This window comes from Notechis scutatus, chromosome 7 (genome assembly GCF_049901735.1).
Source record: "Notechis scutatus isolate UNSWTSFEM ecotype Mainland chromosome 7, rNotScu1.2, whole genome shotgun sequence".
Taxonomy (NCBI): Eukaryota; Metazoa; Chordata; class Lepidosauria; order Squamata; family Elapidae; genus Notechis; species Notechis scutatus.
Genome location: NC_142015.1, coordinates 26016570 through 26146569, shown reverse-complemented (window position 1 = coordinate 26146569; position 130000 = coordinate 26016570). Strand labels below are relative to the sequence as shown.

At 46.3% G+C, this 130000-nt stretch overlaps 11 protein-coding genes across 16 annotated transcripts in view; 5 read left to right on the top strand and 6 right to left on the bottom strand.

The window, feature by feature from the left end:
* The first annotated feature begins 19285 nt into the window (after positions 1–19285).
* LOC113420879 (placenta-expressed transcript 1 protein-like) lies at positions 19286–25050 on the top strand. The gene is made up of 4 exons (XM_026681008.2): positions 19286–19532; positions 20837–21044; positions 22064–22122; positions 23143–25050. The coding sequence occupies exons 1-4, from the start codon at positions 19364–19366 to the stop codon at positions 23391–23393; spliced, it is 687 nt and encodes a 228-aa protein (XP_026536793.1). The 5' UTR covers positions 19286–19363; the 3' UTR covers positions 23394–25050.
* Positions 25051–36445: 11395 nt separating this feature from the next.
* Positions 36446–44931, top strand: LOC113420902 (6-pyruvoyl tetrahydrobiopterin synthase-like). The gene is made up of 7 exons (XM_026681043.2): positions 36446–36598; positions 39744–39817; positions 40086–40108; positions 40726–40782; positions 41927–41997; positions 43288–43448; positions 43874–44931. Exons 1-6 carry the CDS (start codon positions 36534–36536, stop codon positions 43409–43411), a joined length of 414 nt encoding a protein of 137 aa, XP_026536828.2. The 5' UTR covers positions 36446–36533; the 3' UTR covers positions 43412–43448; positions 43874–44931.
* A 1741-nt stretch (positions 44932–46672) lies between these two features.
* PTS (6-pyruvoyltetrahydropterin synthase) lies at positions 46673–52485 on the bottom strand. Of its 2 annotated transcripts, none has more exons than XM_026680966.2 (6): positions 52292–52485; positions 50864–50943; positions 49978–50000; positions 49516–49572; positions 48983–49053; positions 46673–48428 (listed from the first exon to the last, which is right to left on the bottom strand). In XM_026680966.2, exons 1-6 carry the CDS (start codon positions 52363–52365, stop codon positions 48281–48283), a joined length of 453 nt encoding a protein of 150 aa, XP_026536751.1. In that variant the 5' UTR covers positions 52366–52485; the 3' UTR covers positions 46673–48280. The 2 variants fall into 2 exon arrangements, with proteins under 2 accessions (XP_026536751.1, XP_087826332.1); XM_087970206.1 differs by lacking the exon at positions 46673–48428 and adding an exon at positions 48643–48888 and having other exon boundaries at positions 52292–52436.
* A 2411-nt stretch (positions 52486–54896) lies between these two features.
* BCO2 (beta-carotene oxygenase 2) lies at positions 54897–64999 on the bottom strand. Of its 2 annotated transcripts, none has more exons than XM_026681059.2 (12): positions 64403–64999; positions 61798–61999; positions 61124–61335; positions 60691–60806; positions 60186–60288; positions 59603–59734; positions 58723–58883; positions 58144–58311; positions 57771–57908; positions 56298–56480; positions 56067–56180; positions 54897–55833 (listed from the first exon to the last, which is right to left on the bottom strand). In XM_026681059.2, exons 1-12 carry the CDS (start codon positions 64485–64487, stop codon positions 55705–55707), a joined length of 1743 nt encoding a protein of 580 aa, XP_026536844.2. In that variant the 5' UTR covers positions 64488–64999; the 3' UTR covers positions 54897–55704. The 2 variants fall into 2 exon arrangements, with proteins under 2 accessions (XP_026536844.2, XP_087826336.1); XM_087970210.1 differs by lacking the exon at positions 64403–64999 and adding an exon at positions 63123–63618.
* Positions 65000–72837: 7838 nt separating this feature from the next.
* LOC113420918 (interleukin-18-like) lies at positions 72838–81527 on the top strand. Of its 2 annotated transcripts, XM_087970208.1 has the most exons (6): positions 72838–72973; positions 73083–73185; positions 76730–76805; positions 78295–78444; positions 79364–79506; positions 80931–81527. In XM_087970208.1, exons 3-6 carry the CDS (start codon positions 76739–76741, stop codon positions 81165–81167), a joined length of 597 nt encoding a protein of 198 aa, XP_087826334.1. In that variant the 5' UTR covers positions 72838–72973; positions 73083–73185; positions 76730–76738; the 3' UTR covers positions 81168–81527. The 2 variants fall into 2 exon arrangements, with proteins under 2 accessions (XP_087826334.1, XP_087826333.1); XM_087970207.1 differs by lacking the exons at positions 72838–72973; positions 73083–73185 and adding an exon at positions 75639–76339.
* A 1940-nt stretch (positions 81528–83467) lies between these two features.
* Positions 83468–91428, bottom strand: SDHD (succinate dehydrogenase complex subunit D). The gene is made up of 4 exons (XM_087970209.1): positions 91298–91428; positions 89590–89703; positions 86726–86870; positions 83468–84077 (listed from the first exon to the last, which is right to left on the bottom strand). Exons 1-4 carry the CDS (start codon positions 91350–91352, stop codon positions 83912–83914), a joined length of 480 nt encoding a protein of 159 aa, XP_087826335.1. The 5' UTR covers positions 91353–91428; the 3' UTR covers positions 83468–83911.
* TIMM8B (translocase of inner mitochondrial membrane 8 homolog B) lies at positions 91398–92559 on the top strand. Its single transcript, XM_026680965.2, has 2 exons — positions 91398–91529; positions 91956–92559. The coding sequence occupies exons 1-2, from the start codon at positions 91440–91442 to the stop codon at positions 92121–92123; spliced, it is 258 nt and encodes an 85-aa protein (XP_026536750.1). The 5' UTR covers positions 91398–91439; the 3' UTR covers positions 92124–92559.
* A 288-nt stretch (positions 92560–92847) lies between these two features.
* NKAPD1 (NKAP domain containing 1) lies at positions 92848–98348 on the bottom strand. Its single transcript, XM_026680964.2, has 6 exons — positions 98173–98348; positions 97186–97289; positions 96975–97075; positions 96207–96365; positions 95889–95942; positions 92848–94717 (listed from the first exon to the last, which is right to left on the bottom strand). The coding sequence occupies exons 2-6, from the start codon at positions 97252–97254 to the stop codon at positions 94225–94227; spliced, it is 876 nt and encodes a 291-aa protein (XP_026536749.2). The 5' UTR covers positions 97255–97289; positions 98173–98348; the 3' UTR covers positions 92848–94224.
* A 33-nt stretch (positions 98349–98381) lies between these two features.
* On the top strand, positions 98382–103272 carry PIH1D2 (PIH1 domain containing 2). Of its 3 annotated transcripts, none has more exons than XM_026680953.2 (6): positions 98382–98495; positions 99382–99672; positions 100457–100580; positions 100801–101046; positions 102122–102378; positions 102482–103272. In XM_026680953.2, the coding sequence occupies exons 2-6, from the start codon at positions 99490–99492 to the stop codon at positions 102623–102625; spliced, it is 954 nt and encodes a 317-aa protein (XP_026536738.2). In that variant the 5' UTR covers positions 98382–98495; positions 99382–99489; the 3' UTR covers positions 102626–103272. The 3 variants fall into 3 exon arrangements, with proteins under 3 accessions (XP_026536738.2, XP_087826329.1, XP_087826330.1); XM_087970203.1 differs by having other exon boundaries at positions 98409–98490; XM_087970204.1 differs by having other exon boundaries at positions 98409–98490; positions 102125–102378; positions 102482–103114.
* A 143-nt stretch (positions 103273–103415) lies between these two features.
* On the bottom strand, positions 103416–114371 carry DLAT (dihydrolipoamide S-acetyltransferase). Its single transcript, XM_087970202.1, is given in 16 exon segments — positions 103416–105530; positions 106283–106419; positions 106568–106730; positions 106884–106999; positions 107611–107718; positions 108450–108557; positions 109268–109335; positions 109438–109567; positions 110779–110972; positions 111241–111367; positions 111890–112049; positions 112469–112593; positions 112843–112946; positions 114036–114112; positions 114114–114227; positions 114229–114371. Coding segments are annotated over 16 exon segments (1905 nt in total). The 5' UTR covers positions 114273–114371; the 3' UTR covers positions 103416–105400.
* Positions 114372–116624: 2253 nt separating this feature from the next.
* DIXDC1 (DIX domain containing 1) overlaps positions 116625–130000 on the bottom strand; it is a 42889-nt gene continuing 29513 nt past the window's right edge. Inside the window, 10 exon segments of the mRNA XM_087970191.1 lie at positions 116625–118988; positions 122301–122409; positions 123224–123332; positions 124656–124722; positions 126469–126630; positions 126751–126837; positions 127596–127667; positions 127851–127943; positions 128832–128885; positions 129740–129844. Of these exon segments, the coding sequence (XP_087826317.1) occupies positions 118908–118988; positions 122301–122409; positions 123224–123332; positions 124656–124722; positions 126469–126630; positions 126751–126837; positions 127596–127667; positions 127851–127943; positions 128832–128885; positions 129740–129844 (939 nt within the window). The 3' untranslated portion in view covers positions 116625–118907.

Below are 130000 nucleotides of genomic sequence, written 5' to 3'. Positions count from 1 at the left end.
TTGTGAGCACTGCAGAGAATCTGGTTGGCTTCCTCCGGTTGGAATATTGAACTTAGACGTCCCAAAGGGGCTCTTCAAAAGGCAACTGGGATTTCTTTGCTTTTTTTTTCCTTGAAGACATTTCACTTCTCATTTAAGAAGCTTCTTCACTTCTGGATGAGGAGCAAAATGTTTTCAAAGTTAAAAAAACAACGGAGCAGCTTTATTCTGTTCGTGCTTCCTGACACCCTTTTTAATGACCCAGGGGTAGAATGGTTTGGAATAAGAGAGGTTCGCTAGCTGTTCCAAACAAGGAGCTAAATTAGCACTTTGTACTACGTGAACTTTCTGGTTTGTTTGCATTCATTTAGAGCACCACAAGGGTTGATTTCCCAGGGATCGCATTTCCCAAAACAGAACCTGGCTTTGTGCTTAAAAATCCAAGGAGAACATTGTATGCATGTGTAGACACACATGCCTGGGTGGGGGAGCGGGGGGAGAATAATTTTAGGGGAGCTCAACGTGATTTATATATTTGGTTTTCTTTTTCATTTGCTTGGTTTAATCAAGCGATCGTCCCACCTAATGCTTTAAGTTAATTGCACCAAGTTTTGGCGCTCTTCAATAACCGAAGAGCCGTTTCTGTTATGGCGGTTTCCATGGGGATCTTCCTTCCCAAAAGAATGGGTATATTTGCGGTTCATTTCCAAACGTTACTTTCTCACCTAGACTCATGAAATTAATTTGAGGGGCTGCAAGGAGAAATGGATGTAATGTTTTCGATGTGGCGGAGGCGCCTTTATTGTAGATGTTCTCAATACGCACGTTAATTCACCAGAAAGAAACTCTCACCAAGGAGGCTGATTAAATAAATATTAAAAATGCCTAGCAGGAACGGTGTTTTTAATCCAATAATTCCTGCCGGAAGGCAATTCACTGTTGTAGGGATTGTGTTTTTCAAGAGACAAATAGTGTGGTCCAGCTATGGGGTAGAACAGAACTCCTCAAACTTGGTGACTTTAAGACTTGTGGACTTCAACTCCCAGAATTCCCCAGCCAGCCAAGCTAAAACAGCTAAAACAACTAAAAGGCCTTCACATTCAGCCCCATGTGCGTCTTGAAGAAAGTTGTGGGGAGGAGAAAGTGTTTGGGGAGGAGCGAAAAGGCCAGGAGGAGAAAGGAAGGGAGGACACCTCACCCAGGACCCCAAACCCTAGAAGCACCCCATAATATTCAGGAAAAAGGGGGGGGGGTCAAAGCTTTGAATCAGAGATTCAATTAAAAGCCAAACCAATGGATTGCATTAAGGAGGAGGCTTCCAAATTCAGCTTCTCAAGGCTGGACGTGGCTTTTGTCAGAGTATATTCATGAACTGGAATAGAGCATGGTAACAAGGTCAGACAATGAATAGGCATAGCGACTAAGTCAGCCAATGAGGACTGTTTGGAAACTGAAACTAGAAGTAGCCTAGGTGTGGCTCTATGTTAAGCTCTGAGTCTGTCTATTGAAAATGAAACTGCTTCTCTCCTCTTCCTTGCCTGCTGAACTAAAGTAAAAGAGAAACTAACTTGCTTGCTGAAGACTGGAGCTCTGCTCTGAACATGCAACGTGTTTCTGTCTCGGTTTGCTCCATGTTGGAGAACTCTACAACTGGTTTGTAAAATCTACTTATTATGTTTATAGAGAACATTGTGTTAAATGAAGCATCAGCCACCTGTGTTTGTTTTTCTGGTGCTGAGTTATCGCTGCAAAAAACTCTGAACAATTTTATTTCATTTCATTGCAATTAAAGTTCCCACGGATGGATGGGAAGAGATGTTGTGGTGTCCAACAAGCACCCCATTTACACCTTGTTTCTCCTTAGGCTGCCATGGATGCCACTGTTGCAAGGTTTAAACACAATCCTCCCCCACCCCCCTCAAAAAAAGAAACAACTCATCTTCACCCACTGCTCAGAAATCGGAGGCAGAGAATATGAACTTGCTACAGGATGGTGAATATCCTGAATATTCTATTACAAGGCTCTTTTGACCAGACTCAAAGCACAAGCAAATTCTAGTTTGAGAAGGGTTCACATCATCTACCTCTCCAGCAATCAAGCTGGCAGGAAGAAACCAGGAGAGAGAAAGGCTCAAACCACATTATTTGCAGGAGAGATAATGGGCTCCCTTTTCTTTGGGCAAACTTAGCTGCTCTTAGCGGCAACACCACAATGGATTCTTTGGAGACAGAAGCCGTCCAGTCTTGTAGGACTTGGGGAGGTGGGAGGTTTCTTGCTTTGATGCTTGTGAGGTCTTCCTCCAGCTCTGTTTCCCAGGGAGAAGTGAAACGGGGTGAGCCAGAGAGAGAGAAAGTAGAACATAGCATCATAGGTCTGTGGAGATTCTCAGTCATCCAGATCATGGTTGTTCCCAAAGATGATGCGGCAACTGGACTTGTGTTTTTCGTAGAAGACTTTCTGCTTCTCATCCCAGAAAGCTTCTAAGGAGCTAAATGTCTTCAAGGAAACACAAAGTCCAGTTGCTATTTGAAGAAGCACCTTTGGGATAAAAATCATGCGGCTGGAAGAGACTTTGGAGGTCTTGGACTGAAAGGTCTGGCAGTTGAAGTCCACAAGCCTTGAAGTTGCCAAGTCTGGAAAGATCAACTCCTTGCTGCAGCCACCTGGAATTGTAACTTGGCCATGGAGAGGCCAAGTTCCCTCCTACTCAGCAGGTACGGGATGGATGGGGAGATGATAACAAGATGAAGCCAAGGCAGGCACTCTCCTTTCCTGAGGGTGCTCCATGTCCAGAGGGAAACGAAACCACACTTGCCTTCTCACAGCGAGCAGGAAGGTGATGGCCACAATATCTCTCAGGTGCCTTCACTGCAGAGGTGGTATTCAGCCAGTTCTGGAGAACCACCGGTAGTGGGAATTTTGAGTAGTTCAGAGAACCGGCCAATCCCACTTCTGACTGGCCCCGCCAACCCCATCTCTTCTCTGCCTCCCATCGAGTCCCAGCTGATCTCCTCTGCCCTGCAGAGGAGAATGGAGCTGGAAAGCAGGTTAGTCATGTGGGGAGGGAAAGGGGATTTTGCAGTATATCCTTCCCCTGCCACACCCACCTCTGACATGCCCACCAAGCCACACCACGGCCCTCAAGCCACACTCATAGCTGATCGGCTGGGTCCCCTTTGTTTGCCCTGCACAGGAGAACGGAGCTGAAAAGCAGGTTAGTGGGGTGGGGAGGGAATGGGGATTTTGCAGCAACCTTCCCTTGCCACGCCCACCAAGCAATGCCCACCAAGCAACGCCCACCAAGCAATGCCCACAGAACTGGTAGTAAAACAAATTTGAACCCCACCACTGCTTCTGTCCAAAGAAGTCCTGTGTGGGACCTCATGTCCAAAGCTCCCCTGGCCCATAGTCCCAGCAGCCATCTTTCCCCAGCCAGGGCCTGCTTGATGGACAAAGAAAAGGTCCATCAAGCTGGACAGTCAAGGGCTAACTAAGGAGCTCAAGATCCTTGCTTCCTCCCCAAAGATCCAAGAAAGCTGGAGAGAGAAGCATCCGAAATGCAAAAGGAAGCCAAAATGGCTACCGGCATGTCAATGGCACGGAGAGGAGGAAAAGGACCACCCTGGGGAGTTAGAAATAGAAACTGCAAAGCATCCTTTGGCGGGTCCAGCAAATATCTGCAAGGTGAGATCCTCAAATGAGAATAGCAACCGAGATTGGAGGTTGAAATTTGAGACGGTCCACAAGGCAGATGCTCACAGCATATGTATTTGGTTCGCACAGGACAACGTACAAACGCAGAGCGGAGGTTTTGCGACACGGAAAGGTGCAACTAAGGCAGAAGCTTGTGGAGAGAAGGGGGCCTCAAAGAAAAGTCGGGAAGGCAACCTGGGGAGGAGGCAGAATTGCTTCATTTTCTTTCATTTCTGTCTCCCGCCGATATGCATCTGTAGCAGCAGGTGGAAATAATAATAATAATAATAAAAAAGGAAGTACGGTTATTCCTTGGGGCATCAGCTTCAGGCAGTGGTCTTCCTTCCTCATGTAAATTGCCCTCATATTTTATTTTTTCCCCTCCTGCTGAAATACTACAGGACTCAGGTCAGCCTCTGCTTTTATGAACCTTGCAGATTGATTTTCCAGCGATATCTCCCCGACTCCACGATCAGAGTTCATCAATATAAATTATAGAGTGATTTATTTCGTGGGTTGCCTTGAGCAATATAAATTCCACAACTTTGGTGCAATTTATGGTAAAACTTCCAATAAATCCTGGGGGAGGGGTGGGGGGAGGGGGGAATTGCACGGGGTAGGCAAACCCCAGAGAAGCTGGCGGAAGCCAGGATGGAAGGAGGAAAAAAAGCCATGATACAGAGAGAGAAACAAGGAAGGAGGAGGGAACTAAACAAAAAAAAATTGTCTGTAAAAGAAAACAGGGGTCCCCTTTTCTCTGAAGCAAAAATTGCAGATGATATTGGAGAGTACAACTGTAAAGGAATCAAATAAATAAACGACTAACAGAAGCAAATGGCAAAGATTATTCAGCCAAAATTATTCTTGTACTCCTTTGCAGATATATTCTTCTAGAAATGGATGTAAACTAATCAAGGAGAGAAGCAACCTGAAACTAAGGAGGAATTTCCTAACAGTGAGAACAATTAATCCATGGAGCAACTTATCTCCAGAGGTTGTGTGATCTTCCATCACAGGAGGCTTTTTAAGAAGAGATTGGACCATCCTTGGTCTGAAATGGTACAGGTCTATGAGATTCTCCGTCCTCCAGGTCCTGGTTGTCCCAAAGGTGCTTTTTCAGGAGGCAGCTGGACTTTCTGGTTTTCCCTTTGAAGATGTTTCTCTTCTCATCCGAGAAGCGTCTTCAGCTCTGACAGGATGGTGGGAAGGGAAGGATTTATACTCCTTGCAGACAGCTGGTCATTTGCATCCTTTAGAGGGTCATCGAGGCCACTGGAAGGTTTATTTATGTCTTCAGTTGTCCCAGAGGTGCTTTCCAGAGGCAACTGGACTTTCTGGTTTTCTTTGAAGATGTGTCGCTTGTCATCCAACAAGCTTCTTCAGCTCTGACCAGATGATGGGAAGGAACGAAGGAAGTGAGAAAGGGAGGGAGGGAGGAAGGAAGGAGAGAGGAGGAAGAAGGAAGAAACAGAAGTCTATGGAGATTCCAGGTCCTGGTTGTCCCAAAGGTGGTTTTTCAGGAGGCAACTGGACTTTCTGGTTTTCCCTTTTGAAGATGTTTCTCTTCTCATCCAAGAAGCGTCTTCAGCTCTGACAGGATGGCGGGGAAGGGAAGGATTTATACTCCTTGCAGACAGCTGGTCATTTGCATCCTTTTAGAAGGTCATTGAGGCCACTTGGAGGTTTATCTGTGTCTTCAGGTGGTGGTGCAAATGGTTTCTGTAGTCTGAAATGGTATAAATTCTCCTGCTTGAGAAGAGGGTTGGACTAAAAGATCTCCAAGATCCCTTCCAACTCTGTTACTGGGCTATTCTGAACTAGGCTCACAGTCAGAAGACATGCGTGCAAAGGAGTGATCCCCTGTAGCTTCCATCCCAGCTATGCCTGTAGGCAGAAACCCCTCCACCGCCCCCATTGCTATTGCGAGTAAAATATTCAAGCAAGTGAAACGTTTTTGTTAGATCGGGGTGGATCGGTTCCCAGAGAGACGCGAGACCATGGTAACTTTCAGCTCTTTATTTTTGTTCAGCTCAGTACAAGGAAACTGGAGCCGCGCAACCCTTCATATAGAGATTGCTCCCGGCTCGGCGGCTAATGGCAGCGCTTTGAATCTCCCGATCGGCTCGGCCAATCGCGGTAGATTCCAGCGCCCAATCACAGCCGCTGAGTCAACCAATCTGGTTGCGGTCCGTGCGGACCAATCAGGTGTCAGGTTTTGGAGTATGCTAATATAGCACAGTTTTGGTAAAATTAGGGTAAACACAACCTGTTTTATGCCAGGCACATAAAAAGCAGTGGTGGGAGGTTGGGCTTAGGTTGTGATCCTGGGTGCCATCTTTTCCTTTGTTCATCCCATCCAGTTAATGCGGAAAGACAAGAGGAAATCGACTTTTGATAATAGCATTACAGGGGGTTTTTTCCGTTGCAAAGGGAAGAAGACAATGAATAAGAAAGCATCCTGAAGAAATTTCAACATTGCAGAGAGCTCCACAGAAGGGGGTTTGTTTGTTTATTTATTTATTTAATGTATATGGCACTCTTCTCACTATCGAGCAACTTCCGGGCACCTTGTGGTGTCATAAATAATATATGTAATTAAGAAGATATAAATATTAAAGCATCAAGCATTAAAAGGAGAACATTAACAACAAAATAGATGAAAGGATCGATGCATGCACGGACGGAGGTGGGATTTTATCTAATCACCAGAATGGAACACCCCCATGTGGAGTTGGGGTACAAGATCTAGGAATTGGAGGCCAAGATCCAGAAAAGACTTTTAACCTTGTCAGATTTCGACCTTGCCAGATCCAGGCAGGTTCAGGGGAGAAGGAGGAATAAACCCTGTGGTGGAAAACGAACCCCAAAGGAGGCAAGCTCTCGGGTCCAGCAGGCCATGAGGGGAGAACAAGGGGAAACCAAGAGAATTTGAAGGGCTAAACTTTGAAAGACTTGCGTTCGTAACTCATGACGGATGCTGGTCTGGGGAAACTTTTCACTACCTTCTCACAAGGCTATTGATCAAAACTGACAATGACACGGTGCAGCAAAATGTAGAAACGTTTCACTTTGGAAACTTGGAGGGGAGCAGGAGTTGCATTTCCCTGTTGTAAAAAATAAATGTGTAATGGTGTTTGTTTGTTTTTTAATGTTATGTCTTCTCAAGCTCCTATTTAGTTGTGCCAGTATTCTGCCCTGAAGAACATCTTTTGTGTTCTCTGAATGTTCAAATTGGACTTGTGAAATGAAGATGGGATTCGGTTGATCTAATTTGGACAGATAACTTGATACAGGAACTGGCCTTGTTTGGCTTGGATGCATGGATCAATCCAAACTCAATCACTGGATTCATTAAAACCCCACCGGGTTTGGTAAACAGATTCGGTTCATGAAATCCATCAAATTTCCATTTGATTTCCAAATTAAAAGCTGGCTTTTCTCTAATTCCTGTTACTTAGACCATTACTAGCCTTAAAACAATTGCAGCGGCCTATCTATAAAAGCTGAGATAGAGAGACAGAAATATTGAAACTGAACCCGATAAATGCAGTCATTCCCTTCCTCTTTTTCATCTTTCCTTTTTTCCTTTTCCTCTTTCCTCCCTTCCCTTTTCTTCCTTCCTCCTTTCCTCCCTCCCTTGCTCCCTCCCTCAGCCTTTATCTTCCTTCCTTCACTCCCTTTCTTTTTCTTTGCTAAACAGTGTCATCCCTAAGAATGAATAATAGCCGACAGTTTGCTAAACGCTATGAATAACCTCCCTCTCATTATTTTAATACAAGTTTGATGTGTAATTAATCCTGGGTCTTCACACACGCACACACTTGATTAATTGCACACAGGTGTCGTGACATGCATTGGAAGTGCAGTTGTGTTCATTTACTCAGCAGTTCCATCTTAATCTGGGAGAGGTCAGCAAGCGGGATAAGAATTAGCTAAAACCACATTCTTCCTGGGTGATCCTTGAGTGATGGAACAGCCCATCAAAGAAGGGAAACATCTCTTCCCAGATTGTATTCCATCAGCAAGAGAGAATAGGAGGAAGGATTGGAGGATATTGGTGGCCAAGGGCTGCTCTGAGGGATCTCAGAGTCTTGGAGAAGCTTCCCATCAGGAACAATTTAGGACCAACTTAGGATATAAATCATTCTTGCAGTCAATAAAAAAAATCCATTTCTTCCCTTTATTCCTACATTAACCAATATCTATGGAGATTCTCAATTATCCAGGTCATGATTCTCCCCAAGGTATTTTTCCAAAAAATCCAACTGGACTTGCTTGGGTTTTTTTCCCTTTGAAAATGTTTCTCTTCTCATCCAAGAAGCTTCTTCAGAACTATGTTAACCAATGTTCTGTGCATCCTTGTATCTTTATTTTGTTTTATTTAGTATATATTTTGTCAAGCGATTATAAGATAACAGGTATAAGTATAAGCATGGTTATGAATACATGAAATGGATACGAATAAAAAAGAAACAATAGGACAGGGACGGTAGGAACATTGGTGCGCTTATGCATGCCCCCTACAAACCTCTTAGGAAAGGGGTGAGTGAGGTCAATAGTAGACAGTCTAAGGTTAAAGTTTTTGGGGTTTGGGGAAGAAACCTCAGAGTCAGGTAGAGGATTCCAGACATTGACCACTCTGTTGCTGAAGTCATATTTCCTGCAATCAAGTTTGGTGTGACTAACCTTGAGTTTGTATCTATTGTTTGCTCTTGTATTGTTATGGTTGAAGCTGAAGTATTCATTGACAGGTAGGACATTGCAATGTATAATTTTATGTACTATACTTAGATTGGATGAAAGGCGTCGTAGTTCTAGGTTGTCTAGGTCTAGAATTTCATCTTCCCATGTTCCACCCAATCCATCGCTTTTACAGAATTAATCTACCCCCACCCCCAAAAAAACAGATTTACTGATTCCAGCAGAACGAGAGGTAAGTAAGATAAGGCTAGGAACGGTCTGTGTCAACCACTTAGCTGCACCCAATGACAGCACTATAAAACCGAGGTGGACCACATGAGATGGGTGTTGACTGGCAGCCGAGTGACTCCAGAGCTTGTTTGACTCATGGAGGGGAATTCTACGCTGACTCTGATCCCAGCTGTAAACGTTTCTTTCTTCTTCTTTTTTTTCCATTTGATTTCCAACGTGGCAGTTCAGCAGACATGCAAACTTGAGATGCCTTCAAGGAAGAATACATTTCAGTCCCAAAGTTCAACTATTTGCATAACTCCCGTCCTGGGGGAAAAAGCAGGGCCTTGTGATAAAGCTGCTCGTCATTCTCTCGGTTATTATCAACTTCTTCTGGGCTGGAATGTTCCTAAGGTTTGCCTTGGTGAACACGAGACACTCCTGCCTGCAATAAGCAGATTTAAGTGGAAAGAATGAAGTCAATTGTAGCAGCATTTCTAGAGCTGTGGTTTTCTGTTCAGGGCTTTCTTTGTGGGTCTCTTTCTCTCTCTTTCTCTTGGCAGGCTCTGTGATGCTTTAGTGGCTGCATCATGAGAAGGGGTTGCCATGGCAATGGAGCAGCATCCCTGCAGCCTCTACTTGGCATCCTCTACCCATTCTAGCACATCAGAGAACCCGGCAGGTTCCTGCCTCCGTTGGTGCTTGCTCAGGGACCATTATCAAACCAGCTGTGACAACAGACAGGGGTGGGAACTAGGGGTGATTCATCGCCAAGTTTTCAAACCAAGATGCCAAGGATCCATCTCTCCCCTTATACAGTTTTCCTCCCGTTTCTATCCCCACCCTTCAATTTGATCCTCGGCTTTTCCTTCATTGAACCGCGGTTGCCATGGCTGCAAACCTTCATTGACAGCGAGGCTGAACTGGAAGGAAAAACAAACGTTCTAGAGGTGATTCCCCATGAGTTGGCCTCCTTTTTTCCTTTTTCTGAAAGTATGGCGTTCAAACAAAGCAGCAGCTGATCTCCTGGCGATCGCTCCGGTACCGCCTTGTCTTTTCTTGGCGATGCTACGCATGTCATCCCTTCTTCTGGGATGTTTTTCAAGGGGCCAACATCCTCGGTTGCTTCCAAGAAAGCTAAGCAGGGGCTGATCGAGTTAGAGCAGGAGAGGATGCCAGAGTGGTGGGCTGGACTGGGAAGTTAAATAAAAGAGCATTAAATAAATCAAAGACGAAGCACTTTGATATTGTTCCATGAAAATTGTCTGTTCCTCTTTATTTTAAAGATAATAGGCTGCCCTATGTTGAAAGGTAGGGATTTAGGATTGGGTATCTCTCTGTCTCCTCAGAAGCCAAACACAGCTGGCCTTGGTTTCTACTTAGGTGAGAAACTACCAGAAAATCCCGCAAATGTAGCTGTTTCACAGTTACAGAGACTCCCCCCCAGAAGTAAAGCTTTGACTGATTTCTAGTTATTTCAATGGCATTTTAACTCACATTGTTTTACTTTTTTTGAAGGATCGTCTTGAAATTGTCTATTATTTGTATGGTATGGTTGTTGTTTTGCATTTTATTGGTAGATTTTTATTTCATGTGCTTTTCTAGTATGTTAGATTCTGTGCAGCCCCTACAGCTTCAACTGTCAAGTGGTTTTGGAATTTTAATCAATTGAGACATAAATCAGTAATAAATAAAAGGAGACTAGGCTGGGAAGTCAAGGTCACATCCCTAAGAAAATCAAGGCAAACTCTTCCATCTTGTTAGCAATGAGATGGTTGGCTATCCAGTTTAGTAGGTGTCAAGGTTGACTTGAAGGAGGAACATCTTCTTCAGATTCTTGAACAATTTCTCTTCCAAACTCCACGCCATCGTACACACAAACATTCCACTATCAAGTGTCATTGTTGACACAACAGTCTTGTCAACCAAATTATAGCTCACGTCAGTATTTCTGATGGTATCGTGGAAGAAGCTCCATATTTTAGCAACAAGGATCCCTTCTGTGGTTGGTTCATTGTCTTACTGCCTTCAAGGTTTGTTCCAAGAATCAGCCAGAGATAAAGTAAGCTGGAGGAGGAGGGGGGACTCAAAGACACCTTTAAATGTACAGCATTGTTGAAACTGTACTCTATCAATGTCTCTTTCAGCATTCTGTTGCTTTTTCACTGATGGAAGTACAAGTTTCAGATTTGAAAGAATCGTACTGCAAAATTTAACACGAGGGATTTGGGTCATGATCGGGCGTTGTGTTTCCCCAAACCAACAACTTCTGCCTTCTCTCTCCCCTTCAATCAGCGTTTTTTCAAACCTGACAACTTTTAAGATTTCAAGTCGAGATCCAGACATCTTAAAATCGTCACATTTGAAAAACTCTGCCCTCAATAATTAAAATTGCATTGCAGTAAACTGAATGCCCAGCAGATGGCAAAGAAAACAGCAAAAGGAAATGAAGTTGGTCTGGAGGTTTCAGAAAATATTGCGATTTTCCTACTTAGGTGCCCTCACAAATCGTTTCACAAAGAATTCTGGGAGTTGAAGTCCACAAGTCTTAAAGTTGCCAAGTTTGGAGACCTCTGCTCTAGAAGAACAGACAACATCTTGGGCTGAAGAATTGTGTTCTCTTGCCCTGACCCATTTTAGAGAACACAAGTGGAATGTGAGTCATATGGTTTGTCATAGGTAATTGGGACTACCTTCTCAGCATTTCCATCTTGTGAGGTCCTTGATACTCTCTGAGCTTGGTTATTTTCTTGCAGACATTTCATTACCCAACTAGATGACGTCATCAATGCTAATGTTGTTAGTGGTTTGGTAATGAAACATCTGCAAGAAAACATTCAAGCTCAGAGAGCAGCAAGGACCCCGTAATTCAACCTTGAATAACAAAAATTTTCTCTTCTGTCGGTACAACTATCTTGATTATGGCACAGCCCGTGAAGTTTCAAACTTTAAAAAGGATTCAACCGGGCAACATTAAAAACCCATGCGTGCTCCGCTGTTGGAAAAAGTTTAAAAACCCGATGTTCAGGTTCATCTTTGTTCAAGGCAAGCATTGCTATAATTCACAGAAGAGATATTGCTAGAGAAGGACAACAGATAAAACTTAGCAACAATAAATCAATAATACGACTAGGATGTGGAATAAAAAGTCCTACAATTAAAGTACATTAGGGAATTTGACAAATGCATATAGCCTTGGGATTTCCTGGTGCATCCATCTTTCTTAATTTTACCTTCTCCCCCCCCCCCACCCTCTCAAAATTACCCAGTTCTAATTTAGTGAAGCAGATGAAACTTCAGCTTCACGCCCTCCAGATCAGATGGAGTGGAGAAGGAAAACCTTAACAACAGAATCCTAATTCAGATGCAGATGTGGAGGCTGGAAGTGTTTTTAACCTGAATTGTTCGGCCCAAAAATACTGTTGGAAATAAAAGAGAATTGATGAGGGGACACGACACGATGGCTTCTTCAGCGGACATTCTTCTGGGGCAATACTTCCATTGCTCTTATTCTAATTGTTAATTAAGACGATTATTGTCAGTGGGTTGGGCACCTCTCTGACAGGATCTACAAAGCAGGTTCTAAATATGCTCATCAATTAGAAGCAGAGCCATCATTACGAAGGGATAATGAGTGAATTTATTTCTCCTTCGGAATAATGTTGCTGTTATCTCTCCTTTAAAGACTCCATTTGGCCCACAGGATCCTTCCTCCTCCTCCACCCACTCAGCATGGCATCAGCTGGCACAAGGCTGGCATCAAGTCCTTGACTTGGAGAGAAAAGAAGGGCCCCCTAAAGGTTCAGAGGAACCCAACATCTGGACCTTGATATGCGTGTTCTCTGTGCACCCTCAGCCAATGTATTTTTTCATTCTTCATTGCCTTTCTTGACTTATTGTTTAGTTTGTGGTGAGTACACGCCAGGAGGAAACATATACACACACACAATTATATACAACACTTCTAGGGGGGTATGGCAGTGGCCTCATAACTGGATGTTCAACTCAACTATCCAGGAGATCGCCTCAGGTGTTGCTTCATGCAAATCTTCTAGAGCAAGGGTCTTCCAACTTGGCAAGTTTAAGACTTGTGGACTCCCAGAATTCCTGAGCTAACATGACTGGAAGAGGAATTCTGGGAGTTGAAGTCCACAAGTCTTAAAGCTGTCAAGCTTGAAGACCTCTGTCCTAGGAAATCAGAAAACGCACATTTGGGCAATTTTGCACAATATGTTTAATAGTCTTCTGAAGTCAGGACATTAAGCCTAAGACTGAAAATCAGGCTGGTCAGATGCTACATCTTTTCTATCCTGCTCTACGGAGCAGAGGGTTGGTCTCCGATAGAAAGTCACTTGCAAGAGACTAGAAGCATTTGAAATGTGGATTTACAAGATGGCTGTTACGTATAAGCTGGATTGACAGAATCAGAAACGAGGAGGGGATTAGCCACCTGGGAAAGCCAAGAGAAATCATCGAAACCATAAAAAAGCGAAAGTTAGAATATTCTGGACATGCGATGCGACACCCGGAAAAATACAGCATCCTTCACTTAATCCTCTCAAGGAAAGATTGAAGGTAGATGAGGTCCAGGCAGAAGAAGAACGTTGTGGCTTCAAAATCTAAGGGACTGCTTTGGACAAAACAAAGAAGAAGAAGAAGAAGAAGAAGAAGAAGAAGAAGAAGAAGAAGGAGAAGGAGAAGGAGAAGAAGAAGGAGAAGGAGAAGAGAGAAGAAGAAGAAGAAGAAGAAGAAGAAGAAGAAGAAGAAGAAGAAGAAGAAGAAGAAGAAGAAGAAGAAGAAGAAGAAGAAGAAGAAGAAGAAGAAGAAGAAGAAGAAGACCGAGAGAGAAGAGGGAGAAGGAGGAGGAGGTGGTAGTGGTAGTGGTAGTGGTAGTAGTTGTTGTTGTTAATAGTTTGCATATCAGAACCGCAATCACAACAAGGGGAATCTTTCCATCCCCACAGATACAGAGCAGGGGAACTTCTTCCAATCTCTCATCTAATTCTGTTCGGTTTCATCCAGAACAGAATTAGATGGTCCTGCATCTGATGCAGAGATGGGCCAGGATCATCTAGGAGTTGGGTGCTGCCTTTGGAGCCTCCGAAGTCTAGCAGCAGCCAGGCAGAAGACCCAGAGAAGCCTGTTCCCAGTGCACATATGCACAGAGCTGCTAGAAGGCAAGAGTAACTGAGACAAAAATAAGGCTTGGAGGTGATTGCTCCTCCCATATGATATAAAGGACAGGCAAAGGTGATGAAACCTTTGCAGGAAGCAAAGTCGTTCATTCTGTTCGGATTAATCCTTGAAACTCTGTGTGGACTTTGTACTTTGGTTGGTTTTTTCATAGTTCATTTGGCACTCTAGTTGTTGGCAGCAATTCAAAGGAAAGAAAGGTGGGTGCTTATCTCAAAGGACTGTTTGGGACTCATTACTGGCTGGGAATGAAAATAATTCCCAGCGTTGAAATAAAACAAGAGTTGTTTTAACTAAGCGTGTGCTTAATTACGGTCTCAGGAAACCTTGGTCAGAACACTTCCTTTCCAATTCCCCTCCCCTCCCTGCCTGCCTGCCCCAACCTTCCCTCTTGCTCCAAGCACTTTCCAATTCCATGAGGGGTGGAGCAGAGGCTGCAACATCAGGACCCAACTAAACTGCCCCGAGAACTGGATCGGAATCGCAGCAGTCTCCTTTGCCTGGTGCCAGAGGAGCCTGGTCTCGCCTGCCCTCTTTCGCCAACCTCTTCCACCTCCTCCAAGTTGAGTCTCCCATCAATTAGGCGGGGGAGGCATGGACGAACGAGAGCATCTGGCAGGTTTCTACTTCCCTATCATTTAAGGATCACGCCCAGCCCTCCATCAGTCAATCAATAATTAGTTTAATGCAATGTTTCTCAACCTGGGCCATTTGAAGGCGGGTAGATTTCGTCTCCCTGTCCGTTCATCAGCTAATGGGGACTATGAAGGAGGAGGAGAACAACTCTGAGCAGCTGATCTTGGAATGAAGGGTGGCTCTCAAGGAAGTACGATGAATGGGTGATTTCCTTCTCTGCCAAAACAGGCACCTCTCTCCCTTTCATTGGCAACAGGAGATACGACATTCCCAGATATTCCGTGCTCAGGCCACCCATCCACATATCCCTACTGTATTGTGTCTTTACATCCAATGCAATTGCAGGCTGCATTTAACACGAGTTCTGTCTAAAACCCAAGGAATGTATGTCAGGTTGTGTCACGGGTTGATTAGCCACTTGGACTCTACCAAGGCACGACTTTCCTTTGATCTTGTCGGTCTAGCCACTCCCACCCAAGTTTGCATGGTCTGGATGCAGGATGAAATTATAACAGATATGGAAAATGGCAAGTTAAAGGCCCGCAACTATCCATGGTTTTCTACTTCCACTTCCTCCCGTTCTACTGCTCTTATTTTGTCCAAATGCTAAAAGAACAAGGTTGGAAAAAAATCATCAGATTGGCATCCTGGTGTAGAAAAAACTCCTATGCATCTAAGAGGTCGCTACAAAGAAGAAGAGGGAGCCAAGCTATTCTCCAAAGCACCCGAGGGCAGGACAAGAAACAACGGATGGACGCTAATCAGGGAGATAAGCAACCTAGAACTAAGGAGGAATTTCCTGGCAGTCAGAACAATTAACCAGGGGAACTGCTTGCCTCCAGAAGTTGTGGGCGCCCCATCACTGGAGGTTTTTAAGAAGAGATTAAACAACCAGCTGTCTGAAATAGCATAGGGTTTCCTGCTTGAGCAGAGCGTTGGATTAGAAGATCTCTAAAGCCAGTGGTGGGATTCAAAGAACTACCGGCTCTGTGGGTGTGGCTTGGTGGGCGTGGCATGGCAAGGATACTCCCCATTCTCTCCTCACCCCGCTAACCTGCTTTCCAGCTCCATTCTCCTGTACAGGGCAACAAAAGAAGACCCAGCCAATCAGCTGGGACTCGGGAGGCAGAGAATAGATGGGGTTGGTGGGGCCAGTCAGAGGTGGGATTCCAAACTACTCAATATTTCTGCTCCTGGTTGTCCGAACTACTCAAAATTTCTACTACTGGTTCTCCAGAGCTGGTCAGAACCTGCTGAATGCTACCTCTGCCTAAGGTCCCTTCCAACTCCGATATTCTCTTATTCTGTTGTCCCAAAGGTGTTTTTGTTTTTTTCTTTTTCCTAAGAGGCAACTGGACCTTCTGGTTTTTCTTTGAAGACTGGTTTTTCTTATTTTGTTCTGTTCAAATAGCTGATAAGTTATCTTGTGGCAAGATGGGAAACCCATACATTTTACAAATAAATAAATAAGTAGTTATCCCCTGGACTAGCCAGCCAAGACACAGTCCCACAGAAGTCGCACAGAAATGAAGGAAAGCAAACTTGTGCAGGTCTACCACTTCTTCTCCGACCTATAGCTTACCCCAGGTTTCTTCTAACAGCCTGGGGGAACAAGGGAGTTGATGCTTTGTTCTTTCCCGGAGCAGGTGGGACTATCAATTTACCTCCCCCTTGGATCTCAAGACCTTCCCTCCATGAAGCCTCCTGGGCTGGCCGTTGTCTGGATCCGCTTCAGTGGAAAAAAACAAACTCAGGCCCACATAAGCACAGGAAGTCAGGAAGTCAAATCTCTGCCTACTCAAGAGCAGGAATGTTGAAGCAGCAGGGTTTCCACCGGGAGCGGGCAAGGAGTCTTCTTCGACCCTTGCCTCACCTGAGATGCCGCAATCCACCTCCAGGCATGGTTGTCATGGCACAGAGCACAGTCTCAGCGGTGTGTCATGAACTGGCTCTTGGCAGATTGCAGAAACGGACTGGAGAGAGAGCAAATATCAATGGCCCACCTCAAGGGACAGCCAGAAGGGAGTTAAATTTACACCCGGGAGGAAGTCATAGCTACTCTACGAGTCCCGGGAGTTGCTGCCTGCCAATCCAGCGGCCCACACATGCAAAAGTCTGCCGTCATATTTGGGCTTTTATCTTTTGCATCCATCAAAGCCCAAACCTGGTTTTAAGGGCAGGTTCCAACACGTAGCTGATCATTGGTTGTACGGCTGACACCTGGCATTCATCCAGCCCACATGTAAACTGCGGTGATGTCATGGAAATTTCAAGCCAGTTCCAGTTTTCCTCTCTAGAAAATACGGAATATTCATAAGCTGTGTTATATATATGAGATTATATATATATTTTACACAAGAGCAGTGCAGAGGGGAGGAAAATGAGGGAGAGAAGAGGGAGAGAGAGAGTGGAAGATGAGCTAATGTGGAAGCTGAATTTCTTTGGCAGAGAATATATTTTATCATCCCTCCGGGTGGAAGGAATCTTACAATCCTAAAACAAGCACAGAAAAACCTAACATTCCACACTTAAAACATTCTTTAAAAAAAAAAAAAATAGAACTCCTGATTACTCCGATATCTGCTGTCATTATTGGGGGGGGAGGGGAGAATTCATTATAAATTTCAGCTCATTTGTAGTACTGCCTCATTTGGGGAAATGGATTTTGGATTTCACGATTTTCATGAATTATGATATGACTTTTGTTTTTTCCTGCATTTTACTGCGTAATTAATTTCTGCAAGCCACCCAAACCCTGTTAGATGTCAGACAGCAGACAAATCTCGTCCATAAACAAAGGCCAGCAGGAAGGCAGAAGGATTTCTACCCAGAAAATGAATTCTGGTGAGCTTGTATGGAAGGATAAGGGATCAGTTTCTCTCACGGGTGCAAGAAATGTTCTCCCTCTTGGTGCAGTCTTAAAAGGGTTTCTTTTTCCTCCCCTCGCAGGAACACTTTTCTGCTTGCAAATTTTAAGAGACTTGAGACCGGACAAAGGAACGGAGTGCTTCTTTGCTGTTTTAATTTTGGAAAATGCCCTGAGGCTTCACATACCCCTGAAAGCCTCTGGCAACATCTCTTTACATTTAAGGTTGGACTGAAGTAAGATTTCCTTCTTGAAAAGGACGAGCCTTTATTCCTAGGTGACCCCATGCAAATGCCCAGACCAAATGGGCCAAAGTATCAATGATAGGCTAAGGTGGTTTCCTTTATTGTAAAAAAAAAATGTTAAAAGACATTTTTTACAGATTTGAAATGAAATGAAATGAGGGAGGGAGGGAGAAAAGAAAAGAAAGGGAAGGGAAGGGAAGAGAGGAAGGAAGGAAGGAAGGAAGGAAGGAAGGAAGGAAGGAAGGAAGGAAGGAAGGAAGGAAGGAAGGAAAAAAATGGGAGGGAGGAAAGGCAGGATGGTTCAGTTTTCTTTACACCAGTTATAAATGCCTCTCTCTCTCTCTCTCTCTCTCTCTCTCTCTCTCTCTCATCCCTTCTCCCGCTATGCTAACCATCAGACCCATAAATCCCAAGTTATTTATTTCTCTTTTCAACAACAACTCTATAAAGCACTTCCAGTCACTAAGATTATTTCCGAAAGGCACCACAACATTTGAACATCAGCCTGGTCCAACCAACTTGGCTTCATTGCAGCACCCTGGACCGATCCAATCTCCTGCAACCTTGACGTCCAGATTTTTTGGGGGGGGACTACAGTACCCATGTTGGGCTTGATGGGAGCTGGAGAGCAACTGGCCTGTAAAGGCAATCAAAAGCAGCCTGAACCTCCCCAGGCATGAAAGGAGAACGGGAGCAGGCCGAGTCGTTCCCCTTCCCGAAGGCCGAAGGCTTGCAAGCAAATTGGAATTTGCAGTGCAAATAACTTCTTGCGTAGTGACACACTTGTCCATTGTCTTCCCTGGTTGGCTTTTTAACCCCGAAGGAGATTGTTCTATCGGAATTGCCTTGATTTTAAGGAATGTGAGCCTTTAAGGTTCCTTATCAGGCATGAGTCCTTTTTTTTATTATTCCCCTAATAATGATGATGATGATGATATGTGTGTATGTGTGTGTGTGTGTTTAGCATGCCCAAAAGGTAAGCCTTTTTCATGATGGAATCTCAATCTTAAGAAATGCTGCTTGCATTTCGCTTCCGGGAGGGGTGAGGCTAGAAGCCCTCAAGGGAGTAAACCAAAGGTCTCCAAACTTGGCAACTTTAAGACTGGTGGATTTCAACTCCCAGAATTCTCCAGCCAGAGAATTCTCTGGGAGTTGAAATCCACCAGTCTTAAAGTTGTCAAGTTTGGAGACCCCTGCGGTAAACTTTGCCTGTGGCTAGCAAAGAGGGGGAGGGCTGCCTTTCCATAAAAATGTGTAAATTAGGGGGGGGAAAGAAGAGGTGCTTCTATGGAATTCCTCTTGGAAGACCCCCTGGCTACGTTCCTTGGGAAATATTCTCCCTTCCCCTGGAGGGAGGCAAGAAAAAAGGGCTGGATTTCCCCATCCACCTGGAGATCTTTCCACTCTGGAGATGCAGACCCAGGTAACAGAAACCAAAATAGAAACTCTTGGGGGGAAAAAACCAGCTGGGTTGCTTGGGAGGACAAGCCGAGGAAGCTGCTCTTCTCCCTTCCAAAGACCACGCCCGGGAGGCAATCTCAGCCGTCATTACTTGCCCCCTCCCCTTCCCCCCCACCCCCAAGGGGGAGAGGGTTCCCAACACTCTCCTAGGTCAGGTGAGTTTCGTTCAGCAACAACCCGGGCAGGTAAAGCACCCCAATGTGTCACCATCGGAAACCTCCCACCGGGGAGGGTGTGTGAGGGAAGGAATGTGCAACCTACAGAGTATATAAGAGCTTGGCTGATGGCCCGCCTGCCAAAGTTTTCCAGGGCAGACCAAGGGAAGCCTACGGAGGAGCAGAGGAGGAGGAGAAGGCCAGAAGAGAAGACTTGGAAAAGATGGCTTGGCTCAAGCTCACCATGCCCCTCTTCCTGCTGGGGGCTCTGCTGGTTTGGCCGGCTTTCTGCCAACAGCCCCCCTGCGAGGTGGTCCGGAAGATGGTGCCACGGGGCTCCTTCCGGCTAGACGTGGAGCCCCGCGATTATACGCCCAATAACGTCTATACAGGTATGTGCATATTTCACATCTGCGGCCTCTCTATCTGCCTTGCCTTTCGTCCTTTGGCACGTAAAGTCCTCTCGCCGTTATTTCAGCTCTTCCTCTCAGGATCCGCCTTACGATTCAGTATCTCAGGTGATCGACTGGATGTTTTTCATCATATTCCTTGGTAGGAGTGGCGAATCCTTCCTTCCTTCCTTCCTGCTTAGAGAGGGCTGTGAAGCAGTATATAAGTCTATTGCTATCTTCCTTCCTTCCTACCTACCTACCTACCTACCTACCTTCCTACCTACCGGAGCTTTTTAAGAAGAGATTGGACACCTATTTGTCTGGAATGGTCTGGGGTCCCTTCAAACTCTGTGATTCTATTATGCTGTTTTCCTTCCTTCCTTCCACCCACCCTCCCTCCCTCTCTCCCTTCCTTCCTTCAATTCCCATTTCCGTCCTTCTTCTCCAGCGGCTCCTCAGAGAATTCCTAGAAGAATCATTCCAAATATTTTTTTTTTTAAAAAAGAAGAAGAACCTTTCCAGAATTTAGCCTGCCCCAAGTGGCGTTTGAGGCTTGCGGTGCCTCAGGGAGCGGAGGGGAAGGAGATCCCAGAGGTCTTCTAGTCCAACCCCCTGCTCAACCACGCTGGACAAATGGCTGTCCGGTTTCTTCTTAAAAGCCTCCAGTGATGGAGTATCCACGATTTCCAAAGGCAACTGGGTTGATTTTTCTCACTGGGGGGATAGGCAAGGACTTTCCAGCAAGTGCAGAATTCATTGTACGATCTGTAAAAGGAGAAATTACAGCGTGGCAGGTTTCTGGAGGTAAAGAAGAACAGCTCCTGGTCTAGAAAAGTGTCTAGGCTTTTCCAGGGCAAAAAAAAATTGGTTAGCTATTAGAGAGGACAAGTGTACGTTGCTAGATCCATTCCAAAGCACCCTTCTTCTCCTTCGGAAGAGAGCTGGAAGATTGGGATAGTAAGGAGAGGGAGGTTTCCAAAGAGCGCTGAGGCAGGTTGGCTGGCTTATGCCCCTATTGCAGAACTGAACACTGAGGCCAGCTACGCTCAGCCTGTTCTTGGTTCTCATGGGTGTTTCCCCCATTTCACAACTCGCCCTTTAATGCCAGCCACGCTCGGTCGAAACGCAACCTGGGCTGAGCCCCACCTCGTGAGTCAGAGGTAGCCCACAGCGGAATGCTGGAGATCCAAGGACAGGTTGGATTCCTTAGGCCGCCTGGAATTTTCCTCCGGCACCTCATCCCCAACTCAAGGCATTTCTTCCCCCGAATAAAAACTCCTTCTGCTTCCTCCTTTCCTTGGCAGTATCGATCTCTGGTGCAGAAAACGCCTCTTCTGTGATCTTGCAAACTGTGCCTTCGGACAACAGCGGTGAGGGGCTGTGGGAAGAGGAGAAGCGGCTGGTCCGTTGCGGCCCCTATGAGACCATCGTGCAGAAAAACATCTCAGGGTCCGCCATCCGGACCCGCTGGATTTCCTCAAGCAACCTCAACACTGGATCGGCAGAAATAAGGTGAGGGTCCTGGAGGCGGGGGTGAAGGAGACCGTGGGCTTCACATGCTCAGATGCTCTGTCTTTAAAGGAGTCAGGAGGCACACAAATACATTTCCGCACACCTTTTTTTTTTAGTCTTTGCCATAATCCTGTGAGGAAGGTGAGACTGAAAGATGGAAGTCCCAAGGGCCAAGGCTAAAACACGGAGACCGATTTTTCAGCCCCAAGTGCTAAATAAAACTTTCACATGGCAGGGAAGCATATCTTACAAGAGCCAGAAGCTGAAGACAGGCCCATCACCTCTTCGGACTGTTCTTGTCAGCTTCTCAAGGCTGGCCATTCTGGTCCTTCAGCATCTCCAATGATCTACTGGGTGTTTTTTCATCCAGTTCCCTGGCAGGGGTGGTGAATCAATCCTTCCTTTTTTCCTCATTCTCCATTCTTTCCTTCCTTCCTTCCCTCCCTCCTTCAATTCCCATTTCCTTCCTTCCATTCCCATCTCCTTCCCTCCCTCCATCCCTCTTTCCCTCCCTCCTTCCTCGTTCCTATGTTTCTCCTTCCTTCCTTCCTCATTCTCTATTCCTTCCTTCCATTCCCATCTCCTTCCCTCCCTCCCTCCCCCTTCCTCCCCTCCTTCCCCCTTCCTATATCTCTCCTTCCTTCCTTCCTTCTATCCATCCATCCATCCATCCAAGACTAGCTTAAACCACCTGCCAGCTATGGAATTGTTCCCTTCCTCTTATGATTAACCAGCATTTTAATGCCGTGGTTCCGATCACCAGGAAATGTTTTGTACAAATCCTACAAATAACTGAACGTTGGTCAGGATCAAGCTCGCCCTCCTAAACCATTCTGCCTCGTTCTGGTTACCATGATAGGAAGCCAGACATTTGAAAACAAAGTTAAACGGTGCTTCTTGCTTTCCTAAATTCTGCGCAAAAAGAAAATTAAAAAAAAGGAATCGACTTCCTGTGGAAGTTTCCAGCTTCTCTCCTTTTCTCAAACCATGTCCTTTTCTGCTTGTCTGTTTCCAAACAGAGCCTTCGTCACTTTTGCCAACGGAACCACCTTGCTCCAGACCAGGACTCTGGCAAAAGGTAATTTTAGCACGTTCCTGGGAAAAACAGCTTGGGAATATTTTATTTTTATTTATTTTATTTTTATTTGATTTGATTTGCCAATTGTTTACAAGATAATAAGTATAAGTGTATACATAGTGAATACATGAAATGGGTACATATAAGAAAAATAAAAGAAGAATAAGAGAAACAATAGGACAGGGACGGGGTAGGCACGTTGGTGCGCTTTATGCATCGCCCACAGACCTCTTAGGAAAGGGGTGAGGTCAATAGTAGACAGTCTAAGGTTAAAGTTTTCGGGTTTAGGGAAGAAACTACAGAGTCGGGTAGAGTATTCCAGACATTGACCACTCTATTGCTGAAGTCGTATTTCCTGCAATCAAGTTTGGTGCGGTTAACTTGAGTTTGTATCTATTGTGTGCTCTTGTGTTGTTATGGTTGAAGCTGAAGTATTCATTGACAGGTAGGACATTGCAATGTATGATTTTATATACCATGCTTAAGTCAGACCGAAGACGGCGTAATTCAAGGTTTTCTAGTTCTAGAATTCAAGTCTGGTGGCATAAGGTATTCTACAACGAGTAGAGGAGTGAGAACTCTTATTGTGAAATATTTTGCAACAATGGTTTGGTTTGCGGGGGCGGGGCGCGATTCAAAGCACTGAGCAAAGCTAGAATGTAATTCAGTGGAAGCAGACCCAACATCACGGCGGCTGTAAGCCGCATCCTCTTAGCATCCGGCCTCAAACTCCAGAGATGCTCAGGAGGGTAGACAAAAGATGTGCCCAGTTGCTATCCTTCCCTGAGAAAGCTTGGGAGGCAGGTGCATTTTTAAAAGGCCATCAAAACAGTCAAGATGGCAGGAGTAGGGTTGAAACTGAAGCTCCAGAGCGCCGAAAAACCAGACAGAGCTTCCAGCTCACCTCAAACTGATGCCCCTTGTGAGGGTTTTCTCAAGCTGCTTGGGTTGGCATCACAGGAACCCCTTCCTCCATCAGCAAAAGGGCTCATCTAACCTTGCTTCCGTTTTTCCTTCCAGGCGGGGTCAGCTCAATGTCATCGTCTTCCGTCTCCCGGCCAACCAGCAGCACCGGCAATCCGACTCTTCTGAGCCACCCTAGTGATGGTCACCGCCACATCAACTCCACCTCCTTCCACCATAATTTAGCACCTTCCCATCCATCCATCAAAGGTCCGCACAGTTCGGTCTCGGTGACCCAAGCCAGCTCGTGCCTTCTCGCCATGCTGCAGCTTCTTTCCATCTCTCTGGGATACAAGCTCCTGGCTTAAGCTCTGGCCCCAGGTTATCAGGAGCACCTGTCCATGTTTGCGTACCACCAGAATTTGAGAACTAATGGACTGGTTTTCTTGGGAACCAAATATCCCTCCTGCAAAATCCCCCTTCCTTCCCCCGGCCCCCTTCCCAGTCTCTCTTTTCCGCTGAACTCAGAGGCCGATACCAGAACCCGCTTCGGCGTCTGTCTTGCCTCAATCCAAAGAGAAATGTCCTACTGTAGGGGTATCAAACTCGATTGCATTGAGGGCTGCATCAGCGTTGTATTTGACCTCAGGGGGCCCGGGGTGGACGTGGCCAGCTCAGCGTCACTTGTGTTGGGGTTGCCTGTAGTGGCCCAAGTGCTCTGCCAGCGAAAATGGGCTCCTGAGCTCCGCTTCCGGTGCGACAGCTTCCTGCAACAAAACGGAGCTTGGGAGGGCCACACGTGGCCTTCCCGAGCTCCGTTTCCAGCTGCAACAGCTTCCAACCCTCTGCCAGTGAAAACGGAGCTTGGGGGAGCCATGTGCAGCCCTGATGAGCTCCCTTTTTGCTGGCAGAGTCGCCACGGGCTGGTCCTTCACAGTTTCCAGGGTGGTCCTGCGGGCCAGATCTAAGCACTTCGTGGGATGGATCCAACCCACGGGCCTTGAGTTTGACACCCCTATCCTACTGTATGGTAATTGGGGGAGGGAGGGGGAATCCAGCCTCTGTTGTGTTTGCAACAGAGTCTGTAGCTTCAAAACATAGCAATGAACTCAAACGTCAACCAATGGCTGCCCCAATTCAGCTGCCCTGAGACAGATTGTCTATTCACCTAACACTAAGACCATTCCAGGACCAAAAAACGCTAAGAGGCAGCTGTTGTTTTAAATGTATATGACTACAATCTAGGCAAAAACGCTCTTTAAAAAGTAAGACCTCTCCCCTCCAGAGCCTCCTCTTGCAAAAGAGTGTCTCCATCCTCCACTGAAAGGAGAATTCCAGGGTTTGATTTCGGGGAGGGACGGGAGGCACACGAGGGCATTCGAGGCCTGGATAATCATACCAAAGGGGTGAAATCACTGTCACAAACTGGAACCGATATTCTTTCCCCCACCACCAGTCCTGCAAAGATGCTGACCGAAGCATTTTGTAACAGACCAACGGGACAACACAACTGCTCGAAGGCTTGTCTTGGACGGCTGTGCTTGACTGCCAACCGAAATACACATTTGAAAAATTCTCAAGCTAAATTGTCTCTCTTTTCATCTCCGGTCCAACCGACCATCTGGACTTCACAACTCTGAGACTGGAAAGATTCCCTCTCTTTTTTTTGTCCCTACCCTTTTTGCTATTTAAATCCCCTGCTGGTAAGGCATTCTCCTGTGTTTAAAAAGAAAACGGTCTTTTTCTTTTCTCCAAAAATAACTTGGGGAGCTGCTCGCTGCTACTATTACTTACTGTGTGTCCGAAGTCTGTCTTGAGATTTTTTTAAAAAAAAAATTGGAGGAGGTAAAGAAGAAACAGAAGAGAAGAAGGATTTTGGAAGCTCTGAGTCCTGATGTTGGACTTTCAAAAGTTCTGTGCGTGTTACTGAATTGGTTTGCTGTTGTTGTACATACTTTATCTTTGGGGAAACGTATTTTGAAACTCCACCGTGCTTTCCGAAGCCAATAAAATATATTCATAAGATCTGGTGCAATTGTGGTCTCTGGTGTTGGGAGGTTCGGGGAGAGACGGTACGACCAACTTCAGTCTCTAGGGCAGTGTTTCTCAGCGGTGGCAACTCAAAAGTTGTGTGGACTTCAACTCCCAGAATTCCCACACCAGCAAAGGAGACCGAGGGTTAGCCAGAACTTGGGACCTTCTCTAGCTGAACATTGGGTCCTCCAAAGATTAAGTTCTCATCTTATTTACAACCCAGTGCAGTGTTTTCCAACCTTGCAACTTTTTAAGATGTGTGGACTTCAACTCCCAGAATTCCCCAGCCAGCACAGCTGGCTGGGGAATTCTGGGAGTTGAAATCCACATAATTTACAATGGCCAAGATTGGAAACCTTGGCCTACACCTAATTCCCACCTGATGATCTCCAATTGTGTTAGCCTACACTTCTCATGAGCCATCCTCCAAGTAACCTAAACACCTATAGAGCAAGAGTCCCCAAATTTGGCAACTTTAAGACTTGTGGACTTCAACTCCCAGAACTGAAGTCCACAAGTCTTAAAGTTGCTAAGTTTGGAGAACTCTGACCTACAGAATCCTGGTTCCAAAAGTCCAACCAAACCAGTTGGTTAGAAAGAGAATGCATCTGGAGGCCCGATTTCACCCACGCTGTCGATTTCTCAAGGTCACGAAGAAAAACAATCAGAACTAACGAATTCTCTCCCCCACACCCCACATCCCTTTTGAATTATTCCTCCATTCAAATGACTTTCAATGGCTTTTCTTTCTCCCCCGAGGCTGCTCCCTGTTTTTTTCTTTTGCTAATGACTCTGGCAAGCCAGTTTCAGCCAGAATCCCTGGCCCACCCACTCAATGTTGACATGCATCTAATCTTGCCGAATAACAACCATATTTTATTGCCTGGCCAAACACAGGATCCATTTTAATGAAGGCTTCCATAACTGCAATGACTTGCGGGATGCAAATTAACCCCAAATGCCCTTGCTTTCATGTCAGCGGCTCATCAATGGAGAGGAAGCCCCTGGTTCTGCTCCAGGACACAAAGGAGCTTTTCTGCTTCTGAAATTGAACCTGGATATAATTCATTTTAATTCTGCCACTGCGTAGAACAAACGGGCAGAAAACTGGCATCCATGAACAACCAACTAGCAGTCCGAAGGCCTGATGAAAACTCTTTAATTTTGCAACCTATGGACAGACTTAACCATAGCTTGAAATTGGGACCACCCGAGACCAAGTCCAGTGCCAAAACGCTGGAGAATGTCTAGAAGCCAATCACTCTGACCAGTTAGACTTCAACAGGCACGTAGACATAACCAATATCTATAGGCTATGCAAAAGAGACACTCAACAAGCCAAAAGGGGGACAAAAAGACCAAGGCAATTCTCCACCAGCAATCAGATGAACCTAGATTAACGCCGAGATTAACATCAAGGAACAATCAAATAACAATAACAATTAAATAACAATCAAGTAACCAATACCCCCAAATGAGAAACTGCCAAACAAGCCAACAGTAAACAGCGCAACCAAATAACCTCTAAAACCACCCAACTATCACTGACAGGACAAACCACTAGAATATAAACTCAGAGCAAATCCCACTCCCTTCTAGCACTGATGATGGTTACCTAGTTGGGTAATGAAACATCTGCAAGAAAATACCCAAGCTCAGAGACCACCAAGGACTCCACAGCCTTCATCCTCCTTCTCCTCTTCCTCCTCTTTGCAAACCCCACTCCTTTCTAATACTGATGATGTTACCTAGTTGGGTAATGAAATGTCTACAAGAAAACAACCAAGCCCAGACAGCACCAAGGACCCTAAAACCTTTGTCCCCTTTCTACTCCTCCTCTTCCTCCTCCTCCTCTTTGCAAACCCCACTCCCTTCTAATACCGATGACGTTACCTAGTTATGAAATGTCTGCAAGAAAACAACCAAGTTCAGATCGCACCAAGGACCCCTAATTCTCCCATCCTGTGCAACATTTCCTTTGAAGCAATTGCCTTGATTTGGAGAGCGCTAGCATTCAAACCACCATGCCTGAGATCAGGTCTTCTCAAAATTGGCCACTGTTAGAGGTGTGGACTTCAAGTCCCAGAATTCCCTAGCTTTTGCAAACGACAAAACACTTCTTTGTTCGATGCTCTTGATTGTACATTGGAGTTAGTCTTTAAGGGGTTCCAAAGCCTCTTTCCAGGCTAAGGGGCTCTATTGTCCCATTTTTTGGACCATCTCCTGCCACGAAGCATAATGATAACCCCCTTCCGCGATCAGCCCATCCCTGCCCAGAGGATAAGCTGCTGAATCACCTCAGCCACAAATTTGTCCAATCAAGTTTTTAAAACTTTTAATACGTCTTTCAGTAAACAAGGCCACCTCTCCAAGAGTCTTTGAATGCAATGAGAAACTTTTCCCCTTTTTTGCTCCTAGTCTAATTTGGAAATTGTTCTCCGGCTGGGATTTGCCTTTGCTCTTTTCTGCTACTTGTCCAAGGTCCACTCTGCAAAACATTGATAAGGCTTGTAAATAGTTTGAGAAATACATTTGGAAAGAGCAGAGGTAGAGTTTAGAGGAGGCGGTCTGACGGTTTGGCTTCCAATTTCCATATGCAACGTTTTTGGATGGATGCCAGAGGGGCTGTAGAACCTCACCCCAGAAGCTACCACTAAGTTTCTCAATCTGGGCCACTTTAAGACCTGGACTTCAACTCCCAGAATTCCCCAGTCAGCATGGCTGGCTGTGGAGTTCTGGGAGTTGAAGTCCGCGTGTGTTAAAGTGGCCAAGTCTGGAAAACACTGTGCTAGAGCTTATTTCCCATCATCCTTCAACCCCCTTTGGCCGTGCTGGCTGGGGAATTCTGGGAAATGCCTTTCAACACGCCAAAAAGGTTTCTGATTGGGCCAGGCTGTTTTGTTCTAAACCGTGTGCCCCTGTGTGAAATGCAAGTCAGAAACATCTCGTTGGGGGAACCAAATCGACCCCTTCCGCGCCAAACGATCCCTGCCAAAAGCAGCAGCCTGACTTAATACCCATAATATCTTGTCTGAAGCACTATGTTTGATTTGGGAGGCCTTCTTCGTAGTCAGCTGGCTCCAATTAGTCACTCGCCAGTGAACTGAACATCAACAACTATGGCTTTTGCAAGCACCCCGGCACTAAGAACCCAAATGTGCAGCAGCCAAGATAACAAAACACGAGCAGCCTGTTTCTCTTGCCATATTTCATCTTGTTGTCGCTTTGCTAGGGAAACGTCCCTGGGTGCCGCAATTGAAGAGCCCACTTTTCAAAGACTCGATGAAACGGACAAGTTAGCAGAAGACGCACGTCGTCCCAAAACTCTGCAAAGGGCCTCCATGCTGGGGTTCGCACCGGGTTGCCGTTCTTTTCATGCGTTAGCTTTCATGCTGCTCCTTTCCTTCCCCTGATCTTCTCTCTCTCTCTCTCTCTTTCCCCCCCGCTCCCTGATTTATATTTCTCCAGGCGAGCGCTCATGAATGTGACTTTTTCCCAGAAAGAAAGACATAAATGTTTAAATCCTTCCTTTTCTATTTATAGCGTTCAGGCATGAATTATGGGAAGCCATAAGTGGGCCGAGTTCCCCTTGCTTGGCGCACACGACCGGAATGGAGGCCAGGGGTGTTGTGTATCTTAAGACGACAAAAGAGTGCCCAAAGGACAGGGAGGGCAAGAACCCGGAACGGTGGCCAGAAGATCAATGGCCCCCCGAGATGGCTTCTCCAGGTTGGTCATTCCACCTCTTGCTTTGGCTCCATGGATGGTGGGTGGCCAATGCATCAAAACTGGCCCTTCCACAATCCTCTAGTGTAGCCTAAGTGAGCCTCTCTCTGCTCCTTTGTCCTCCAAAATTTATTTATTTTATTTCATTTATTTAGTTTGTCAAGCATGTATGAGAAAACAAGTATGAACGTAACATATAAACATATACGTATAAACAGATATAAGTATATATATAAAATAAACGAGTAGGAATAAATGGGAACAGAAGGGAAGGGACGGTAGGCCCGCTGGTGCACTTATGCAAACCCCCTTACAGACCTCTTAGGAATGGGGTGAGATCCACAGTAGACAGTTTAAGGTTAAAGTGTTTGGGGGTTTGTAACCACAGAGTCAGGGAGGGAGTTCTAGGCGCTGACCACTCTATTGCTGAAGTCGTATTTTCTGCAATCGAGTTTGGAGCGGTTTACTTTGAGTTTGTATCTATGGTTTGCACGTGTGTTGTTGCGGTTGAAGCTGAAGTAGCCATTGACAGGTAGGAGGTTGTAGCAGACAATTTGGTGTACTAAGCTTAGGTCAGACAGTAGGCGGCGTAGTTCTAGGTTGTCCAGGTCCAAAATTTTAAGCCTGGTAGCATAAGGTGTTCTACTACGAGTGGGGGAGTGGAGGACTCTTCTCGTGACACACCTCTGGACTTGATCAATTGTATTAATGTGTGCTGCCAATCCAGATCTCACCAACCGAAGAGCCTCCCATTCTGGAAAGAAACATTACCAACTAGTCTTCATGAACCAAACCCACTGAGTCTGGATGCAGCTGGTGATCCACCAAAGGGTGGGCAGACCCTTTGTAAAAGGCTCTTGTAAAAGAAGTATAAGAAGGGATGGTTGCTTCATGCAGCTTGACATCAATGGGACGCAATTCCAGCCACTTCTTTTGGAGCAGAATTTGGGGAGGGGGTATAATGAGGCTATCAGCACTTCAGAGAAGCAGTAGCATGGATGGAGGTCTTGTCTATGTGGTGGAGACTGTGGGAGAAGGAACACCAGTCTGTCTTCCTTAAACATGGCTGCATTTGCACAACACACTGGATCTGCTTCCAGCATTAACTCGGTTTCTGCATGCTTACTGACCCCAAAAAAGAAAGAAAAGGCAACAAGCAAGGTTAATACCAACCAATTAGTCTTTGTACACACGGTCCTTTTAAGGGAATTGACTTATTGATTTGTTTTCTCTTAAGGAGAAGATGCACAGAGAGTAAGCTCTGATTTGTTTTCCCAAGTAAGAGAAGGTCCTTTTGAGCACGCACTGGGTTTAAACCATATCCCACATTAGTTGTAGTTCCATTGTGTGTCTGCCCCCACTGGCTTTCTGCTTGCAGATCAAAATCAGAGACCGCATGTTTGCAGCTCAGAGTGCCAACAAAGTGAGCAATCACAGCTTTTGAGCAGATAGAAGAAGAATTTCTAGAAGAGTTTCAGGGATGAGGCAAAGAAGGAGTAAGCGATAAGTCTTGAGAAAGAGGGAAGAATGAGAAAGAAGGTCAAAGTAACCCTGCCTTGGTTTCATTTAGCAGCAGGTAAAGCAGAGAGAAACTTGAACAGGCTACCAAGATTATGCCATCCCTTCAAACCAGGGAAGGCCAAGGAACTGGCAGAGCAAGGATTGCAAGAATCTCTTCCGTATTGGGGCAAGGAAAGAGAACAGTTGGAACACCTAACCAAGTTTCTCTTGGCTCCATTTATACCCAAAGAGGCGGGCTTATGAGGAGTTTCTTTCTCCTGCATCCCAAGCCTGGCCACCACCATATAAAAAAGATATTGAGACTCTAGAAAGAGTGCAGAGAAGAGCAACAAGAATGGCTAGGAGACGGAGGACTAAAATATACAAAGGACAGTTGCAGGATTTGGGTATTTAATTAGAAGAAGGACTAGGTGTTACATGACAGCAGTATATTCCAGTATATGAGGGGGGGCTGCCACAAAGAACAGGGGGGCCAACCTATTTTCCAAAGCACCAGAAGGCAGGACAAGAAGCAACGGATGGACACTAACCAAGGAGAGAAGCAACCTAGAATGAAGGAGACACTTCCTGACAGTGGGGACAATCAATCCGTGAAGAACGTGGCTCCAGAAGTTGTGGGTGTTTTCATCACTGGAGGTTTTAAAGAAGAGACGGGTCAAGCTTTTGTCTGAAATGGGATAAGATTTCCTGCCTGAACAAGAGGTTGGACGAGAAGACCTCCAAGGTCCCTTCCGACTTTGTTATTCCATGTTCTATATTCTAATTCTCCCTTTAGTGGTTCCCTCCATCCAGGGGTGGGATTCAAATTTTTAACAACCGGTTCCGTGGGCGTGGCTTAGGTGGTGGGCGTGGCTTGGTGGTCATGTGACTGGGTGGACATGGCTTGGTGGTCATGTTATTGGCTGGGCATGGCCAACTCAATATCACTCACCTCGAGACACGCATCTCCTTGCCTGGCCTCTTGTGACTGTGGGGATGCTGCAACAGTCGTAAGTGTGAAAAACAGTCATAAGTCACTTTTTTTCAGTGCCATTGTAACTTGGAATGGTCGCTCCACACAAGCAAAGTACCAGCAAAGGAGGGGGGAAAAACTCAAGAGAAGTTCCAGAGACAGGAAGTCTAGTCCTGCCAAGAATGTAATAAGGGTTAAAGGAGAGGCAGTTTCTGTAAGCAACACCAGAATGTTTCCTTCCTGCCTTCCTTACAGGATTAGCCCAGTAATTTCTTCTAACAACCGGTTCTCCAAACTGCTTAGAATGTTAACAACCGGTTCTAGCGAATAGGTGCGAACTGGTAGAATCCCACCCCTGCCTCCATCCTTTCCTGTGTCCAAAGTCCGCTCTAGAGGGGACCTGTCAACATGCCAAGATACCCAGGGATTGCTCCCAGTTTTTTTCCCCCGACTGCTCCTTGTAGTTCTGCCTTTGCAGAGATGCCTCCTGCAAAGCTACCTCCTGGTAGGCAGGGGTGGGTGAGGGCGAAAATAGCCATGCCCCTCAATCTGCAGTGTGCGCCTTCAACCAAGACTCATCCCCAACACTGCTGGTTTGTGCTAATGTAGAGTTCACTGCTGCCAGATGGGAATGAGAAGCGGGGTTCATTACTTGCTTTCTAAACCACAGGAAGCTGCTCGATTTCAGGCATGGAGTGGCAGGGATTCCCCCCCTCCCCCACCCCCCTCGAGCCAAAGGAGCAAAATGAATGAACGAGTTTCCCTCCAGAGGTTCGGCCTCTTTCTCACAATGGAGAGTGTGACCAGAAAGGTAAATAGCGAAGAAGAAGCCGTATTGCAAAATCTAGGTCAACACTAACACACAAGCCCACAGCTCCTAGACTGGCTAGATCCCAGGATTGCCAGCTGCTAATCCTCTTCCTCTGCTGTTTCTCCTCCTTGCTCAATTCCCTCTCCCGAGTTGCTCAAACGTGGCTTCAAACCCTTCCTCCACCCTCATCCTCCCATCATGAAGATCTCTCTCTCTCTCTCTCTCTCTCTCTCTCTCTCTCTCTCTCTCTCTTTCTTCACCAGCAATCACTCCTACCCCAAGAAACACACATCATCACTGGGATTCAGCCGAGTTGCAACACGCTCCCAAGCTGGGAAGGAGCAAGGTTCAGAAATGGGGATTCTCAGAGTTGGCTTCCAGCCTAGCTCAAACGTCTAGTCCAGGGGTCCCCAAAGTTGGCAATTTTAAGACTTGTGGACTTCAACTTGAAGTCCACAAGTTGAAGTCCACAAGTCTTAAAGTTGCCAACTTTGGAGACCTCTGGTCTAGTAGGTTTCCCCTGAGTGGATTCTGGGTGTGTGTCCATGAAGTGACTGTAGATTCTGTATAACCTTTAATCAATGAGAGTTTTTGGGGGGTTTTGTTTCCAGGTGTTTGAGCAAACGGGGCCTTTAGTTTTAACTTCAACTTGGAATTGAAGAAGACCGTTGTCTCTAATGGTTGGAACAGGGGTCCTAGACGCCTTCATCCAGGCGTTTCTCCAGGACTCGGGAGTGAGACCAGTCTGGTTGCTCAACATTCCCTTTTTTCTCCATTAGCCCAACAGGTTCTTCTGCTTTTTCAAGCATGTGGCTTCCCTTGGCCGGAAAGGCAGAATGGAATGGGCAACTCGCCACAACAAACTCACTGCGGGACAATTCAAAATTCAATTGAATTACTTCAAATAATCAAAAGGTCATTTTGATTTTTTTGTCATTCACGTTTCATTTCGTCCTTCCTTCTGCATCCTTTCTTTAATGATTCTATTCCGTCATTTCTTCGATATCAGTGTCACTCTCATCCCATGGTGAATGGCCCCATGGTGAGCTCTCCTAAACCCAGACAGAATTCCCTATCCATCTTTCTATTTTTTTTAATCTTGTGTCTTCATGAAGGGGTCTCTGGCTAACGTTAAAGAGGCTTTTTTATCATCCACCTGGCTGCCCAATACTCCACAATCCTCCACCACGTCCTTGGGCCCTCATGACACCGCTTGTGTTGCAAATCACTTTCTGTGGTGGGCAGCCATATAAATGTGATTAATAAGTAACGTTCAAGACTGTAACAAGGGCATGGAAAAAAACAACCAGAATGAAATTCTTCCACATAGTCCCTGGAATAAATCAATTATTATTTTGTAAGAGTCTACTTTCAATGGCCAAAGAAGAACCAACAACCGGTTCCTGGCCATTTGCAGACAGCATCAGTCCCAATTATACCACAGACTGCCTTTTCCAGTTCCAGCCCTGCTTGCTTTATTATCAAGCTTTCTCGGTACAGCATGTTCTTTAAAAGTGCAAACATGTCCGTGTCATTTATCTCCCATTCCCCTTCAGCGACTTGATAAAAAAATCATTTTTCTTTGAGGGGTGGGGAGGGAAAGGAGAGGTGAATGTGAGCTCCTGACAAAATTAAATTGTTTATCTTCTACCTGGAACTTTTCTCAAATTCTAGTCCTCCAGTGGATGTCGACGACAGTTATCATTGCTTACCATCGTGAATTCCTCTCCTCAGAAAACTGGCTTGAGATGACGACGTGGTGAGGAACTCCCCAACTGGAAGCACCCAGCTGATAACAGCACAAAAGATAAGCCTTTTGTTGTGAGCTTGATTGTCTTGATGGGCCTCCAGGTGCACCTCCAAGCCCAAAGAGATCCTTCCTGAAATTTTCAAGAGCCACCTGCTTCTTGCTTGCAATGCAGATGGAAAAGAGGGAGGGGACAGGGCCGAAAGGGCTGGTCGCCACATTGCTCCCTTCTCTCAAAGTATTCCAAGCTGGTGGGGTGGTTCCCAGGATGTGTTCCCAAAAGCCCACCCACCCACAACTTATATTTCAGTCCTGTCCCCGAGGAGAATCTGCTCTGAGTAGTGACTCACATAGTGACTCTTGTTGGCATATCACTAACGGGGACCACACAGCCCTGCCACGTCAGAACGCCAAGAATGAAATAAAAAATGAAAATGAAGATACAAGGGAAACAGGGGAAGAAGGGAAGGAGAAAAGAGAGCATTAACTTCCAACTCTTTTCAGCGCAGCAGAATGAAGGCGGTCCAATTATCACCTTGACTTTTTACTTGTGCACACTTGCTATAGAGTAGCCATCTCCGTGACAACCAACTAATCAGCAAATCCCAAAGTCATAATTTCACTGTTTTTCTCTCTAGAGCATGAAGTTTAGAAGAAGATCCCAAGTAAAAGCAAAACTGGGCATATTATTTTCTTTAATTACAGCAGTTCCCTTGGACGTCCCTGCTGGCTCCTTCTGTTTTCCCGTCCGCTCCTCCAAGCCTGGGGCGTATCGTTTTGTCCAATGGACGCGGTCCTGAATGAGAGGTTCTTGTCTTCTCCGGACCCAAAGATCTTCGCAAGGCCAACCCCAATAAAAGGAGATGAATTTCATGAAAACTGGGGGGGGGGGGTATTGCCCCTCGGATGACCCAGTAGACTTTCCACCAAGTGATCCTTTTATGCCGTGAGCATGAAAATACCTGTCTGACTACCTACTTTTTTCAACAGAAGGGGTGGCTGAGGTTGTCCTTTCTAAAGAAAACAGCTGATGTGTGGTTGCGCTTTCAGGTTGGTCATGAGGCTGGAAATCGAGGGACTTGGGTTCGAGCGACTGGGACTTGAGAGCATCTTGTGCACAACGAACACCAAAATAGGCATGAGACTGAGAGAAAGAGGAAGACGGAGGAGGAGGAAATATTTAGAAGACTTGTTCGGGGAGGCCTCGAAAACAAGCCACCAAGATTATGCTCGACCCTGTTGTAGACTATCCACATGTTCTTGTCTGGCCAACAATGATCCAGAGCTTCAGCACAGACAGAATGAACCTCGCCAGTTTTTTGTTTTTTTTTATTTGACCGATAACTTGTCACCGTAGGCAAAAAATGAAACTTCCAAGGTTTATTATTTCCATCTCCAGTACCTTGGTGTGCCCAATCTGTTGCTTGAGGAAACTGCCCAATGGTAGGACTGGTCCAGTTCTCTTCCAGCCGTGGTGGCTCAGTGACTAGAATGCAGTATTGCAAGGTAACTCTGCCCATTGCCAGGAGTTCGATCCTGACCGGTCAAAGTTGACAAAAGTTTCCATCCTTCCGAGTTTGGTAAGATTGTTGGGGGCAATAGGCAGACTCTGTAAACGTCTCAGAGAGTGCTGTAAAGCATTATGGAATGGTATATAAGTCTAAGTGCTATTGTTATTGCTATTTGTGGCTTTCAGATTTAAAGGATACTCCCTGTCACTTCTTCTAGAGTAGACCGTTTTGCTAACAAGGCCACAAGAGATCCTTAGACTGAGGGAGATTGTTTTTTCCAATTCAAAACTAGCTCAGATCTAGGTAACTGGGCAGTCTCTATGAGCTAACTAAGTTCCTCCATGAATCTCCTTCGGTTGGTGGTGCCTAGCATTCCTCGCGATATGAAGCTTTCTCAGAAGAGATTATGGAGCGGGATTTTTTCCAAGGCCAATAACTGGGTGCCTGAGATATGGACGAACTATTCATCCGAGTGAGAAATATGGAAGAGTATTTTTCCTTCCTCCAAGTTTGAAAAGGAACACGCGCTTGGTTTTCTTATGTTCTGGTTGCCTAGGAAACTACAAAACGCTGTGAAGAATGTTGCATGCCCTAACCTTTTCCTGGCTACAGAAAATAAATGCAGATACAGTGGTCGAATGTAAAGTTGATTTTATCTTTCCATACAAAGCAATGAAGGCCCATCAGGAATAAACAACTTCTTGTAGCGCCCCGTCTAATCATTCATATTCGTCTGTTGGCGTTGCTAGCGTAATAAACCTCTTCTTTGGGCACGCAGAATGCTCCGACAGCACCAAGGCGCATGATCCTATCCTGAGAAGGAAGCCCTTGACTATGTGCAGAAAACCCGAACGCTGTCTCCTTTTTCAAACATTTCAGCCCAAAGATGAGTCAAGCAGGGCTTCTTAAAACACTTTGCGTTGAACGAGAGGGTTGGCATGCAGCAGGAATTGAGCCAACTCGCCTTGCCCTTGGCGAACCTTAGCTAATTCCCAAATTTAAGATAAAAGTTGTCTCTCGCCCAGCATTCGGAGACCAGGAGATATGCTGAATTAACTGCCGGAGGCGGGGAAGGCATCACCAGAGATCACGCACCTTAAGACCAGTTCTTTTTGCAGTCAGATCTTGGTCACATGAGGGTTGGTGGGCTTATTTAACCGGCCCCAGGGCAGAGTTTCTCCTGTCAGCTGAGCTCCTGAAAGGAAGATGGAGGACAAGATTATTTTCCTATCCCGCACTATCACTTTCGCAGCTGCCCACAAACTGAGCAGGTAAGGGTTACCAAAAGGCCCACAATGGGTGGGGAAGAACTGAACCTTGAGAAGGTAGCACACAGGCTACCTCTGGCTTGGTTTCTCGGCCCCCATCCAAACTGCCCAGTGCTGGAGTTGAGCGAAGAACCACTGCAGAGATGAAAGGCAAACCTCAACCAACCTTTTATCAAAGGATAGGAATCTCCAACTATTTAGAACGTAGAAGAGAAGGGTTGGGAAAGGCCATTGGAGGTCTTCTAGGGGATCCTAGACCATTTATATTTAACTATCTCCTTCACAAACTTCGGAGAAGAGGTCCACTTGTGACATTCATTTCGTAAAAGCGAATGGGTTTTATGTCCCATTCTCCCCCTTGACTTTCTCCTCCAGTTCCTGGGAGGGCTACAGCACATCTACGTGAAACCAAGGGTCTTCTTCTGGGACCTTATAGGCTGATGAAGCTTCCGATGGATTATGGTGTATGCCAACGTATTCAATTCATTTCAGTCCTGAAGTTGTGACTTCGTCTTTAAAGGGAGACAAGATACGTGGGTTTGGAGCAATGAAATTAACCAACCTAAAGACCTGGTTTTGTAATCAAGCCTGATGGGGATCTTGATAGTGTAGGTGGGTCCATCGTTTGGCTGATGAACTGTTGAGGATGTGCTGTTACTTATTTATGCCATTTGTGATTCTGCTGTGTTGTGGTTATGCTCTTTTTAAACATTGTCAGCCACCGTAGTCTCGTAGTGTCCTGTGCTTGAGATGGGAGCCCGTATACATTCAAAAAAATAATCCATTTTTTCCTCCACCCGCTTCGTGCAGATGTTTAAGAGTCATGCCTCAATCATCAGCGGTTCGCTCCATGGACAAAATTGGTGGTTTTCCAATTGGGGCAGAACATTAAACACCATGTGCTTGTTGGGATTTGGCTGACAACGTTGTACAAGCCTAGATGTTGTGACTGGTGAATGAAAGGCTTCTGGCTTAGGTTGATATGCAAACCCACCCAATAGTGACTTAAGTCAGTAAATTAGAAACAATCAAATCAGGACTGAATACATTGACTGATATAGTCAAGAGGGATGAAGAAAGTCAATGAAAGGAATAAATTATCTTGGGCAGGGATGTCCAACCTTGGCCGCTTTAATACCATGGACTTCAATCTCTAGAATTCCCCCCAGCCAGAATGTATTATGGCAGGTGTTTCCAACATTGGCTACAAAGACCTGTAGACTTCAATTCCCAGAATTCCCCAGCCAGCTGTCCTGACATTGTGGGCACCTCTGCTCCTATAAAATACCTTGAATGGAACATTATGTGCAGAGAGAGCTTTGAGAAAAAGCAGAAAGAAAGCAAAAGAAAGGAAGAGCTACGTCTAAGACAGCATGAAACTGAGGAACGGTTGCCAAATGATGGTGTCTTTAAAGGGCAAGGAAATATGTATGTTCATCGGTTCGTGCTTGCTATTAAGGGCACAGGAGCTGGGACCAGTAATAAAAAGATATTAGCCTCTTGGGTGGGAAGAAATAAGGAATATTTGTCCAATGAAGGAAAATGCAAGACAATCCCAACTAAAGTTTAACAGAGAGAGAGAGAGAGGCTCATCCTATTCAGAAGACAACTCCCAAGCAGGAGAAATCTGGAAGAACAGAGAGAGACTTCCAGAAAGGGTTTTCAGATGAACAGGCCTGTCCAGAATCTTTTCTAGATTAGAAAAGATATATAAAATATACCTCATAGGGACACAGGTAGGACGAGAGATCCAGCTTGCAGTAGTGTTATCCAACCAGTCTTCACCTATAACAGAGAAGAACATAAATTATTTGCAAAGTAGGACCATTCAGATTAACTGAGCGAGGAAATAAAACTAGGTGGGGAGATCCCAAACACCTGAAAGGAAATAAGCCACGGGAAACTTAATACACAACTTGCAAGAAGGTCTCTAAGGCAGGGGGTCTCCAACCTTGGCCACTTGAAGACTTGAAGCAAACTGGCTGAAGAATTCTGGGAGTTGAAATCCACAAGCCTTCAAGTGGCCACGGTTGGAGACCCCTGATCTAAGGTGAGCTCTTTATCCCCTCCTAAATTCCAAATCTTTTTTTATTTATTTATTTCAAATGTCCACAGAGACACCTGCAAGTATCCCAGTAGGTCAGTGTTTCTCCACCTGAGCAATTTTAAGATGTGTGGGCTTCAACTGGCCAGGGAATTCTGGGGAGTTGAAGTCCAACCAAGTTGCTGAAGAAACACTGGGTGAATCTGAAATTCTACGTTCTTCTGTCCACCCGCCGGTCAATGACATTTCCAGAAAGGGATCATCTTCAGTACTTAAAAGTATTACTGGCTTGGCTTTGGGGTCAGCTGCTAGGATTAGATCTCTCACTGCAAAAATACCTTCTCTCTTTCTAATTGTCCATGGAGATTCTCCACCATCCAGGTCCTGGTTGTCCCAAAGGTGCTTTTTTCAAGAGGCAACTGGACTTCCTTGTTTTTCTTTGAAGATGTTTCTCTTCTCATCCAAGAAGCTTCTTCAGCTCTGACTGGATGGTGGGGAAGGGAAGGATTTATGCTCCTGCAGATAGCAGGTCATTTGCATCCTTTTAGAGGGCCACTGAGGCCACTTGGAGAACCCTCAACAGAGGGGGAGGGATAAATCTATCTTCACTCCACAACACAGTTCTTTCAACAATTCCAAGAAGGCTCCACACCCATTTGCACCACTTAGATCAGGGGTGTCCAACTGGCACTTTAAGCCTGGAGGACTTCAACTCCCAGAATTCCCAGCCAGCAAAGCTGGCTGGGGAATTCTGGGAGTTGAAGTCCTCCAGGCTTAAAGTTGCCAAGGTTGGACACCCCTGACTTAGATGATCCTGTGGACATAGACAAACCTCCAAGTGGCCTCAACTACTCTCTAAAAAGAATGCAAACGACCAGCTGTCTGCAAGTATAAATCCTTCTCCACCATCCAGCCAGAGCTGAAGAAGCTTCTTGGATGAGAAGCGAAACGTCTTCAAAGACGAACCAGGGAGTCCAAGTTGCCTCTTGTAGAAATAAAAAAAAAAAAGCATCTTTGGCTTCCCTCTTTCTACTGAAACGCGGCTTGGCTTCTCTTCCTCCGTTTATTCTTTCTCCTCCTCTCCTCCTCCTTACTGTCTTTCAGCAAGCATTTGAGCCAAGATGAAAACCTGATCACCTTTGGGAAATGCAATCACACCCACGGACACAACTATCAAGGTGCTGGACACGGTTGAGGACCGGAGCAGAGGACAGCTTGGCCTTTTGGGGGGGGCATGAATCCCTGAACCCATTTCCCTGGTGGGGAGCTGTGGGGGGGGGGGGGAGGGGAGACAGGTCTGGCTTGGGAACGCGGCAATTCCTCTATTCCATCTCTTGCCACCGCCTGGCTTCTTCGACGTTCTGCTTCCACCTTGAGGTGCAAAAGGAGGATTGCAGCTAACAACTGACGCGTATTTTCTTTTCTCTTCCTTTCTCTGCCACACAGTGACGGTCACTATACGTGGAAAGGTGAGTAGAGGTTTTCTATTTCTCCACCTTTTGGGAGGCTGAAGGGTGGGGCAAGACTCCATCTCTCATTGGATTGGCTCCAGCATCCTTTGGTTCAGCCCCTTTGTTGGCATCCTTGGGCCGCTTCATTCGATTTTCCAGCCGCAGCCTTTTCGCCACTGGATCTCTTTCCCCCACCTACGCCGGGCACCGAGGAAATTTGCATTTTTTTGCCCCCACTAAGAACTGGCATCTAGTGGTACGTGGCAGCAACTATGGTGGTTCTGCCATGCCCTCTCTTTTTGATGCTCCCTAGGGTGGCATCATCATCAAGTTCTTTGCAAGTCTACTTTTTTCCATTAGGGGAAATTTAAGAAAAAAGCCTGCCAAAGTGGGAGAAAGGAACATAATGAGGACTTTAAATGCTCCAACTGGAAGATGAACAAGGGGAAGTGGGAATAAAAATGGAAGAGAGTTGGGGAGAAGGCACACAGCCAGCTGCGTGGCTAAGACGCAGTCCCCGCAGGGTGGCTCACGGCCTCTGAAAGACGCTCCCTTTCCAGTTACTTTGGGGTTGGGGGTTGTGGCATTTTGGTTTCCCCTTTTTCTTTCTATTAAAAGACCGTTTTCTCCTGCAGATTGACCCCATCAGTGGCATGCTGATGAACATTTTTAAGCTGAACGAATACATGGAGGTAAGTTTCATTTGTATCCCGCATTTATTATTATTATATTTACAAATTATTATTATTATTATTATTATTATTATTATTATTATTATTATTATTATTATTATTATTATTATTATTATTATTATTATTATTATTATTATTATATTTACCCAGCGAACGTATCCAACGTGCCTTCCTCCTCTTATTTTTCCCCACGACAACAATCTTGTGAGGTGGGTTGGGTTGAGGTGGGGGGGGGACTGGCCCGAAGTCAGCCAGCTGGCTTTCATGGGCTGGGGCAGGACTTGAACTCGGGACCTCCCACTTTCTAGCCTGGTGCTTTAACCACTTACGCTAACATGATTCGGTGCCGGAATGAAATCTCTGTTTGCGCGCTTCTGTCGGAAGCGTTTGCTAAGGTGGGACAGGAGGGGACAGGGGTTCCCCTGGGTGCAGGAGCATCTGTTTTATAATATTTGGAAAAGACTCTCTTGCTCGAGCAGGGGGTTGGACTAGATGGCCTCCAAGGTCTCTTCCAACGCTTATTATTCGATGATCTATGATTTCCTGGGGGGGAAAAACAGGCTTTAAAAAGAGTTGGTTTGGGGGGAAATCGACAAGCAAAACATGAATCCGACAGCCAGGCTTTTGTTTTTCTCCTTTCCCCATCTCCAGGTAGTCCTTGACTTACAGCGGTTCATTTAGTGACCATTCAAAGTTAACGGCACCGTAAAAAGTGACTTGTGACCGTTTTTCCAGAGTTACGACCATTGCAGTATCCCCATCGTCACATGATTCAGACGCTTGGCTGCTTGTTCATAGTTATGACCGTTGCTGTTTTCCTGTGTCACGGGATCCCCTTTTGCGTCCTTCTGACAAGCCAGATTCACTTAACAATGGGGTTCCTAACTGCAGTGATTCACTTAACGACTGTGGCAAGAGAGGTCGTAAAAGGGGGCAAACTCTCACTTAACAAATTGTCTCACTTGACAACAGAAATTTTTGGGGCTCCACTGTGGTCGAGGACTATCTGAATTAATGTTCCGGGCACCAATTTCTTTATTTTTTATCTCACCTGTATCATTTTTAGCACTTAATGCCTCTTGAACATGGAAAATGTCCACCTTGGGGGAAACAAAAGGCCACTTTTTTATGCTTTTGTCCTCAGACGGCCATCTTCGAGCCTCTTGATCACAAGAACCTGGACGTGGATGTGGGCTATTTTGCCAATGTTACAAGGTAGTAGCTGGGGAATGATGGAGCTGGGTTCTGGCCCAGCTCTCCTGTCCTGCCCCTGTTGGAGTCTGACTCCAAGGGAGAGGAGAAACAGCTGGCAGGGAGTGGGAGTGTGGCTCCAGTGGCTGTGGAGGAAACTGGGGAAGGGCACAGTCTGGCTGGGCATTCAGAGGAAGACCCAGGGTCACCCCCTCTTCAGGGAGGAACAGAGAAGGGAGCAACGTGGGTTACAGGGGAGGAAAAGGTCCTGATTCCCTTCAATAGCTGCAGCTGGGAAAGCAGGATATAAAGGGCGTTTGCGCACAGCACCTTGCTGGAAGCAAAAGCGTGCATTATCTTTGTTTGTCACGTCTTATCTGGGTTCTGGCGTCCTCCCAACTGTGTGTGTTTCGTTATCTTTTGAGTTCTGCAATTCCTTCTCCTGCCCTGTCTCGTTCATTGCTGCAGCTTGTGGTTTGTGTTGGTTTTTATTTATAATTTAGATGCACTTTGGGTTCAGACTGAATTTCTTCCCTTTAAAAACTGTTCTTGGGGAAGTTTTTTTTCTCCAGCCAACGACAACTGGACATTGGGGGCCAAGTTGGAGGAATTAAAGGGACTTGACCTACTTTTGTGACTTTGTTGCTTTTGTGCCCACGCCCCTTTGGGTCATCATATCTCCATGCACAACAAACCCTCTAAAGTGAACTCAACAATTCCTTTAAGAGCCCCAGCAAAAAGTTTCTCTCTCAGGCTAAAAAGCCTCGGCCAGAAGATTAATAGCTGTCTGCCACACCTATTCACCTCCGCCCCTGCCTTTTATCCCCAGAGCTAGGGTGGGGCTTCACAGCAGCGGTGACTCTTCCGTCCCAAGGCCCGGCCCATAGATTTCCACTGCTCTCCTCTCCTCTGCCTTCTGCGCATCAGGCACTGGGCCTGGCTGTTCCTCCTCTTCCTCATCAGCCACCTCCAGACCTGGGGGCTGTTGACTCTCCATCTGAGGGCTGACAAACAGTCCAGGTTCCGCGTCTCTCTCTCTCTCTCTCCCTCCCTCCCTCCCTCTCTCTCTGCCAGTTCCATTCCCTCTTCCCACCTGGAGCTTCCCCCTTGATGCTGGCCCTGACTCCCACACCTCCTCCTCCTCCTCCACAAGTGGTAGCAAGCCGCTCACACCCACAGGATGCCATCTTTGGGAATAGTGGACCTGATGCCCGTGGCCAAAGAGTAGCCAAAAGCAACGGGGGGAGGGGGCATAGAGCAACTGAATAGCTTCTGAGCCCCCTCCTCTCCTCCCATCCTTCTGCTCTTCCTCAGCTCGACGGAAAATCTGGCCGTGTACATCTGGAACAGCATGGAAAGAATCCTTCCCGCGGGGTGCCTCTATAAAGTGAAGATCTATGAATCGGACAAAAACTTTGTTGTTTTTAAGGGCAAGTAACCCACTTCCCCTTGCCAATGAAAGGCGGGGAGCACAGGTGAGAATCCTGGAGTATTTGTAAGCATTCTTTGGAGTTCTTGATGCTGCCTGGTTTGTTTTCTTGCAGATGTTTCATTACCTGATTAGGTAGCATCATCAGTGCAAGGAAGTGTGGGGTTTGAATTGAATTCTTGATTGTCGTTGTACGTATATACACAGTATACAATGAAATTCACAATTTGCTCTGTTTATATATGGCAGCTTACCCTGCCCGTTTTGGTAGGTGTTTGCGTTTTCTCCTTGGTAGTTCTTTGCATACAGTATCTTTCCATTTGGTCTGGAGTTCATCCCCGCTTATCTAGGGGTTGGTTGCTGGAGATGATGTGACCTTGTCTGTTTCTTTCTTGGCTTTTGAATGGGGCGTAAATGTGCTTTATCTCTATGTGTCTATTAATCACTGATGAAGTCTTTTCTGTCTGACAGTCTGGCAACCCCCCAAGAAGACCCCGCCAAGTTGAAGTTAACTGCTTCAAGGAACTTCAATAGCCGCTTTTGCTAACGCGCATCTGTACATGTACCATGGCTCATGCTCGACGGCTAGGTGCAGAGCACTGGGACCTAGTAGGCTGCAAAGCATGGGGCGAGGTGAGGTGAAATACCCCTCTCATCTTTGTAAAATTCTGTCACAAACCTCCTGTAAGTCGCCTGTCCCGCACATTTAATTGGGCGGTCTTATAATGCCAGGATTATTAGCTTGATGGGCCAGAGCTTTTGCTGAGGGGTATTGGATAAACAAAACCGAACACCATCCATGTTAAGGGCAATGGAACTTATGAATTCCAAAGGAGTTGGGCAGTCAATCGATCAAACAATCAGAATAGAGCTGGAAGGGACCTTGGAGGTCTTCTAGTCCAACCCCTGACTCAAGCAGGAGACCCTATACCATTTCAGTGGCTGTCCAGTCTCCAAACCTCCAGTGATGGAGCACCCACAACGTCTAGAGACAAGCTGTCCCATAGGTTAAGTGTTCTATCGGGCAATTTCTCCTTATTCCCAGGTTGCGTCTCTCCTTGATTAGTTTCCATCCATTGTTTCTTGTCCTGCCTTCCGGTGCTTTGGGAAATAAGTTGACCCCTTCCTCTCTTTTGGGGCAGCCCCTCAAATATTGGAATACTGCTATCGTGTCACCCCTGGTCCTTCTTTTCTCTAGACTAGGCCTGGGGGTGAGGGGAACAGTAGGGAGCTTAAGGCCAAAAGGCCACTTCCCCAGTGCTTCTGCAGATTTACTCCCCTAATGCATTGTTTAGCCACACAGCTCTGCCTTATTACACAGAGAGCCATGCTCACACATGCACGCCCCATGTCCTACCTTCCCTTTTCACGTTGATAACCATTGTCCAACGCTAGGAGGCTGACCAGCTCCTTCTCTGTACCCTGCTAATGAGATTTTGTTCCATCTCAGCCTAAACGGAATGAAGTGAAGGGCACTTTTTTTTTTTGCCCCCTTGTAAAGCATACACAATAAAATGATTTTACAAAGCAAAATTGACCCCGCTTGCTTATCCGCCCATAAAAACAACTCTCGTCTCCCATTTGGCAGTGTGACTGATCTTCTCACGCCAGAGGAGGGGGAAATTACTCCGTCAGCCCCACATCTGGGGAGGGGGGGATGAGTCTGCCTACCGAGATGAGGTGGACCAACGGTTGCTTTCGTGGGGTGGAGACAATAACTTGGTCCTCAACACCAAGAAGACCAAGGAGCTTGTAGTGGACTATAGAAGGAACAGATCCGACATCCAGCCCTTACTTATCAGTGGAGACTGAGGGGAGCAAGTGGCCAGGTGTTACCCTAAAAGAGAACCTGACCTGGGGGGCTCACATTGCAGCCCTGGTCAAAAGGGCCCAGCAGAGCTTATACCACCTAAGGCTTCTCAGAAAACAACAACTGAATGAAAAACTGCTGGTGACCTTCTACCGCTGCACCGTAGAGAGTATCTTAACTTACTGCACCTCTGTCTGGTTTGCCAATTGCACAGTGGCAGATAGGACAGCACTCCAGAGGGTGAATGTCATTGCCCAGAGGATCATGGGTTGCCCTCTCCCCTCTTTGGAACAGCTTCATAGCTCCTGCTGCCTTAAGAAAGTTCAAAACATCCTCAAAGATCCATCTCATCCTGGGCACCCCCTTTTTTTTTGAACTGTTACCATCTGGCAGACGGTACAGGATAATAATAAAAACAAGGACAAATAGGCTGAAAAACAGCTTCTACCCAGGACAGTAACTCTATTGAATTCTACTGCATAGTGCAACATTAATGCAATATCAGGGGTTTTCAATTCAATGTGTAGAATGTGAAGGATGTGGGTTTGTGTTTATTTTCATAGTCATAATGTACCCTGAAGATGGTATTTAATTTCGTTGTACGAGGTGCAATGACAATAGAGTAGAGTAGAGTAGAGTAGAGTAGAGTAAAGTAAAGTAAAGTAAAGTAAAGTAAAGTAAAGTAAAGTAAAGTAAAGTAAAGCAAAGCAAAGCAAAGCAAAGCAAAGCAAAAGTAAAGTAAAGTACAAGTACAAGCAAAGTAAAAGCAGCTTCGGCAGAAGGACAAGCAGAGTGTATGGAAAGGCCGCTCGGAAGCCATCGTGAACAGGGCAGGACTGGACTTCTGCATGCAAGGCTGCTGCCTTGACCACTCAAAGAATTCCCCCATAACCGCCAAGTGTAATGGGAAAGAGCTGGTCATCTGTGATGCTTTTTGAGGAAGGGGAGGCAGTGAGGACATGGGTACCTGCACGGTATATGCGCTCAGACCCTCTTAAGCCTAGACCCCACAGAATATTGCGGAGTGTAAGAGGATTAGAGTCCTGTAGGAGTCCCAGATCCAGATCCATCAACCAGATATTGTGGGGGTAGACAAGGGCCAGACATCAGTGGTGGGGATAGGTGTAGTGATCAGCACGATTGACAGCAAGGTCAAGAAGGAAGAGGGTGAGAAGCTGGAGAAGTAACAGGGCCTGAAGGAGGAACTAGAGGGGATGCTGGAAGCAAAAGTCCAAATGGAACCAGGGATAGCAGCAGCACTTGGGGCCAGGGCTCCTAAGTTAATGACCCCAACACTTAAAACAGAATGTTTTGGAACAATATATGTACAATACTGATAATCCTCCCAGCCATTTTGGCAAATGGAGTGATGGGTTTTGAGGAAGGCTGATCTAAAATCCTGGCTGTCACATCTGTAACTAGGTACTCTCCTGCTTTGTCTAAAAGAAAACAATTCAAAATTCAGGTGCAAAATTCAGGCATTTAATGACAACTGCCCAAGGGAAATTACACCCCAGCGGAAATCACATTCATCCATAATGTTTATACAACACTTGATTAGGGAGAGCTTACATATTCGATAATTCTCTTCTGAAGGGGGCTGCGTCAGGTCAAGGGTGACTCTTTGCACCCCCTTCCTCCCAAAATTAGTCAGCCCTGGCTGGCACATTGATGAGCCACTGCCAGGAAGTCCAAGGATTGTTGCCTAGATTAGAAGTTAAAAATAAAAATAAAAATCCAGAAGGCAGCAGGCAGACATCTTCCTACTGCTTCCCAAAAAAAAATCACCTGGATATGTAATCTAAGCAGTTGAGAATGTCCTTTTTAAAAATGGGGTAAAATCAGGACATCCAGACGAGCCCAAGATGAAACCGGGGGGGAAAAAAACTTGTTGAGGGATGTTTATTGGGTTTGTGGGAGAACCGAGAGCCGGAACTTTTTAAACTAATATTCTTGCATGAAATGAGACCGCCATCTTGGGAAAGAGGGGAAGTCACAAGGAGAATGGGACGAGAGAGGATGAGGAGGGTAGAGCGTCATTGACACCATGACCATGAATCTGGGCAAATTCCAGGAGACAGTGGAGAAGGCGGGCAGGGGGCCGGTGTGCTGTGGCCCATGGGCTCACAAAGAATGGGGCATGGCTTAGCCACGGAACAGCCACGATAACTTGCATTTAAAAAAAAAAGAGTATGGGAATGAGATTAACTATAGTAATTGGCTCAATTACACAGCAAATAAATTCCCCAACCTCTCCGGGTTTTTTTTTTTTAAAAACTAGGTAGTCAAGAAAGTCCTCGACTCCTCGACTTACAGTTCATTTAGTGACCAAAGTTACAATGGCACTGAAAAAAATGTGACTTCTGAAAGTTACAACGGCACTGAAAAAAAATGAGTTTTTCACGCTTATGACCAAAATTCAGACACGTGGCCTCTGACTCATATTTATGACGGTTGCAGAGTCCTGGGGTCACGTGATCCCCTCTTGTGACCATCTGACCAGCAAAGTCCATGGGGAAGCCAGATTCACTTAACAACCGGGTTACTAAGGTAACAACTACAGTGATTCACTTACCAACCTTGGCAAGAAAGGTTGTAAAATGGGGCAAAATTCACTTCGCAAATCATCTCACTTAACAACAGAAATGTTGGGCTCCGTTGTTGGTCGCAAGCCGAGGACTTCCTGCAAGCTGCCTGGGACCAGGCCAAGTCCCTCCTGTATTCCAAAAAAAAAAAAAAGCCCTGGATCTTGGGATTTACACTCATCCTGGAGAAAAAGCAGAGACTTCCTCTTGAAACGGGAACAAAACAGGAATGGAGGAGGAATCGCTGTTTTGCTTTAACTCTCGGATCGCTCTGGAAGGCTTGCAGGGCAGGGCAGGGAGGTTTGACGCCACCCAGCTGCATAAAACATCTGCTTCATATCAACTCAGGCATGTGATGCTTTAACAAACAGATCAATGTTTACACTCACAAATCCAACAATACATGGATGGGGGGATGGATGGTCGACAGACTGGCCGAGTTTTGAGCTGTCCAATCACGGCCCAAAGGCCACCCCAAGCATCTCACCCCAACTTCTCGGAAGGTGCACCCTCTCCCTTGTAAACCACCACGTTCTTCTCGGTTTCGTGGACTTTGACCTTATAAAGGGCTCCGGCAGGAAGGCACTTCTGGAGGCTGTCCCAGATGAACACAGCAACGTTTTCAGTAGTACTGGAGGAGCAGGGAAAAACCCTTTGAGAATTAGTTGCATTGTCTTGTTAGTGATTTTTTTTTTTTATCACCTGCACCGTGGCTGCACCAGAGGGAAAAACCTCCTTCTGCAGCTATTGGTGTTTCCTTCCCCAGATTCCTGCACAGTGAGCGTGCTGAGGTGGCTGGAATTCTAAAATCCTAGCTTCAAAACACCTTCACGATCGTTAGGTTGGGAATGTCTGAACCAGCAGAACGAAGCACACAATCAGTTGTGATTTCCCCCAACAGTGCAGAACATTGATTTGGAAAAACAAAAAAACAAAAACAAGTTTTTAGACCTCCTTGCCACTGGCAGGGGAAATCCCCTTATCCAGCAGGGGGGTAGGGGTGGGGATTAGAGCAATCCTTTACAAGCTTCCCCCCTCTCCCTCCTGATGTTACATTAAATGTCCCTGAATAATTTAGGCAATTCAGAGTCCTGTAAGAGAAGAGAGAAAAACAACAACTCAAAAGGACTCTGTATCCCAAGTTCAAGATCGGAAAGCAGGCCTGGGAATAGAGAATTTACCTACCTGACGACCCCTGCAAAGTAGGGGACGTCTTTATCCAGATTCTTGTGATCCAGAGGTTCCATTATGGCTTGCTAGAAGGCGGAGATGGGAGAGGCATTTATCCCCTTGAAAGAGACTCACTCCAAAGTTAATCAGGCTCGTTGGGCGACCTGCCTCGCACAGCAGATAAATATTGGATGGCATGAGTCAAGAGCTCCTCCGGCATTTTTGCAGGGAAGTGAAATAAACCTGTAGCCTTTTCTTGAGTGTTTCCTACTTGGGTAAAAAAAATTCCCCCTCTACACCCACCAGTGAGATCTTAAGAGACAAGAAAACAATCTATCTTGCTGCTTTCATTGGGAGGGTTACGATCTCCCCTTCTTGTCCTCTGTCCACATGTCGGAAGAAGCTAAAGTTGTCAAGCTGCACTCCGTACTTCCTGGTGTGCCTCAATTCCTACAGGGGATTCCCCAACTGCCCGGCCAAGACCCATGAAATCCATGCGCATGGCTCATCCCTGCTGGCAACCCCTGGGATGAAAAGAGCTTCCTTACCTCCATGTGGGCTTTGAGGTCTGTCAGGTTGATCACCATCCCTGTAAGAGGATTGATCTAGAAAAGAAAATACAAAAGGAAAGATTCAGAATGTGTGTAATAGCTATGATTTGTAATATTTGTTAGTTCTGATAACCCTTTTGCTGTTTAATAGAGAAAAGATAAGGATCTAGAGATGAGTTTATAGAAAGTGGAGTGAGACGTGGAATGAAGAGATTTTTGGCTATATTTGAAAAGCTAGTGTTAAGTTGTTACTATTAATTAAACTTGCTGGGGAGTGAAAGAGGCAGATTTATCTATTTGTTTCTTTTTCTGCACTTTAATATAAAAAATTAAAATGTTATTTCTTTATTCTGTAAATGTATGCATTTCACTTGTATAATACAATCCTTAATAAACTTATTGGGGGAAAAATAGAAAGAAAATACAAATGTTTAAAATCTGAAAAAAAAAATCACTTACCTCTCCTTGCACAGTCACTTCCACTAGAAGAAACGAAAAGGAGCAAGAAGGAAATATCAGATTGCGATGTTGATTTCACATTAAGATAATCAGCAAAGGAGATAAATACATTAATACACCAGATGGATAACTTCCGCCAGGAGTTTAACAAAGCTTCCTGTTTTCCAATACACAGGTAGTTCTCGACTTACGACCACAAGTGATAACAAAATTTCTGTTGCCTCATTTTACGCCTTTTCTTGCCAGAGATGTTGTGATTCATCACAATTGTTAAGTTAGTGGCACAGTTATAAAATAAATCTGGCTTCCCTATTGACTTTGCTTATCAGAAAATCACAAAAAGTCATCACATGATCGTCATATCCATCATCATAAATACGATTAAAAGGATACAAATGACCAACTGTCTGCAAGGAGTATAAATCCTTCCCTTCCCCACCATCCAGTCAGAGCTGAAGAAGCTTCTGGGATGAGAAGCGAAACATCTTCAAAAGAAAAACCAGAAAGTCCAGCTGCCTCCTGAAAAAAGCACTTTTGGGACAACCATGACCTGGAGGACTGAAAATCTCCATAGACAATTAACTAGCCAACATAACAAAATTGTTCAGGTAACACTTCTAGCAATTAATTGGCAATGGTTGTACTTTGCCATATGCCATTCATGACTGCAATGAATAAAAGTTAGTGGGCTTCAGCAGGTGTGCAAAATGAATAATTGCACATTCATGCACACATGAAGTCTGTCCCAGGAATGCAATTTTCATAGGATGAGTGAGCTTTCATCCCAAAGGTTCATCACTGTGGATGATGGGGCATCAGGTTCCCCCCCCACACACACACACCCTGTTTCTCTTGGTTTTAGAGACGGAGGCTCCTCCCTTCTCACCTTTATAGTTGTGGCCATGGCCATTGGGGTTGTTACATTTCCCAAAAAGTTTCCGGTTTTCTTCATCACTCAGGAATGGGCTGCAGAGAAAGCGGAAGGAAGAACTGTAGTCTGAAATGGTATAGGGTTTTCTGCCTAAGCAGGGGGTTGGACTAGAAGATCTCCAAGGTCCCTTCCAACTCTTATTCTATTCTATTCTATTCTATTCTATTCTATTCTATTCTATTCTATTCTATTCTATTCTATTCTATTCTCTCCTACTCTATTCTATTCTATTCTATTCTATTCTATTCTATTCTATTCTATTCTATTCATAACCAGGGGTCTCCAACCTTGGCAACTTTAGTCCAGAAGTATTTCACAAGAAGAGTTCAGCTATGTATACACTTGTACTTATTATCTTGTAAACAATTGACAAATCAAATAAATAAATAAATAAAATAAACTTTACGACTGGTGGACTTCAACTCCCAGACTTCCTCAGCCAACACATGCTGGCTGATGAATTCTGGGAGTTGAAGTCCACCAGTCATAAAGTTGCCAAGGTTGGAGACCCCCGGGGTCTTAACAATTGTAGTCACGCCTGGTACAATGGTCTGGATCCCCTTGGAAGGGTGGACACTCCACAGCATTGTCCCTGGCTGGGCTTCACCCACCGGACCGGCTGAGCTTCCTCAGCGGGGACCCCCAACCCAGAGACCCCACAGAGGGGTCCAAAGCAAGCCAGAGGGGCGGAAGAGGGAGCTGGGCTGGCTTTCCAGAGGGTCCCAAGGCAGGACCGGATCCCTGCATGAGGAAGCTTAAGCCCAGGGAGATCCCAAGGCAGGATAAGGAGGGATTTCCTGACCTGGAGCGGGAGGGGGGGGCACACCCTGCCTGTTTGACCACTGCTGATGGAGGAGAGGGAGGGGGTGAAGCCCAGGTGGCCCAGCCCTTGACCTGGAATGCTCAGAGGGACCCTGCCCTGGCGGGGAGGACAGACTAGATGACCTCCAAGGTCCCTTCCCACTTTCAGGGGCAGGGGCAGCACCGGGCCCCGGGCCCTTCCTGCCTGCTCTTCTGCAAGCATGGGGGCTTGTGGGTGGGGCAGAGGGTCGGGGCGCCTAGTGGGCAGGGGCGCTCCTCCCTTTACGGGGTTCAAGGGCTGCGCGGAGCCGCCTGGGGAGGGGGAAGGGAGGGGGGCTCCCAATTCTTTAAAAAAACAGGCATAAGAACAGCCACCCCCTCAAGTTTTTGGAGGGGGGGGGAAGATACCATGGCCGCTTTGCCATCTGCGCCCACCCACCAACACACACACACACACACACACACAGGAACGCCCTTCCCCGGCCGGCCGGAGGTGCCCGGCGCTCTGCACGCGCTCAGGAGCCCTTTCTTCCTCCTCTCTCGCTCCACCCCCGCCCACCCCCAAACAACGCCCCCGGTCACCTGTGCAGCCGGTGGGAGGCGCTGAAGGCCGCGCAGCGCGAGACCCGGGCCCGGCGGGCGGGCGGTGGCGCCATGGCAACGGGTCCTCGCTCTCTCGCTCTCTCTCTTTCGGGCGCCACCGCGCGTGCGCGAGAAGGGAGGGCGGAGGGGGAGAGAGAGAGAGACGCTCCGAAGCTTCGGCCCCGCCCCTCTGCCCGGGCTTGGGAAAGGAGGCGGGGCCGAGCACGTGGCAGGGGATGCCCGGGGCTTTGGCACGAGCCCGCGGCCCTCCCTGCAGCTGGCACGGCTGCTCCTCCGTCCCTTGCCGGGGGGTTGGAGCGAGCTTTCAGCCCACCCGCAGGACCTCTCCAGCCCTGTGCAGAGGCCAGGTTGCCAAAGGGGCAAGAGAGAGCTAGCTTGAATGACCAGGTGTCCGGCCAAAGGTGGACAAGCCCTCTTTTTTTATTATTATTTTTGTATGTGGCATTCAAAGTCCAATATTGTCGGGGCTTTTCAGTCCTGCATCTGAGCTTCCCTGCAAAGCCCCAGCCAAGTTAACAAGCAGTGCCTGAAACTGACAAGAGCACAATCAGTTTACAGAGCGAAGAAGGGCTTTGGACCCCTCCCCTACCTTCCCTGGCACCTTCCTCCCCTCTTTGCCCCCTTCTTCTGCTATTAGTGCAAATGCAAACACAAACACTGGGTAAGATAAGATAAGATGACTCCTTTGTTGTTGTTTTAATAGTTAATGGGTTTTTAATCGTTTTTAATGGGGCTTTTGTGTGCTGTGTTAACTTTCGATTGGGAGCCGCCCAGAGTTCAGAATTCCAGGATCCAATTGTGGGAGTTGAAAACAACACATCTTCCACTTGCCAAGAAGGAGAACTATTACTAGACAGTTCAATAGATCTTCCCATCAGGAAGTCTTCCGTTATAGTTAAATGGAAACTTGACAACTGCCATTTAGACCAGTTGGTTCTGCTCCTGCTTTATGGAAAACAATCCCTGGCCTTCTTCATGGCATCTGGAATTCTGGCATCTTGTGGTCTCTCCCCTTAGCCCTCCAGACTGAACATCTCAAGCGGGTTAGGAATCCTGAAGACACCACCCCCTCCCTCTTTTCATCTGCTGAATTGCATTAAATCCTCGTTTTTCGGGAGACCCCTGGAAAGTTCCCCCTCGGAACTGGAGCCTGCTGCCCCACTTGTCTGGAAAGCTTCCAAAATGCCCCATAGATCAGGGGTCTCTCCGAGCGTGGCAGCTTGTGGGCTTCAACTCCCGTGCTGGCTGAAGAATTCTTGAAGTTGAAGTTTGCAAGCCATAAAGCTGCCAAGTTGGGAGACCCCCTACCATAGGTGGTTCTCAGCCTTCCTTAATCCAGACCTTTGATTGCCCCCTCCTCAAACTTCTCACAAGGTCGGAAAGTGTCGGCCTCTGAAGATCTTGGCCCAGGAAATGCCCTCCTTCCCAGAGTATCTCAACCTTTGAAGTTCTACTCAGCTTATGACTGAATTCCTGGCCTGTGCCAGGACATTCTTGGCACCAGAGATTTTCCACACAGAAGGGTGTTTGTTTCCAAACCCTCACTGGGTGGATGCAGTGGCTGGGAAAGGAACAGAATTGTAGGGGAAATTGCATTTAATTGAGTCTTGTTCTGAGGTATCAAACTTAATTTTACCAATCAGAACATCTTTAGAACTTCCAGATGTCCTCATTGTTCTGCTGTGATTCATTTATATTCTTCAATGCTTTCAAGGCCATTTCTGATCAGAGAGTTTGATGCTGTTGGGAAGCCTCAATGATCCCCACTTGGGCTTCCCATGTGCTGGTTGGCAACTGCTTCCCAACCTTCAATTTCTCACCTTGCTCTCCTGCCTTTGCCATTAGTAGTTTCTGGATGGGATGAGAAAGTGGCTGGGACCATCTATTGCAGCGGTTTCCAACCTTGGCCACTTTAAGACTTGTGGACTTCAACTCCCAGAATTCCTCAGTCAGCAAAGCTCAGTCAGCAAAGCTGGCTGAGGAATTCTGGGAGTTGAAGTCCACAAGTCTTGAAGTTGCCAAGGTTGGAGACCCCTGGCTCTATTGCTTATCCTGAGCCCAGCCCTGGTTAAGAGAATAAGCAGCTGTTTTGGTCCATCTCAAAAGCTTGAGCGTGGAAGGGAGAAGGTGAAATCAAGGTGCTTACTTGTGACATCTCCTGGGGTGGGGGAAGGAATTGGGATTGTTGGTTGGAATTAGGTCCAAGTTCTTTGTAAGAAGCCCCGCCTATCTGTGGTGGGCAGACCCAGGGAAGCCTTGATAAGCGAAAGACCTCTGCATGCTCTCTGCCCCTTAGATGGCCAGCCCAAGAGTGGGGATTGAGAAAGGGGTGGATTCTCCCAATATGAAGAACGGCCACTCTCGCAGAGAAATGGGTTCAAAGAACTTCTCAAAGGTGGGACCTCAAGGGTGAGTCAGCTACAGCTTGAATTGAGCCAAGGGTTAATGGACTGAGATGCCCCCTGTACAAAGAGGAAAAAAAATATCTGATATGATTGCCAAGATTTCTCAACAGTGTCTGAAGGGCTCTGCGCCAGTTCAAACCTGATAGTTGGGCTACAAGGACCAAGAATGACACGTGGAGTTACTCAAGAGTGAGTTCCTTTATTCTTGTTCCCTTATAGACAGACTCTTGCCAGACTAAATTAGCTATCTGCATAACTGCAGCTAAATTCTGGAAATCGCTAGGAAGGAGCCGTTTTAACCCTCCACCAAACTTTCCTAGCTCCGCTATCTCTTTGCCATCTGGGATGCAGTCTCTCCCTCCTGGGAATCCAGACTACATCCCATCGTAAATTAAACCAATTAATAGAAAAATTAAGAATTTATTCTGTTCTATGTTTAGCAAAGCCTCTTTTTAAAAAATAAAATAAAAAAGCTTGTGTATATGGGCAGTATGTGAGTAATAAGCACCATAAGTAATAAGGCAGGACAAAAAACAACGGATGGAAACTACTCCAGGAGAGAAACAACCTAGAATTAAGGAGAAACTTCCTGACAGGGAAAACAATTATCCGGTGGAACAACTTGCCTCCAGAAATTGTGGGTGCTTCATCACTGGAGGTTTTTACAAAGAGACTGGACAGCCACTTGTATGAAATTATATAGGGTCTCCTTCTTGAGCAGGGGTTGGACTGGATAGATGACCTCCAAGGTCCCTTCCAGCTCTATTCTGATTAATTTATTATCACTTCCTACTGATCAATATGCATCACATCATGAAGTCTTGCTTTGCATTCGAAAACTTGACTTAGATGAGAAAAATGGCTATTTCTCTGTCCATCAAAGTAGAGCCCAATTGGGTAGCCTAGGAAATTAAGGCACATCTAGAAGAAGTAATCTGTCCACAGCGTTTTGGACATCACGGGGCAGGTCCCCGAATCTCTGCTGTCTCAGCAGGGGGCATTTTTGTTGGGTACAAAGCCACCATGGAAGCCGTAGGGGATCTGGACAGGGATTTTAGTGCGGCCCAGTTCGGTGAAATTCTGTGCATCCAGAACAAGAAGGAAGCTGCCTTCATTCTGAAAGAAAGAGGGATATATTATGCCTCCCCGTGCAAAGCATCTGTTTCCTCTGCTCTTTTAGGGGTCTAGAGAAGAAAAGTAAATCATGTTCACTTTTACATGCTCCAAAAAATCCCAGCATTTGGAAACCCCAGATGTCTTGCAGCGTTCACAAGGAAAAAACATTTTCAGCCATCTAAAAGGAATATTCAAAGAGTAGACCTTGACCTCTGCCACGAGGCCTAAATTACCTGCTTGGGGGTGAGCACCACCGAGAGGATCACTCCCTTGTCTTCTGTCCCTGAAGAATCGGGTTCTGGCACAAATATGGGCTCAGAAGGATACATCCCTTTCTCGCGCCAAATCTGGTGGACAAAGCAAAGGGCACAGAAGGGTATTTTTGCTCAGGAGCTTTCGAGGTGGAATTCCATCCCCACCACACCAGTAACAACAACAGAAGAGCATCGCTGCCCACTTCTCACCTTCATCTCCTTGGTTTCTGTATCAACCTTGATCAAGCAGTCTCCAACGACATGACCGAAGCCGCAGCCATAGAAATAACGATATTTTTTCCCAGAGTAATATGCATAATTGATCTGAGGGAATTCCACCCCTCCGGCTTCTTTGAGGTCCTCGTTGTGCAGACTTTCAGGTGTGCACCAGATCTAGAAAAGTCCGCGTGGAATCAATCACGTTATAGAATCCTTATCCATCTACTACTTGAACTTGGAAAGTTTCTCCAGGAGCCTTTCCTGGCACCCAATACTTTCTGTTTTGGGGCCCTGCCACTTGAAGCGTACAGGTAGTCCTCAAATTACAACCAGGATTAGGACCAGAATTTCCATCGCTAAGGTGGTTATTAAGTAAGTCATGCCCAATATTATGGCCTTTTTTGCCTCGGTTCTTAAGCAAATCACTGCAGTTCTTAAGTGAATCACATGGTTGTTAAGTAAGCCTCCCCATACGGACACAGCTTGTTGGAAACTGGCTGGGAAGGTCACAAATGACAATCACATGACCGGAGATGCGGCAATCTCCGTAAAGCATCCAAATTTTGATCATGTGACTGAGGATTGCTGCGATGGTCATAATTGCAAGGATTGGTCATAAGTCGCTTTTTTCAGCATCGTCGTGACTTTGAACAGTCGATAAACGAACGGTTGTAAGTCAAGGACTGCCTCTAGATGGTCCCATCCTCTGGAGGCAACACACTATTTTTTTCTGAAAAGGCTTTCCTTTTTAGTTGAATTGCAGAATTAACTACCATGGTCCTTCAGGCCTTCAGTTCCATCCCCACCTCCTTGGGAGTAACAGCATCTTGCAAAGAGGGGGGTGTTTTTTCTCTCTCTCAGAAAATGCCACCTCTTCCTTGCAGCTCTGCGTATCCCTTGCACCGCTGGCACAAAACCTGAGCGATGGCAAGGCCGTTGATCCACCCCCTGCTCAGTTCTGCAACCTAAGCACACCCGGTGGCTGACTTACCTTTGCATGAAGGTATTTAACCCACCACCACCTCTCCGAACAACCTTAAAATCTCGGTTTGAAGAGCAATTGATAAGGTGGGGAGGCGAGTCTCTTGGAAGCAAGCAAGTTTAGCATGAGCAGGGAGGGAGGGAGGGATCGACTTTCAAACTTCGGGTGTCCGTTCTTAACTTTCTCGTGAGTATGAAATGAGCTCTATCTCGCCGCGAGGCTCTTAAGCGTCCCAGATCAAAAGCCTTCTTTGGATGAGTTTAAGCTTCAACCCATGATACCTTTGATCCAAGTTCTCCACAGCTTCATTCAGTTAGTCTTTGGAAAAAAATGGTCCCATTTATGGAACTCCCACTATTTTTCCCAAGTCTAGCCGCCAAGTCTGTTGCAGGATGGTGAGATTTCCAAAGGATAACAAGAAAAAATGGAATGCTTTCATTCTTTCTAAATTACACACAGAGACACAGACACAAATTGCCTACCTTCCCATCCGCCTCCTTCACAGCTTCTGCCAATGTGTAGGACAAAGGGTTAAGGTTCTGCCCCACAGACGCCTTGGAGCTCACCGTGATGGGGAGAACAAAGCGCCATGGAAATGGCTTTGGGAGCATGTTATAGGTCTGCCAAGACAACAAAAAAAAAGCCATTGCACAGAGAAACAGATCCACGTTCTGTGATCACGCCACAAGGATGAAGAGCAGGACAGCCAAGAGGGAAGAGAACTTCTCCGCCTCCCACCCGTGTCTAGGACTGGAGCACCCCTGTCCAGCACCCCTGGGAGATACCAAGCTGGTCTGCAAGATGAAGCTCCCTCTCAGTGCCCACAATGTGGAGGGGAGGGCAGAGCAGCGGTACCTGGTCAAGGGCTTCTCCAGCCTTGTGGAGGTTCTGCAGTCGGAAGATGTCAAAAACTTTCCCATCATCGAAACAGCAGAGATCCAGGACAACGCAGCCCTGGTCCTCAAAGGCGTTGATTTGATGGAAATAGCAGAAGGCCTTGCTATGGTACTGCACAGGTAAGGTCTGCAGCAAGAGGGGAAGACGTGGGGGTGAATTCCTGCTCTTCAGGGACACCCAAACAATTGGTCTTGGGCACAACTTCTTTAAAATCTTTCCTTATGTATCAGGCTGATTCTTGAAAGGATTTTAACAGAGGGGCAAAGCAAAAAAGTGTAGAAGTCATCTTTCCTAATCTGACATTCTCCAAAGATCTCAGGACCTCAACTCCCCCACCATTCTCAGCCACTCTGGCCAATAGCATAGAGGCATTCTGGGAGCTGCCACCCCAAAATAATCTGGGGAAAACTTTGGTTTGCTCGTTGATACCTTCTACCACCCAGGATGAGAAGAGCAACAGTCTCGTCTGCCCGGCCCTGCAGACTCCAGAGAAGGCATATCAGGAAGTTACCGGGTCCAGCCAAACAGGCGACCTACCTGCCCCGTGTGCTTGTTCACGACATAAAAGCGAGTATTTAGCTGAGGCTCCCAACTCAGTGCATCCAGAAAGCTTTTCCCAGAAAAACTGGCTGTAATGACTTCCCATAACTTTATTTGGACGGGCTGCTCAATAAAAATCACGTAGTTTTCACTCATTCCTAGAAACAGAAGAAGAGTTGGGCCACTTCTTTTCATGAAGAGCTGATTCCGATTCTTCCATCTAATTACGTGGACTTTTTTTCCAACAACAAGGTTGCTTTATCTTTCTACCTGCCAGCTCCATCCTTTGTTGCCAAAACAATTTCAGATTATTCACCATAACGGCCAGTAATTTCAAATTATTCAATTTAACACTCTGTGAATGTAATGCCTTAGGGTGCTGCTACACCACCTACTTAGGAATTGCCATGCTTTTTTTTTAATCATCATTTTTTTTTAAAAAAAGGAATTGCCAGACTTCATTTACGCAATCCCCCCTCTAGCTTCCAATGGAAGGCCAGCAGTTGGGGTACAGCCAGGAGCCAACAATTTTTGTTCTGCTTCATAGTTTCACTGACATTGTTTTTAAAGCATCTTTCAGGGCATGATTTCAATTTCAATTTGTTATGGCCACCAGCTAGCAAAAGATGTTACATTGTTTTTATATGAACTGCTCTGGTAAATCATTCATGGCTTGGAGCAATGAATTTCATTAATTTAATATTTCCTATTACGTTTCCTGTTCTACTTGATTTTATTCAGGTTGCGTGACAGATCACATCAGCGGCATTCCAAATTATTGGCCCACTTTTCACCATTTCACTTTTGCAACTCCAGCTGCCTCTTTCTGGCATTTCTAGTAAAGATGGTGATGGCCAAAAGGAGGATGGTATCTCACCAAAACTGTGATAATAGGCTGGCTTCATTCTGTTCTCTGGCTGAATGGTGCACAGCACCTCTGCGCCCTGCAGGCTGGAGTCACTCGGCTGAGACGTCTGGGGAGGAACACGGATGATGTTATAGTTGGAGCCTGTAAGAGAGAAAGCCTGGCTCTTGGGAACTGCAATAACTGAATTTGGAATTGAGATATGGGCAGCACCCATCAAAGATTTGGAAGGGGAGACCACCGAGATCATGCACTGTCAGAGAAATCCACAGCCACTTCACCTTCAGTGTAAAATTCAGACATATGAGCCATCAGATGTTGCTTCAGGTTTTCCAGGTCCTCTGATCCAGTTAAAAGGGCTGTAGCATCTGACTCAAAGCCTATGCGTCCACTCATTGGAAAAATACTTGTATCATCCTTGAATTGACTGAGGTTTTTTGATGTTAAGTAACTGTCAGTTTGGCATGAAAAGCCAAGAAGGGCCTGGGTTGGTTAGAAAGGAGGCATACTCACCAATGAAGTCAAAACCATACCCTGAGATTAGTATCTAATTCCAGACATTAAAATGCTGGTCAGATATTTCTGTTTGTCTTACCATGTGTCCCGTAAGAGTTGCCCATGTTGTAGACTGTTCCATCTGGATCATAGTGGGGGTGAGCTGTGGCTCCATTCACCGCAACGTATTTTTTCCAGTTCACCTGCAAGGATAAAGACGGCAGGCAACTGAGTTGGACACCTTCCAGATAGAACTGAAGCTCTCAGAATTCCCACACCAGCTGAGAGGTCATTGCATCTGGACAGAACCAGAGTAGGGGAAGCTGATCTCAACAACTCATTGTGAGACATGGTCCTCTTTCTGAGTCTAAAAGCTGTTTTGTGGGATGGCCATGACTAGTAGGATGAGGGCAACTACTCTTTCCCAATTAGGTTTCCCAGCAACTGTTCCACAAGGGCGTATCTACTCATGAACCTGGAGACAACATTTGTAGAAGATCCAGATTAAATCCGCAGTATCTCCGCAGCTCCTGAAAAACTGCCTGTCAATCCAGATTTAGGTAGTAAGCTAACTCAATGCCAGGTAGCCTGCTCCATTGCTTTACCTTCTCCTTTGATTCAAGTGTGTCTAGATCCACTTTGTGCATTTGACTGGTCTCTGTGCTGACAAAATAGTCACCTTTGATGACCGCAAAATTCACAAGGCAGTTGTCTGTCTCTTCTGCAGTACAAAATTCACCTCATTAGATTGTCATAAATTCAATACAGAAAACATTTCCATTGTCACTAAGTTGCCAGGATCAAAAGACTGAAAGTGTAGGAGAAGGAGTGGCAGAACTGGGGGCAGAGTCAAAAGAGGAATCAGCCTAGAACTTCTACGTAGTCACAAATGGACTTAGTCTGTTCTGCTACGCCTTTTCTTAAGGCCAATTTCTGTGAAATTGCCAAGGACAGAGTTGGAAGACCAACTTTGTCCAGAAGTTTTCCCCCTCTCCCCTCTTCTTACAAAAAAAAACCTGATCCAAAAATGATACTTACTTGGCAAGTCAAACTTTGACATGAAGCGCTCAAAAATGTTCTTGCAAGGATCTGGTATGGCCACGGTGCCAAATTCAGAGATCATGATTCGGTTGTTCTTGCTATTGGTCAGGTAACAATCACTCCGGAGAAACTTGCTGCTGTATTTCACCACCCCATCCTCAATTTCAAACTTATGCATGAGTGCCATGCCATCAAACCAGTGGTTGTACCTTCATTTGGAGAAGACAAATCCAGCTTAGAGGAAGACAAAGCCATGTGCAAAGCTTACCCCTACCTGTTCCAAGCATCCACTTAGATGACAAAAAGTGCCCCTTTCAGTATACAAGTGCACACAAAGTGTACCTCAGGTTTTAAAGACTGTAATTCTTGCAAAGCTATTATTTTCGAATTGTTAAAAGGGTTATTTCTAAAGAAGGCAACCCTCCCCTCAAAAAAGTTTATTACTAAATCAGCTTTCTCCATGTCCTTCGTTGTCATTATATCTCCCTTAAATCAAGAAAATATGTACTCAAGGATTCTTTCTACCTAAGACACAACTGATGGGTCAAATTACTGAAGTACATGAATGGAGAAAGTTGATCAAGACTGCAGACCAGAATAAAATTATCTATTGGCTTTTTAATCCTTAGCAGAGCAGACAGCAGCATCCATAGCAATTGAAATAAGCGTACTTATCTGGTCCGAACTCAAACTTTCCTGGCCCGTTCCTCAATAGCTTTCCTTTCAACCATTTGGGAATCTGCCCTTGGAGTTCTACTGGGATCGCTTGAGGTGTTTCTTGTACGGTGCAGAATAATGGCGAGATGCATTCTAAGCCCTTCTTGTGGCTATAAGTAACTGGTGCTTTCTGTTTGGACACCAGACTTTTTATCCCTGCAAAGACAAACCAATCAAAGGGGTTAACATCCAAAAATAGACATGCATGCTCTGGAAGTGGTGCATTATGTTCCATCATCTCCCCAGGAGCGCTTCTATCCACAGCCCTACTGCACCTGGGTTCAAGAAGGGGTTTGTGGCAATTCTCCTTTTTTATAGGGTGTTGACCAGAGAGGAAAGAGAGATGTCAAAGGCTGGTCTCTGCCTTTCAGAATGAGTGTCACCAATTCAATCAGAATTCATTTATTATGTCTAGCAGGGTTAAGAGAACTAGGAGGGAATTGAAAGGTTCAAAAAGAAAAAGGGGGGCAAAAGAGAGAAGAAATTAACAATGACTTCTGAAAAGCTAATTTGATCTGATCCTGCTTACCAGCTCTTTCCTTCATTCCTACGAAGTCAGATCTGAATTGAATTTGAATTGACATGTCCAGATATTGCTTTAATATCTGAAATTCTTGGGAGTGGAATTCTGTCTCTGCCCCCTCTTGCCCCATAAAGTGCTAATGTCATAAAAACAGAGTATTTTTTTCAGACTTTAGTTTAGAAGAAAATGCAACCATTTTTAGAAATCTTTGGTTTGGAGAACCAAAAAAACAAGGAGTTCAAATGATAAATCTCTGACAAAGGCTGACAATTAAATTAAAAATCAAACCACATTGTTTAATGCTGCTTTTTGGATCACTACCATGATGAAATATCCCTTCTATAATAATAATAATAATAATAATAATAATAATAATAATAATAATAATAATAATAATAATAATAATAATAATAATAATAATAATAATAAATGATGATGATGATGATGGTGAAATATTATTATTATGACAGTATACACAGCAAACGAGATAACCATGCTGGGTTTCGTATCACAAATCACTAGTCAAACACTTCCCAAGTGTTTATCACACAGTCCTAAACACTTGGGAAGTGTTCAAATAGTGATTTGTGATACAAAACCCAGCATGGTTATCTCGTTTGCTGTGTATACTGTCAGAATAATATTTTCAACAATAGTTGAAAAGAAAAAGGGTTGGTTCATTGACATTGCAATACCTGGTGATGCACAAATTGTAGACATGCAGCAAGAAAAAAATCACAAAGTATCGGGACTTACAAATTGAAGTTGAGCAACTTTGGAAAAAGAAATCGTGTGTTATCCCAATTATGATTGGAGCCCTTGGAGCAACACCTAAAGGGCTACCTCGCTATTTGGAAATTCTGAATTTATCAGACTTGAATACCATGATTCTACAAAAAAAACCACCCTACTTGGAACAGCTTATATCCTCCGGCGCTACAGCCAAACAGTTCCTGGATCCTTGGTTAGGACTCAACCAGCCCCAAAGGCTGGGAATCTCACTAAAGATTAACTTCGTATTTGGAACAATTCCCTCTGTACAAAGTCTAACGTTCTTGCATAGCCAACTGGCTGTGGAGAGAACGTTCCTGGTTTACACCCTCCTTTCCTGGCTGATCCTGAAAAAAATCATTCCAAGGCTGTCAGATCAATTGGGAAATGAAAAAGATAAAATAAAATGGCATGACCGTCAGAGTCTGAATCGGAGGAAGACAAACATCTGACGGAGTGGGAGTGTGGCTCCGTTGGCTGTGGAAGAAACTGGGGAAGGGCAAAGTCCGGCTGGGCAGAGCAGGGGAGAGGGAGAACAAGAGGGAGTTCAGAGGAAGACCCAGGCCCACCACTTCCTCATCCTAGGGCACGCAGGGATGAACGGAGAGTAACGTGGGTTGTGTGGCTTACGGGGGAGGACAGGGCCCAGATTCCCTTCATTAGCTGCAGCTGGGAACAGTGTATGAAAGAGGAAGCTGAGTGCAGCAAGATGTTCTGGGAGCAGACGTGACTTGTGGCTTATCTGTGTTCCTGACGTCTTCCCAACTGTGTGAGTTTTGCCGTGCTTTCAAGTCTGAAATTCCTGCTCCTGCCCTGCCAAACTAATTACCTCAGTTTGGCTTGATTGGATTTATAGTTGCAGTTTGTGTTGACCATGTTTCGGACTTAATTCTCTGCAGTCAAAGGCTGTTCCTGGGAGAGTTTTTCTCCAGCCAGAAGGTAACCTGGATATTGGGGGCAAAGCTGGAGGTAATAAAGGGACTCTTATTGTTTATCTGACTGTGTTACCTTTGTGCCACGCCCCTTTGGGTCATTACATAAAATAAAAACCCAGGCCAAGGGAAAGCATGTTGATAATTTGCATATTGTTCCAAGAAGATTGCATGAATCCTCACAATTCAAACTCAATCAGCCTTTAGCTTGTAAGCATCAGGATTTGCCTCCTAACCGGTCCCAACCCCAATAAGATCTCTGTGGATCTTACATGGCTCAAAGCTTTTAAAAAAAACTGCCATTAGCAGGAGATGGGAAGGAAACATTCTTACCTGGGATATATTGCAGCAAAGACGCAAGAGCAAGGATTGCCTTCTGAAGCAGGAAGCCGGTGAAAGAAGCGAGGAGGAAAAGCATTTTCACAATGCTGAGCTGGGAGAAAATAGCAAGCCGCAAATAGAGACGCAGGGCACTGATGGAGTATCTGTTGGCTTAGCACAACGTTTCATAATAAAAGCCTGCCTCCCCCTTTCAGGACTGAACAAGGCTAGGAGACAAGGCGGCATTAAACTGGCAGGAACAGGAGGGCACAAACCTCTCATATCAAGTTTGAACAAATCGTTTTTCAGGGGGGGGGGGGCGGGGAGAAACAGAATTATAGCAGACCTAAATTGCAAAACCTCACATGATTAAGACATCATCTCTGCTTGCTTCATAGTGCATCACGGGCTATTGAATTAATATATCCAATTATTAACTATCCAGGCTGGGTACATCCAGGGCACTAAAGTGCAGTCGACTAGTTGGCATTTTGATCTCACTTTTGAACAAAACTGCAGGGAAACCAGTTCAGTTGGTGGGTGAGAGTTCCTGAAGAACTCAGCCAGCCACCTGATGAGTATTTTGGTCTACTATCCTAAGCCAGGGAACTTTATTTATTTTTTATTTATTTATTTGATTTGTCAATTGTTTACAAGATAATAAGTACAAGTGTATACAAGGTTGTGAATATATGAAATAGGTACATATAAGAAAAATAAAAGAATAAGAGAAACAATAGGACAGGGACGGTAGGCACGTTGGTGCGCTTATGCACGCCCCCTACAGACCTCTTAGGAAAGGGGTGAGGTCAATAGTAGACAGTCTCAGGTTAAAGTTTTTGGGGTTTGGGGAAGAGACTACAGAGTCGGGTAGAGTATTCCAGACATTGACCACTCTATTGCTGAAGTCGTATTTCCTGCAGTCAAGTTTGGTGCGGTTTACTTTGAGTTTGTATCTGTTGTGTGCTCTTGTGTTGTTATGGTTAAAGCTGAAGTATTCATTGACAGGTAGGACATTGCAATGTATGATTTTATATACCATGCTTAAGTCGGATCGAAGACGGCGTAATTCGAGGTTTTCTAGTTTTAGAATTTCGAGTCTGGTGGCATAAGGTATTCTACAACGGGTAGAAGAGTGGAGAACTCTTCTTGTGAAATACTTCTGGACTTTCTCAATTGTATTAATATCACATACGTGATAAGGATTCCAGACTGATGAACTGTATTCGAGTATTGGTCTAGCAAATGTTTTGTATGCTCTGGTTAGTAGTGAGACATTACCAGAGAAAAAGCAACGTAGGATTAGGTTAACAACTCTTAATGCCTTTTTGGCTATGTAGTTGCAGTGGGCTCTAGCACTCAGATCATTAGAGGTGAGTATTCCAAGGTCCTTTACAGAGCTTGGGTCATCAACAAGATCTTGACTATTCAGCTTGTATTTTATTTTCTGATTTTTTTACCAATATGTAAGACAGAGCATTTATTTGTTGAGATTTGAAGTTGCCATATGTTAGACCATTCAGATACATAGTCTAGATCTTTTTGTAGGGTAGTAGTATTGTCTGTGGTATTGAACAGCTTTACATCATCAGCGAAGAGAACGCAATTGCTCTTGATATGATCGCAAAGGTCGTTTATGTAGATTATGAAGAGAGTTGGTCCTAGAACACTGCCTTGGGGAACACCACTATTGACAGGTACTGGATTTGATAGGGCGTTCCCAATTTTGACCATTTGTTGTCTGTTTGACAGGAATGCTTCTATCCAGTTATTCAGTTGTCCAGAGATACCATAAGATTTTATTTTTAGGAGTAGTTTGTCGTGTACCACTGAATCAAAGGCTTTGCAGAAGTCTATGTAGATTGCGTCTATTGCTTTGCCCTGGTCGAGTTGTGTAGTCCATATGTTTTTGCAGTGTAAGAGTTGCAGATTACAGGATAGTTTTTTTCTGAAACCAAATTGTTTATTGGAGAGTAGGTTGTTTGTCTCTAAATGGAGGATGATGGATTGATTAATAATTGATTCCATGACTTTACAGGTGACGCAGCATAAGGAGATTGGTCTGTAATTTTCAACTAGGCTTGGGTCTCCCTTTTTGAAGATAGGGATGACTGTGGCTTGTAACCATAGGTTGGGCAAGGAGCTGGTCCTGAAAGATTTTTCAAAGATTATGCTTAGAGGTTTGGCTATGGCAGTGGATAGCTTTCTTAAGAAGTAGGCACATATTCCATCCGGTCCAATAGATAGAGATGGTTTTAGGTTGCGTAGTGCTTTTTCAACGTTGTCTACTTCTGCCTTCCCTCCCAGGGAAATCAAAGCCCTTCTGAGTCGTTTGCTTCTGAAGTGCCAATGCATTCCTCCAGGCAAGCAGAGCATGTAAAAGCAGCGCATGGAGGAGAAAAATGTCGCCTTGAGTTTGCAAGTTGCCGTCTCCTTTTGCCCAGGGCTCTTGCTAGCAATTTAGAACAGATCAAGATCAACAGGAACTAACTTCTTGCCCACAATTCTTCCTTTTTTTTTTATTCTTCCTAAACTTTCCCTCAGCCTTCTCTGTTCTTCTCCATGTTTATTACAGCCAAACCTCACAACAGAGACATTAATCAACTAAGGGCAAAAGTTTTCCTGCTAGATTTATACTCTGTCTTTTCTTCTGAAGTTCAAAGCAGCATACATTTTACCAAATTAAAAGCATCATATGCTAAGGATTCTGTCCTTCAGCAGCTTTCTTGTCTGCAGTAGCTGCTAAATATTGGTAATTACATCTGATTCAGCCATAGTCTTCTTTACGCGCAGGCTCTAGAGCCATAGATCAATGGCACACATCAATAATATCTCCATGATTTTGTATTATTCCTATCTTGCTGCAGGTCCAAAGAAACAATGCTTCAATTATTCTGGCACAATTCTAAAAGTAGCCTAACTCCTTCAAAATTAATCATTTTCCTACAAGCAAAAGTATGAGCAAAGTGTGATGAGGACCAAGCAAATATTAAGCAATGCTTTGGAAGACGTGTTTATATTGGGAGACAAACCTTCTGTTTGTTTTGATCCACGTCTGGGTGCACAAGATGAGAGGCTTGGATCATTGCTCAAAAGAAGCTGAGGGAGCTTCTCGCCTGATGTTGCTAGCGTGGATACAGCCACCTCTCAGCCACTACTGTGATTAGTGACCATTCACAAAAAGGACAGTTATTAAAATACTCCTTTTCTTACCAATGCGCCAGACATGACAACAAAAGTCTTCAATGTGAAACCGATTTTAAACTTGGTCTTGAAACTGACCAGACAAAATTGAAGGCTGTTTTTGATCTATTAGGGATGCTTTACTTTAACAAGAAGATGGGAAAGATTTGAAGATAAGGAATTATTATTCTGATCAGATATTGCAGGTTTAAGTTTAAATAATGTTCAACCCTAACCCACTAACCAATGAAAACAGTTTATGGAAAGAAAAGTAGCAGTTAGATGTTCAAAAGCAATGAAAAACAAAAGAACCACGTTGGAGGTGGAAAATATAATGAACAGTTTAATCATAAAACCTATACATATGTATAAAGTAATTATCCCATAAAATTAACATTAAATCATGATTTATTTTGGGACAAAGTCTATAATGCACAAGCAAAATAAGAACATTATTACTATTTTCTTCCTTTCTATTTTATTTTCATTTCAAGTAATCAACATTATAAAATAGAATTCTTTTTCCAAAGGGAAAAAGAACAAAATAATAAAATATAAGGAAAGAAAAACATCACTTTCTAAAACTATTTAGTGAAAACAAGTTTTTAGTCTTATATCAAAGTATAACATATACAACCCAGCCAAAATTAAAGGTTTATATGCCAAGATTTCACTGTGACTCAACCACATAACTTTTTCCTAGGAAAATGAAATGTAGTTTGGATAGCTGTCAAAATAACTCAAGTTCATGGTATTGCCTTCCTCACTGAAATGATATGCTTTAGATAAAGCTCACCAGATTTTTCTCCTCCATTCTGTCATTCAAAGAAAGGTTAATAAGCCTTTCCATAGAAAAGCAGTCCTACATAACTGTTCTAAACCAGCATCTTAATTATAATTGAATTAAAACTACTGAGGCTCCTTCTAAGTTATACAGTTCTGAAATTATGAACTATTCTCTAAATCAATAAAAAAGGAAGTACAAATGTCATGGAAGTTAAAAGGCTCCCCCTCTCCCATACAACGGAACCAGTAAGCGCATGCCTCAAATCATTTGCCAGATACACCCTCTTCATTTTGTAGAGGGCCTGCAATTGCTGCAAAACTGTGCCTCAGATTCTCCCTTTTCAACTTCAGGTGATGTTCTATAGAAGAAGCTTCTTTCAGGATTCCTTCAAGCTCCTCTACATACGAAGCATCCATTGCTGCTCTCTCACTTTAGTCATAAAAAGGAAGAAAAGAAACACCTATAGTTTAAACTGCTACATACAAAACTAAAATTTGTATCGATGTTTTCAGTTGTTGTCAAGCACTTTAAAACCGTGAAGGTAAGCTATTAAATACATATTGTGGGAGACTATTTCCTCACATAAATATAAAACTTTAGTTAGAAGGTATTGAACTTGCGGTATATATAGTGGTGTCCTGCTCATATAAAGTGCTTACTTGTTGTATCAGTATGTGGGGAGTTTGCTGTTTTGCTTTGAACACTTTGGGTAAAATTCATTTTTGTGACAGTCCACTTAAACAATGGAGCTTTTTCTTTTTTCTGCTCATATCTGAAGCTCCCTACACCTCCTAAAACAGCTCCAGGGTCTTCCAAATAGCCAGGGCAGACATGAAGGATACACTGAGAGTTATTACAAGATAGTATTCCCCTATGCACACTGCTGACAAAAACAAAGCAGCAAAACAACCGAATTTTACCAATGCAATGTACACAGTTAAGAGTACGTTGGTTCAGAAAACAGACACTAAATAACTTTGGATCTTGCTATATATTTTAAATCTGTTTTTCTAGCTGAAAGCATTTTGTTACAATGGGCAAACATTTGGTTTATTTTTGCTTCTTAGTAAATAAAAAGGACTAAAACACAATTTGGGAAATATCAGTTACATCAACAGCTGAATACGTGTTCAAGAAAGTTTAAACTGTCAAAAGTAAAATAATTTACTTGCCTCAAAATTTGTGCATACTTTGATAATAGAGCATTGATTTCTTTGCCTGTATCTGTTAATATAAATATTTAATTAAAATTTGGGTGTAAATGTAAGCAAAAAGAATGGCTAATATTCTTTTCAAAATAATACCCTTTAAAATGGTTTCCAAAGTATCAGTTTTATGAAATTTCTGGGAGCTTTCAGGAATCGGATCATTTTTTTCAAAAAAACCCAATTGTGCAGTTCCTGAAGTTTCATTCTATAAAGAGAAAAAGAGTGACAGTTTAAAAAAAAATAACATCCATGGATTTCCCCAGCCATGCCATACCTTTCACTTAAATAAACAGAACACAAGCAGAAAGGAAATTACTGCAATTTAAACAATGATAATGCTACCTAGTTGAAACTCACCTTTGCCTCCTTTTTACGCTTATTTTTGTGTTCATCTGACTTTACGGTGGTAGCCATTGTTACCTGATTACAAAGTACAAGGTCATTATTTGTGGGTAAAGAAATCTGTGGAATACCAGATAATAGCACAAACAACCCCGAGTGTTAAGAACATCCTAAGATTACCAGGCTCTCCTGATGCAATAAAAAATAAACCACACACACATGAACACCTGTCTGAAAAGATGACACAATATCTTGCACCTAAAGACAGCCTGTGAAAATTCGATTTTGCCACCACTTTATGCAACCTAAGTGGGAAATCCTAGCTTTGTGGTCAGGAATCTGTGTTTCTCTGATAATGCAACGTTAATGGCATTGTGATAGTTGTCAAATTCCACCAAAAGGGTTTAATTCTCAGCAGGTTTAGGGTTGCACCACCGCTGCACTTTGCAGATTGACCCTCCTCTAGCAAAGGGAAGCTGGGCAGCATCTCCCACCCACCCACCTTCAAGAAATGCAGGGCTTCCATCCTAGTGCCAGGAATGGTGGTTTGCACAAGCAACCACAAGGCAAGATTTGTGGGAAACGGGCAGCCCAGTGCAGGGCAGAGGGTGAAGCTCTAGATAGATGCGTGGCATAGAAATGTAATTTAATAAAATAAACGCAGAGCAACCCCACCTGCCCTAGCAGGGCTGTCTTTAGGAGGCTGTTTGCCAGAATGCCCTCTGAATGACTCTTTTCTCTTTTAAGCCTTTTTAAAATATGCTTTTGATTCCTAGCTGTTGGCTGCCCAGAGTCCTACGGGAGTCAAAAATCCTTTAAATTAAAAATTCAAATGAACCATAGTATAGCATTGTAATAAAATATATGTAAGGTCTGTACATATATGTCATTCCCAAGCCATCCCTGGCAAAACGGGGAGGCTGGGGGGGCTCGTTTCACCCTCACCAACCCAAAATATGCCCTGGCGTTATAAATTCCTCGGCTGTGGATGATGGGACTACCCAGCCCCCCCTTTCGCGGGTTTCCCTGTCCGCAAATCGCCCCTCGGGGGTCCGAGTAGCCCCTGCTGAGCCCAGCCCGGGTCCAGCTGGGCTGAGGGGGGGGTGGGACTTTAGATCCGCGGGAATCCCCTGAGGGGGCGAATTCGGCCGTGTGAAACCAACAGTACACGTTTCTGGGGAAAGGGTCGACGGGGACTCGGCGCGCCTCGTGTGAACGCGCCTCACCCGATTGAGGCCGAGCCCTCCGACGCCCTGAGGCCCTTGGAGGACGCTAGTGCGCATGCGCCATCCCGCCCCGCCCCGCCGGGCGACGGTTAAGCAGCGTCTCGCGCTGGGAGGAGGAGGAGTGTATGGAGGGGGGGAGGATTTTGGCGGGAAATGTTACGAGTCGCTACGGGAGGACGCTGGGTTGGAGTTGCCCAGCAGGGCGTCTTTCTAAAGAGGGCTTTCTCAACGTTGTGATTTCTTTTCTTTTTAAGATTTGTGGATTTTAAATCTCAGAAATGCAACTCCCACCAAATTATGTTCAAATCCATCCCCTAAAATAGTGTTTCCCAATCATGGGCGCTTCAAGTCATGGGATGGACTTCAACTCCCAGGATTTCACAGCATGGCATAGCTGGCTGAAGAATTCTGGGAACTGAAGTCCACGGGAGGGCCACAGAGGCTGGACTCTGTAATACTCAAAACATGGCTTTTGTAATACTATTGCACTGGCTAGTTAACGTGGGGTTTCTTGTATTTTAAATTTGCTTTTTCAACTGTATTGCTGATTTAAAAAAATACATACATAGGACTGCAGGTTTTGTCCCCAAAACTGGGCTCTTGCTTGGTGTCGAAGCCGATAAAGTCACCGATCACAAAAGTGTGGTACAAAATTATGCTTTTATTTTGGTACCAAGATATAAAGACCCTGGCTCAAAAGCTAACCAAGGGCCCTGATGAGAATCTTATAGCAATTTTTATAATCAAGGGGTGGTCGCATTCGGCCCTTTGCCCTTCTCGTAATAGTGGGTGCATAACAGTTAATATTGATTAGTTATTTGGATCTCAGCCCCCTATATAGCTAAATATCGCATCACCTGTGTTTCACCCCAGGGCACGGGTCTCTTGCAAAGTGTCCTAGTTTTTAAGAAGAGACCGGACAGTCACTTAGATGAAATGGTATAGGTTCTCCTGCTTGAGCAGGGGGGGGCTGGACTAGAAGACCTCCAAGGTCCTAAAGAAATAAGTGAAGATTGTTACAGAGATAACAGATGTAAGAGACAAGGACTGATAAAGGAAATGTGATTATTGTTATATTGGTAAGAAAAGTACTAACTATAATTGTTAGCACAAGATATATGTACCCAGTCGACACACCGTTTAAATGAAATATGGATTTATTGTAAATATAAAATAAAAAACTTTTGGAGAAAGGAAAAAAAAAAGGTCCTATCTGCCAATTGCACAGTGGCAGATAGGACAGCGCTCCAGAAGGTTAACATCATTGCCCAGAGGATCATCGGTTGCCCTCTCCCCTCTTTGGAAGAGCTTTATAGCTCCCGCTGCCTTAAGGAAGTTCAAAACATCCTCAAAGATCCATCTCATCCTGGCCTCACCCTTTTTTTTTTTTTTTTTGAACTATTACCATCTGACATCAGGTATAGGATAATAAAAACAAGGACAAACAGGCTGAAAAACAGCTTCTATCCCAGGGCAGGAACTCTATTGAATTCTACTATGTAGGGCAATATTAATGCAATATCAGGGGTTTTCAATTCAATTGTATAGAATGCGAAGGATGTGTGTTTGTGTTTTAATTTTATAGTTAAAATGTACACTGAAGATGGCATTTCATTTCATTGCACGAGATGCAATGACAATAAAGCAAACTAACTTCCAGCTCATTCATTCTATTTCTAATTTCCCCAAACTTAACTTTCAAGGAAAAAGCCTCTCTTTCTGGAACCAGGGCTGGGAGGAGAGCATTCAACACATTCCAGATAAGAGTTTCGTTTTTAGCTGTTCTCAAACCGAGGTAGAACCGAGGGCCGAGGGCCAGATTTGTCCATCAAAATTGGTGAGTCAGCCGAATCTTCAGCCAGTTCTTTTTTGTACTGCAGATCACTATCAATGGAAAAGCTTCAAACTGATTTCTTTTTACACTGTGATTTTTATCTGAGGTTTAGGAAACTGCAGCCAGTGATGCAAAAGGAAGATCATTCATTATAGCGGTCCTGAAGGAGACAGAACAGTCGTCCATCCAGATGAAGTTTGTTCAAAAGAAATTTGGTGAGTGTTGATTTGTTTCCTTTCAATTCTCTAGTGAACAAGGGTAAGTTCATTAGTTGATCTGGCCATACCTTGGTTTATCTTTTCCAATAAGCAACCAGGTTGGAAGAGCATTTAAAAGCAATTTATTAGAGTAAATGTATTCTCCCTATGAAAAGGGGGAACCCTGAGAAATTGATTATATTCACTTTTAGAGTTAGTGCAACAAAGAACTTCAAAGCAAAAAAGTTTGATTGGTTTAGAAATAGTCATCTGTTCAGTTACATCAACAAGAATTACAGCTTAGCCATAGAAAAGAGCATTGTGTTCTGACTAACAACAAAAGTAACATTTGCAAAGGAAAAACATCAATCTGGTAATATACATTCTCAGGGCTTCTCAAGGGTGGCTTGACTATTTTCTTTGTTTAGCAGCTAAAAACAAAACTGTTATCTACCATGTACTGAATGCTCTCCTGCCAGTCCTGGTTCCTGAAAGAGAAGCTTTTTCTTGAAGGTTAAGGCTTATGGGAAATTATTAGCACTACAATCAAAAAAGCAAATTTAAAATACCAGAAAAACCATGTTAATTAGCCAGTATTACAAAAACCATGTTTCAAGTATTACGAAGTCCATCCTCTGTGGCCCTCACCCCCCTCTTTAAAGTGCCCAAGGTTGAGAAACTTTGACTTAAGGAGTCTTAGAAGCAGGAGAGGTCCCTCATGTGGGGAAGCAACCCTCATGCCGGCTTTCGATCCTGGAGAATCCCAGGGCAGGTGCAATTATAGAGGCTGATCTTGGTCAGGCTTAATCCTGATTAAGAGTTTGGTGCCACAGCTCTTACACCAAACAAGTCTTTTAAAATCCCAGAGTTGGAAGGTTTCACATTGAGTCTTTTTGCGATGTGTCAGAAAGCAACACACCAAATAATAGAAAACCTTGACATGGTTTGTATGCAAAAGGACAGACATGCTATAAATATGTTGCCTCTCTTCCTTTCCCTGTCTGGGTTTGTTTCTTCAATGCTTGCAATCTAAGGACATCAGAATTTCCACCCTAAGATCTGATCGCTGAAAAGGCTGTGGTTTTTTGGACATCAAAGGAAAATGGCTTTGGTTGAATGGAAAAGATTCAGTCAAAAGTTCAGTTTTCTAAAGTTACAAAGGAGGCACGGAGGCCATGCTAAAACGTTATTATTGCCTTTCTTAAAATGCTACGAATCAGGCCTGAAATTCTAATGAGAATCCAAGGTCTATAGGGAGATGGAGATCTACCTTGGAGGGCAACCAGTTGGGTACACCAAGGCGTTTCAGCCCTGCTTCCCACCTCACCCCAGATCTCCACTCAAAAGAAGACCTCTACTCAGGCACTACCAAGGGCTCCTAGTCCCATTTTGCCAAGGCAGCAAGCTGTGAGTAGCTGTTACCAACCCCTGGGACCCGTAACGGTTTATTAACCTCCCTGCCACCAGCCCAAGTGGTCTTTATGGGGCAAGGAAAGATCTAGAAGAGCTTTCCAAATTATTTCACAAGGACCCTAGTGGTAGAGGGGTCAGCCATACCACCCTGCATCCAGGAAAGCAACCCTGCCGGAAAGAAATGTGTCAGAAGAATGGGAAATCACAAAATACAGAAGTCAGAATAGGTTCAAGTGTCACAATTCTTTAAAGCAAAACAACCAAGTATGATTCCACTGATGTTACTCAACCAGAGAGTCAGGAAAAAAAGAGTTTGAGCAGGCTATAAAATAAACTATGGGGTATAAATCCAGAACCAGGTATTTAAGAAAGGCTAGGTAGGACGATGGAGTCCTTGCATTCCTGGAGATAACTTCTGGAGAAGGTGGTGTTTGCAGGAATGAAACAGACAGACCGCCTTTGTGGGCAGAACAGTGCTTTCTCCCTTGAAGTCCCTCAGAGAGGGAATCTGTGCCATTTCAAACTCTCTTTTTTGGGGGTGGGTGGGGGGGAGATTATTTATTTGCTTGCACATTTTCTGCCCCCAAATTTAGAAAGCGTAGTGCGCCGGAGGCTTTAAGCAGGCTCTGCTCTGATCCATCTATACATTCAGATGGGCAAAGCTGTTTTCTAAGGGACACCCACAAATAGAAACTCAAATGTTACCTTAAAGGAAATAAACGTCCCATCCCACGCAAGCAGTTACTCCCCTATACTGAACTTAAGATGTGTGTGTGGGTGGGTGGGTGGGTGTCTTCTAAAGGTACAGGCCTCTGATTTGGGGTGCAAGTATTCCCCCTGGAGGGGAAACCTGCCCATCACAGCCTTCCCTCCCTTCCTGCCAGTTCCTCCTTTGGACTCTGTAGAGCAGGGTTGGCAACTTTAAGGCCTGTGGACTTCAAAGCCCAGAAGCCCCCAAGCCCCCAGGTTGGCTGGGGAGATTCCGGGAGGCCCACAGGTCTTTAAAGATGCCACTGGAGGGGGGGGCGGCCCAGCCCCACCCGCTTCCCTTCTCCCCCCTCCTCCCTGTCAAGGAAGGAGCAACCAGCACCCGCATCCCGCCATCCTGGAGTGCGCGCCCCTCCGCCTCGACCCCTTGGTTTCCACACACACACACACACACACCTCCCTCCCTCCCAGGTGGAGGAACTACTAGCCCACCCAGGAGGAAGCGCCTTCCCCTGCACGGCTTCCCTTGCAAGGCACTCCTGGGGGGGGGGGGGGCTGGGTTTTCCTGGCTTTCTCTGCTGTGCCCCCGCCCCACCCTCGCCTCCCTCGGGGAATGGATGCACCTGCCCGCCTGGCTCCTGTCCAGCTCCGCCCGCCCTCTTCTCCTTCTTCTTGCCGCGCAGGAGCTGAGCCCTCGCTCTTCCTCCTCCCCCTCCCCATCCCTCCCCCTGGCCGATTTTCGGACAGGGCTGGGCCCTCCCCCTCTCCCCGCGCTTATTCGGGGCGGAGTATTTCCCGGGGTGCAGAAAGGAGCCGAGCGCCGTCTCTCCCCGAGGAGCTCTGCGCCCCAGCCAAGCAAGCATCCCGGGCCGGGCGGGCGGGCGGGGGAAAGGAGCGGCCGTGCCGCGGTCCCCGTCATCGTCCTCGGGGAAAGCCCTGGGCGGGTCGCCCTTCGGGGCCAGGGGGACGGGCAGAGGCGGGGCGCCCGCGCTTCCCGGCCGTCTCCGCCGCTCCCCGCCCGCACTCCCAGCTCCGGCCGCCGCGCAGGCAGGTGGGTTCCTCGGCTGGGGAGCGGGGGGGGGCTGCGGCGGCGCCCACCCATCCCCGGGCAGGCAGCGGGGGACCCCCGGGCAGCCCGAGCGCCCCTCCCAGCTCTGCCCCGCGGCGCGGCGAGCGGCGAGCCCGGGAAGCATCCCAGCCCTACCCGGAGAACCGGTTTGTCAGCATCCCCTGGGCAGGCGGGAGAAGCTGGAGCGCGGGAGGCCAGGGTGCCCCGCCTGGAGATGGCCAGCAGGAAGCTCTGGGCTTCTGCCCCTCGACGCCGCCGCCTCCTCCTCCTCCTCCTCCTCCTCGCCCAGGCGCCAAATAGAACCTATTAAATTCCAATTAAGCGAATCAATCAAATAAGACGAAGTCCTAAGATCTCCTCCTTCTTCCCCAGAGAGCAAAGATGGGCAGCGATATGATCCAGATGCTGCCGGTGATTTTGGACCGAGGTGGCAACCTCCATTTCCAAGGTAATTCTTGGGGGCCTCCAACCGGCCGCCTGGCTCTCTTTCCCCCTTCGATCCTGGGGGTGGGGGGGAGGTGGATTCCCCCCCCCCCCGCTGAGCCCAGGGCTTGCTCCTGCCCTGGAATGAGGAAGCTCTGCCTGTGGGCACCACAATTTGCAGCCACAAAAGAATTCCCGCCTGCAGGGTGAGGCTCTTTGCGACTCTCCCAGCTCCAGCGAGGGAATTTCTCTAGAGCCAGAGCCGCTGGCACTGAGGAAGGAAGGAAGGAAGGAAGGAAGCCTACAGCTGCGGACCCCATTTTATTCGGGGCAGAGAATGGGAGGGCAGGAGGATCCTCTGCCTGGATTTAGATAATGATTTCATATTTTCTTTCTCTCCCTCTTGCCTGTTGCTGCTGCTGCTGCTGAAACGAAGCACAAGGTAAGCAGTGCAAACTGCCTCTCTGAACCTGAAACACTGGCTTCTTCTTTTTTTTTTAAATGTGCCACTTTTCTTTCTAATGGCTATTTCATAAGGTTAGCACTATAGCAGGGGTATCTGCAAACGTGGCCACTTTAAGACTTGCGGGCTTCAATTCCCAGAATTCCCCAGCCAAGAGTTGAAGTCCACAAGTCTTAAAGTGGCCAAGTTTGCAGACATATCATAGCATGTATCATAGGATCCACTCCACAATGAAACAACAAAATGTGCGCAGCCGTTCCCCTCCCCTCCCCATATCAGCTTTTATCTGCAATTTCGTAATTATTCATTGGGGAGAATCACACGTTTTACTAATCCACCTTAACATCAGGGTGCAATGTGATTATAGTATGGATTATTTATTAATATGGATTATTGATACAGCGAGGAGAGCAAAAGAAAGCAAATCAATGAATTGTCAGGATTGAATTAAAATTCAGTCTGGATTTAATATGACTTCAAAGAAGGACCAGGGGAGACATGATAGCGGTCTTCCTATATTTGAGGGGCTGCCACAGGGAGGAGGAGGGGGTCAAGCTATTTTCTAAAATGCCTGTAGGCCTGACAAGGAATAATAGATGGAAACTGAACAAGGAGAGATTTAACCTGGAAATAAGGAGGAATTTTCTGACAGTGAGAACAATCAACCAATGGAACAGAACTTGCCTTCAGAAGTTGTGGGAGCTTCATCACTGGAAGCTTTCAAGAAGAGATTGGACTGCCATTTGTCAGAAATGGTGTAGGGTCTCCTGTTTGGGCAGGGGGTTGGACTAGATGACCTACAAGGTCCCTTCCAACTCTGATTATCTGTTATCTATTATCTATTAATATACATTACATATTGGGGGAAAGATGCTAACTCTGTAAACTGCTTAGAGCGGACTGTAAAGCACTGTGAAACTGTATATAAGTCTAAGTGTTATTGCTATATACAGTATATATTTATATTTTAAAAAAAATTAGTGTTCAGATACATTCCAGAAGAGATAATGTGCTCCCTGTTCTGACGTCAGATTTATCATCTTCTTCTAAGTTTTAGAAACAGACAGCTGGAAAATGTCAGGAAAATGTGAACCTGCCCAAGTCTTCAGAAGTCCTAATAATCACATCCTCATAGCACGCCCAGTTGATGAAGATTTCCCTGCAGTATTTGAACGCAGAACAGACCAGGAAATTAGGAATGGTACAGTAGTGGTTTTGCACCTCTGAATGTCTGAACAAATTAAAGGGGTCTCACTCCATTTTCATTTTTTTCTCCTATTTCATGCCCCAGGAAAAGAACTTGGAGAAGAGGAGAAGCAGGTTGCAATCAGGACTGAGAATAGCTTTGTAAAAGCGATGGGGATAAAGAATTATCTTAGGAAATTATTTTTTTATGCATCATCAGAGTATATTACTGGAACAGGCAGGGTTCCTGAGTGAAACCTGTTTTCTCATAGATTGTCAAGGCAATTCTTAATATTGAAATGAGCCACAAAACCTTTTGAAATTTTATGGGTTGCCTTCTTCCAGTCATTTTCTGATCATTTATGGCAAGTCTTAACAAGCCCTCTCGTTCTAGTCAAATGATTTTTTTTTAAACCTGCACCGAGCTTTTAAGATTGCCTGATGCATGCACTGAGTAATTTTGGAAGAAACCTTCCTTACAGACCATCATAGGAAAAAGTGATAGCCAAGTTTGAGGTTATTTTGTCTACTGCTAGACCCTCACAAGAAGAAATCCAACCTTTCTATTTCTAGCAGGACTACCAGATTCTGGAACAGCTTTGTTCCCTGCTGCCATCCGTCTGGAAAACTCGCAAGATTTATATTTTTCGCCATGTACATATATATACATCCAAACTAGACTGTGTTGTTTCTCTGTGTCACATAATATATGTGGATACATGTATAATTTTGTATTTATTTATTTACTTATTTTGTCATGTTTATGTAGTGTATATTGGAGGTGGAGACTCTTTGAGAGCTGAAATGCAACAAAATTTCATTTCAATGTATGCCGATCAGTGTACATTCAAAGTGACAATAAAGTTATTACTCTATTTTATTTCCATTTCCATTCCATTCCATTCTATTCTAACCTCTTGCTCTCTTACCTGCAGTATCAGGAATCAGATTTGACATCCACAGTTACCAAGACACCAAGCCAAAGGGACTGTGTGTGGCCTTCACAGTGGAATTTAATGACCAGATTTACCACATGTGTGTGGAGAAAAAGGAAAACAAAATGAGGGTGAATTTTAAGGTACAGCTACTGTCAATTGGAGTTGGGCTGAGAGGCTAATTGACTGGTTTTCATTGTTTATTGTTATCGTAGATATTCCTTATCTGGGTGGTATAATTATTGCTGACTTTGCTTCCCGAGGCTGGCTACAGTCCTTGCTATAAATTGTTTTAAAAATAAAAACGCTGCAGCTATACAGGGTGTCCTCGGCTTACTACGGTATCACAATTGAGCCCAAAATTTCTGTTGCGAAGCAAGGCATTCGTTAAATACATTTTGTCCCATGATCAGTCGTTAGTGTGAAAAAAAAAAGTGACCATGTCACTTTTTTTAGTGCCATTAACTTCAAACGGTCACTAAATGAACTGTTTTGAGTCGAGGACTATCTGTACAGAAATTATTCAGAAACACCTTCATGACACCCCGTTACCGTTTAAAACAACGTATTTATCTTTTCTGAATTGCAACGTTGATAATCTCCTTTGTCCAGAATGCAAAAAAAACAAAAACAAAGGAAGATTATAGCCTGACTATAATTTCAGTGCTAGCCTTGGTTACAGAAAAGAAAGAGAGAGAGGATTGTGTTTCTTAAGATAGCCAGTTCTTAAAAAGTTCTCAGATAGCTTGGATGCATCTGCAAAACCTGAGTTTAAAAAGAATTAGACTTTAATCTTATATAAGGACGTTCTTATCATGTTTATTAAGACTGATTCAGAGGTAGTGCCAAACTATAGTTCATATTCATTACGGTTAAGAGTTCAGGTCATGCACCGGGTGAATTCTGGATTACTCTAACCAAACAATTTCTGCAAATAAAGTGGAAATCTTGGTTAGTGGCGGTGGAGTCAGTAACGTTCCCAGTAATAATAGCCATTGGAGCATTATTGGATATTGGCTGATGGGTCACTGTTCCAGTTACTCCCAATTAATTGTCCGTCCACCCACTAGGAGTATAAGAGGCCCAAATTGGTTGCGTGGATGGGGTTTAAAACAAAGTGAAATTAAACGCCTATTGAGATTCTCAGTCATCCAGGTCATGACCTTGTCCCAAAGGTGCTTTCTCAAAAGGCAGCCGGATTTTGTTTCCCCGTGAAGACGTTTCACTTCTCATCCAAGAAGCTTCTTCAGAACTGAACTGAAGTTTCTTGGATGAGAAGTGAAACTTCTTCAAGAAAAAACAAAGTCTAGTTGCCTTTTGAAAAAGCACCTTTTAGGACAAAACCAAATTAACAAAAGTGCAGAATTGATTTAAATAGAAAGCAGCTTCTCTCTCATTGAACAACTACAGCAGCCAGTCAGCTCTTTAGCTCAATCCTGGGCTCTCTTTGAGACCTTTCACAAGGGGTGGGTGGGTGGGTGGGACGTCCTGAATTCTGGCTAGTGGTCTTTCTAGTAAGTGCCTCTTCCTGGGGATCCCTTTCAGGATTGTTTGGTCTCCATTTCAGGAAGGGACAATTCCCAAAAACATCGAAGGAGACACCAGCAACATCATCTTTATCAAAACACAGTTTTCGGGTGGCAGCCGGCAATTTTACAAGTTTGAATCTGCTCTGGAACGTGGCTATTTCCTGGCCTTTGACTGTGTCAAAGGTAGCTCTGAGACCGTACTGGTGGTCAAGAAGGTAGAACCAGCAGATGAAGTGGATGAATCCATCAAGCTCCACCACGCTAGGCTCCCCTGACAAGGAAACCCAAGTAAAATGTAGTGTAAAGGAATGGTTGATTTAGCCTCTAGAACATATACAATTGCTCACTTTCCCTGCTTAATATTTGGAAAACTGATCCGTGGATTTGTCTAATTAACAGTATCTAAAATTGGGCGGGATAAATAATTGCACTAGAAAAGCCACACAGATATCCACAGCTTTGCAAGGAATCTCAATCAATTACCAAAAAATAAATTAAAAAACTAGACAATAGCCAAACAAAAAAATGCTAGACAAATCTAATGGAATGTCAGCATTTCAAACTTTATCTAGGCTGAGTCTTTTTTTAAATTGAGATGTTATATTTTTAATAATAACTAAAAAATCAATCCAAAAGTTTTGTTATTTCTTGCAAGTATTTTTGTAGGTAATAAAACTGAGTGCAACTCAATTTAACAACTGCTTTTAGCTACAGAAATTATGGTCCCAAGAAGTCAGTGCGTTTGTTCACTGGCACAGATTTATGATTTGGAAACTTTAGGTTTCCCATTGTTTAAAAAACTCCTGGATATATCATCTTGATAACCGATTCTAGCTGTGCATAAGTTTATTAATAACTGTATTTTTTCCTCTATTCAAATGATATATTCTTTTAGCCCATTATTTATAAATACATTTCAAAATGCAGGGAAACTCCCATATTGCAATCAGAAAATCGCTCCTGTTGTCCCCAAAACTGGGCTCTTGCTTGGTGTCGAAGCCGAAAAATCACCGGACACAAAAGTGTGGTACAAAATTATGCTTTTATTTTGATACCAAGATAAAAGGACCCTGGCTCAAAAGCTGATCAAGGGCCCCGATGAGAATCTTATAGCAATTTTTATAGTCAATTTTTATAGTCGCATTCAGCCCTTTGCCCTTCCCCTAATAATGCATGCGTAAGATAATATTGATTGATTATTTGGATCTCAGCCCCCTACATGACTAAATGTTGCATCACCTGTGTTTCACCCCAGGTCACAGGTCTCTTGCAAAGTATCCTAGTTTCATGTGCCAGCTATGTGGTTTGGGGTTTTTTTCATAGAAGCAAGCTATTCTTGCCCCTAATATCCTGGCTAGTGGTTTAAGGTGCTGATTTCTGCCTCGCTAAGAATGTGCGGTTCCAACTCCTTTCCTATTGCAGAGCAGCTCAAGGTAGCTCCCCCCTCAGCGACCCCCCTCCTTCCGCAGAGAAAAATAAAAGCAGTTTTAAATCTTTGTGTGAGACAGCACCCCCCCTCCCCCTCCTTCTGTAGAGAGAGAAGACAGGAAGGAGCAAGGCTGCTTAAGGCACAGAAATGAAGACAAGAGAAAAACGCTTTCTCAGAATTCATATTCCTCACTCTCATGTCCATCCCATCCATACCTGGGTCCTATCTCCACTTATGACCCTTCCTCTGATCCCCAGGGCCTCCTCTGGACATACATTCCACCATCTGATCCTTCACTCCACACAAAAGAAGGGTACCAAAAGACAAGATAGGGTTTTTTTTCCTCTTGAAAGGCCAAGATCTAATGGCCACGGTCAAAATCACAATCTCTTTCTAAACAAAGATTGAGATTTTTTTTGGCCTGGAGCAAAAAGACAATCCAGTTGCAATCTCGGTGTCAAAAAGGCCAAACCAATTTTAGGGAGAGAAATCAGAGAACACAAGAGAAAAGAGAAGGGTGAACCTTAGGATAACCATATTGGCAGATTCTGGAAATCTGTTTATTTCTAAAGCAAGTTTCTAGATCTTACGATGGAAAAGGCATTGTTTCTAAGCTCCGTCTCAGTCATCGGGTACCCAGCCTATGCTAAATTCAACCTCATGAAGGAAGCGCAGAAGCTGGACTGGCTTTGGGCAAGAGGCAATTCTGTGACTCAAATGCATACATGATTTGTGTTCGAGACGTTTTTACCTCCACGCTGATAAGGGATCAGAATGAGCTGTAATGCTCCACTTAAACCACAATCAGATTTTTTTAAGAGGAACTTTCATTCTTGGTTTTAACGTCTGCAAGTTCATGTGTAAACGGTGGTTTTTCCAAACCTCCCACTGGTCTATTTTTTTAATGAGTTTTAAACTTATATCAAGGCATTTTTTTTGCATCGTTCTGTTTGTTAGTTTGAGAGGCCAGGGTATAAATATATCCAAAACCTTTTTTTAAAAAAACAATGTGAGACATTTAAATGGTGTACTTTTCCCTCCTCAACTCTCCTCAATCATCCAAATGAAGTGCAGCTCTTAAATCTGCCCCACAAAACCTGACGCCTCCCGAGACAACGGAATGGATTTCAGACTCACACACAGCTGTGGGTTCCAAAAATCCTTTATTGTACAGAGTTTAGATTCCCCTTTTGCATTGTGCAAGATGCCATGTACACACTTCATTCATTGCAACAAGACAGCCAGAGACTCGAGACGGGATATCAACGTGAAATGATGCTGAGCTCAGCCTGCGGTCTGAGGGGGGGGAAGGGGGGCGGCTCCATCTGCAGAAGCTCCCAACGTGATAGCAAAGCTTTTGCCCGGATGCTTTCCCCTGATTCTCGCTTGGTTCGGGTCTCACTCTCGCCTTTGCGAGAGATCTTCTGAACGGCAACAGCCGTGGACATGGCCACGGGCGTTTCCCACCAGCCGTCCTGCTGCATGCAGGGCACGCCCTCGGTTGTTCTCACCCCACCCCCAAAGACTCAGTTAATAACGTAAAGCAGCAGAGGCAGCAGTGAACGGCTGCTGGACTCTTGTGGGCAGGCATCAGAGGCTCCACAGCATCGCCACCGCCCTGCAGATGCCCACGTCGTGGTAGTTGAAGTAGCAGAGGCCGGCAAAGGTGACCGCTGAAAGCAGGAAGTGGCCAGCGTTGGCCAGTTTAATGGAGGTCTTTCCGTGGACATAGTCAGTTATAAGTTGCCCCAGGCCCCTGCAGGGAAGGGAGAGAAAGAAAAACAGGAAGCTGGCTGAAGGACACATGTTTCAAATCCTTCCAAAGCTTTTCAAGCTGGGCTGAGTCGAGTTAGAAAGCGCCCAGCTCACAGTCACTTTGCTGATTACTCAGCTGTCCGCGAGAAACCACAATGTGGAAGAATGTATTCCCACTTCCCCAAAGGTTGTTTCATTTGATTTTGGCCTACTCCTTCAACGGAGGGCTGAAAAGTTCACAACTTCTCAGAAGCTTTAACTCAACTCCAGGGAGGCCTGATGCCCTCCAGATGTGGCCGCACCCCAATTTCCACCCAACTCAGCCCCATCTGATCCATTATAACGCCTTGGTAAGGCCACACTTGGAATCCTGCATCCAGTTTTGGTCACCACGATCTTTAAAAAAGGATGTTGAAACTCTAGAAAGACTCAACAAAGAGGATTAGGGGACTGGCAGCTAAAACATATAAGGAATAGCTGCTGGAATTGGGTATGTCTAGTCTGATGAAAAGAAGGACTAGGAGTGACATGATAGCAGCATTCCAATATTTGAGGGGCTGCCCCAAAGGAGAGGGAGTCAAGCTATTCTCCAAAGCACCTGAGGGCAGGAGAAGAAGCAACAGATGGAAACTGATCAAGGAGAGAAGCAACTTAGAACTAAGGAAGAATTTCCTGACAGTGAGAACAATTAACCAGTGGAGCAACTTGCCTCCAGAAACTGTGGATGCTTCATCACTGGAGGCTTTTAAGAAGAGGTTGGATAGCCGTTTGTCTGAAGTGGTGTAAGGTTTCCTACTTAAGCAGGGGGTTGGACTAGAAGACCCCCAAGGTCCCTTCCAACTCTGTTATTCTATTCTATTCCATTCCATTATCTTCTCAATTAAGGGAGTTGTTTTGGGGCTTTAAGAGTTCAGCATTTTTACAGGGCCTGAATGGTGATGGGAGAGGAGGGACTCTCCTCTAAGTACCAACAACAACCCTGTCAGGTGGGTTGGCTGAGGTGAGTGGGTGGGTTTAGAACTGGCCCAAAGTCACCCAGGTGGCTTAACAAACAACACGCAAACGTTACTCTGAAGGGGGAACAAGACTGTTGGGCAGCCAATAAACTTAAATAATTGGAAATACCAAAATATATCAAATAATTAGTTTAAGGACAGGGAAAAAACCCTTTGTTGAAGAAGAGCTGGGATTTTCCCTGCTATAAGAACAGACGGTATGAATATAAACAATGATGAAATGTAGTGCCAGTCATCCGAGAATGGGAAGGAAATTATGCAAGTGGGACAGAAATCCAGGGAGCTGTGTGATGCAGCTACAAGAATGTCATTTGGGATTGCATCAGCCGAGATACTGTTTCTAAATCACAGGAGGTGACCGTCCTTAAATCCCATCCTGGGGATTGTGCCCTCTTTTGTTCGTTTGCTCTGTAAAGAGGATTCAGGTAGAAGTAGAAAGAATGCTGAGAAGTGCCACAAGGAGGAAGACCAGGGACTAGAAGCTTAAGTCCTATGTGGGATATTGGACAAACCAGTCACATTTAACCTCGAGAAAATGACTGAGGGGGGGACAGGATGAGAGTCAGAAAAGGGAGCCCAACATTTTCTTGGTTCTCCTTTAGGACGGGGGTCTCCAACCTTAGCAACTTTAAGCCTGCAGGACTTCAACTCCGAGAATTCCCCAGCCAGCAAAGCTCAGTCTCTTTTCACTACAGGCAGCCAGATTCCAAATGAATGTTAAAAATGCTCGGAGTAAGCAGTTTGTGGTTGGGCTGGCTGCCCTGAGCCTCCCGTGGGGGTCAAATCCTGTTGGCCCGCAAGACACCATCTGCCTCCAAGTTCTCAGATGAACAGCCTGGCACGAAGACACCAAAAGCCCCTCTTCCAACACGGGTCACAAACAAGGAAATTAAAATGATCGAAGGGAGCCAAAGAGGAAAACTCTTTGTTTTTCTGGGCGGGGAGAAAAGATTTCTCAAGGGTGGGAACTACTTTTGTAAAAGAAAGAAAGAGCTTTCCCAAAACAAGGGAGGGAAACCCACAAGGAGGGAAAGCAGAAACATAAAACCACTTGTTTTTGAAGCCTTTAACCCACTTTTGGCAAGGCCAGGCTTCAAAACATGGCAACAATCCAACTGAGTGATTTTTCTCACTTCCCAAGAAGCACAAAAACTTTCTTGCCAGCCACAAAAAAAGGACATGACCCTTTCCAGGAACCCACTTAGCACAGGACAGAATGTTAGTTCAATAACCCTCCTGGGGAAGGGCTGGCCTGCAAGATTTTTCTCCTAACAACCCCTGTTTCCAAGGCCTAAATTCTTGCTCGTTGGGCAGGGAGCAGCCTGAAGGGACCCGAAAGAGGCTGCCCGAGAGAGATTTTTCCTCCCCCTTACGCACACACCCTTTTACCCAAAGGAGGGGGACACCCCCAAATTCCTCAAGCACAGCACTTGCTGATTGCCACAAGACGGTACCAAGCAGAATTGTTTCGTAGGGCGGAAGGGAAAATAATTACAACCACAGACAAAAATGTGTTTGTCTTACTGAAGTTTGGTTAAGCAGAAGCGTGAACAAAAGCGATCTTTCCAGTCTTATCCACTATTTTTTAAAGTTTTTTCCCCCCCCCTCCAAATTTTGGGTGGCGCGGACTTACCAGTGCCCGTGGAGTGTGAGGGTTGCTGCCAGGGAGTAATCCACGGCTGCTCCAGGATACAGATAGGCTGCTGGCAGGAGTCCAAGCAGGAGGATGCTGACTGCTCGCTCGCTGCTCCAATGGAGAGAGGCGGCCTTTGAACCAGCTGCAGACAGATGCAGCGTTTTAATGCCTGAGAAATGGCTTGCTTTGAGAGCTAGGAGCAACGCTCGAAGGATGGGAGATGAAAGGGATGCATTTTACCTTGCGGTAAGCTGCTCAGGGTCATCTTGAACCGCATCAAATAAATTTGAGGATAATTTTATGCAGCAAATCAAGAAGTTCCATTCCCCTCACCCCACTTTCAAAATGGACCCCAAAAAGAAACATGCCAGACTGTCAGAACTTCAAATCTGGGTCATTGGTCGTAACTTTCAAAAGTTGCTAAGCAACCTGTTGTAACTTGAGGACAACCTGTATCTTGTTTGGGCTTGTGGGTAGCTGGCAGAAACATCAATGAACAAGCAAAAGAGGGACCCTCTAGAGCAGGGGTCTCTAACCTTATATATATATATATATATATATATATATATATATATATATATATATATATATATATATATATATATATATATATATATATATATGTATTGACGGCTTGGTTGGGTTTTTTCACGTCATTATAGTTGTTCTTTTAAAGTGTAGCACGTTTCAGCAGAATCTCATCTGCCATCATCAGGCTTCGTATTGTGTCCGTCAGACGGACACAATACAGAAGCCTGATGATGGCAGATGAGATTCTGCTGAAACGCTACAACTTTAAAAGAACAACTATAATGACGTGGAAAATACCCAACCAAGCCGAACACCATACATGTAAGTACCCGGAAAACTTAAGAAAACAAATATATATATATATATATATATATATATGTATATATGTATATATATATATATATGTATATATATGTATGTATGTATGTATTTATGTATGTATTTATGTATATGTGTGTGTGTGTGTGTGTGTTTTCTTAAGTTTTCATGGTACTTACATGTATGGCCTTCAGCTTTGTTCGGTATTTTCCACGTCATTATAGTTGTGCTTTTAAAGTTGTAGCGACGTTTCGGCAGAATCTCATCTGCCATAATCAGGCTTCTGTATAGTGTTCATCTGTGAGTCAGGCTTTTACAGTGGTTTCAGGTTTGAAATTTAGGCTGCCCCAAATTCAAATCTGAAACCACTGTAAAAGTCTGACTCACAGATGAACGCTATACAGAAGCCTGATGATGGCAGATGAGATTCTGCCGAAACGTCGCCACAACTTTAAAAGCACAACTATAATGACGTGGGAAAATACCCGAACAAAGCTGAATGCCATACATACATACATACATACATACATACATACATACATATATATGCATATGTGATATATAGTAGTTAGGAGATTATTGTTATTAAACCAGAATGTGATAATTATAAAGTGATTATATTATGATAAATTTTGATTATGGATTAAAGGGGAACAAATTGAGGAACATATAAGACAAAGGGGTGGTACGCTCTAATTGGTAATTAAAGGGGGAAACTTTTGGAATTATTAGATTTAAGATGAAACTTACTGAAGAAGTACGCGACAAAATTGCAAATGTGACAGATAAAAGCATAATGGTATAATGAATTTAGAAAAAAAATAAGAATATTAGACTATAAAACAAGACGTGAGAATATTTAAAGAAAGAGGAATTAAGATATAAATGGATTTAATAAAGAAAATAAGAATATTGGAGAAAATTTATGGGAAGATGGAAGTAATGATATGATGTAGAATTGAATGTGAAGCATAAATATATATTAAGGTCATGTTTGTATTGAAGTGTAAAAACCTGGAACCACATTGTTCACTGAAAGAGATGTTTTTAAAATGTAAAAATAAAATAAAAATATTGCAAAAAAAAAAAAAAAAGACTTGTGGGAGTTGAAGTCCATAAGTCTTAAAGTGGCCAAGGTTGGAGATCTCTGCTCTAGAGCGTTTTGGTAAAGGACCTTAATTGGAGCTCAGGAAAGGGCAGCGGTCAGCCTTCCAAAGAAACATGGCCTTCTGAATATCAAAGCCTTTTCCTGTAGGGGTCCAAACCTATTTCCACGGTCATGAGGAGTAGAAACTTGCTTTTTTAAAATTTCTTTACAGTAAAAGACAGTAACGTTTGATATTTCTGAGAATCGATACTGTGAGCCAAGGCACCTTGCTTAGCACTGCTGGACAAAAGGTTTAAATCTCTGGCACAAGCTTCCCCCAAGATCTAAATGGCTCCCGCTCTCCTCTTGGCTCGAAAACATGCAAGGGCCGGGTTCTTGAACCCAGCCTTTGGCAGGCGAGAGTAAAACTTCATTTGCATGGACCACTTTTATCTTTCTTTAATCCTTTATTGGTTTTATTGTACTTTGATTGCTGTGAGCCACCCAGAGTAATCGAGAATTGGAGAAACTATATCGTTGCTTGTCCAATCATTAAACAATTACATCACAAGAGATGGAGAGTGTTGCATATATTTACAACCTCGTTACAACCTTGTAATATCCCAAGCAGCAAAACCAATTTTGAATTCAATTTTTCAATTGAATGCAGCCATGACTCAAACAGAAGAGACATAAGCATAACTTCTTTTCGCCACAAAGAATGGGAAATTGTGATATATTTTTTTCATTGAATCGATGGAATCCATAACCTTCAGGGAAATTGTTCAGAAAAGAACAGTGAAGTTGTTTTAGAAAGTTCCTCTTTCTTCTCCCACCCTCTGAGACAGGGGTCAATGAATCATGAGACTAAGCATGACACAAAGCAGACACACACGAAAAGGAACTACCCAAACCCAGACCTTACCCAAACTCCTGGGAGATGTGTGAAATTTGCGCATCTGATGATGATGATGAAAGTCCTCAATTGGTCTAAACAAGGCAGCCACTGGTCTAGCCAAGAGATACTTGTGCAAGACAACTGCAAGCAGAATAGAGGTATCTCATGTTGTAAATAAGGCCATTTTGATCTCCAGATCCCACTAATGCCTATTACACACAATCACAATGCTTCATTTTTTTAAGAAAAAGTCTTTTGTCAGAGCTATAGAGTGCAGAAATAAAAAAAACCAAGCACTAATGCAGTGAAGAAACAGCAACTCACCTATACTGAAACATACTTTAAAATGGAAACTATGAGGTTCAGAAGCATCAAGCATCCTTGATAGCACTAATAAGCCCACTCAGGACTATTCACAGTGTAGAAAAATAGACCCTCAACCTGTCTATCATCACTTGAATGTGAAATGTGTGAAGCAGCCCATAAATTAATGGGCGCAAGCAACTAACTAGAATAGAATAGGAATAGAACAGAATAGAATAGAAATTAGAATAGAATAGAGTAGAGTAGAGTAGAGTAGAGTAGAATAGAATAATAGAATAGAATAATAGAATAGAATAGAATAGAATAGAATAAATTCTTTATTGGCCAATGTGATTGGACACACAAGGAATTTGTCTTTGGTGCAAATGCTCTCAGTGTACATAAAAGAAAAGATACATTCGTCAAGAATCAAGAATCATCACTTTATAAGAGTCAAAGGGTACAATAAGCAATCAAATCATACTAGGAAAGTCAATATAAATCATAAGGATACAAGAGACACAGTTACAGTCATACAGTCACAAGTGGGAGGGGATGGGCGATAAGGAGTGATGAGTAGATTAATAAGAAATAGTAGTGCAGACTTTGTAAATAGTTGGACAGTGTTGAAGGAATTATTTGTTTAGCAGAGTGATGATGACTTTCGGGGAAAAAACTCTCCTTGTGTCGTCGTTCTGGTGTGCAGGGCTCTGTAGTGCTATCCATCAAATTCCAGTTTTTTAGTGATGCTGGGAGCATTGCAACCCCACAGAGTAGGCCTCTTCACACATGGCTAATTGATGGGAAAGTGCACCTAAGATTTTGTTTGCCAAGGTGGTCTCTCTCTCTCTCCGCCCCCCATCTATGGATTCCGTGTGTGTGTGTGTGTGTACACGTACACACACACACACGAGAGAAACTTCCGGCAGATTCCTGGCATTCTTTCCTGCTGTCTTCTCCTAGTGGCACCTTCTGATTTATCCCCCGTTATCTTATGCGGTTAATGATTGCGAGTATGACTGAGGATGTGTGACACCCATCCACTGGGCTGTTGTGTCCGCCCTGAGAGCTTCTGCACCGAGGGCGAATCCCCCGGGTGTCCCAGCACTCCCGCCGATCCCTACGTCCATCCTCCCCCTTTTTGGGCAAGGCAAGGCGCCTGCCCAGGGTTTCAGAGGCTTCCCCGCTGTGCCTGGGGGAGGGGGAGGGGGCTTAAATTCAAAACAGGGAAGGCCCGTGCAGCCATTCACACGTGCCGCCGGACGCGTGTCTCCGCTCAAGGGCGACGCTGCGCTTCCCAGCCGGGAGGACAGCCGTGAAGGAAGGGAAGCGGGCAAAGGCAGCGGCGACCCAGGGGGCCCTTCCGACCTGGAGTCCGGGCCCCGCGCGCCCTCCCTCGGAAGGGAGGCCTCGGGGGAATCCCCACACTCACCGGACGCCGGACGGCCGCCCAGCCCGGCCCGCCACAGCCACAGCGCCGCCGCCATCTTGCCCCCGCCGCGCAAGGGCACCGGCCGGAAGCGGAAGCAGAGGAGGCGGGACTTCCGGCCGAGGTCTCTTCGCCTTTTCTCCTCATGGCGGCCGAGCTGGGCCAAGAGGCGGAGGTGGCGGAGCTGCAGCGGATGGTGGCGGCCGAGGAGCAGCGGGCGCGCCTCACGGCCCAGGTGCGCCGGGGAGGAGGAGGAGGAGAGGCTGGCCGGCAGAGAGACCCTTCTCCCGTTTCTCCTCCCTGGGGCGGGAGGGAGGCCCAGAAGGGGAGGGGAGCAGGAGGGGGAAGGGACAGGAAGGCTGGGGGGGACAAGAATGGGGGAGGGGCAGGAAGTCCTGGGGAGGCAATATGGGGGAGGGGCAGGCGGGTATGGGGGGGCTAGAATGGGAGAGGGGGAAGGAGATTGGAGCCAGAACGGGGGAGGGGCAGGAGGGTATGGGGGGGGGCTAGAATGGGAGAGGGGGAAGGAGACGGGGGCCAGAATGGGGGAGGGGGCACGACGACTGGAGGGGGCAGGCAAACTTGGGGGGGCTTGAGGAAGGATGGGAAGACAGGAGGTCTTGGGGGCTGAGCCCCCCCTTGCTTGGCTCCCCCCTTCCAGGTCCACACCTTCATGGAGGCCTGCTGGGAGAAGTGCGTGGACAAGCCCGGCTCCAAGCTCGACTCCCGGACAGAGACCTGCCTGGCCAACTGCGTCAACCGCTTCATCGACACCACCTTGTCCGTCACCAACCGCTTTGCACAGCTCATGCAGAAGGGCGGCCACTGACCAGGGCCCCCAGCAAGCTCTGGGGTGGGGGCCCTTCCGAAGGCGGCCTTTCCCCGACTGCCAAGGAAGGGGACTTGGTGGAGGAAATGCCCGACTCAAATCAGCAAAAGCGGACTCACTGTGACAGTGCTGCGCTACTTTCCTGCCCTGGCAGGAGAATAGGAGTGGATGCACCCAGATGGTGTTAAACGTGCTCACTTATACAATTAAAGGAGTGTAATAGTTCCGTTTTTCACAAGGGGATGTAAAGATTCAGTCCAGTAATGTTGTGCATAGAGCAATTTGGCTGGATCCGAAGCTGCCGTTAATATCAGTACGAGAAAAATGTAATTTATTCTCCTTTACTGGGAGATCCATCAAACATTTATTTTATCCAAATACGGCGGTGTTTGTACAAAACATCCATCATTAAATGAAAAATGGTTTCTTGAATAAATCTGGTTGTCTGGCTTTGCACAATGCACCATCAACTAACCACACAAACTAAATCCACACAACAGCACTTTGGTCTAGAAAGCTGCAGAGGAACCTGCTGTTTTCACTCAGAGTAGCAAGCCAAATGCTCTCTTTTGGAAAAGTAAAGATAGAAATAATCCAACCTTGCCTCTGTGGAATTTCTTATCAGCTTAGATTTGTCTTTTTCTATACCAGACACACTTCAAGTGCAACCCAAGAACCTTTGCTCCCACACCACAAATCAGAAATGTAGTCAAAGGCGGCCTGATTTTTGGCTAAAGTCAACACTGTTTATTTCTGCAGACCATTTAAATCAACTCATGCCAGTGTTCTGTATGTATAAAAATATGATTTTTCATAGAAATAACTTCAATGGCTTTGCTTCTCATAGCAACAATTATTTCCAAAAATACTTTTTATATCCCTGTACACAAAGAACGAAAAAAAAAAAAGGCCCAGCTTATTCTTCTACATTTTAGAACAGGGTCATTCAGTCCAGACGTTTTATGTTAGACCGTTGTGCGGGGAGACCAGGGGAGGAAAAACTGTGTTAAATACAAAACTGGCAGAAGGCTGAAGTGAGTATTTTCCAAAACTTGGTGAAGGGGAATTGGGGATGGCCAGCATCAGAGAACTGCTAGGTGTTAGGTTCAACAAATCTGCTCAGTATATTTTTGATGAGTAAAGGCATACTTAGCAAAATCTCTTTGTTTTGTTAATCTCAAGGCTTCCCCCATATTTCAGTCTCTCTTGCAGAACTGCAGTTGTCTGGGGAGGTAGGAGACAGGTGTGATTTGGGCTCTTTCCTGGGAATGTTCTTTTGTGAGTCCTCCTTCCACAGCTACTTAACTGGCATTAGAAAGCCATGAATAGTTTTACCAAAAACAAACAAAATCCCACCCTTAACATGGCTCTTAATTAGGCACCGTACACAAAGATAGATCCTCTCTTGTTGCTCATCCTATTAATGGCTACAAGAAGCCGAGGGCTCGCTGCATTTTCTCTGGAATTTCTGGCAGCAAGAGATAATTTAAGAAGAGGACACAGCCAGCCGAAATGAGATCTAGTCCCCCAACGGCACGTGAATGGATAGGATGACCTGCATTCTTCCAGGTATGGAGAGGCGCTTCTTCACAAGGTGACAACTTAGTCAACCCTGAGGCTGCAGTGGGGTCTGGGTTTATTCTGAGCCAGCCTTTGCCCCCTTACCTCTACAGTTGAGGACACGGTTCAAAGTGGAGAGCGAGGCCTGCCTACCTGCTTGGGGAACACCACCTCCCCTCTCTCCCTCGTGCTTTTAATTGCAACCCATCTGCAAGTCTTGGGCAATTAAAAATAAAAATTAAACTCCAGGTGATTTTTGTCAAAAGGCAAAGGGGGGGACTAAACCACCCAGTGTTCCGGTTGCCTTTGAGAGTAGAAATTAGAAAATGGAAGGTCCATCCCGATGGGGAACAAAAGGGACTGTCCAGCTAGAATCCAAGCCAGGCCAAAGGAATCCAAGCCTTTTGTTTTCCTCTCTGGTCCAAGGGAAACTCGCACCGCCCCCTGCCCCTGCCAGCGGAACCAAATCCAAGTTTGTTCCGAGCAGAGCTGGGCCTTTGGGGGGAGGTGGGGAGAGGAAGCGCTGTCCTGGAGCCGGGTTCTAATCCTCCTCTGAGCTGTCCTCGGAGTTCTCGTCAGCTGCTACTTTCCAGTTCTTCCTCTTGCTGCGCTTCTCCGGCGCTCTGTCTCCGGCTCTTTCGGACAGGGACGCCTGGCGTTTCCGCCTCTTCCTGGCTGGCTCCTCTGAGTCACTGTCCCCAGAGCGGCTGGAGAGGCAGCTGCTGGCTTTGCTGGAGCCGCTGCCTGGATCTGAGGACGAGGCGGGAGGCCCCTCGGGGGCCCTCTTGTCCTTCTTGTGGCGCTTCTTCTTGCCTCTTGGGGGCTCCCCCTCCGAGCCCTCGGACTCCTGGGAAGATGCCGCCCCCGCCTCGCGTTTCTTCTTCTTCTTCTTCTTGTGAGATTTCTTTTTCTGCTTCTTCTTGTGCGACTTCTTGGCCTTCTTCCTTTTGTGCAGCTTCGCGGAGCTTGGCTTGCCCGACTGGGATTTTCTTTTGCCGTTCACGGAGTTTTGTTCTCGGTCGGGTTCCCGGTCACTGCAAAACACAACCAGTGTGATGACCCGGGGCGTGACACAAAAATAACCAAGTCACAAAAATAGAATAAAGTCCCTTTAATGCCTCCAACTTGGCCCCAATGTCCAATTATCCTCGGCTGGAAATCAAACTCTTAAAGAAAACAGTTTACGGAGGGAGTAAATGCAGTCTGCACCCAAAGTAAAGTTAATTCGAAATAAAAACCCCAACACAAACCACACTGAAGGAATTACTACAGCAGCCAAGGATGATTAATTGCAGACTTCTACCAGATAACACAGCAACCATGGTTGGGAGGAAGTCAAAACACAGATAAGCTCTGATAAGAATAATACACGCTTTGCTTCCAGCACTGGGCCATGCGCAGTTTGTCCTTAAGTCCTCACAGCTACAGTTCATGAAGGGGATCAGGGCCCCTTCCTCCCCCGTAAACCATGCCACTCACGTTTCTCCCTTATCCTCTCCGCCCTGCATGCCCTAGGATGAAGAGAGGGTGGGCCTGGGCCTTCCTCTGAATGCCCATCTGGCCTGTGCCCTTCCCCAGTTTCCTCCATAACCACCAGAGCCACACTCCCACTCCCTGTCAGCTGTTCCATCTCTCCCTCAGAGTCAGACTCCAACGGGCATGACAACCAGGATGGGTTTCACTTCTGGGATCCTTCTCTGAAAAGGTTAAAAAAAAAAACTGGCCAAAAGCAACAATTGTGTTGTTGTTTTTTAAAAAAACTTTCCTAATATTTTAGTGGAGCCAGGACTGCAAATGCTTAAGCTCGATTAACATTTCATGGTGACATTTCTTTCAGTTCATTTTTTCAAAACTGGGGACCCTATTGGATGAAATGATGTGAAGTAAACTTTGACAAGCCATTTGTGGTGCATTTTTTAAGCTATCCTAGTAATCAAAGAGACGGTTCAGAGACGGCTTTGCCTAGATAAGAAAATGTCCATGAACTCACATGCTGCTCTATGCAGAAATTTAAATTAGTGAAAACCATAAACCAGAGTTTGGATCAATGGAACTAACGAATTTTCCTCCAGAGTGCAGTGGGGAAATTATATTTGGTATAGGAGCAAAACTTTTTGATGGAGGCAGAATGCATGAATCTAAAGCCTGGACTATTCTAATGTCCAAAGGAAACCATTTAGGATTTTGGTATTTTAAAGCTTTTACCTGTCTGTATCAAATTCCTCTGGATACAGCTCTTTGTAGCCACTGTGACCCCATCTGTAAAAAAAAAAAGGAATAAGCATGTGAACATTACACAGAGCCTCTTCATGCAGAAAAATCACTGGAAGAAAGGCCTGCTTTTTTTTTTTAGAATTCTTTATTGGCCAAGTGTGGTTGGATACACAAGGAATTTGTCTTGGTGCAAATGCTCTCAGTGTACAAAAAAGAAAAGATACATTCGTCAAGAATCATCAGGTACAACACTTAATGATACCCATGGAGTTTTTAATTGCAAACCTCCCACTTATGGGACAGTAGTACCTGTCAGGCATGTTAGCTTCGCATTCGTAGAGCTTCTTGTTCCAATAGCGGGCGTGTCGAAGGTCATCTTCAAGGGTTACTGCCATAACTGGCATGTTCCTTGTCCTCCAGGAGGCCTGCTGGCTGTCCTCATCAAAGCCATCGCTACGCATCCTGCTGCTGCAGAGACCAAGGGAGATGGGCTGGTGAGCTTTGTGGGGAAAGCTGCTCCAGCCAGAGGAGTCGTAAACAAGATCCACCACACTGACCTCCCCAGCCCCCCAGTGATCCGGCAGACTATCCAGCTGCATAAACCAAGGGACCAGTTTCACCACTTTGGCTGAACTAAAAACCTTCTCCCTAAACTTTGGCATTCTTCCCTTAAGGCAGGACTGCCACCTTTTGACCCACTCTACTGTTGTGGCTCTACTGTTTTCTAAAAGGTACCGTCTTTAGGAAAAGAGGAGTTCTGCCCTTCCCCTGTTTCACTAAGGCTTGAGGGCTGAAATGGCCGGACTCGCTTCTGTTTTCGGGGACAAAGCAAGCAGGCAAATTAGCTTGAACCGCAAGGCAGGGCCAAGAAGTGGAAAGCCTTGGAAGAGCTGCATGCAACGGAATTTCAATTGTTAATGCATGCCGATTAGTATACATTCAAAGTGGCAATAAACCTATTCTGAGCCTTCAGCCTCTCACAAAGGGAAGCAAACGCAGAGAAGACCCAAGCAAGAAGAGGGTGCAGGCAGGCCTTGCCAGCTGTTTGGGAGTAATGGGGCTTTGTTGAAATCCCACCTGGAGCTGTTCAGAAGAGTCCTCTCCTGTTTGCCCCAGTGTATCTCTTGGCTCTGCTTCTCCATCTCGCGTATTTTCCACATTTCAGACTCTTCCTGAATCTGAGACAGGCAACAAAATGAATAAGTAAATAAATAAAGCCACTGGGGGAAAGGTGGAAAGCCAGGCTGCTCTGCGTACAGGACCCCTGGGGAGGAAACCGGCCCCTTACCTTGTTGTGGGCGTCTGTGTGGCGAATGACATTCCGCAAAAGGACTTTTCCCAAAGGGACGCGGGACATCGTTTCCACACCAACCAGGCGGCAAAAAAAATGCCCTGGAAGGAAGGAAAGTGGGAGGTGAGGGAGGAAGGAGAGAAGAGGAGAGGAGGTAGGAGAGGGGAAGGGAAGGAAGCAAGGAAAAGATAAGGAAGGGAGGAAAGGAGGGAGGAGGAAAGGAAGGTGTGCATAAGCGCACCAACGTGCCTACCGTCCCTGTCCTATTGTTTTATTTTTCTTATACGTACCCATTTCACGTATTCATAACTATGTATATACTTATACCTATTATCTTGTAAGCGATTGACGGATCAAAATAAATAAAATAAATAATAAATAAAATAAATAAAGGACAGGGAAGAAGGACAGGAAGCCAGGAAAAGAAGGGAAAGGAGAGGAAGGAAGGAAAGGAGGAAGAGAAGAAAGGAAGGAATGGGGAGAGGAAAGGAAGAAAGGGAGGAAAGGAAGGACAGGAAGCCAGGAAAAGAAGGGGGAAGGAAGGAAGGAAGAGGGAGAGAGGAAAGAGGAATGGGGAAGAAGGAAAGGAAGAAAGGAGGGAAGAAGGGAGAAGGGAAAGGAAGGAATGGAGAAGAGGAAGAAGGCCAGGAAAAAGGAAGGGGAAGGGCAGAAGGAAGGAAAAAGGAGAGAAGAAAGGAAGGAATGGGGAAGAGGAAGGAGAGGAAAGGAGGGAGGAGGAAAGGAAGGACGGGAAGAAAGGAAAAGAAGGGGAAAGGACGGAAAAGGAAAAAGAAGAGAAAAAGGGAGGAAAGAAAGCAACACAAAGGAAGGGAAAGAAAGGCAGGCAGGCGAGGGAGGCCCCTTCTCGGCCACCCTCCGGAAGGCGGGCAGGCCCAGCCCGGTTTGGCGCCCCGATCCCCGGCCAGCCTGGCGGGCCGCCGCCGCGCGACGGAGCCGGACTTGGGGGCTTCGGCTCTGACCTACCTCGCAGGGTTGGCGGGCGGGACACCCGAGGGGGACGGGGGCCGCCTCTCCGGCCCCGCCTGGCAGCCGCCGCCGCCACTTCCCTCGCCCTCCGCGCCGGACCCGGGACGGGAGCCCGCCTGGCCTGGCCTCACTCCGCCACCGTGGCTAGCCCGGAACCCGCGAGCGCGGCCCAGCGAGCGAGCCGGCCGGCGGAAGGCCACGGAGCCACTTCCGGCAGGGCCGCTTCCGGGGTTGCCATGACGACTGGCGGCCGCCTGGCAACGGCGGCCAAGGGGCGGGGTTTAATCGTGTCGCCCTAACCCGGGCGCCCCGCCGGTAATGTGGGGTTCGTCGCACCTGCCGCACCTTCGGCTGGGGATGATGGGGTTGGAAGTCCCCCCCCGCTCGTGGGCCTTCGCTTCCAGGGCCGAGACCCTGGGAGGGCAACCCCACCCTGCTGGGGCGAGGGCATGGAGGGTCCTCCGTGTGGGTCTCACGTCCCCTTGGCCTCCCAGGGGCCGCCAGAGAAAAGGGCTCCAAAGAGCCCATCCAGTCGGGGCTTCTTTCCGTTTCCGCCTTTCCTTTTTCAACAGGCGGCCCGCGGGCGCATCCCTGCCAGGAGGGGGCAGGGGCTGCACAAAGCCCTGGCAAGTGGGGGGCACCAGACCTGGAGCCCCGAATGATGCTCAAGGGAAGCCTTTCAAAGCTCCGGGTCACCTTGGCACCTTTAAGAGGGCTGGACCTCAATGCCCAGAACCCCCAGCCAGCTCTGTTGGAAGTTCTCCCCTCTTCAAGGTGCCAAGACTGAAAAGCATTGCCCCCCAAAAAAACATTGTCCCATTGCACCTTGGCTGGATGGGAAAGAGGGCAGCCCCTCAGCAGAAACCCTCCATCGCTGCCCCTTTGGAGGCAGATCGAGTGGATTCTGCTGTCTCTGACTGGCCTCGATCACTTTTTCCATCATGGTTGCATCAATGGTGGCGTTTGTGTTTTATTTCATGACATTCTTACTACCGGTAGTACCACGTATAGTAGAGGCCGAGGGAAAAATGAAGCTGCCATTTCTGTACAATCCAGCTGGGTTTTTAACTCGACTAGGCAGCTTGCCAGAACAACACAACCTGACTAGCCAAACTCATTCGTGCCCACCCAGTGATGTTAGGAGCTAATGAAGAAAGCCTTTCTAGGTTCGAACTTCTGAAAAGTTTTTCTCTTTATCCAATTAAGGTTTAATACCAGCAAGAGTGGTCCTGCAGCATCACCGAAGACCTTCGGATTGAAATAGTTTCACTTGTCTGGGACGGCAGAAGCATCTTTTGCCATTAAGGAACAGCCATGGAAGCTCTGTGCAGCTCCGAGGAGATGCTGACCAAAGCAACTCAGCTGTGGACGATGCTGGATGACATGGCCGAGAACAACCCTAAAAGTTATTGCCACTTCATGCAACAGCAACTAAAGGAAGCAAAGCAGCATTATGCTCCCCCGGAGCCATGTCTGTGCCTGAAGACCTGCATTTTGGTATGACAACATTCAGGAGAGCAACAGCAAAGAAACATAAAGAGCCAAATACTGTTTCTCCTCTTAGCGGAATGCCAACCCTTCCTTTGACTTGTCCCAAAGGTGCTTATTCAAGAGGCAAATTGATTTTCTGGGGTTTTTAAAAAAAGACATTTAGCTTCTCATCCAAGAAACTTCTTCAGCTCTGACTAGATCAGAGGTCTCTACACTTGGCAACTTTAAGACTTGTGGACTTCAACTCCCAGAATTCTCCAGCCAGCTTTGATGGCTGGAGAATTCTGGGAGTTGAAGTCCACAAGTAAATTGCCAAGTTTGAGGACCCCTGGACGATGGAGGGGAATGGAAGGATTTATATTCCTTGCAGACAGCTGGTCATTTGCATCCTTTTAGATCTTTCCCTTCTCCACCATCCAGTCAGAGCTGAAGAATCTTCTTGGATGAGAAGCGAAACATCTTCAAAGAAACACCAGAAAGTCCAGTTGCCTCCTGAAAAAGCACTTTTGGGACAACTGTGACCTGGAGGACTGAGAATTTCCATAGACTTCTTTTGACTTGAAAATAATACAGAGGGTGTACATTTGATAAGTGGTCTCTTTGTTTGCATCAGGCATTGATAAGACAGTGAAAATATTCCAGATGCACCATCATCTTTTCAGTCAAAAAGAGCAGTAAGAGACATTGCTTGAAGTGAAGATCCGATTGTTAATTAAATGAACGTGTCTCTTTTAATAAATCATGTAATGTTTTTAAGGTTATTTTATTTTGTTTTGTGCTTTCCTCATAGGAACCTACCAAAACCTGCCTGTTCATAAATCTGTGCAGTTGGAGTAGGATCCCAGCTCCCAAGTCACCCTCGGAGCCAATTCTGTTGAGCGCTGGCAAAATGGAGACGCTATCAGATAATTCAGGTAATCTCCATTACAAAATCTCAGGTAACCTGAGCCCACTGCAGTAACTTCTACAAGATGATTGGAGGAATTATATTGCTTTGTCCCTTCAAAAGACATATTGGGCATGGATAGCAATAGGATATCAGGAATGAAACATACATGATTCAGCTGGTCGAGTGGTAAACTCAAGCCAGGATACATTTGAGGGCAGAATAAACTGTGTTTGCTTTTCTTGCAGAGATCTGCAGCATCCTTGACGTGGCCTACAATCCATCCGTTCTTGAGCGAGTCAAGGATAGCCCACCGGAGAAGGATCTGTTGATCCGCATGTTACTCAAGTACGCCGAGGAGCATTTCAACGTCACTTTGTCCCAATCCTGGAGTGTGGCAAAATTTAAATTGAAAGGAAGCCTTGAAAGGATGAGGGAGAGCCTGAGAAGAGAACAGCCCCCCTTGACTGTGTCCCAGAGGAATCCCAACAAAGGTAAGTAGCCTTCAAGTCGGGGAGGAAGGCTTATCCCGCCCATTTTATGTATTTTAAAGGGAACCGTCTGAGGATTTTATCCCCTGAAGAAGAAGGACATGGGCCCCCACTGTAGGAATAGGCTGCTTCCTAGAGGTATTTTGCACCAGCTTTTCATAAGGCACTGAAAAACATCCTTTTTAAACTGCCTGACAATTGATAATATTGGGAAATATTTTTATTTCCTGAATTTGTTTCTAGTTATCTCCTTATGAGAGGGTGGTATTGAAATGTAAAAAAATACAAACATCTATAAAAATATATATAAAACATTGCCACTTGGCAAGTATTATTTGAAGAGTTGTCCTCTTTATTTGAAATAGATGGGAATGGCTTTCTCTACAGACACGCATTGAAAAGCGTGCCTGTACACCATACAGAAGTGTGTTGCATTCCAATATACGATTAACTGCACAATTATAGCAGCTAAGATTTCTCTCATCAGTTAATTTTAGTGGACTGTAAGTACATCACTGCAAACAGTGGAAATGGGAGAAGAGGCAGGAGCCCTGGTGGCACAGTGGTTAGAAGGCAGTATTGCAGGCTAACTCTACCCACAGCCAGGGGTTCAGTCCTCAGTGGCTCAAGATTGACTCAGCCTTCCATCCTTCCAAAGTCGGTAAAATGAAGACCCAGATTGTTAGGGGAGAGGGGGGCAAGGGGCTGACTGTGTAAACTGCTTAGAGAGGGCTGTGAAGCATTGTAAAGCAGTATATACGTCTAAGTGCCTTTTCCTTCCTTCCTTCCTTCCTTTCCTTCCTTCCTTCCTGTTAGAATGCAGTATTACAGGCTAATTCTGCTGACTGCCAGCAGTTTAATTCTCGTTGACTCAGCCTTCCATCCTTCCAAGGTTGGTGAAATGAGGACCCAGATTGTTGGGGACAACAGGCTGACTCTGTAAACTGCTCAGAGAGGGCGTGAAACACTGTGAAGTGATATACTAAGTGCCATTGCAATTTAACTGATGCTTTTGTTCTGTAGCAATGCACTCCACTTACTTGTCTAAACTCTTCTGTCTGAAAATCTTCTTGGCAAGGAGTGACCCTCAACCAGCTGAGAAGCCTCAGGGCCGAAGACAGCAGTGGCCTTATTCTACCACCAGCAAAGAACCCCGCAGCTTCCAAAAAGCGTCTAATTGAAGAGATTTCCACTACAAACAAGCCAGAGGGGCTTAAGCCTGCCTACCAAATGACCACCAAGAAAGATGCAGATGATAAACCCTTAGAAGTGGAGCTGAAGATTGAATTGCCAGGTGTTTGCGGTGTGTCCGAGTGTAATTTGAGCGTGTCTAAGGTGAGGGGCAGCTACAAATGGCGTATTATTTGCTCCCTTCTCCCCCGCTTTTGCCAGGCAGATTCCTGTGAATCTCAGGTGCCTCCCTGCATCTTCTTTTCAGGATGATGTCTTGGTTGAGTGCCTTGAAAAATACAGACTGCGGGTGGATCTTCCAGCGTCTGTGGATGAAGAAGCAACATCAGCCACTTTTTATAAGAAGGAAGGCGTCTTGCACATCAGAATGCCTGTGTACCAGGGGAAATGACATTAGCTGATGCGGCGTGGGAATATACTCTCCCGTTCTCTTGATTCACTTCCTCTCCTTTCCAGCCCTTCCCATTCAGCCTTTTGCACAGGTTAGTAACAAGTGTGTTGGTTACATGCCTGCTTTTTATTTCTCTTGAGGTTTAAGGCTAAAATTCTTGCTGCCCTTTGGAGATGCAAAAACCCAGGATAAAATGCACCCCTAAATACACGCTTTAACATTTGAGGGTTGTTCTGAAGGCATAGTTTCTACTGTAAAAGATTAACAAATAAATGAACTCTGTTATCTTGTTTCCTCCATTAACCAAAACAATAAAGGGGAAAAAAAACTATGGTTCTCAATCATTGCTGGATTTAAATTATTTTTAACAGTTCTGAGAACTTCCTGTAGTCTTAGAGCTCAGCTTATTTTCTTGGAGAATCAGGGGAAATAAATACTGTATGGGTGGGACACTTTTGAATCCAAAGCCAACTTGTTCTTTTAAGCCTCCCGCATTGTTTTGCCATTTTAACATGAACACAACCTTCAGAGAATGCTTAAAGAAAGAAGTGGTATCTGCAGATGTGGACAAAACATTCAAGATTACATCTGCAACCGTGTGTTTAGAGTTGTGTTCAAATAAAAATGGGCCTAACTTTGATCTGGTTACGGCTGCCATATTGACTTTTGCTTTACTCCGAGGACACAAGGACACGATTTCTTAGCAAAAGGTTTGTTCAAGTGCTGAATATTGCAAAGGAAGTCTTTCCTACCTTTTGGTTCACTTGGATTTTAAAAAAGAACCACTAAAAATATTCAAAATGACTCCAGAGTTAACAGCAAAGGCCTTCCAGGCTTGAGCTGCGAAGAAGTGTCACCCCACTTTATTCATTTTTTGCTCATCAAATAATTACATTCAATGTCTACGCTCAGCTAAGCAAAAAAAAACTAGCAGTCGGGAGAAGGAATAGCAGTCCAAAGAACATCAAACTTTTAATGCCAATCTGTAACCAAATTAAGATGTTTTAAAGCACTTTTCTTACCACAGGTTGAATTACAACCAAACTCCACAAATTGGTTCTCAGGAAAAAAAATATTTAATTGCATGTATATATATATTTGTAGTGGATTCAGTAGCGCAAATTGACAAGAGACAATATTGAATGAAGTGGTGACGTACAACTTAACACAGGGGTATATCGGTCTACTCAGCTGCTCGGGCCTCACCACTTAGCCATTACATGATCCACCTTTTAAAATGAGCTTTTCCCTCGGCAAGCAAGCGAGGCATTTCCCATGAGAGCCTCTGTATACCTAGGGCACCATTAAAACTGTGGCTGGGCTCCGTTTTGAAGAAATCTCATTTCCAGCAAAGATGTTTACAAATTTATGACTTGTGACATTCTGTTTCTCTTGAGCCTGGGGTGTGTGAGGGGGGGAACGAGACAAGAAAGCCAAGCTGTTCTAGATTAGCAGTCAGATCCTGCAAAGGTTGGTTCTGGATTTCTTGGGACGCTTAAGTGGTTATGCCTAATTATTCTACTGATTTCTGTGGAATTCAAGCACAACTAATCCACATCTGGTTGGGCCGCTTGATCACAAGGCATCAGGAGTTTTTTTCCCCCTTCTTTTCATACGATTAGCGCCGTGCAAAAGTTCTCGTTTCAGTTACTCCGAGGTCAGCGTCCCATTTCAAACTCAAGACTGCTGGAGGCAGTTGCAATACGGGCTGATTTTGGGCATTTCTGGAGTGCTTCATGCTTAAAGACAGCCCATTTTGCTGGGGAAACAGCAGCTTCCCGTGTGGGGTGGGACATTTCACAAAACTGCACCCTCAAACGTGGTAGGAAGGAAAGTCCCCTCCCACACACACACATTCCTGCATTAAATGGCAGAACTGCGGCCTCACATTCCTTTCGGTAAGACATTAGCCCCCGCCTGCCCAGCCTAGATCATTAAGAGGGGGAGGAAGGAACCTATGGTGGAGCCTGTAAGGACTCCTATCTTTAACTGGTCCAGTTCCACCAGTTCCCTTGACAACTGAGTAAAAGAGCTTTTACTGACCTGAACAGGAAGCAAAACAACACATGCTTGAATTACGGAAACTCACAAAAGGCAAAATCATCAGAAGGGTTTCAAAGGGCTGTTCAGTTTAGCTGCTCTGACTTGAGAGCATTCATTTTCTCTTGCAGCCTGCAAAAAGGATTCCCTGTTGCTAGAAAGGCTGATTACAGTTGGATTTTGCAAAATTGAAATGTCAGCTGCTCTGTTCTATTCCAAGTAATAGCATCTTCTCTGTTTTTTTTCCCCCCTGCAGTATTTAAAACACAGGTGGAAGGTTAATTCCTTTTTCTGCTGAAAATTTAAATTGTCCCAAATCTACGGTTCACTTCCCCCCCCCCCCCCTTATTTCGTCTTAAAATCCCTGGTTTTATGGGAAATGAAGGCTGAGGCAGGTAGCTGGTGGGGAGGGGGAGGGGGAGGCTGTGATACCCTGCACCGTTGTGATCAGAAGCATTACAACACATGATTATTTTCCACAACTGGGGGAAAGTTTGCAAATCCATCCACTGAATACGATATAGCGTAGCTGTACTTGGCTTCGGAAGGCCACCTGCAGAACCTTTAAATCTCTCTTAACTGGTCATTCAAAAATCACCAGCCGCTGTTTATAGATAGACTTTTTTAAAAAAATAAAAGAAGGAAACATTTTTTTTTTCTTTAAAAGTCTAACCCTTCGATATATAAATAGCTTCTTTAGAATGAAGCGATTAGGTCGCCAAAGTCCTTGAGAAATTATAGCAGCATCGTGGCCGGTTTTTCCAGGAACTTCTTGAACTCTGCGAGCCACTGGGCCCCCACGGCCCCATCCACTACACGGTGGTCACAGCTGAGCGTCACAGACATGACACTGGCCACATCGAACCTGTGGGGAAGGGGGGAGGGGAAATGCTACCTTTAGTATTTTCTCGTAGCCAAAATAAGAAATAGCAATAGCCCTTACACTTATATATACCGCTTCACATTGCTTCACAGCCCTCTCTAAGCAGTTTACAGAGCCAGCCTCTTGCCCCCCAACAACCTGGGTCTTCATTTTACCCACCTCAGAAAACTGGAAGGCTGAGTGAATCTTTAGGAGGGAGGGAGGGAGGAAGGAATAGAAATCCAACCAGTAAAGAAGGAAGGAGAGAGAGAGGGAAAAGAGAGAGAGAGGGAAAGGAAAGGAAAGGAAAGGAAGGAAAGGAAGGAAGGAAAGGAAAGAAAGAAAGAAAGAAAGAAAGAAAGAAAGAAAGAAAGAGAGAGAAGAGAGAGAGAGAGAGAGAGAGAGAGAGAGAGAGAGAGAGAGAGAGAAGAGAAAAGAAATAGCAATAGCCCTTAGACTTATATACCGCTTCACAGTGCTTTTACAACCCTCTCTAAGTGGTTTACAGAATCAGCCTCTTGCCCCCAACAATCTGGGTCCTCATTTTACCCACCTCAGAAGGATGGAAGGCTGAGTCAACCTTGAGCCTTGTGGGATTTGAACTGCCAAACTGCAGGCAGCTGACAGTCAGTAGAAGTAGCTTTCAGTTCTGCACTCTAACCACTGCACCACCATGGCTCTCTATAAGCCACTTTTCATCAGATGCTGATTTTCCCACTGAAACTCTTTTTTTTAAAGAAAAAAAAAACATTTACCCTTTTTCATTGTCTGCTGGCACCAGCCTCTTCTCAGAGCCACCAACCGCCAAGATACAAGCCTGCGGTGGATTGATTATAGCCGAAAAGTTCTTAATGCCATACATTCCTAAATTGGAGACGGTGAAGGTTCCTCCCTGCAAAGAGACAGACACACCCCTTAAGGCTGTGGCGCAAATCACGGGCGTTGTGAACTAGGAAAGGCAAAAGGCGTCGTAACCAGGTCTACAAAACATCTCCTTTGAACCACCCAAAGGCAGAGGTAGTCCAGGGAAGGGGCCTCACCTGGAACTCCTGGGGCCGAAGCTTGCCTTCCCGCGCTTTGCTGGCTAACGTCACGACATCTTGGTTAATGGAGGCCAACCCCTTGGTGTGTGCATTAAACACAATTGGCGTTATAAGCCCTGCTGGCGTACTGACCGCCACGCTTACATCAACTACGTGATTTCTGAAAGACAGAAAATGGGTCCCCGTTGGGGATAGAATCCGCAACCACCCACAAAACCAGAGGGCAAGATGCTGCTTGAAATTCCAGTGGTCTAACTGGCCTTCTAGGAGGAGCCAAACCTTCACCCCTGCCTGGACCATCTGTCATACTTACTGCCTAATGACCGTTTCCAACCATGAAGAATTCGCTTCAGGCACCTTCAAACATGCCAGAGCTGAAGCTTTGATAATGAAGTCGTTGACTGAGAGCTTGGTATTCTGTGGCATCTCCTGGAGAGGAACAGCCAAGGGAAGAAATGCTGGTCAAATTGATCCGTGAGCAAAGTTACCAAAGAATTATTCTCTTCCCAACTGGAGAACCTTCATAAACAACCGACTTCAATTCCCAGGATTTTTCAGCACTGTCCCAGCTGGCTGGAGAATTCTGGGAACTGAAGTCCATGTATCAGGAAGGCATTTAATTCAAGAAAACCAACAGCCAGATGTGCGTGATCCCATTGCCATCAACACTACAACAGTTGTGCAGCCAGAATAACCCAGCTAAGGAACTGGGATTCCATCCACACCTTGCTCTTCCCATGCTTTCCAAACGGAACACGCATATTTTCCTCAAAGCCAAGTTCTAGAAAGAAATGCTTTTGCTTTACTTTAAAGCTCAGAGGTTTAATTTGATTTAATCACATTTAAATGTTACTTCCTTCTAATGGTACAATTTGTGTTTTCCTGTGGAATTAGCCCTGAACGAATTACAGTATCTCCCTTACATTCTCCACATCCTAGAAATGCAAACTTAAGGAAATATCCGCAGCTAACTGGAAGGATAGAGAGGCAGAACCACATAAACATCCAGTTTGCTGCATAAGCCACAATCGTTAAGTTACCTGATTCAGCTCTTTCCTCAGCACCAATATTTCTCCCATGTTGACATCAACCGAGAGATAATAGTGAGGTATCGTTTGCTTGGACTGCATCAAACGCTGGGCAATCACCTAAGAATAAAGAAAGCAGGATGCGCATAAGGCAGCAACATTACTTAAAAATGAAGTTAACTGCTTTAATGTAGACCAGACTAAAGCTGGGAGTTTTGGTGCACCATTGTTCAAATATCCAGAAAAGCAGATCCCCAACTATTAGTCACAATGTCCTCCAAATACTTGGTCCCTGATCTCAGCTTTGTCTAATCATTTCTAGCTAATTCTTACTCCAACTTTCTCTGTCCAGAGGGACATTTGAATGCAAATGTCCCCCATCAGCAACTCCAAAGGAAAGTTCCCATTTCTTTTTCTTTCTTTCTTTCTCTTTCTTTCTTTCTTTCTTTCTTTCTTTCTTTCTTTCTTTCTTTCTTTCTTTCTTTCTTTCTTTCTTTTTCTTTCTTTCTTTCTTTCTTTTCTTTCTTTCTTTTTTTTTTCTTTTCTTTTTCTTCTCTCATCTGTCTGTATCATCTCTTTTATATCTATCTTTTATATCTCTTTTACATCTATCTTTTATATCTATCATATCTACCTTTTATATCTATATTATAGCTGTCTATTTAATCTATCTTTTATATATCTTTTATAACTGTCTGTCTGTCTATCCTTACCTAATCTAACCTAACCTAAATCCTTGACCATTGTAAGATGGGTGGGCTTCAATTCACATCGTACAGAGGCCAAGGTTAAACCCTGTTCAATCTGTCTTTTTGCCTGTGGCATGCGATGCGCCAAGGGCTTTGACTTACCTTTCGAATATTACTAATGGGAATATCCGTGAAGACACCTGTGGGAGCAGCTGTGGGAGCAGCTGTGGGAGCTGGCACAGCCAGAGGGGCTGCTTCTGGCGGCCGGGCCTGTGGGAATACAAGCACGCCAATGAAGGAGCACCAAAAGGCCGGCTGGCGGAATGGAAGGAGAGCTTAGGATCTGTTTTACTCCCGGAGAGTTTTAAAGCTGCCGCCAAGCCCCCTCCCTGCTGTTGATTTTCTCAACTCGACAAGATGCTTCTGACTCTTCCCTTTGCTTCATCCGGTCCCTACAGGCCAGGCCTGTGGCTTAAAAGGAAAGCTTTCAGCCGAAGAAACTCAGTACAGTTGAAAAGGAAGAAGAAACTGGGGAGATTTCGGGAAGGGGCAGCCAAAAAAGACACCATGGTGGCAATGACAGAGAAAAAGCCAACCGACCGTTGCCCTAGCCAGGTCTCGTCTTGCCGTTTGCAAACCTTCACGGGTTCCCACGCCTCCTCAAAGCAGGCTGAGTAGCCGAAATACAGGAAGCAAATCCTTGGCAGGTTTACTAGCGTTATTACTCTACCTGGTAGCCTTTGGAAAGCAAGGTGAAAAATGTATGCTTGCCTCGTGTTCCTAGGGAAGGTTCTCCAAAAAAAACCCATCAGCTTAAGGCAGCTTAATTCCATCTCCTCCCTTATAAGCTGATGTTTTTTTCTGGAGAACCTTCCCTAGGAATACGAGGCAAACGTACATTTTTGACGTTTCCTCCTAAATCAGATCCCGGCCTGGGTGATCCTCTGCGGAAAAGCTCCTGCTCCAACCTGGCTACTCACCGGGGCAACTTTAGATGGCACGAACAAGTCGATGTCCTTCTTGGTGATCCGCCCATCTGGCCCCGTACCTGATGAGACGTGCAAGGGAAAACAAAATCTCTCTTACCCCAAGAGGCAACCAAACCCTTTTTAGGGGGACGGCTGACGCGGCCTCGGAAAAGATGCCTCACCTTTCACCTGCAAGAGATCGATTCCTCTCTCTGTGGCCAGTTTCCGGGCCAGAGGGCTCGCTACTATCCTCCCTTTATGTGCAGGAGCCTGGACCGGAGAGGCCGCAGGTTGGGCTGAAACAGCCGCCGCCTTAAGAAATAAAAAGACAGCCAAGTTTGTAAGATAGACGGTTTTGGGAATTCTCCACCGTCCCACGTTTATTGACTCTGCTGGACATACACCTAGGATGTGGCATTAGTCCTCTTTAGTCCACAATATAGCCTGTTTCCCTGAAAATACGACCTACCCTGAAAGTGAGTCCTAGCTTGATTTTACACCTGCACCCAATATAAGCCCTAGCCCCCCCAAAATAAGACCTAATTAAGATCCCGCCCACTCCAGAGTGGACCGGAAAAAAATCAAACTAGGGTGGGGATCGGGTGGAGCTGCCCTACTCCTTACCTTTGGACAGTTGTAGCCAGGCCTGGCACACCCCAACACCTGCCATTTCTTCTGCAACTGGCAAGGCTGGCCAGGCTTTCGTGAAGGCTTCTGGAGCGGAGAACAAAACTCTGGATCGATCCAGAGCTCAGTTATGGGATGCAGAGGCCTTCAGGAAGGCCTTGCCAGCCGCAGAAACTTCCTGAAGGCCCCTGACAGCGGAAAGGAAGCCGGGGGCGATGTGCACAAGTGAGGTTAGTCAGTGGAGGACATCTCTGAAAATAAGACCTGGCACCTTTTTTTTGGGTGGCAAAATATATAAGACAGGGTCTTATTTTCAGGGCAACATGGTAACTAGTCTGGCAGGGCTGTATTCACACATAGTCTGAGCTCACGAGGGCTAGCGAAAGTCTGCTTGTGAAATGTATTCAGTCCAATCTCTCTCTCAGTCTCCCTGCCGCCCAACAGAAGCTTCAACCCCACCCTAATACAAATGTTTTCTTTAAACTGGCAAACATCCTTTTTATTAGGCAGTTTTTACAAAGAGAATTTCTTTTTTTAGGTAAAGAAGGTGTAGGAACAGTCCTGCACTTCCTCCGTAAATAGCATTTATGGGTATTGTGTTTTAATATATATATAAATAAATCTTTTATTAATAATAAATCTTTTATTATTATAAGCTGCCCAGAGTTACCTTGTGGTAAGATGGGTGACCAATAAATTTTAGGAAGGCAGGAAAGATAAAGAAGGAAGCTGAAAGGGAGGGAGGGAGGGAGGTCTAGAGGCCACGTCCAGCTAGGAAATTCTCTTTCCCGAGAGGAACGGGAGCTGAAATCTCTCTGGGCTCTGAGAAATCAGCGGGGCCTCCCCCACACTTTGCTTCCCCTGCCCAGGCCGCCTCCTGGAGGCACGTGACGTACGGGGCTTGGGGGCGGAGGCGGTGGGGACACCGGAGGCTTGATATCGGCGATCCCAGCATCCCTGTAGTCTGCGAAAGCAGGAATGTCGGACTCCTTCTCCACAATGATGCAGAGGGCGGTTCCCAAGGGGACATCTCTGGTACCTTCTGCTATCAAGATCTTCGCAAGGTAACCTTCTTCTTGCACTTCAAAGCCTTCAAAGGAGAGAGAAATAAGCAGCGTGGAAGGGAAAGGAGTGGCTTCAACCAAGCTTGGAGACGGAATAAGTCATCAGGCATTCCAACAAACAGAATCATTGGCGGGCCCTCCATTCAACTGGAAAATATGGAGGTGCCACCTGCAAGACAAACGAATCTGGAACTTATTTTATTTGGGGCAAATATCTAACCCTCCAAGGCTGTTGAGTAACGCTTCATATATTGTCCTGGCAGATTTTGTTGCGGAGGATGGAGAAATTCTCACCTATTGTGGCTTTGTCCGTCTCAATTTCTGCCAATAAATCTCCTTCGCTCAGCTTCTCGCCAACTTTCTTCTCCCACCTCTGAACAGTGCCCATGGTCATCGTAGGAGAGAGGGCAGGAAGAGCAATCTAGGAGAGGGAAAAAAGCAGCCCTGCACTGATATGCATTCCAAAATCCAGCACTACCGCTACTCAACATCTGCCATTCTCGCCTGTGTTAAAAAATAAATAAAGTAAAATGCACTGCGGGCATTTTAACTGGATAGCAAATTCCTCTGAAGGAGAGAGAGAGAGAGAGAGAGAGATGAGCATTATGCAAAGGAACTTTCTAATTATATAACCAGCGCATTTAAATTCTGAGTTTCAATTTCCACAGCCAGAATCGAAGTCACTCCAGAGATCCTGGAAGTCCCATCCGTGCCTGGACAATGGAACCGTTCACTCTGTTTCCACTAGGCCTTCAGATCCATCTAGGCAGCCCAGGTGATCTCTTGCTGCCTCAGCAAACGAGGCTCATGGCAGGCCGGTTATGGAGGTTCTGAAAAGGCTCCCAGCAGGCACAGAGACTGGAGGTGATGAGGGGGCCTGAAGCCAAAATGTGCCATAAGAAAAGTGGGTGAGGAAAGAATGCAAAGGCGGAGTGGGGCGTACCTGCATATGAGGAGGATAGGAGCTGCCTGGCGCTTGGCTGGATGGCTGAGCTGCTGGTTTGGGGGGAGCTGCTGGAGGAGGCGGAGGTGGCACTGAAGCCGGTGGGGCGGCAGCTGCTGAATCCAAAGTATAATCCTTGAAGGCGCCAATAAGTTCGGGCCTGAAAGGAAGGAAGGAATCTTTTAGCCACAATCAAGGGGTGGCTGTTCTCTAACCCTGCCACCAGCAACCCACTCAAGCCTGAAGATGGGACCCAAGACCACCTGAGATCCAGGAAATGTTTTCAGGTTGAAAAAAGAATATTAACTGAATAGGAAGATGGGCACCTTTAAAGGGAGGGAATGGTGGTGGGTTTTAAACTGGAATCCCCATCTAAACCAGGGATCCCCAAACTTGGCAACTTTAAGACTTGTGGACTTCAATTCCCAGAATTCTCCAGCCAGCATAGCATAGCATAACATAGCTGGTTGGAGAATTCTGGGAGTTGAAGTCCACAAGTCTTAAAGTTGCCATGGTTGGAGACCTCTGATCTAAACGAAGGAAGCGAGAGCTGTTGGGAACCTTCCCCGCCTGACTCACTTGTCCACGGTGATGCAGATGATGAATCCGATGGGAACATCCCGCGTTCCTTCGGGAACCAGGATCTTGGCCAGGTAGCATTCTTCCAGGCTCTCAAACCCCACAGTTGCTTTGTCCGTCTCTACCTTTAACACACACACACACACACACACAATTTCCCCTGAAATACGTTTCACAACTGCTGAACCAATCCTGGCCGAGTTCTACTTCCCATTTCAGCCACGAAGAGTAAGAAACAAGTGTCGGGCGAGTAAAAACGCAGGCTCTGCTCTGCCATGTTGCTCATCCAGAAAGGTGACAAGCGAGGACGAAATGCCCAGCCAGCCCAGCCGCCTGGCAGGGAAAGCACCCAGCTTCTGCCCTTTCCCAAATACCTCCGCAATCAGGTCTCCCTCGTTGATCTTCTCCCCCTCTTTCTTCTCCCAGCGCGCAATGGTCCCCATCTGCATGGTGGGGGAAAGGGCGGGCAAAGGCACCTGTGGGGGAAGAAGGGGTTAAGGGCCACAGAATGACAGAGCTTGGGAGGGGCCTTGGAGGTCTTCTAGTCCAACCCCCTGCTGAAGCGGGAAACCCTGTTCCATTTCAGACAAATGGCTGTCCAGCCTTTTCTTAAAAACCTCCAATGATGGGAAAGGGAAGGAAAGGAAAGGAAAGGGAAAAGGCAGGCAGGCAGGCAGGCAGGCAGGGAGGGAGGGAGGCAGAAGGAAGGAAGGAAGGATAACAGAATCACAGAGTTGGAAGGGACCTTGGAGTCCTAGTCCAACCCCAGCTCAAGCAGGAGATGCTATGCCTTTCCAGACTAATATTTTTCCAATCCCTTTTTAAAATCCTTTGGTGATAAGGAAGGAAGGAAGGAAGGAAGGAAGGGATAACAGACTTTTAAGGGACCTCGGAGGTCTTCTATCTAGACCAACCCCTGCTCAGGCAGGAAACCCTATATAATGTCAGACAAATGGTTGTCCAGTCTCTTCTCTGAAATCTTCCAGTGTTGGAGCATTCATGACTTCTGGTGGCAAGTAGTTCCCCTGGTTCATTGTCCTCACTCGTGTGAAATTCCTCCTTAGCTCCAGGTTGCTTCTCTCCTTGGTTAGTTCCCATTGCTTAGAGTGGGGGGGTGGGGTGTCTTCACACTTGGCAGCTGGAAGACTTGTGGCCTTCAACCACCCCCAGGATTCCTCCCCCAGCCCTGTTACCTGAGGGATCCTGGGAGTTGAAGTCCACGAGCCTTCAACTTGCCCCGTTTGGAGGCCCTGGGATGAGACCCCCCTCCTCCCCTTTCCAAGCTCAGAGACCACCAAGGACGCGCCCCCCGACTTCAGCCCCGAGCTGCCCATCTTCTCCTCTAGGGGCTCAGCCCCTTCTCCCCCCTGCAGGAGATCGCCAGGCCCCGAAGCAGCCACGCGAGGCCCCCCAAGGCCAGGGATGCTTTGGGGGCGGGGAGGGGGGATTTGGACCTGGGCCCCAAACCACCCGTGGGACACCCCCCGAGGGGAAGCCTGCACGAGAGCCCCCACCCACCCGGAGACGCCCCTGGGGGAATAAAGGGAGGGGGGCTGCACCCCTCACCTTTGGTGGGGCGGGAGGCTGCACCAGTGGCGGCGGGGGCGCCTGGGCGCCGGGGCGGGGGCGGCAGCAGCGGGCCGGGGTCCCTCCTCCCCTCTCCCCCCAGGAAGGGGCCCCGGCGGCGGCCCAGCATCCCCAGGCGCGGCCCCGGGCAGCCCCCTCCGCGCCCGCCCCCGGCAGCCGAGCCCCCGCGGGGCGCGCCGTGCCACGCCAGCAAGCGCCTGGCCAGCACCCGCCACATCCCGGGCCTCGAGGCGGCGACGGCGGCGGCGCGGCGTCCCGGTCCTGTCAGGCGGAGGGCGGCCGGGTGACCTCCCTTCTCCCCGCGGGCTGGCAGCAGCGTGCCGTGCGGCGCGGAAGGGGCGGGGCGCGACGGTGCCGCAAAAGGGCCGTCAAGCCGCGCGGAACGGGGCGGGGCTTCGGCCGGCGCGGCCTCACCCCAGGCGACCTTCCCCGGCCGCGCATGCGCTCTGCTGCCCAGAGTCCTCCGCGCGTTGACTGCTGCTGCTGCTGCAGGTGGAGCTGCCTTTGCTGCAGATCCGCCCCCCCCAAAAAAAAGGATGGGGTGGGCGCGGGTCGGAAGCGGGGGTGGACTTCATGTTAGGGGAGGGGGCTGGATGGGCAGGCCGGGCTCAGGTGCAGCCCTTTCCCCGCTTTGCACCGGACCCCGATGCGGATGCAAGCAAGGAGGGGCTCCCGTGCAAGAAATGGGAGCGGGGGTCCTCTTCGCACGGTGGGCTCTGCGCCCCCTTTCTCCCCCCAGAGCAGGCATCCTCTGCGTGCCCCCCCAAAAAATATCCCCCCCCTCAGCAATGCGCGGATCCTTTGGATCGGGGATCCCTTTGCTCCCCTTTGGATGGGCGGCGGTGCAAGCTGCAGGTTGGCAGGCAAGGAGCGAGTTTTGCGCGCACCTTGCACGGCTCTCTCGGAAGAGAAGCGCATTTTCAGAGTTTTTTCTAAGGAGCGGGGATGCAGGGAGGGAGTCCTCGCCTTAGGACCACAATTTAGCCCAAGATCGGTCGTTGAGCAAGGCATTGGTGAGTTTTTGCCCCGTTATACGACCTGCCTGCCAGCCGTCATTAAGCGAAATCGCTGCAGTCGTTAACCTAGTAACCCGGTCGTTGAGCAGATCTGCCTTCTCCAGAGTTTGCTGGTCAGGTGGTCGCAAAAAAAGGGATCGGATGATCCCTGGGACGCTGCAACCGTCATAAATAGGAGTCTGTTACCCAGAATCTGAATTTTGGTTATGCTGCTGCCAGTCGTGTGAAAAAAATGGTCATAAGTCGCTTTTTTCAATGCTGCTCTTAACTTCGAATGGCCACTAAACGAGGACTACATAATTGGGGGAATTGTTTGGGGGGGGTGTCTATTACAAGTCTGCCGTTGTAATTTTGTCACTAAATGAACTGTTGTAAGTCAAGGATTTGCTGTATAGGAAACGTCATCCTACTTTGAGACTCTGGGAAGCTGCTTTCCTGTTGCTTTCTTGCCCTATGGAAAAACACTCACCACCCCCCACAACATTTGGGGCAGGGAACCTGCTCTCCCCCCCCCCACCCCCCTCTTTGCATCACGAGTCACAGGTTAGAAAACCCTTGAATGAAAAATTCCTTGCTTTTGATCTTGGTTAATAAGGTTGTTTCTCTGCTCCTTTTCTGGGAGCTGGAGTTGCCAAGGCTTAAAAAGTGGCCAAGGGTTTAAAAGTTAAAAAGGTTAAAAAGGTAAAAATCCTGCTCTCCTGCTTGGATTAAAAACCCCATCATCCCCAACCAGGATTGGCCCTGGCGTTAAGACCGGTTCCAATCCAACCCATCTCAAGAGCAAACAGGCCGGGGATGGTGCCAAGGCAGAATAAATGATCCCGAAACTGGTAATGCAACACTGGTTTATATTGTTTCAGGGACAAAGTTCAGAGATACTGAGGTTAAAGAAAAGGAGATTGTTTTTGTGGAAATAAAAGATGCCAAACTGGTCATAGAACACACTTGCACTTCTATTTTTCCCCATGTCTGGCAATAAAGCCCTTGTGATAAAGATGTCTTAATTAAATTTAAATAAAATATGTTCTTTTTAAAAAAATATGTACAATTTTAACTTTAAAGCACATCTCTTGCTGAAATAAACTTTTTTTTAAGTAACCGTAATTCCATGCAATCTCTTTACAACCCACTAAATTCATGCAACAGTCAAACCAGTCGCAAAAAAAAAAGTTTTTTTTTTCCAGGAATGACATCCCCTCATCCGCTGTTCTCTCAAAAGCCAACTTTAAAGCTCTTGTCGAATAGGATACACTCAAAGTGTAACTGCAGATACAAACCCAGGCTTTTTCAAAAGGCCTGTTCTTTGTCTGTACACAGAGGACACACTAGGACAAACAACATACAAATCTATCTGCAACGAACAAAAAAGTAAAATAGAAGACCGCTGTGGACTTCAGATATACCTTCATAGCAAAATAAAGCTAATTATGGGAACCAGGTGGGTTGGCATTTCACAAGAGGCCCATCTAAAGCCTTTCTGCACTTCCTAGAAATACGGATAAAATACAATATTCAGAAATATACAGAGAAAAAAACAGCACTCAACGCTGGTATAAAAATATACACACTGTCCTTGTTCAACAACGATGTGAAGCAATACAAAGAAATTCCAAGAAACAGGAACAAGTTTTACCCAACAGACGTGTGGAAATCTATAAAATGATCAACGACACGGTTTCTTATTGACCTTCAGCCTCCCTGCAAGAAGGACACAGAAGACGGACGGACATCGGTCCTTCCAGTGGCCGGTGCGCACTAGTGGCCACGAGGCTTGCAACGTTAGGAAAGGTGGAACGGTGAATAGCAAACCTCATCCTGGCTTTCACTGGGCCCCCGTTTTTCATTCAAGCAGGGCCAGCATGTTTCGTTTCACAAGACGTGCAAAATGGGATACTTCCCAACTCCTAATTCAGCGTTTTCGAGCACAAAAACACGAAGAGAAGTTTAGAAAGAAAAAGTAACCCTATGATCACAGACACCACAGGTGGGCAGGTGATGTGACATCACAATGGCCTCTTATAGACACACCTTACCTAGGTGACTTCACACCTGGTGACCTGGGGTCTCCTGCAGGGGTGGGATGCTACTGGTTCGGCCCGGTTCTATAGAACCCATAGCTCTGAAGAGCAGCAGACACCGAAATGGCAAAAACCTTTTGGTCGTTTGACTCTGGCCCACCCGCCTGCCCAGGCTCTTGGCTGTCCTTTATTTCCTGCTTTTTCAACTCAGCTGCTTTGCGCAGCACACCTGAGGCTGAAAAAGCAGGAAAGAAGTGGATTTTCAAACACTGCGCACCCAGGCACAGCTGATGTTTTTTGCAATTGTTTTACACGTGCGCGTAGCGTGCAAAACGCACTATGATCGAACCGGTAGTAACACCGGTTGAATCCCACCCCTGATCTCCTGCCTGATTCCTAAGGAACTGAGGCTTGTGTAGAATAACGACAAAATGCTTTGTGTATCGAAATAGTCCCCCTTAAATGCTCAAAACCTGTCCGGGGTTGCTTTCCCTCTAAAGCTAAGAATGAGTAATTCACCCCTTAGTGCATTTATCTCCAACCTCTGTACAAACTCACTTGTCTGTAAAGTTTATGCTGTTTATGTTTGAAATCTGACTGGTGCAATATTCTTACAACTTCCAGAGCAGCTAAGAGCACCAGTGGGCTGATTTCCAAAGGCCGACCGTTGCAGTCTGCACTGGGCTGAGCCACCCGTTTTGCCTCCGATACTGGGACGAGCATGGAGGGCCTAAATTAATTCCTGGTTGAGGCCAAACAAGGCAGGTGACTTACTTGCTGTCAGCAGAAGAGCCAGCAGGACAATAGGAACAAGACCACTTGACAGTTGCTGGAGCTGCACATAATACCATCAAACCATAAAAAAAGGGCCTGGAGCTTTGCTTTTCTCTCACAGACCTTCCAGGGATCTTAACTGCAATGTTTTTGTGGAAGTTCCTCACATCCCCCTCCTCTTCTCTACCCAACTCAGCTGATTAAGGCAGGCTGAAATTAGCCACTGAGTAGAAAAATCAATGCCAAATCCAGATCAAGCTACGGGGAAACCAGAGGTCAGCTTTCCCCCCACTGATGCTGCTGGTGATGAATTAATTAAAGAGCATCCAGAGGGAAAGTAGGACAGAGGAGATCGTGTGGTGCCAACACAATCCTGGAAAAGCAGAGGTGGGAAGGTTAGGATCTTCTCCCCAGGCAAAGCCAGAAGGGGCAACCTGGGCGGCGAAGCAACGGGTAACAATATTTTGCACGCAGACCCTCAAAATAAAGTAAGGAAAAGCTTCAAGACCAGAATGCAAAACAATAAAAGCAGATGTAACAATCCTGGCACCTTCCAACTCAATGTTGTCGACTGGACCTTCTTTGATCTGGACCACAAACCCCTGGGCCTCCAGAGGAGATCTTGCTGGTGCCTGATGTGGTGGCCTGGGTGCAGAGTTCCTTGGGGTGGGAAAATTGGCTGGCAAGAGCTACAAACGGCACTGGGAAAGAGTTCCTAGCTTTGGCCATCACAAACGCGCTGCAAATCTTCTCGTGATACTGTCCACCGTTGACTGAGCTTCTCCAGATGATCGAGAGGCAGCAGGGAGTCACGTCTTTTGGGCCCATCCCTGACCGAGTAGAGAGGCAGTGCGATGGAACGGCCGAAAAAGGGGCCGTATTTGGTTGTAATGTGCGGGACCTCCTTCCTCAAAGCCCCAAGTTCATCGTGGTTCCTTTTCTTTTGGCAGTTTAAATCACACGTATCAACATTTGTGTGAGGGTTTGGGGGTTGTTGTTTTTTTGGTGAGTATCTGGCACATCCAGCAGCCGACAGCGAAGGTTTTAGTTCTCTCCGTGGTCCTCTTCCACCCAAGCCACAATCTTCCCCTCCCACCCAGGAATGATATCATCATCATGGAAAACCTACATGAAAAGCAAAGAGAAGGAAAGTATCCATCCATCCATCCATCCACAGCAATATTTCTCTTCTGACCCAAACCTGGTTCCAAGGAAACAAACACGAAACGGAGGGAACAGCAAAACCTTTTCATGATTCTTTACGAATTCCGTTCCTTCACAGTTAAAAAGGCTGTTTCAAACGAATTGTCTCTGATAAGAACGAGCCTTGCCAAGGTGGTGCAAGGCTGCCAGGAACACTAGATAAAGTTACGAAGAAATATTTCAAACACAAAGAGTCTCCAAACACCAACCAAGATAGTCCGAACGTCCACAAGGCTTGAGTGCAAAAACGTCTTTGCTTCCTGCAAAGAACTCCGGTTTCTCAGCTGGCTTTTATCTCTTACGGGAGGGGCCATTACCTTGCAGCCTTACTCCCGATTCGCCTGTGCTGCTACAGCTGTTCTTTCTTTCGAGCAGCCCTGCGCGCACTCTTCATCACTGGTGCCAGCCTCCACAATCTCCGAAGGCAGCACCCCACTCCCTGGTGGTCCTGGCCCCACCCCTGCATCACACACACAGGCCCCTCATCTCAGTCCTCACTTTCCGAGACCCCAGCCATCTGGACCTGCTGCCAGCGAACCACAACAATTTTTCAATCTTGGCTAGGGAATTCTTTGAGTTGTAGACCACACATCTTAAAATTGTCAAGACTGAGAAACATCAGTCCATCATTCCATCCACCCACCCACTCATCCGCAGCAATGTTTTTCAATGTTGTCAACTTTAAGATGTGTGTCATGCCCCTGCTGGAGTCTGACTCCGAGGGAGAGGTGGAACAGCTGACAGGGAGTGGGAGTGTGGCTCCGGTGGTTACGGAGGAAACTGGGGAAGGGCACAGGCCAGATGGGCATTCAGAGGAAGACTCAGGGCCAACCCCTCTTCATCCTAGGGCACGCAGGAAGGAGCCGATAAGGGAGAAACGTGAGTGGTGTGGTCTATGGGGGAGGAAGGGGCCCTGATCCCCTTCATGGGTTGCAGCTGGGAGGACTGGTTAAAAGGACAAACTGCGCATGGCAGTTTGGAAGCAAAGCGTGCATTATTCTTGTCGGAGCTTATCTGTGATTTGGCTTCCTCCCAACTGGGATGGCTGCATTATCTGGTAGAAGTCTGCAATTAATCATCCTTGCCTGCAGTAGTAATTCCTTCAGTGTGGTTTGTGTTGGGTTTTTTATTTTGAATTAACTTTACTCTGGGTGTGGACTGCATTTACTCCCTCCGTAAACTGTTTTAAGAGTTTGATTTCCAGCTGAGGATAATTGGACATTGGGGCCAAGTTGGAGGCATTAAAGGGACTTTATTCTATTTTTGTGACTTGGTTATTTTTGTGTCACACCCCAGGTCATCACAATGTGTGGACTTCAACTCCTAGAATTCCCCAGTTGGCTGAGGAACTCTGGGAGTTGAAAACCACACATCTTAAAGTTGTGAAAGTTAAGAAAAACTGGTTGGTCCATCCAATTTATAAACCATAGGTAGTCCTTGATCTAGTTCATTTAGTCAATCAATCAGAATAGAGCTGGAAGGGGCCTTTGAGGTCTTCCAGTCCAACCCCCTGCTCAAGTGACCAGAGTTACAACAGGACTGGAAAAAGTGACTTATGACCATTTTTCACACTTATGACCATTGCAGCGTCATGTGGTTTACATCCAGATACTTAAGCCTGGATTCACTTTACAGTGGTGTTTGTAATTTAACTAGTGCAGTGATTCACTTAAACAGATGTGGCAAGGAAAGTCGTAAAATGGGGCAAAACTCACTAACGAATGTCTCACTTAGCAACCTTGGGCTCAATTGTGATTGTAAGTCGAGGGTCACGTGTCCTCATTTCACTCACAGAGCAACAACTCTGGGCAGCGTACGATTCAAGCATAGAAACCACAGCAGCCTCGATTAAAAGATCGTGAAACAGCCCAAGGCCACCTGCCTGCAATCTCTTCTTCAGCATTCCTAGGAGAGGTTGTCGAGTTGTGTCATCACAATTCTTGAGAAACCACACCACACTCTGCACCCAGCCAATGAGAACGAAAAACTCACATCCCTGGGGCTCTCTGGAGGGAAAAACACAGCTGACCCACTTTTCTAGCTGACTGGGACGTTCTTGTTTTTCAGGCCTGCAGGGTGTGATTTTTCTCATGCTCACACATGCACATGGGCACACATGTGCACGCACACGCATGCACGCACTTCCCTGCCCCTTGGCTTTCGCTCCACCGGTGAGAGCCGAACGCGAGCATTTCTTCAGGGAGAAAAAACATCCCATCATGTGGGGCAACTTCTGCAGTCCATACAAAAGATTCTGGTCTAGAGTGCTGTGGGGGCAGACTCTGGGGCTCAGTTTGGGGTGGGAGGAATAAAGAAAAAATCACTTTGTGTTGCTATGCAGGAGCTGCCCCAGAAAAGATCCTCCCTAAATCCTCCACAGCGTGTCATGCCCCTGTTAGAATCTGACTCTGAGGGAGAGGAGGAACAGGAAGACCCAGGCCCATCCCCGCTTCATCCTAGGGCGCGCAGGGAGGATGGGACAAGGGAGAAACATGAATGGCATGGTCTACGGGGGAGGAAAGGGCCTTGATCCCCTTCATGGGCTGCAGCTGTGAGGACTGCAGTATTTTGAGTTTGAACGGAAGTTCTTCCTTTTTGCAACTGTTTGTGGAGGAGTTTTTTCTCCAGTCAATGATAATTGGACCTTTGAAGCCAAGTTGAAGGAAGTAAAGGGGCTTCACCTGTCTTTGTGCCTTTGTTGCTTTTGTATCTCACCCTGGATCATCACACAGCCTTTATCAGATAATTATGCAGAGGCTGCTTTAGTCTGGCAAGATTCTGTCCCCTGGCGAACGGCAGTCAAGAAATCACAGGCAGTCCTCAACGGCCCACAATTGAGCCCAAACATTATGTTGCCAAGTGAGACGGTTGCTAAGAGAATTTCACCATTTTATGACCTTGCTCGCCACGCCTGTTAAGTGAGTCACAGCCATTGTTAAGTGAGGAACATCTGTTGTTAAGCGAATCCAGCTTCCCCGTTGACTTCACTTGTCAGAAGGTTGCAAAAGGGGATCAAGTGATCCCTTCCCCGGGACGTTGCAACCGCCATAAATGTCAGTCCGCTATCAAGCATCCAAATGTAAATCACATTACTGCGGGGATGCCGCAACGGTTGTAAGTGTGAAAAATTGTTGTGCGTCACTTTTTCCAGCGTTCCCGCAAATTCGAGGAGCCACTAAATGAACATTTACACGTGTTCTTCTTGGTTCTCGTGCCTGCCGGGTACGCCCTTACCTCCTCTTTGACCGTCCCAAACTCTGGATCCAGAGCTTTGAAGTGGTACCGGTGTGTCCCATCCCGGTCGATCGCCGATTTGAAGTCCCTTAGCGTCACTTCCCCTAACCTGCAAAGCGCAAGAGGAGAGGAAGGGCATGTTCTGACCAAAACTTATGGAGACACTAACCAACACACATTAGTCCCAAAACCCTTTTTTCTTCATTTCAACGGTTGTGAATTTTAGTCATTCACAGCCCGTAATGAGTCTCACACAGTTTGTTCATAGTCCCACGGAAGTCTGCCAAAGTCCTTCGGGATAAGGCTGATAAGCACCCACCTTTATCTTCCTTGAAATGCTGCCAACGACTAAATTGCCAATTAGTTATACAAGGCCAAACAGAGCACCAATTCAACACAGAGCTTCAGGTTTCAAACCAACCAGTACGAACAACGTTGCTTCCTGCAAAGACTCCTGTCCCTTTGCTCCTCCTTTATGTCTTAGGGGAGGACCCAATCATCTCCAAGCCTTACTCCCGAGTTGCCCCTTTTGTCTTAACTGTTCTTGCCTCTGGCAGCTGTGCACTTGTGCACTGGGAACAGGCTTCCCCTGTTCCTCTGCCTCGCTGCTGTCAGATTCTGGAGGCCCTGGAGTCAGCACATAACTCCCAGATGGCCCTGGCCCCATCTCTGTATTGGATGCGGGACCCTTGTCCGAGTCCTCCCCAGACTCCAGCACTGGCCCATGTTCCTCCCCACTGTCCGACTCTCCTGCCATCTCCGCAGGCTGCTGGTGGACCAAACAGGGCATGCTAACACCAGGCTGGATGTCAACCTTCCTGCTGGGATGGGAATTCCCTTGGAGACACCCCAGTTCTGGGGTCCCAGAAAGAGGATCTAGGGTTGGGGGAAGGGGAAGGGGAAGGGGAGGAATGCAGGCCCACCTCTTTGGAATGCTGACCATGAAGGGGGTGAGGGAGCGATCGGTGAAGTACAGCACTTTGGTGCAGGCGCTGCTGCTCACGGCTGGCGTGCTGTGAGAATGAGGCAGTTCTGCAGACAAATAAGAGGGACAGGCTGAGCCACTGGGCGGAGAGCCCACATTCTCCTGGCAGCCACAGATTTCATCCCCAAGGGCCTTCTTAATCCAACAGGACGGATTTATTCCCCGCCACAGATCAGAAAAGCTTTCCCTTCTGTGGCTCGCTGTGCCCTGAGCTGAAAAAGGAAATTGCAAAATGAGCCATTGGGGGGCAGAAAGTGTGGGTTTTCATGTGGCATCTTTTAAAAAAGAAATGGGGGGAATGGGGAACGGGGGGGGACATCTGGATTCGAAACCGATATCCTTCACTTGGGATGCCCAAAGGCTGCATTCCCACCTGGGACCACTAGATGGCAGCTTATTCTCAGAGAGCCACGTTGCAGCCCCCTTTTGGAATAGGTAAGGTCCTACTTAAAATACTTTCGAATTTAAAAAAAGAAAACTCATAAATTGACATTGTTTCACGTTGTTTCCTTCTTTTTAAATGCTTTAGCCATTTTTAAACCATCCACAGTCACTGGATGATATATACAATTTATTACTGTTACTTTTGTAATGAGGTATTCTAGGGCAGGGGTCTCTAAACCTTGGCAACTTTAAGATTTGTGCATGTATATATGTTCTTATTGTTTTACATATAGGTTTATTGAGCACAGTGAGGCCATCCTGGTGTTTTCTCCGCCATACACACCAAAGTGAAAGACAAAAAATGCTACTTATGCATTGCTAGTCTTGTACGATTATTTTTGACCAACATACTCCTAATACATATATAATGTCTTATTCCGGGTCTATTTTAACTTAGTTATTTCGGGTTCTGACTCCCACCTCTTAGTTCCAGCCATTGATAAAATCTCTTCCAGGTGTCATAGCATTCTGTCTCCCGTTTGTTTTTTTAATTCTAACGTTAATCTGTCCAATTCTGTGCACACTAATATTTTCTTTAATATCTCCTTTTCTGAAGGGGTGTTTTCACTTTTCCATTGCTGGGCATATATACCATTCTCGTTGTCATCAGGATGTGCAATATTAGGTATATTCACCCTTCACTATAATCATCTGTTATAATTCCAAAGTTGCCAAGGTTGGAGAGCCCTCTTCTACAGGCCCTACTATCCGGAGGTGTGCCTGATCCCTTTTGCGCTCCTATCCTAACAGGATCCAGCCAGCAGGCATGGGTTAAGCAAGAGGAAGAACTGAGGCCAATCGAATGAGGAGAGCAGGAAAGTCACCCCATTTTCCCAAAAAGGGGCGATTCCCAGGAGCTTCGCCTACGGGCCTCTCGAAGCCGGACGTTTCCCAACGGAGAACGAGAACTTCCGAATTGCACTCACTGGAGTTGGAAGGCCAAGATTCCCGATATTCGCTCCCCACGTGGCCTGCAGGCGATTTCCCTCGGACCTGAGCAAGGGAAGCAGATGGATTGGACACTCTTCCATGCGAATCGTTCCCGGATCTCGGGGGCGGTACTCATCTCCGTTTCAAAGCCAAAGAAGAGCCAGCGCTGTCTGAAGACGTCTCCGTGGTCGCGTGGCCGGCATGACTAAACACTGAAGGCGCACTGAACGCTGTTCCCTTCCCACCAAAGGGGTCCCTATTGTCTACTTGCATTTTTTACATGCTTTCGAAGTGCTAGGTTGGCATAACCTGGGACAAGGAACGGGAGCTCACTCCATTACGCGGCGCTAGGGATTCGAACCGCCGAACTGCCGACCTTTCTGATCGACAAGCTCAGCGTCTTAGCCCCTGAACCACCGCCTCTCTTTTATTTCCCATTGCTTGAACCAAAATTGGTTCTTTCAGAGCAGCCTAGAAGGCTACGCCCAGCTACACCGAAGCTCTAACGAAAGGCGGATTAAAAAAAATCCTGCAAATGGCGAGTTCCTAAAAGGGTGGATTGAACAGACCGTTCCCTGATCAGCTAGATCTGGCCTGGTCCTCCTTCCAGGACAGGAACGCAAGAGGTTCTCCCAACATGGAGAGAGAAGACCTGGGTCGGCCCAATGGAAGGGCTTCTGCTCGAAACCAAGGCACCCACACAGCTCGGAGCCCCACCGGAGCGAAATAGGGGCCCTTCTAGGGAGAACGCCAGGTCTATAGAAGTGGTGGCTAACCTTTTGGATACCAGGTGCCCAAACTGGAATGCGTGTGCATGGCCTGTGCTGGAGCACAGGAAACCCAAAGACCCGCTGGCCAGTGCGCGCGTGCCTGTTTTTTGGCCATTTGGGGGGTAATTTTCAGGGCCATTTTCAGGCTGTTTTCCAGCCAAAAAACAGTCTGAAAATGGCCCAGAAAACATCCTGAAAACCATCCTGAAAACAACCCCCCAAATGCCCAGAAACAGCCTGAAAAACAGTCAGAAAACAGCCAGAAAAAGGCCCAGAAAACAGCCCAGAAAACAGCCAGAAAAACAGCCCAGAAAATGGCCAGAAATTGCCCAGTAAATGGCCAGAAAACAGCCCAGAAAACAGCCAGAAAAACAGCGCAGAAAACGGCCAGAAACTGCCCAGTAAATGGCCAGAAAAACAGCCAGAAAAAGGCCCAGAAAACAGCCGGAAAATGGCCCAGAAAACAGCCGGAAAAAGAGCTGGAAAATAGCCCCCAAAACAGCTGGCAACTGCCCAGAAAACGGCTTGTTTTTCGGCCGTCTTTCGGGCCGTTTTCGGGCACTCCAACACCCACGAAAACCAGCTGGCTGGTGCGCATATGCACGCCAGAAACCAGAAGAGCAGCTGGCAATGGCACACATGCTCACAGAGAGGGATCTGCGTGCCACCTCTGGCACGTGTGCCCTAGGTTCGTCATCACGGGCCTACAGCTTCTCAGACGGAGACCCTGCCTGAGGAGAGGAGCTGAGCTGCCTTCACAGCTCCAGCAGGAGGGAGATCTGGTGAGAGAAGACGAAGAGGTCCCTCAGAGGACCCACCCAGCGGCTGGGCAGACCAGCCCCGGCAGCCCAGAGCAGAAACTCTCTTGGGCATGGCCCTCCAAGCAGGCTTCAGGGCTACCTCCGTGGGACTGGAGCTAAAGGAGGCGTGTCCTACCTCAGCCCAGAGCCGAGGGCTGCTCCTGAGAACGCGGGAAGGGGAATTCTGGGTGCCTCAAGGGACGGGAAGGCCAAACCGCCTCCAAGCGGTGGCTCCTTACCCTCTTCTCCTGCCTCTTCTGCACCTCCATGCGGTGCAACCTCTCCATCAAGCTGGAGATGCCCTGCTCCAGGCTATCAATGGTGTGGTGTTGCGGGTCGTGGCCGCTGAAGCTGTTCCGCAGACTACGCAGGGCCTCGCGCACCAGCTGCAGGTCGCTGGCCTGCCAGGAGAGAGACCCAGAAGCAGGGGGTGCTAGATGCCACCAGGCCAACGCTGCAAAAACCAGCCCTGGGGAAAGTCCCTCCCCCTCCCCAAGCCGTGGAACCCGAGGGGAGCGTACCCCTCTGTGCGTTGAAGACGCCGTTCCTTTCCCCGAGGACTGGAGGAACCCATTGCTCTGAGAGTTGTGGTTGCCGTAGAGGATCACCTGCTTTGCAAGAGAGGAAGTGAAGCGGTTTGGCAAGGCTGGGAAGGGCCAGGTGGAAACCTAGCCACCCTTTCCAAGCTCAGCTCAGGAGCCATCCATGTCTGGCAGGCCAGTGGGGTCTGTCCCCTCAGGTAACCTAGTGTGAGAAAAGGGCGGCTTTCGAAGGAGCAGGGCTGGTCTGTTCTGCCTGTCCTGCCAACTGGGAGGAACCCCAAACCATCCACCCCGTCCCTCCTCTCCCAAATAACTCAAAGTTGACCTCATCTTTGAGGGGACCTTTGTGCTCTCTGAGCTTGGCTCCTCCTCCTCTCCAGAAACCCCCACTCCCTCTGGCACTGATGATGTTACCTAGCTGGGTAACACATCTGCAAGGAAACCACCAAGCTCAGAGTACCAAGAACTCCACATTCCTCCTCCTCCCCACTCCCTTCTAGCACCGATGATGTTACCCAGTTGGGTAATGAAACACCTGCAAGGAAACCACCAAGCTCAGAGAACACCAAGGACCCCACAGTCCTCCTCCTCCTCCCAAACCTCTCTCCCTTCTAGCACTGATAATGTTACCTAGCTGGGTCATGAAACGCCTGCAAGGAAAGAACCGGACTCAGAGGACCCCCAAGGGCCCCTCATTTCAACCCTGAGCTACAAATATTCTCCTTTACTGAAGTCATCTTGGCTGGCCTGTACACCTGCCCTTCCAGAGGCCAAGCGAGAGGGACCAGGGACCCAATTTCGCATCCCGCCGGAGCGCCGCATACCTCTTCCACGTCCTTCTTCAGGCAGCGAGCCAGCAGAGCTTCCCTGTGCTGCAGCTCCCTTTCCAACTCGGCCTGGGAGGGAAGAGGCAGAGAGGCCAATGGGCCCATGGGATTTATTTTTATTTATGACACGGCTATGCCGCTCTATCCAGAGGGACTCTGGGCGGCCTGGAGGGGCACAAAAGCAGCACAGGGCGCTCCCAGCTGGAGGGGGAGGAGGGCACGGGGAGATGGGGGTGGGTGGGAGCCCCCTACCTGCTGATACCCGGCCTCGGAGAGCTGGCGCAGCATCTCCTCCATCTTGGCCTGGTGCTGATGCAGGAGCCGGTCCTTCTGGCTTAGCTCTTTCTGGAAGAGAGAGGGAGGGAGGGAGGGAGGGAGGGAGGCTCAGTCTGGGGGCTGCACTTTGGGTCCTTCACTGCCCCCCCCCCCCCCCAGATGCTTGGAGGTGGAGGGTGCTATCCCAAGACGGGGAAGAGCAGAATGTGAACGATGGAATAAGAGCCCCAAAGGAAAGTTTCTCATGCAAGAAGCTTCATCAGCTCTGACTTGGATGGTGGGGAAACGGAAGGATCGATACTCCTTGCAAGACGGAGCTGGTCATTTGCATCCTTTGAGAGGGTCGTTGAGGCCACTTGGAAGTTTGTCTGTGTCCTTAGGGCCGAACTGAGTTGTGCCCCTGGTTCCTGGAGTCTGCTACAGACTTTTAGCTATACAGTTTGGGATGGACACCCTTGGAATGGTGGGGGAGGAATAGGAATGGATTTCCAGCGGAAAAAAAATGCAGACTACAGGAACCATTTGCACCACTCAGGTGACCCTGAGGACACAGATAAACCTCCAAGTGGCCTCAACGACCCTCTAAAAGGATGCAAAGGACCAGTTCTGTCTGCAAGGAATACGAATCCTTCCATTCCCCACCATCCAGTCAGAGCTGATGAAGCTTCTTGGATGAGAAGTGAAATGTCTTCAAAGAAAAAAAACCAGAAAATCCAGTTGCCACTTGAAAAAAAAAAAAGCACCTTTAGGACCTCCATGGCCCAGAGGACTGAGAATCTCCGTGGACGACGGAGAAAGAAGCTGCCAAGAGGCTTATGACTTCTCTTGGTGGGGAGCTCTCCTCGGTCTGAACCCCAGCAAGGTGAGAGGGAAGGACTTCCTGGTTACCTGGGAGCCAGCAGCTCCCAAGAACGCTCCCACACCAACAAGCCCTGGAGGGGAGGAAGACCCCCTTACCTTGTACTCCGCCAGAAGCCGGTTCCTCTCTTCCACCTTCCTCTGGAGATCAGCCTGCAGAAGCAAGAGTCGAACACAGATGGGATGACCCGGAGCGTGACACAAAAATAACAAAGTCACAAAAGTAGAATAAATTCCCTTTGATGCCTCCAACTTGGCCCCCCAGTGTTCAATCATCCTCGGCTGGAGATCAAATTCTTTAAAAAAAACAGTCTACGAAGGGAAGAAATGCAGTCCAAAACCAAAGTAAAGATAATTAGAAATAAAAAAAATCCAACACAAACCACACTGAAGTAATTAACGCAGCAGGCCAGGATGATAAATTGCACTTTCAAAGGATAAAGCAGCAGCCACAGTTGGGAGGATGCCAAAAACCCAGGTAGGCCTTGACCAAGGCTTCCAGCAAGGCGCTGTGTGCAAACGCTCCACTTATATCCTGTTCTCCCAGCTGCCACTAATGAAAGGGATCAGGGCCCTTTTCTCTCCCGTAGGCCATGTTGCTCCCTTCTCCGTTCCTCCCTGCATGCTCTAGGATGAAGAGGGGGTGGCCCTGGGTCTTCCTCCGAATGCTCAGCCGGACTGTGCCCTTCCCCCGTTTCCTCCACAGCTACCGGAGCCCCACTCCCACTCCCCGCCAGCTGCTCAATCTCCCCCTCAGAGTCAGACTCCAACGAGGGCAGGACAGCAGAGTTGGGACCTTGGCTGACAGTCCTGGGCTGAAGCAGGTGGGTACAGATCTGAAACCTGCCTTTCTGCCCGGCCACGGGGGTCATGCTGCCCTTCCCCACTCCCCTCCCTCCCCAGCTCCCCCCTCTCCTCCCACCGGAGACCCCCTGGCAAGACCCCTCCCGTGTCCCTATGCCCTGCAGGGGCAGCCCTCGCCCTCCCCTGCCAAGAAAGACACTCACATTCTGGCTGTGCAATTCCTCCTTTTCCATATTTGCTCTCAGCAGCTCCTGTTTTATCTGAAGCATCACCGTGTCTTGCTGGGTCAGCCTCTGCTGCAAAGCATCCTTTAAATAATAATAATAATAATAAATAATAATAAATGACTACACCCCATTTCAGGCTCCAAGCACCCCCATAATCAATGCTGCAGAGTGGCACCTCTTCTCGGGGTTTGAACTGACATTTCGATCTCTTTCTAGCACTATTTCTTTTTAGAGAGT

Excerpts from the sequence above, each read along its gene's own strand:
- TIMM8B (XM_026680965.2), top strand. The coding sequence starts at position 91,440 with ATGGCGGCCGAGCTGGGCCAAGAGGCGGAGGTGGCGGAGCTGCAGCGG. Across the intron at positions 91,530-91,955 it reads GGGCGCGCCTCACGGCCCAG|GTCCACACCTTCATGGAGGC; the intron begins GTGCGCCGGGGA and ends CCCCCCTTCCAG.
- LOC113420879 (XM_026681008.2), top strand. The coding sequence starts at position 19,364 with ATGGCTTGGCTCAAGCTCACCATGCCCCTCTTCCTGCTGGGGGCTCTG. Across the intron at positions 19,533-20,836 it reads GCCCAATAACGTCTATACAG|TATCGATCTCTGGTGCAGAA; the intron begins GTATGTGCATAT and ends TTTCCTTGGCAG. Across the intron at positions 22,123-23,142 it reads GACCAGGACTCTGGCAAAAG|GCGGGGTCAGCTCAATGTCA; the intron begins GTAATTTTAGCA and ends TTTTCCTTCCAG.
- LOC113420902 (XM_026681043.2), top strand. The coding sequence starts at position 36,534 with ATGGAGGACAAGATTATTTTCCTATCCCGCACTATCACTTTCGCAGCT. Across the intron at positions 40,109-40,725 it reads CGGTCACTATACGTGGAAAG|ATTGACCCCATCAGTGGCAT; the intron begins GTGAGTAGAGGT and ends TTTCTCCTGCAG. Across the intron at positions 41,998-43,287 it reads TATTTTGCCAATGTTACAAG|CTCGACGGAAAATCTGGCCG; the intron begins GTAGTAGCTGGG and ends GCTCTTCCTCAG.
- LOC113420918 (XM_087970207.1), top strand. The coding sequence starts at position 75,902 with ATGGATGCACCTGCCCGCCTGGCTCCTGTCCAGCTCCGCCCGCCCTCT. Across the intron at positions 76,806-78,294 it reads TGGCAACCTCCATTTCCAAG|TTTTAGAAACAGACAGCTGG; the intron begins GTAATTCTTGGG and ends TCTTCTTCTAAG. Across the intron at positions 79,507-80,930 it reads AAATGAGGGTGAATTTTAAG|GAAGGGACAATTCCCAAAAA; the intron begins GTACAGCTACTG and ends TCTCCATTTCAG.
- SDHD (XM_087970209.1), bottom strand. The coding sequence starts at position 91,352 with ATGGCGGCGGCGCTGTGGCTGTGGCGGGCCGGGCTGGGCGGCCGTCCG. Across the intron at positions 89,704-91,297 it reads GGGCGGCCGTCCGGCGTCCG|TTGTCTTGCACAAGTATCTC; the intron begins GTGAGTGTGGGG and ends TTCTGCTTGCAG. Across the intron at positions 84,078-86,725 it reads CTCACACTCCACGGGCACTG|GGGCCTGGGGCAACTTATAA; the intron begins GTAAGTCCGCGC and ends CCTTCCCTGCAG.
- NKAPD1 (XM_026680964.2), bottom strand. The coding sequence starts at position 97,254 with ATGTCCCGCGTCCCTTTGGGAAAAGTCCTTTTGCGGAATGTCATTCGC. Across the intron at positions 96,366-96,974 it reads ACTCTTCTGAACAGCTCCAG|CAGCAGGATGCGTAGCGATG; the intron begins GTGGGATTTCAA and ends TGGTCTCTGCAG. Across the intron at positions 94,718-95,888 it reads GAGGAATTTGATACAGACAG|TGACCGGGAACCCGACCGAG; the intron begins GTAAAAGCTTTA and ends TGTGTTTTGCAG.
- BCO2 (XM_026681059.2), bottom strand. The coding sequence starts at position 64,487 with ATGCTTTTCCTCCTCGCTTCTTTCACCGGCTTCCTGCTTCAGAAGGCA. Across the intron at positions 58,884-59,602 it reads AGCCTATTATCACAGTTTTG|GAATGAGTGAAAACTACGTG; the intron begins GTGAGATACCAT and ends TTCTGTTTCTAG. Across the intron at positions 55,834-56,066 it reads TGGTGCTCACCCCCAAGCAG|AATGAAGGCAGCTTCCTTCT; the intron begins GTAATTTAGGCC and ends TCTTTCTTTCAG.
- PIH1D2 (XM_026680953.2), top strand. The coding sequence starts at position 99,490 with ATGGAAGCTCTGTGCAGCTCCGAGGAGATGCTGACCAAAGCAACTCAG. Across the intron at positions 101,047-102,121 it reads CCAGAGGAATCCCAACAAAG|GAGTGACCCTCAACCAGCTG; the intron begins GTAAGTAGCCTT and ends CTTCTTGGCAAG. Across the intron at positions 102,379-102,481 it reads GTAATTTGAGCGTGTCTAAG|GATGATGTCTTGGTTGAGTG; the intron begins GTGAGGGGCAGC and ends TCTTCTTTTCAG.
- PTS (XM_026680966.2), bottom strand. The coding sequence starts at position 52,365 with ATGGCGCCACCGCCCGCCCGCCGGGCCCGGGTCTCGCGCTGCGCGGCC. Across the intron at positions 50,944-52,291 it reads GCCTCCCACCGGCTGCACAG|CCCATTCCTGAGTGATGAAG; the intron begins GTGACCGGGGGC and ends CTTTCTCTGCAG. Across the intron at positions 50,001-50,863 it reads CCATGGCCACAACTATAAAG|TGGAAGTGACTGTGCAAGGA; the intron begins GTGAGAAGGGAG and ends CGTTTCTTCTAG.